General features: G+C 40.0%; 1 protein-coding gene across 2 annotated transcripts; it reads right to left on the reverse strand.

Annotated features, from left to right (window-relative positions):
* Positions 1-25,727: 25,727 nt before the first annotated feature.
* Positions 25,728-100,400, reverse strand: VWA3B (von Willebrand factor A domain containing 3B). 2 transcript variants are annotated; one of them, XM_074608427.1, is made up of 29 exons: positions 100,293-100,400; positions 98,157-98,315; positions 96,295-96,513; positions 94,318-94,412; positions 91,673-91,923; positions 89,460-89,619; positions 85,330-85,499; positions 83,390-83,514; positions 76,655-76,771; positions 71,834-72,030; positions 71,088-71,242; positions 69,107-69,245; positions 67,557-67,688; positions 64,385-64,483; positions 61,604-61,786; positions 60,006-60,133; positions 58,323-58,498; positions 57,559-57,696; positions 56,384-56,423; positions 56,107-56,263; positions 51,759-51,877; positions 48,959-49,009; positions 46,663-46,882; positions 39,503-39,623; positions 38,561-38,685; positions 37,324-37,461; positions 36,622-36,719; positions 32,651-32,892; positions 26,806-27,363 (listed from the first exon to the last, which is right to left on the reverse strand). In XM_074608427.1, exons 2-29 carry the CDS (start codon positions 98,194-98,196, stop codon positions 27,125-27,127), a joined length of 4,074 nt encoding a protein of 1,357 aa, XP_074464528.1. In that variant the 5' UTR covers positions 98,197-98,315; positions 100,293-100,400; the 3' UTR covers positions 26,806-27,124. The 2 variants fall into 2 exon arrangements, with proteins under 2 accessions (XP_074464518.1, XP_074464528.1); XM_074608417.1 differs by lacking the exons at positions 83,390-83,514; positions 85,330-85,499; positions 89,460-89,619; ... (3 more) ...; positions 98,157-98,315; positions 100,293-100,400 and adding exons at positions 25,728-26,796; positions 79,003-80,158 and having other exon boundaries at positions 27,226-27,363.
* Between the last annotated feature and the right edge of the window lie 17,286 nt (positions 100,401-117,686).

Consider the following 117,686-nt stretch of genomic DNA (forward strand, 5'->3'; position numbering starts at 1 on the left):
CCCCGCACGGGGAGGCTCCGCCGCGTCCCCAGAGGGGCCGGGCCGCCAGAGGAAGACGGATCCCCGCCGCCCTCCCCTACCTCCGCGCCCTCCCACACGCCTCCCCCTGCGCCTTCGATGGAGGCTCCCCGCCTTCATGGGCTGCCCTGCCGATGATGCTGCCCGCCGCACCTTCCCCCCGCACCGGGGCCGTCCCTTGAGGGCGGCGGGAGGGGGCTCGGGCGGGCGGGGAGCGGGGCTTCGTCAGAAAGGCGGTGGGGGGACGTGTCCCCCCCTCCCGGCAGCCGTCAGGGAGCGGGTTTCCCTGGGAGGCGCCGCGTCTCTGCCCCGCCGTCCCGGCACGTCGGCGAGGAGACGGTGCCCCACAGCCGGTCACAGAACTGGTGGGACCGACGCCTTCTTGATGAGGAGGGGTTTCTCCTCGGTGCACCGATGAATAGGTTTCTTCTGCTCTACAGTGGGATTGAGTGCACCCTCAGCAAGATTGCCGACGACGCCAAGCTGTGTGGAGTGGTTGACACGCTGAAGGGAAGGGATGCCATCCAGAGGGACCTGGGCAGGCTGTAGAGGTGGAAAACCTCTCAAGTTCAGCCAGGCCAAGTGCAAGGTTCTGTGTGTGGGTCGCGGCAATCCCAAGCACAAATACAGGGTGGGCAGAGAACGGATGGAGAGCAGCCCTGAGGAGAATGACTTGGGGGTGCTGGTGGATGAGAAGCTCAGCATGACCCAACAAAATGCACTTGCAGCCCAGAAAGCCAACCACATCCTGGCACACATGGGCTGCATCAAAAGAAATGTGGCCAGCAGGTCGAGGGAGGTGATTCTGCCCCTCCACTCTGCTCTGGTGAGACCCCACCTGGAGTACTGCGTCCAGCTCTGGAGTTCTCAACACAAGGAGAACATTGACCTGTTGGAGTGGGTTCAGAGGAGTGCCATGAAGATGACCAGGGGGCTGGAGCACCTCTCCTATCAGGACAGGCTGAGAGAGTTGAGTTTGTTCGGCCTGGAGAAGAGAAGGCTCCAGGGAGACCTTATAGCGGCCTAAAGAGGGCCTACAGAAAAGGTGGAGAGGGACTCTTTATCAGGGAGTGTAGTGATAGGACAAAGGGTAATAGTTTTAAACTGAAAGAGGGTAGATTTAGATTAGATATTAGGAAGAAATTCTTTACTGTGAGGGTGGTGAGGCACTGGAACAGGTTGTCCAGAGAAGCTGTGGCTGCCCCATCCTTGGAAGTGTTCAAGGCCAGGCTGGATGGGGCTTTGAGCAGCCTGGTCTAGTGGGAGGTGTCCCTGCCCATGGCAGGGGGTTGGAACTAGATGATCTTTAAGGTCCCTTCCAACCTGAACCATTCTATGATTCATTCTATGATTTGGCCCTCTCTCCTTGACCTCCTGGAGGGAGCTCACCTTCACACTGACGCTGAGCCTGCACCAGGCAGCCTGCTTCCCTCACCTTGGCCTTCTGAAACTCCCTGAAGGCTATCACACCCCCTTGAACTTTACCTGTTCGATTCTGATTCTGCTTTTTGCAAGGTCCAGAAAAGCTGGAAACAAAGACCACGTATGAAAGCTCCATCAAGTGATTTTTCATCTGGAAAAAGAGTCAGAAGCCGTATCATTCGTAACCGAGAGGCCACTGCACGTTGCTGCACAGCATCAATTCAGCTAGATTGAACAAAAATAACACTAGAAATCCATTTAAGTGCTTGGGTTTATGGAAAGGCAGAGTTATTCACTGCTCTCCCATGTCTAAGAATTATTTTACATAAGAAAGATGAACCACATCACACAACAAGCACTAATGACAGGAAAAGGCCATGTCTAAAACTCTTAAAACCCCATCAGAAACTCAAGGTCTCACGCAGTGATCACATCAGTCTTCCAAGTAACAGCTTTTTGGAGGATCAAAACAGGAAAGCCTGGGAAGGCAGAAAATGTTTGAAGAGCATGCTTTTTCTCCTCCCATCCAGCTATTTTGCTCCCCTAGAGAACTCTGGGCAGTGTCCTGGAAGTGCTGGTACGGGAGCTAGCTGACCAGGCTGTGCACCAAGTGCCAGGTTGCTGTTGTCCCTCAAAAGTCTCAAGATCTCATTTCACTTTCCAGGTGCTACACGTAGATACACGCCCTTTGCAGGTCCTGGCTTCCTGCTGTAACAAGGTCTAGTTGTACACCTTGCCCCCATGTTCTGGTTGTTACGTCAGGGAAGCCTGGGAAGGGAATCAAGGAAAAAGCCAAAAGGACCAAAACGTCCCCGATCTGGACAATAAGGGAACCAGGCTGAATCCACAAAAATGAGTGTCCACATCTAGAATGCGTCACTTTCCAAAGTCTGTCATGGTATTCAGTGGTATTGGTGTTAGAAAATTTAGAGAAATTAAAGTTATAGTGCATCTTCACAATACCTCAGTTTACCTCTCTAATAAAAGCTAAGTATCTACAAATCTTTTATATCATAGAATTAACTCTCTGGGAGAAAAAATGTTTCATAAAGGAAAAAAAAAGTTAACTGAATTTATCTAAGCATTTACCATAACATGCATGTTTGCTTAAAAATGCTATTTTCTATTCAAAGACAAAATGCATCAACAATATAACAACTTTTTAAAAGAATACATAACTATGTCTCAATTTTTAGGTGAAGCTGAATTATATAAATGCTAGAAAAGGTCGTTGATTTTTCAGAGTATAAATATACAGCCTGCGCTGATTGTTTTCCTTTCTATTTCCTAGGATCTTCCTGGAGTCATCATTCTCTGTAGAAATGCTAAACCTAGGCTTACAGTACTGTAGAGGGGTAGAAGCCCTAATTAAAGCCCAGTATTATTTATTTTATGTAGGCTGTTAAAATATATACAAAACCATAAGCAATATTAAGTGTTCTCCATTAAGCGTGCCACCTCATTCTCAGCTTTCCTGTTACATTAAAACAGCCCTTTCCGCACTAAAAGCTTTTGCATAGCAAATACTTTTTTAAAAAAATATGGAAAAATAGAATTTGTAGTAGTACCGGGGAAAACAGTACCCACTCTTCAAATTTGTGTGAAGCCCTCTTGTCCTCTTCAAGAAGCTGCGTTCACTGAGAGACGCTGCACATTTCTCCCTTCAAACAGGGCATCACCTGGAACAACAGAGCTGTTACTGGTACCAGATCACAACGACTGGTTCCCCATCACCACCACCCCCTTGCCGCCCCTTAGAAGGTAGCTGTGCTGAGCCAGCTCCTGCTTCCAGCTGCGTGTTCCTTGTTGCAAAAAAAAAGCTGGAGGTCCTCCAGTCACAAATTCCATGTCAACTATTCCTATTTATTATAATCACAGAAGAGAGAGACTTGATTAAGCTCCCAATCATTCAGGCATTGAAACCCACCCAAAAAGGGTAGCAGAAGGTTTAAACTTGCTGCAAGTTTATGATGGCTCATTATACATGCCCCCATTACGTGTCAAGTCAACCAAGAGAGCCCTTTTCCACCATATGTACACAGTGTGTGCTGGGGACATACACCAGGTGAGAGGGGACCAAAATGTCTCCAGCGTGCTCAACGCTCTGGTGTGGTGTCATCAGTGTAGGGTGGGGAGCTGCTGAACCGACTGCCCCTTCTGGTCCTTGAGCACCATTTGCTTCTGAGGCACAGGTGCTGGTGAGGGCTTTGTACAGCTCCTAAGCACCACAATGTTCAGCTAATTCACTAAAAATGCTGGTACAGGCTTTTAGTTGGCATAAGTTTACCCAAAGGAAAATCTGGTTTGCTAAATTTAATGCTTTTCTAAATATCGGTGACTGTTCCAGACATTGGTATCGGGACCATACCTCTTCAAAGGCAGCCTCAGTGATGTGGCTAGTAATTATATTTTAAATTATATCCTAAATGAAATGTAACTAGTTGCAAAGCTCACAGATTTAATTCTGCTAAATAATCCCCCAAAGAGATTGAACAAACACATTTAAAATGTAGAGCTACCCAGACAAAACAAAGAGAAGTGTTGATATGAAACCACTAAAGTTCTAACCATACGCGGCTAATAGCGTGAAGTACACACAGCAAACTGACAAAAACGTTTAATGGCTGTTTACTGTTTACTGTCATCAGTTGTTGTCAAAGTAGTAGGCATTAAGAGGCAGAAAACCATCCCGAGTCCTGTGGTTAAATTTGGCAACATTTTCCAGTTCTCATATTTATTCCTATGTGTTAATCATGTTCTTATTCAAACCTATTTACTAGCAGGTTTCAACCTACTAGTTTGGCCAGTTGCCTAGGTAGTGAAGATGACAGGAAAAAAGAAATACCTTTCCACTTTTCCATTTTCTGAATTGTTAGATATAAATGAAAACATGCTTATTCAGAGAACAAATATTCCTTCTTTCCAACATTTTCCTAATTTCCATGCATTATCTTTTCAAGTTTAGCTTGTGCTGTATTTGTACAATCATTAAACCAGTCCTCTGAGAGCCATCAACAAGTAGGTTCAGCACGCTGACAGCTGCAAGACATCATCCATCCAAATAGTTATGTTCAACAGGGCACTACTGATTATATAACTCAGTCTTCTAAAATTATTGGTCTCTGACAGACACCTCTTGAAAACACAACCATGAATTACTATGTCTAATCTCGACAAAATCCTGTAGTTTTATATGCAAATTAAATATCCATTTTGTTCCACTCTGTCTGCAATTAAGCAAAGCATCAGTGATAGTTTGCAGCTGGAAATGATAATTAATAAGAAAAGGAAAATCTGGAGTTCCAGCACCTCAAAATAGAAAAGAGAGGGAAAAAATCAAGAAAAAAGCAACCCCTTCTGTTACAGTCTTTCATGCCTTGGTCTTCAGCTACCTGGTTATTAAGTATAGTCCTCTCTCTCATAGCTTGCTTTCTCATTTTATTATTTTCCAGCTTATTTACAGCTCACAAGTGAAATTCCTCAGCTGTCAGTCCACTCTCCAAATTCTTCCTCTTGTTTTCTTTCATCTTTCGTGTCATGAACTTCTCATACTTACCCTCAAGACCCTGTTCAGCGGTGCCCATCTACTTCTCTCTTTCATGTTTTCTTGTTTCATTATTGTGCCAAGAATTCTATTTTCTAGATTTTTAGTCTGACTTCACTATATATTTATTTTTATCTTCACTTTAATAAAATTATAACATAGTTGCCAATACCCACTTTAAGACTTTCCTAGTTTATTTTGAAACCAGGAAAGTACTAATATTTAAGTAATACTTAAATGGTGCCTTTCTATCTAGAAATTTGTTTTATTAAACACTAGGCCTCTGCTGCTGGTGCCTGCTGCCACTCAGGATTTGCTTCCTAGATGCCTTGGAAGAAGAAGAGGCTTTTGAGTAAGGCACCAGTTGGACCACCGAAGATCTGAATTCTGGCTCTCTGCTTTTTCACAAATCTTTCTGCACCTCAGTTACTGTTTTTCAAGTGAGAATTATTTGCCACCTTAGAAATATTACCAGAATAGCTCTAGTAATGTCTATTAGCTGTTAGGAATAATGCTTCAGCTACTGAGCATAGGCAGCTACATAGCCCCATGGTTAGGTGCACATTTTGCTCCCTAGAGAAATGGCTTTAGTTTCTTCCTCTGTGAGAAAATTCTTGTAACCTGTGGCAAATCATTCAGGTCTGTCTACACAATCAGATACGTGGGCATTGAGCTCCCGTGGAAATCAAATACCTCTGTAGCTCTGACCCTCTAACCCTTAAGTACCCATGGGAGACATCAGTTACGAAGGATGTTCCTTCAGGACAAGAGGGACATGGACCTGTTGGAGCGAGTCCAGAGGAGGGCCACGAAGATGATGAGAGGGCTGGAGGACCTATGCTATGAGGACAGGCTGAGAGAGTTGGGGTTGTTCAGTGTGGAGAAGGCTCCAGGGAGACCTCATAGCGGCCTTCCCGTACCTGAAGGTGGCCTATAAGAAAGCTGGGGAAGGGCTGTTTGCAAGGGCATGTAGCGATAGGATGAGGGGCAATGGTTTTAAACTAGAGCAGGGTAGGTTTAGATTAGACATTAGGAAGAAGTTCTTTACAATGAGGGTGGTGAGACACTGGAACAGGTTGCCCAGAGAGGTGGTGGAGGCCCCATCCCTGGAGACATTCAATGCCAGGCTTGATGAGGCTCTGAGCAACCTGATCTAGTTGAGGATGTCCCTGCTTACTGCAGGGTGGTTCGACTAGATGAGCTTTAAACGTCCCTTCCAACCCAACACATGCTATGATTCTATGATTCATAAAGGCAACTCATTTCTACCACTCTGCTAAGTTGTCCCTCCTTCCTTTCTTTGCCCTGTCATCAACATTTCCTAAGTCTCTGTGCTCCACTCAGAGTTATTGCCTTCAGCCACACTTCTTCTGCAATCTCATATGTGTTGCCTGCCCTCTGCATCCCTAGACCACACAGGACCAGCAGAAAAGCTCCTTGATACTTTCTGACTTGGAATTTGTACTGTTCCAGCCAATTTGAGGCAGGGATTAAATTTCAATAAGATTGACTTTATAAATTTTGCTGGGCAGAAAAAGAAGTTAACAGAATCAGATTAGGCAACAAAGTTGTAAAGCATCACTCCACCAGCTTGCACTGGTGTAGTGAGTATACAGGATGGAAAATAAATTCTCTTCTATGTCTATAATTGAAGTGTAGAAGTTCAGTTCAATAGTAGCAGATCTGGTAGTAGAAGAGATAAGAGGCAGGAAAATTTGAGCACTCATATTGCTGTTTAAAAAGGAGATGAAGAAATGAACTTGCTGCATAAGAGAAAAATAAAACACAATATATCTGAGAGTTCAACAGCCAGGTTGGTAAAATGAAGAAAAATAGTTCACGTGCATTCATGCATATCATCAGTAATAAGATTAACTTCCAAAAGGATCCACGAATGACTGAACACAGGTATAGCAGATTGAGAAGAAGACAGGATCAGGCATCCAACTGTCACCAGGAAGGTAGTATCAGTCACCTGCTCCCTACTAAACCTGGCTGGCATCAGAGCTTTCTGTTGCATGCGGGGTTTCCCAGCAGTCCACTTCAAAACCAAGCACTTCCAAGAAAGGAATTCTCAGTCTCATCCATCAGAGACATGAGGGGCATGGGGCTAGCAGTGGCCCCCCCAGGAGTGGCAAGCAGCTCAAGTCCCTGAGTATCAGTGCAGTCCAATAATGTTTTAATTCATTCTTATTCCATCTGCTTTTCAGATCAGTTCTCTGTTGAGCTGAAGAACTGAGAAAATTTTCCTCTGAATTTTCCATATATACTTCTACAAATAACTACAATATCAGTCCAAGTGTCCTGAAGACAGGGCCTTTCCTCACTAGGAACCTCTGGTGAAAAGACCTTGCCAAGATGAAACATTTTATCTTCTTGCCAGTCGGCAAAGCAGGTGTTGCAGGAACATTCTGCACCAACCCAAGGGATACGATGAAGAGTCCACATTCTTTTGGCTTCCCCTGAGAAGACTTGCTTCTAAGAGCTTTCCCATTCCAGTTTTGCAGTATCCCTTTCTTCCTTCAGAGCATAACACACAAAATACAATCTCTCCAACACCAATTCAGAGTGAATATCTGTGCTTTAAAAAACCTACAGCTGCTAGAAAATGGCTGGTAAACTGAGGCGATATGTCTCAACATATTTTCTATTGATTTATTTTTTTTTTAAAACAATACATTTTAGGAAATCTTTGTCTTCAGTAAGTTAGTTTTAATGCATGTCTTTCTTAGACTATTTTCATGAGAGAAAATGGGGAGACAGCCTTCCCCTTTTTCAGTGTTTTGTGACACCGCCTGTCTTGTTATTTGCCTTTACTTACATATGATGAAACTGGCTCTCATACCATCCTGTGGTCTTTAAAAAGGTCCTTTTTATTGTATTCATTAGATGCCTGTGAGTTAGAGAAATACCATTTAGCCAATAACACCATGGCTAAATGACCACAAAAATTATACATAATTTTGAGGTATTTTCTTTAAAATGGAAAGAAAGAAACAAAACTGGGAAAAAATCACAGTCATTGAGTCCATAAATTGCACTTTTTTTATAACATGTACTTTGACAATCATCTGAGAAAGAAAAAATTTCGCACAGATATCTTTCTCCTGCTGCTTTCCATTTCTCCAGAGTTAGTCTGTCAAGTTGAAGCTCCCTTTAGCTCCAGGACAAGCTGGCTTGTGAGTTTTCAGGTTAATCATCAGTAGTCTCTGAGAAATAAAGAAAAAAAAGACAGATGATGCAGCAGTAACATCTCCCAAATACACCAGAGAAACAGGAGTTAACTGCAACAGGAGTTTTCAGAGCCTTTTCTTAGTCCATCATGAAATGAAATCCTGAGCCCATGATAGACTGAAATCATGGAATCATGGAATGGTTTGGGTTGGAAGGGACCTTAAAAATCATCTAGTTCCAACCCCCTGCCATGGGCAGGGACACCTCCCACTAGACCAGGCTGCTCAAAGCCCCATCCAGCCTGGCCTTGAACACTTCCAAGGATGGGGCAGCCACAGCTTCCCTGGGCAACCTGTTCCAGTGTCTCACCACCCTCACAGGAAAGAATTTCTTCCTAATATCCAATCTAAATCTCCCCTCTTTCGGTTAAAAAATGTTACCCCTCGTCCTGTTGCTCCACTCACTGATAAAGAGTCCCTCCCCACCTCTCCTGTAGGCACCCTTTAGGTACTGGAAAGCTGCTTTAAGGCAGCTATAAGGTCTTCTCGGAGCCTTCTCTTCTCCAGGCTGAACAACCCTAACTCTCTCAGCCTGTCACAACTCGTCACATGCTGGAACACACACTGCAGTGTCCTCCTGCATCCAGCAGCAGGACAGCTTTTTGAAGAATGCCTAATCTGTGAGGCAAAAAGTACGTCTGAGAAGAGGACGAAGCCAGCTGAGTCTCACGAAATTAGTTCCGTAAACCCCCCCCTTCTCTCTGCTGGCTTGGGCTCAGAACATTGATGCAGATCTCAGTTTCACAGGTTTCACTGAGCTGAACAAGGCCCTGAGCTGGAAGCAGACGTTATGTCAGAGCTGTCCTTCCGTACCTTGAGGCCAGTTCCTGGCATTTGAGCATAAACCCCGGTTGTTCATTCAGCAGGGGCGGTACACCTCACAAACCACGTGTTTTGTAATGAACAACCAAAACACGGAGAGAGTCAGGCCCTGTGGGGAAGGCAGGCAATAGCCAAAGTAGAAGTTCTGGTACATAATCACCTTTCGTTGCCGAAAAGAAGTTAAGTGTTTAGTGGCACTGCTAGAAGACTCTTTCTGAGTCTGTTAGGTGATTAATATGTAATCACATAGGTAATGATATTATACAAGAAGTGACACCGCTTCCTTTTACTCCAGTGAACTTCCAGTTCTCAGCTGCTCTACACTGGTGTAACTCCAGGGCAATCAACAGAGCTGAGCTTATTTACAGTATCTGAGGCTTTGGCTACGTGGTTCTGCCACAAGGGGCATTGACATGATTCTGGTAGTTCTCTCAAGGCTGCTGTGCTCTGCAATAAAGCACCTTCAGGATGCATGACAGGAGAATATGGCTTTTTAAGCAAATAAATACATAAATAAATGCTTTTCAAATTCTCTATTTCTTCAAGTTGAGAAATCATCATTTCCCGTTTGCAGTAGTTCTGACCCATTTCTTCTGATTGTTCCACTTCAGAGGAATTAAATGAACAAAGATCTGTGAAATAATTGGACTGAATTGCAAACCTGAGGGAAGCTCATTTGGTTTCGCTCCCACGAGAAACACTGATTAGATCTGCCTTAAAAAGCCGCTCGCATTTAAAGAGCTTGAGTTATGATTTGGAGCCGAGCTATAGAGTGGGAGCTCAGTTGAACAAAACCGTGCAGTTCACACGTGCAAATGCAAAACAAAAGGATTCAAAAGACAGAAAAAAGCAGAAACAAGAAATAGAAATGTTCAAATGGTGCATGTGAAATCCCCATCACAGGTATCTCCACAGTTCTGAAACAGCCTAATCCTGCGAGGAACTGACTGCTGTAGGAAACTGAACACGGCCAAGCTGTTTTCAGAAACCAGCCCTGCTAGAGCAAGAGATGTCCCAATAAATAAAAGCAAAAGGGCGCGCATACCCCACTCTTGTATTCTCTGTGTTGTCCTAATTATAAGTGAGTAAACACTGTTTAATTTACCTTACTCTGCACTACGGGGCGGGAACGTACAGTAAGAGGGAAGGATAGAACTGCGTACAATTCTTTTTTCCCCAAAGTGAATGAGCTTTTCCTTGGTTTGCATAAAAATATATGTCGAATACACAGCAGCAGGTACTGTGTCCCACTGAAATCAATGGAAAGCATCTCTTGCATTCTGGTGTAATAGGATTGGATCCTGGAAATATAAATAAAAGCCTTAGCATCTGCCTGAAGCCAGTCATTTTTACAAGCAAAATCACAATACAAGCCATTACGGGCTAAAATTTCCAAAGAACTAACAGTAAAGCCTTTAATACTGTTTGGTGTTCGGCAAACAGAGGCATTTGCATAAGAGTAGACCCAATGCATGGATAGATAAGGAACCTTCCTGCCTGCCACCTGAGCAAGCACGCAGCTGTATCATTTATGCGGCACAGCCTGTTTACAGAGGGTTTCACAGAAAAGCAAGTACCTGCCCGTGCCCGGTTCTGTGTCAGAAGGGAGCCCCAAGGGATGGGGAGGACACGGGCACCCATCAGCAGGGATGCGGCCAGCGGCTGAAGAGAGGTGTGGAAGTTCCTGCTGACTGCAAGCCTACCTGGGTACTCACTGACCATCTTGTGTGAGTCAGACTGCCTGAAGACACAGGCTCGGCGATCCTGTGCAGAAGCACTGCAGATGCACAGGGAGATTTTTCGGTGGATTTTCAGGCTGCTCTGTTCAAACAGACACGGTTGCAGACACAGCCTTGTTAATGTTTCCCAGGTGACCAGCTTGGGATAATAAGTACGCATAAGGACACTTATTTTTTATGTTGCTTCTCAGGACAATCCTATCTCTTACTGAAAATAAAACTATCCTGCTCTCTCTAGGGGAATTTCAACAAAATGCTAGTCAGGCCCGAGGCGCTGATAGGGATACAGCCCAACTCCTCCAAACAGAATAAATTGGCATTTTCAGTCACATAATGGTGGTCCATTAGCAGCAAGCTCAAGGAAAGAGAGACACTTACGTGAAATATAAAGTAGGGCTTAAAAGCTTTTCTCATCGTGCTTTATGAAGGCAATTGCTGTTATTGCTAGGCCTCACTGATGACTCTGAGGAAACCTGGTTGACAGTCTGCAGCCAAATGTCGGTCATCGCAGATTAAAGATGCCTCTTTCACAAACTCATAAATCTCTTTACTTGGATCTAACAACAGTCTGCTGAGACTCCGAGATGGACTGTGTCCTGAGATACACCAGACGAGTGATGAGTGATAGGTCTCTAACTGCTTTCTGGAAGCACTGTGCCAAGTTGTAAACTTAGAACTAAAACTAAAGATCTAAAGAAAGTGTAGGGGAAAGCCACCAGGGGCTAACAGCTCCAAGCGTCCCTGTGCTGACCCTCAATTCAACAGCACTTTGAGCAGTCTGATGCCTTCTGTCAGAAAGCAGTGACCTACCTCAACCACTGAGCAAAGAGGAGAGGAAAAAATCCTAGTCTCTTTATTTTGCTTTGGAGTTATTTTAGCCAACACCATTTATTTCCATATACTGTATACATTTACTATATAAAGTATGCCTCACTAATACCGATGTTAATAATAGCCATTTAAAAAAATGTGACAGAAGGTTCAACATTTCAGTTCATTTTAATTTATCTGACGCTGTTAAATGTCTTTATATGACTTCCCACGGACCAGAGAGTAAAGCAGGGCGGCAGCAGTCCGACATGGTTCCATATAGGCAACCCACAGCCAGGCCCGCAGTAGTCGGACTACAGTATTGGCAGATACAGCCAACCCCAGCTCACACAAATTAGATGTGGCAAAGCTGAAATGCTGAATAAAGGAAGAAATGCTTTTAAAGAGCAAATATCACTGGTTGGAGCAGGTGAGAACTGTATTATGATATCAAGATGACCACAGACAGCAAAGGCAAAGATACCAGAAATCTTTGCCAATGAGAACGTACTTTATGCAAGCTTTGCATAAGCAAACAAGCTGTCTGAGAGCTCAGGTCAGCGACTAATGTCATCCCTCGCCGAGGTACCTGAACTGATCAGGTTACTGTCTCTTCCTGCTCTCTTAGTGGGAGAGCCGGCTTCTTGTTAAACGGCTCTTCTGTCTCTCTTTGGAGGAGATATCTTCTTTTGTAGTGTGAGTGCTGGGATACCTATGCCCTAACTCCTTTTAACTTACACACACACACACACACACACACACACAAGGTTAAGGCGTGATAACTTATCATGGGCTGGCATGGCCTATCATAGCTTATCAGGATGTATGTATTCTTCAAGACAATGCAATCATTGTAGTCTTGGGCCAGCTTGTCTTAGTTCCGTACCAACAGGAGTTTTACTTCATCAAACTAATAAACATACTTAAAAATCCTATATAATGCCAAAAGAGCCTCCCTAGCAGTAACTATCAGAAAAATAGAGGTTTGAAAGTTGATGCTGCCCATGCATAAGGAATGAGGAGGGCTATGCATCACCCTCTGCCTCTTGGCCTGTATGGAATTGCCTTGGGGGTGTTACAGCTATTTCAGTGGGGCTTAATATATCTTGCCTAACATCACTGTAGCACCTCTGAACACTATTCTGCTTATTGTCTACTTAATGTCATATTCAGAGGGACAGCAAGGCACTGTAATACAGCACTCCGGATTAGCAGCTAGTGAAGAGATTGCTATTAATCTTCTGAAGCCTCTTGAAAAGTCAAATGAGAAATGGCAGCACAGCTGCCACCGGGAGTAAGGGATTTCCCAGGATGTTGCCTCTTTTTTCAGCACAGAGGAAACTCAGGGAAAACTCTGGGTGGTCAGCAAAACTGAGGTCTAGAGGCAGACCCAGAGTTTTTGGAAATAGGCTGGCAGTAAAACAGAAGAACTCATGAGATTAATCCCACTAAAATCCTGTGTAGCTGATAAGAATGAACTGTGCTTGCACTTGCCTACGAACAGAACAACAAATACTGGCTGATTTGATGCTGGTAATGGTGAGAGGGAAAGGAATGTTTTGGCAGATTATATTCCTAAAGGTTAGCTCCCCATTCATTGCCTTACATATGGAGAATAGCACTGAAGGACAAATTTCACGCCCCTAGAAAATAATATTCCTAAATTTAGGTTATCCTTAAACCCCGTTCTTGCTAATGGAGATGGGGATTCCTAGAAGGCACAATGTGCTAGATATTCTCATGCAGAAATGAGGAGACTGAAACTGAGCTTCAAGCAGTTGTGTTGTGCTACTGAGAGCTACTGAGAGACTGCAGAGGAGAGCTCAGCAGCTTCTCCTGCCTCTTCCATTGCCATGTAGCTGTCTTTCAAAGACAGAAAACTAAAAGTCTTTTCAGTTTTAGCACCCTTCTTCCAGTGACAAATAATACTTAATTCTAGGGATATTTCATTTGCCTTGACTTAAAGCATAGAATCATAGAATCTTCATGGTTGGAAAGGACCTTTGAGATCATCGAGTCCAACCATACACACACACACAAAAAAAAAACCCCAAGAAAACCCACCACAAACAAACAACCTACAATCTCTGCCCTTCAGAGCATGCCCTGAAGTGCCAAATTTAGATGTTTCTTAAACAGCTCTAGGGATGGTGACTCAACCACCTCCCTGGGCAGGCTGTTCCAGTGCCTGACCACTCTTTCCGTAAAGTAATTCTTCCTAATATCTAATCTAAACCTCCCCTGCCGCAACTTCAGACCATTTCCTCTGGTCCTGTCATTATTCACCTGGGAGAAGAGGCCAACACCCACCTCTCTCCAACGTCCTTTCAGGTAGTTGTAGAGGGCAATGAGGTCTCCCCTCAGCCTCCTCTTCTCCAAGCTAAATGTGCCCAGCTCCCTCAGCGTCTCCTCACATGACCTGGTCTCCAGACCCCTCACCAGTCTGGTCGCTCTCCTCTGGACACGCTCCAGCACTTCAATGTCCCTCTTGTACAGAGGGGCCCAGAACTGAACACAGTACTCGAGGTGAGGCCTCACCAGTGCCGAGTACAGAGGCACCATCACTTCCCTGCTCCTGCTGGCCACGCTATTCCTGATACAAGCCAGGATGCTGTTGGCCTTCTTGGCCACTTGGGCACACTGCTGGCTCATGTTAAGCTAGCTCCACCAGCACCCCCAGGTCCTTTTCTGCTGGGCAGCTTTCCAGCCACTCTTCCCCGAGCCTGTAGCGTTGCTTGGGGTTGTTGTGACCGAAATGCAGGACCCGGCACTTGGCCTTATTAAACCTCATACCGTTGGCCTTGGCCCATCGATCCAGCCTGTCCAGGTCCCTCTGTAGAGCCTTCCTACCCTCAAGCAGATCAACACTCCCACCTAGTTTGGTGTCATCTGCAAACTTACTGAGGGTGCACTCAATCCCCTCATCCAGATCATTGATAAAGATATTAAACAAAACCGGCCCCAAAACTGAGCCCTGAGGGACACCACTGGTGACCGGCCGCCAAGAGGATTTCACCCCATTAATCACAACTCTCTGGGCACGGCCATCCAGCCAGTTTTTAACCCAGCGAAGAGTACACTTGTCTATGCCATGATTCGCCAGCTTCTCCAGGAGAATGCTGTGGGGGATGATGTCAAAGGCCTTACCAAAGTCCAGATAGACAACGTCCACAGCCTTCCCTGCATCCAGAAGGCGGGTGACATGGTCATAGAAAGAGATCAGGTTGGTTAAGCAGGGCATGGGCTGATCAGTCTGACTACACTATGGCATAAACAGCTGGTGAACAGCTCGTGCCTGTAATTCTGAGGTAGGCAAGCCCAGGTGTCTGTTTTACATGGTAATTCAGAGTCTGATAACTCTTTCACATGGATTCGTTAAACGTGGGAAAGGAGTGTCTTCTCCAAAATCAGAACTTCTGAAGTATGAGCAATCACCATTCACAACGAAACTCCATTCAGCTTTCACAACTACATCGAATAAAAATATAGCATAAAAATTAGGAAAATCAACTCCAAAAACTTTCGGTTGCTAAACTAAGACCCCGACATTTAGCAGCATCAAAGTGTGATGGGGCCATTGTTGGCACTGCAGGAATCACAGATATTTTAAAAAATAAGTCACAAAGTTGTATACTACATCAAAACTATTGAAAAGTGACATTGCTGTATGTTATGTTTTTCTGAAAGACATACAAGGCAGGTCAGGTGACTAAATGGCTGCTGTGCTGGTTTCAAAGAATAAAAACATAAAATTAGGACAGTACTGTAGACATCGTTGTACCAGACAGAAGTCAGTAGTCACTTCAATTGTGGCTACATTTTGTTTATGCATAATATACAGGAGTGAACAGTAGAGGGTGTTAGCTTAAAGGAAAACTTGAGTTCACTGTATGGAATATGTCCTGTTTGCTACAATTCACTTCACAACCAAAAAAAAATCAGGTGCTGGGAAGCCCAGCTGCGGCTCAGTGTAAATGGCGCTAAGGAACCTGTCCGTCGTCTTCTTCAAGACCAGATTAGAGAAATAAAAGAATTGCAAACAAAGCCCTCTTCCCACCTCAAACCTTACTCTACAAATTCTTTGTGCACAAAGAGAGTACAGCCAATCTGGTTTTGTCCCCTTGCATGATAATGATTCAGCAGGACAAGCTCAGGCTGCAGCTGGGCTTGGGCAGCCGGCGCCAACCTTGTGGCCTCGCCGCCAGGAAGGGCTTTGCCCAGGGGGACTGACTGGAGCTTGGGCTGGATCCTGCTGGGTGCCGGGCATTCCGCACACGGCATCAGCATCCTCCACTCACATACCCTTGGAAGGAGCCCTGGGCCAGATTTTTAGGGTTACTTATACATGTTTTGGGGTTTTCAGGAGCAGCAGCTGCTTAAATCAGTAAGAAATAAGGAATTTTTAATGCCTCCACCAGTGCCTGTCTGTGTAGGCACCTCGATGCAGCCCAGGGCATGCATTTGCACAGCCTCTGAGCCACCTCACAAGAGCGTTTGGCCCCTGGTAGAGCTGAGCTCCAAGCCAAGAGCCCCAGTGCTCCAATAGAAGAGAGAAAGGAGCTGCCTTTCTCATCTGCTTTGCCATGCTAACAGGGGAAAAGAGCCATGGGGGCTTCTTTCTTCTGCTAGCCAAGTACTGTTTGAACAAACACAAAGAGCAAATGTGTCCGGTACAAAAGCAGGCCAGCAAGGGAGAACGGCATTGAGAGGGCCTGAAAACCCAGGCACAGCTGAACCCACCCGTAGGTTGCAACAGATTAAAAAAGGTGCTATTTCCTCATCCAGGATGCCTTTCTCTGTATTGTCCAGCTAAAAGACCTGGCTTTGCCATCAGCATGTTTCAGGATGGTAGTTATGTTAATGTTTTCTTGTCATTTATGACTATGTTTTAGGCTTGAATCATTTTTCAATGTAACTTGCAGAATGGATAAATGTTCTTTTGATGGCTTTCCAAGCAGCAGCTCAGAAAAAGTTTTTTTAGTGACATTTTTCGTGGCATGCCTTGGTATCAGTAGGTACGCCTTTGTTTTCTAAAGCTTTCTAAGGACAACAGTATTTCTTCCACTCTTGACATAATCAAGCAGATATAAATGGTAACGGATATAAAGAGACAAACCTAAGCCTCTCCTGCAGTATTGACCAGAGGGAATGACTTCACTGACGGGGCTCAGTGATACTTTAGGTGCTGTGGATTATCTCACCCAGCATCTAGCAGCCAGACCAAACGAGTCTTCTGTAAGTCTTATGTCAGCCTGAACCAGATGTCGTGGAGACCCTTAAGTATCTCAAAAAGCACTGGACAGATGTGTCTAGGCAACAGGACTTCATGCTATTCATTTCAATTCTGTGTGTCTGAAGAGAAAAAAAAAATAAAAACAAACCAGAAAGATTTTTAAAGTTCCTTTATTTAGACTTCCTCAGGAAGCATATTTATGGCTACAGTATTCATGAGCATCACATCTACATCCTGAATCACTGGATTTTCCTCCAGCTCAGCTAGATACTAAATCGGTATCCTGGACACACACGTACTCCTCACCAAGTGTTTGCATTTAGATTTCAACTCTCAGATGAAAATTCTCATGGGTCTTACCCATAATAAGCACGGGTCTTACCACTGAATTGCCTAACTTTCTTTTGTATGTTTTTGTTCACAAAAAAACATGTAGGTCACAATGAGACACATTTTTAAAGCATGATATAGTGATAAGTACCAGCTGAATATTGTGGGAATTAATCGAAGTCATGTATATTGGTTTCTAACCCCTTAAAGTTATCTAGGGCCATTACTGGAAAGACCAAGACTGCAGTGCCATTGGGCTCAATATTATATAGCTTATAAGAAGACCCAAGCCCTTCCAGAAGTATTCATAATCTAATTCAAGAAAAAAAAGGAAACCAGCAATAGAAATGCATGTAGATATAATGTACAATAAAAGAAAACTTAATTTTTGACTACCACTTGAGTTACTACATAAAAATTCTCACATTTGTCTTTGCCAGTTTCTGGGAAGGAGTGGACTTGAGCTCTCAGCTTCTCCCTGACTTCTTTGAAGTTAAAGAGCGTTTGCCAAAGCACATGCAAACCACATACACACAAGTTCACATACATACAGGAAGAAAAGTTTCAGTGGGAGACACAGTCAATGGCGGGAGGTGAGGAATATTGTGTTCCGTGCTTTGGCATGCTCTGACTCGCTCTAGACTTCAAGATTTTTGCAGCCAGATGGTGCAGGTTGTGGTTAAAACTGGGTAGACCATTATTTGAATGCACTGATCTCTTTCTAAGCAATACAGGGTAGGTAGGAAAAGGGAGAAAAATGGACCACAAATTCCTAGCTTGTCACTATGAAAGTTCCTCTCGGCGGACCGGATTCCACCCTGCACAAAGTGTTGTACATTTATGGGAGGAAGGATGCCCAAAATGACCACCAACTATGGAAAATGATGGGGCTTTGCTCTTTTGTGCCATTTAGGAAGCACATCCTCTTAAGCTTTTCTCTTGAGTGAAACCCATTTCTCTGTGGCGGTAAAATATGTAATCTCCTGATGCTCTTATAGCCAGAATGAAGCAGAAGATCTATGGTACAAAAAGGAGAGAGAAGTGGCAAAGAAAATTAATTTTGTCAAGGAAGACATGAAGGAAGTCTATGTGTAGCTTTTGTGCTCGGGATGAGAGCATAGAGCGGCAACGTAGAGCTGCTCTTTGACCACAAGGGCTGGCAGAGCTGCATGGGACTAGCAAGCACAGCACCACTTGTCCCAGCCAACGCTAACGTGGCTAAATGCATTTAGCCATATATTTAATTAAGAGAACAAACAGACCAACACTCAGCTGCCAGCACTGCAGGCATCCTCACAGTGTAATTGTCTGAAAACATATTTTTAAATTCACATGCCAAAAAATATTTAAGCACTCGGTACCAAGCTGTTAAGTTGAAGTGCTGCCTCTTGCTTGGCAAGGATAGGGCTGGGTTTCCTTTGTGCTGTAAAGCAGCTGCGTAAAAGAGGGGTTGATGGCAAACCTTGGCAGGAACTTGGGAAAGATTTTTTTTCTCTGCTGATAAACCTCTTATAATATATCCCCAGGCAAGTTACATACTGACCCCATGCCACCCATCTTGATGTGAATGAAAAACTGGCCTGGAAGTACCCAAATATGCTTCTGCTCAGGAAAAAAAATGGATACCAAAATAAATACTGAAAGCTGTAACACACCCTGCCTTGGTATCTAGTCTGCAACCATCCTATGACTTATCTATTCAATCCAACGGCATCTTGCCTTTTTATGGATAACTCAGATTCAGTATCCACGACCTCCTACAACAGCAATCCCTACAAAAGCTTGCCTAGCCCCTGTATTTTGCATGTTTGTTTGTATATTTCTATTTTTTAATACTTTGCATGCCTAGCAAGGGCAAAGCTCTTTCAGTTCAAGGTGACTTTCATGTTAGATCAATGAAAACAACAGGAAAGAATAAACAGGCAGCATCTGTGGGTGGTAAATGAATGCAGTATGTGTGAAAAGACTTTCAGAACAAAGCCAGGCTCTGCAGACAGGCAGAGAAGATGAAAAATGTGAAGAATAGTAGAAAGAAGACAAAACATTTTCAGCTATATTCCCCATCTGTATTCACCGCATTGCCTGAATTCAGTCTCCACACACATTTCTCGGTAAAAGGTTTGTTTTTTCCATTTTAGCCATGAAAAGTGAGTAGATTCACAGTACGTTGTCTCAGAAAGAGCATGGGGAAATGGTAATTCTGTGAATTGCTGGTATGTAAGGAGACTAACCCCCATCAGAAATCCCCCCTCACAGAGTCATGGAATCATCTAGGTTGGGAGGGACCTTTAAGATCTTTGAGTCCAATCATCAACATAACACTGCCAAAACCACCACCAAACCATGTCCCTAAGCACCACATCTACCCGTCTTTTAAATACTTCCAGGAATGGTGATTCAACCTCCTGGTTGAATCCTGGCTGCCTCCCTGGACAGACTGTTCCGATGTTTGATAACCCTTTTGGTGAAGAAATTTTTCCTAACACCCAGTCTAAACCTCCCCTGGTGTAACTTGAGGCCGTTTCCTCTTGTCCTATCGCCTGTTACTTGGGAGAAGAGACCGACCCCCACCTGGCTACAGCCTCCTTTCAGGTAGTTGCAGAGAGCGATAAGGTCTCCCCTCAGCCTCCTTTCCTCCAGGCTGAACAACCCCAGCTCCCTCAGCCGCTCCTCATAAGACTTGTGCTCCAGACCCCTCACCAGCTTCGTTGCCCTTCTCTGGACTTGCTCCAGACATGTTCCTAGCAAGCACAGTCCCACTTCATCTCAGCGAACAGGGAGACTAATGCCCCGCAGACTGATGGGTCCCATACTGCCGAGCTTGACCCTGCAATAGCTCCGTGCCTGGAGCGCAGGCAGGGCAGTGGCACTGTTACACCATGTATTGCACCAGCTGCGGCTTCAAGTAAATGCAAACAGCACAATCCAAGGAGGATGTAATATCAGTGATTTAATGTGAGGAGACCGCTGAGCTTGAAAAGTCAGCATCCACAAGTATTTATTGCTTACTGCTGACCCGGATTTTGTTTTCGAGTGCAAGCAACCAAGCTCTGCTTTAACTCTGAGCCTGCGAGCAGCGGTGCAGCTCTCGGAGCGCAGGGTGGGTCCTAAACTACCGCAGGCTGCTTATCACCAGGGATGATCAATGCAGGCTTAGAGCTGCAATAGCCGCCTTCATGTGGCTCCTGGGTGACTTAGGGCACTGACAAAGCTGTTTGCAGAAAAAATCTCCCTGGAAACATTACAAAAGATAAAGGGGAGAGGCAAAAAAATTGTAACCTATATGTGAAGTCAGATGCGCCGTGCTGTGAACTCAAAATACATGCCAGGACTGGGGAGAGATTGGCTGGAGCTTGTGAGCCCCTGGGAACAAAGCTTGGTGCAGGTTTGAGTAAGTCTGGTCTGCGTCTTTACAGCAAAACCAGGGAAGATCTGCCAGACTGCTCAGGTTAGCCTTAAGTTTTAGAGCCTGGCTGATCCTGAAACTCACAGCTGCCCTCAGGGAAACAAAGGTGTTGGAATTAGCCACAGTCCTAAAATCAAAAGCCTTCCATCTAAATCTACTTTAACTACTCCTGTGAAATTCAATGACAGTAATTATTTTTTTAAACTACTGAAGCTGAGGACAACAGTCCCAACGCAATGTCACAGAAGAACCACTCAGATGCTGGGGAATAAATGTGTCAATGAGGCAAAAGACAAGCTCTAGGAATAAAAAAAAAGACCACCTTGGCAAATGAGGCCCTGTAACACATCACCATATTGCTTCTTTTGGTGACCCATACAATGGTTGCCTGGAAAACCTTGTATACCGGTCAGTAACCATTTCTTCCCAGATGAAAGGCTGTTTCCAGAGGAATAATACTTGAGCAGTCTGAGGAAAAGTTCTGAAATATTCCCGCCTCAGCAGCTTCCCTGAAAACTATGGCATCTCCTGTCCTGAACCTCCATCCCACTTTGGCCTTCTTTCCTCTCTGCTGGAGACATGCAACATAAAAAAAAAGATGAGGTGTGCAGGGATCTCCAGCCTCCGCATCACTGTCTGACACAGAGGAAAGTCAGCTTACACTCACAAAACTGGGCTCAAGACCCAGTGCATGCAGGTAGCTGCGAGTACATGTCGCAGCCTGTGTCCTGAATTTCCTTACATCCCGTCCACAAAAGCCTCAGGTCACAAAAGATCGTGTGGAGAACAGCAGGGCAGAGAGGCAGCTGTACAGATGCCGTAGTATTCAGCTCTGAGTTACCTGTGGAGGAAACTGTCTGGAGCAGGGAATGCCACTGAAGATGGCATTACCTCTTCTAAACCTGCTGAGGACCAGGACATGGGGCAACTTTCAGTGGAAGGGAACTTTCAACTGTCAGTGCTGAGGACCTAACCTTAAGAGCTGGTTGGCGTGGAAGAAGAACTGGGCAAAAAAGAGCTGGTGTGCAGTTTAGGCCACAGATGTGTTTGTATTTGTTTGCTTCTAACTTTTTCTTTCAACCCTGTAATTAGAAGACAGAGCTTACAATGTGCTGAAATCAACCTTCACACAGTTTTGCCCTTCAGCATGTTTTCTATTAAATTGGAACCTGGGTACTATTAAACCGGTTTGAGGTGTGTCTCTCCAGAAGCAGCAAGGCTTCCTCAGCAAACCGCATCTCGTGACTTGGTTAGGGATGGCACTCACTTAGTGCTGTTGACCTGGCTCCAGGCCCAGCGTGGGGAGGACCAGCATTGCTAACTGCTCGGTTCTGAAGAGTAGCCAGCATAAGCCTGCACCCTTTTCTGCCAACCACCCTCTCCTCTCAGGAGAAGCATCTCACAGCTGTGGGCGAGACCTCAGGTTTGATGCTAATACCTCTGTTTATCAACAGTAGGTGGTTACAGGTGGCCCCAGATGCACTTGGAGCAGTGTGAGTATGTGGTTAAGAGCAGCTACGTGATCTCTCACGGTGTTGTTTATCAAAGGACTGAGCCCTTTGGAGCTCAGTTGTATTTATGCAGCAGTCAAGCTAGCAGTGTTCTCACTAGGCAAGAAAGGAATCATAGAATCAATGAACCATTTAGGTTGGAAAAAGACCTTTAAGATCATCAGGTCCAACTGTAAGGAAATAGCCGTGGAGGAAAAGGTCCTTTGCATACCTGTGCAGATTGACTTAAAGTTTCCTACACAAACTTTTTTCCATGAAGCTGCCCTTTTACATGGAAGATAGGACATTGACCCAATTTCATGGTTCCACAACTGAGTAGGAGGTAACTGATGACTTTCTAAAGGAATTCAATCTCAAAAGCTTTTCCACTTCCTCCAGTTGGTCTCATAAAAGCCTTTACATTCATTTCGCCTTTTATTCTTGCTTCCTGTGGACTTCAGGAGTTACATGGTCGCAGTACCAATATGACAGCAAATTGGCAGGTGTTCTCTTCCTACACCTTTCTTTTGCTCAGCTGAGCAGTCTGATATAAAGCATCTTCTTTACCTTCTTGTGCAGCATCAATGAATGCATGTAATATTGAATGCCAGGGGCCGAGTCCCAACCCCTGGGATCCAGAGTTTGATCCAGGATGACAAATACAGGTGGGCATGAACATAACTTTTTTCTTTGTGTTGTTTTTTTTTTTTTTATTTTGTAGGCTGTCTTTCTTTATCAAAAAGAAATAGAAATGTGGGGGGAAGTGAATAGGGCGAGTACCATCTCAGTGGTTGGGAAAGAATCACAAAGAAGAAGTCTGAGCATAGCCGTGGCCAGCCCCAAAGCCCACCACTGCCAACTTTGTATGAGGCAGCGCAAGGAACCAGCAAGCTGGATTTTCAGTCATCTGGTTATGCTCTATTGACAGAGCCTGAAATTAGGCCGTCCTGGTCAGCTCAGCCATCTGGCCAATCTAATTGGAAAATTCATCTTGTTGACAGACCACCATAACAATAGTTGCCTCTTGAAAGCAGATCAGTGGAAAGAAGCAAGCATATGAAAATATAACCTCCTGGACATCTGCAGCATGCTGTGGAAGTCGGATCGGAGCTCGTGTTGTACAAACGGACCAACAGGAACGTTCAAACGAAAAGAATAAATTCATCCTGACAATCCCCAGGCTTAACATAAAGCAATGCAACAAAACATTTAACCAAACTCAGGCAGAAAACAAAGTTTTGTGGGCCACAGTAGGGAAAATTAATAAATGTTATCCCATCACAGGTGCTTCCTGAGGTCAGACTGCACACCCAGAAAGGAACAGTGAAATGGATCCTTAATAACAAGTGAAAAGGGAACTCATTCATCACCATCCATGTCTCTGTAATATATCAATCTTTAAACACAGCTTGTCTAAAGGACCAACAGTGATTGATAATCACCTTTTATGCAGAAGAGGAATTTCCCATTCAGACTACCTGTGCTGCCAGTTTTGATCCTGCGGTTGGTTAACATTCCTGTTTGTATTTCTCACAATTTTTTATTGTGCCCAGTGGAATACTAAGGTAACTTCAGCCATTTTTTCAAGGGAATACCAGTCTTCCTCACTGGGGGGTGCCATACAGTCCCTCTGCACATACTTGAACAATATGTATTTGCAAAATTTTTCTTCATGTCATTGTAATTGCACATGCTCAGCCTCAAATACAGTAATCACAAGACACATAGGTGAGATGGTCATGTCAATGCTGAATCAGTCTGATTTAGAGGTATCTTCTTCTGCTTAAAATGTGAGCTGGTGGATTCCAAAGTCCATGTGATTGAAAGACGTACTTGAGGGAAAAGTAGATTTTCCGTTCAACAAACTTTTGGCTGAGATATCTTTTCTACCAAAATTTATAGGGCTCTTCTGTTCATTGGTAGTGCCGTTTCCTCCAGAAAACCAAAGTGTTCATATCCACAGTAGAAATATTGCTTCACGGCTATTCTGGCCTAAAATTTCATGGGTGCTGTAGTATAATGATATCACTTTCAATTTTTCCTCTGGGTAGACCAAATGATTCCCCATAGCAGTGACTGCCTGTAACCAGGGAGTCCTTGTGTGTGCCAGCACCATTCTCCAAGAGAAAACTCCTTAACATCATGAAGTAAGGAGTCTGAGCTGCAGAACAGAAGGCAACACAAACTATCCAAACTGAAACTTCCAGAATAGACCATTTCAGAATTACAGTTTTTCCTAGGTTTGAGTCTTCCCTGAATCAGGCAAGGCAGAAATTTCAACAGTCTCTCTCACATCCCACTGAAGTATCCTGGCTGCAAGGTCATTCTGGCTACACAAACTCCATAATTCTCCTTTACTAAATAAAAGTATCTGTATGCCTTTTTTTGCTCCACACTGAGACAGAAAAAAAAAATATCAAAAATCTCAACATTTTCCCAAAACTGATAGCTCAGTGTTCTCCTGGGAAATACTTATCTGTACAGACAGTGGATGGGATTTTCCTGGCCAAGTGTACACCTGAGCTAGCTGCCTAGAGCGGGCACTTGTAATATGCCTAAAGGAAGCGCCCAAGAAGAGATGTCTAAAATATATCCTCAAAGACTGTGTTTGCCTCCATTGACAATCGAAATACTATTATTATTTTTTCATACTCCCTCCTAAATGATGGCATCAGCCTATTCTCATTTCAAATTCATGGCTGTTAAAAATGTGAAGCACAGACAGAGCAGGGCTTGAGATTTTCAGTGTGCTTTTATATAGAAACACAGCCAGTAGACTGAGACCAAGAGAAGCAGGGTATTAACTGTCACACTTCTAGTTGTCCTAGGGGGACACCTGTTCATCTGAAAATAATTAAAATAACCTTCTCCTCTTCTGAGTGGCTCCTGGAGATTTGGTAATAAGCACCACAGGCAGCTCCAGGTGTTGTGTCCACCCTGGCCTCAAGGGAGACCCTACCAGCTTTGCCATAAACTAAACGCGACCTTCCTGCGTCTGTAAAATAAAAACAGAATTTTTCACCCACTTCATTGTACTGCGAATCTACCTCACAAGGGCAAGATACTTGCAACACAGAAAGACCTTCGGTGGTAGCTGAGCATTTCATGGCGTTTGGGACATCTTCTATTCATTGCTCTGTTTCTTTTAGATATCAGGGCCAAAAAGTCAAGGTTCTCGCCATGCTACCATGGTTACGTTGTGCTAAATGAAATATTCAGAGCTCGGAAGAAGCGTGCTGCATGAAATAGAGATCCCTCAACTCAAAGAAGACACTTCCTCACTATTATTCCAAATGGACACAAACACATAGAAAGACCATGAGAGAAGCTGTGTGGTTCAACACCTGGGCTCCAGCCAACCCCAACTTAGAATAACCTTTCTTGAGCAGAGGAAATGTCTTCTGTATTTCTGTCCCACTCGTTTTGCCATGGATGGAAATTATTTCCCCCCGTATCTATGCAAAAGCCTCCCTTACAACATGCAGACACCTATGCGCAGTTGCAGAGATGTCCTTGGCTCATCATATCAGGCCCCTAGAGCCCCTGTGTACAGGCAGCACAGCAGCCCTCTCACCGCCATTTGAAATCTGCAGTAACGATGTTCCACTCTAGGCATCCAGAGGAGCCGGGATGGCCAGACACCGTCTTGTAAGGTGAAATTGTCTCTATGACTCTTTGTTTAATCATGCAGCAATCTTTAATATTTGCTAATTCATTCAGAAAGATATGTGGAACGTAACAATAATACAATATTAATCTAAGAATAGTCTTCATCTGAAAAAGAACATCTAAAAAGAGAAGAATCAAAGTGTGGAGGAGGTAATAAAGGAAAAAAAAAAAGGCTGAGACATTACTGCTACATCAATGCAGAAGAATATCCTAGCAGTCAGACCCAGTTATAAATGTGTCATTTATCTGAAACACAAAAAAGGTCTGTGATTAAATTGGCTACCATAAAAGCTGGAATTTACTGAATATAAATGTACCACTAGGTTACAATACATACATGTGTATACATTAATTGGCCACCTTCTGTTTCTATTTGGTTAAGCGTATCTTTTCAACTCCATTTTACTTCAAATGTAAAGATGAATACATACCTCTGCCTGGAAATTGCACAGGTATCAAAAGTCAAGCTTGCAAGAATCTTTAATGTCCATTCATGTTGATATGACAAAAATATTCAGGATCAGTCTTCACCTTCTTCAGAGAAAGCCCTAGACAACCATACAATTGTGTCACTACATCCACAAGTCATACTTTGGTTGAGGTGAGGATATTCAGTGCTAAACACGCTACCTCCTCCCCACTGTGTGTCATTTCACATGTCATGTCTTGGACAGTGAATATCACATTTATTAGATGTGAATCTTTATTTGGATATTTTATTTTTTTTTTACTGGGTTCAGTCACCTATCCATTATTTGGGAGCTAAGAGTAGAGATGCTCCTAAATGTGTCTAGATGTAATTCCTGTTTTCATTTATAATGCCATAACACTGAAGCAACTTCTCCGCCGTCAGAGTAGCACTGGCTTCATATCAAATGTCACAGAGAAGAATTCAGCCCGTGGTCTAACCCTGTGTTACCAAGAAGTTAGTCTTCAAGGGCAAAGCACCTCATCTGTGTTCCCATGGGACAGTCCCCATCAGTGGAAAAGCTTAGGACGGATACGTATAAAAGTCAGCACCAGTGGAAAACTGGGTAGGCTCCCTGCAGCAGGTCTTCCCAGATGCCTTACAGATGGAGTCTGTGAAAAAGGAGTTTTGGGAAAAGGCATTTTGTAAGGAAGACCCACAGTTAATAAATCAAATAGGTCTATTGCAAACAAAGGATACTCAAACAAATACAATTTTCCATTCTCTCTTCTAATATTGATACTTTTCAGCAGCACAACTGAACCTCTGACACTGTTTCTCTTTCATACCTCCAAAGAAAGTCTGAGAAATCATAACTAATTTAGCATTAACTAGTCAGTTTATTTTTGATTCAAGGAATAAAATTTGAATTACAGGTGCTAAAAATATTTCCTATCTGCAGCCTCATCCAGTCCTCACTAACTCCTTCATCATGCACCCTTAACGTGGCTTCCTTTGCGCTGCGCCGTGCTGCTGAGGCTGTCTTGCCAATCCCTGCTGTTCCATGTTGACTCTAATAATTCTGGTGATGTTGCTTTTACCAGGCTCTGGAGACTTTCCTACAGCTAGACTGTGCAAGCAACAGGGATGCTCTGGTAAGCTGGGAGTTGAAGCGCTCAGCGACTGCAGAGTTTGACGCCTTGATGAACAGCAGATTGATGAAATGGAGAACGAAGATGCTAGGAGAGAAGAGATACTCTTCAGTGAGAGAAAAAACTGACCCACCATGAGCTTGGATGTAACAGTTCAACACCTCCCCAACACACACTCTGAGATTTATCATGGAACAAATGATTCCATGGCCATGGTCACAGAGCAATAGTCGTGTAAAGAGGCTTTTCAGTGCTTTCGTTTTTGCTTTCATCCTCACAAGTTCAAACCAGTCTGCTTTTTAAGTACTACGGTTTTCTAAGCTTGTAGCTGTTGTTATTCACATGCCAACCTTTGTTCTTACCCTTCCTCAGGAATAATCTTCTGGACATTGCTGGGGACAGGATCCAGGCCACATGGACCTTTGCCTGACCCGGTACAGCCATGCTTATCTTCTCCGGTTTGCTATTAACAATACCGTGTCAATGAAAAGTCACTTTTTACAATCATATCAAATGACACCACTAGGCACCCTTCTGGCACAAGACGATGACAATCATAATGAATGCATGTCAAAAGACCAGAAGCTGATGGAAAAAATGGAAGAGAATAAAATAGGATGAAACAAAGTAAACAAAATCGTTTACTCTATTTTGCTTCATATATTTCTTTAGGGGGGATTTGGGGGTTTTAAATGATCGTATAAGAAACAGTTGTGTAGTAGAAAACAAAACTGTGGGAGGCATCTGAAGAATAAAGATATGATATCAGGATGGGGAAGCAACAGCACAGATTGCGTACATAGACAGTACAAGATTTGAGCATGATTAGTTTTAGGGATGCCAATCATCCATAGCTACCACTGAAAATCCTGAAGCTGAGGGTTTACAAATCAAAAGCGTGCCTCTGAAATTTGTCTCACACATGCACAACATCAGCACTTAGATGCACAAAAGGAACATTATGATTCTTCTTGGGCAACCTAAGAGACAGGAATCTGGAGTTCACCTGTGTGAGGGGTCAGGAAATTTCTTGACTGTATCCTATAAGCTGACACTATCTGTCTGCAGTACGAAAACATTGCTGGACTGAAATATTGAAAGGGATTGTGGTCACTGCTACCTTGAATAAAATGAAAAATGCACTGTTAAATGAATGTTCCCAATCACGCACAATTCACAAACTGTTTATTTTCTTTATCCAGTGCACGTGCCCTCTGTGTACCTTCACAAGATTTTGAAAGAAACCATTCCGGTCTTGCTCCCAGAATCTGGACAGAATTGCCTTTCCTCTCCACCCTCAGATACCCCAGCATACGCCTTCTTCACCAATGGAACTGCACTTTCTTCCCTTGCACATCTCCATGTTTCATTCTTTATGGGGAAAGAGATGGAAAGTTTAACACACTTTCCTCTTTCAGCAAGTGGAAACCCTGACAGAATACAGAGTTGTTTAGGCCAAGTTGTAACATGCTATCAACAGAAAAACAAAAGCTAAATCTGGAGGCTGTTGGGGAGCCCTTAACAGCACACAGCTGCAGTAAGTAACAGATGCAAGCATAGCTGAATTGACATCAACTGCTTATTAAACAAGCCATGACCAACAGATGGGAACACTGCTTTATTGTGATAGCCTTCTCCAAACGCTGAATGAACTAACTGGAAAATGAGATTGGAAAACAAGTGGGTGCTAAAAATGTGAAATCCTACTGTGGGAAATCCAGCCAAACCACTAGACTGCCAGGTGCCACAGCTGTTACACTCTTGAACCCAATTCAGAGGAACTAGATTTTCCACAGAAAAGGATAGAAAATGATCATTTTCAAGGTCTCCCACCTACGTCCCATTGGCAGTTACAGTAATTATCAGTGTAATTGCTTCAAGTCACATCTCATTAAAAATTAAAAAGGAGACTTGGGCTCTGTCAGCTGTGATTTGCTAATGCATCAGGCAATGCAGTCTGTCAACGTGTATCATACCTGTACTTCACTCTGAATTTTTTTCTGATTTAGTTTTTCACTAGATCACTATTTTGGAAAATCAGCAGGGAAATCATGTGAAATGAACATTGATTTTAGGTATTACAGAACAGAGAGAAGACTACAGAGACAAGGAGAAGAATCTTTCTATAGAAACAAATACATGGTTTTTAAAGTATCTATAAAAACAATTATTGCAATAACCAATGATGGAGTTAAGTATTTATGATCTTGTTCAATGAAATAGTATTCTTCAAGTTACCTAGACAAAGAATCATTAGCCCACTAATAGTCAATGGAAATTTGCCAGGACTTCATTCACTCTCTTATAAACACACAGAGCTAATGAACACAATAAGAGCAGCAAGCATACACTTTAAGATACTAACGTGTTAAATATAATAGTTCTGGAATAAATAAGACAAAAATACACATCAAAACATAATGAAGCTAATACACACTAAATAGCTAATACAATTACGTAATCTTTATTCACTTCTGTTAACATTGTTTCCCTGAGTGGGAACAACAGGAATGGGTTCTTGATTCCTCCTAACAATCAGCAATATTTTAGCTGAGCAGAAACCAAACCACAAATGTTCCAAAAAGCTCCATTATTTCATATAGGACCCACAGCTCTGTGGAAACATAAGGCCTCACAAAAATACATGACTTCGTCATCCATGTAACTGAATCCACATTATCTTGGGGAGCACAAAAATCCATCCCTATATTGGGCAATGCTCATTCAAGTTCAGGAGGACTGACTTCCTCATATAACAGATGACTGTACAGATGAAGTCAGCAGAACTGTAGGAAGAAGTGCTGATTAACACATGGAGTAGTTACAAAACACAGCCAATCAGATTATTAAAAAAATATATAATTATCTGGAGAGTTCATAAGAGGTGACAAGACAAACCTTTGGAAAGGAAATGTGGGAACTGCTGATGGCACTGAATGCTTTTAACACATTACACATATACTAACATTCACATAAAACTATTGTGTATAAACATGAAGAAAAAGCCTTTACTTCAGGCAAATAGATCAGGACTATTGATCTTTTTTGAAAGTTAGAAGATATCCAAATTATTCAGAAATTAGATACTACAAGGAAAAGAATATGTGAGAAGATTATGCAACTTTCAGATAAATCAGTTCCCAGTTTAACAAGCTGCTTTTAGAAATCTTGAAAAAATAAGTATAACCTAGTTACTGTGAAAGGTATTTAGCTACCAAAGTTATTAGCTTTAGGTATTAATGGTATTTACAGGTATTCAAAACATTTCTTTGAGATGCTGACTCTATTTTAAAAACATCGGCCTTTGTTGTAAATCCTCAAGAAGTATTGAAAACAACTACTAGGAAAATCAAGTAAGGGATCACTCTGATGAACATTTGTGTGTCTAGCATATGAAGGGCAACAATTGAAATTTCAGGGTCATATAGGTGCCTGAAGATGAAAATAGGGTGTTTCAGCTCATAAGTACTGTTGCTCCTGACTTGAACATCCCGCCTTCTTTGAGCATTATGAAAATTCCTTGAAGGGAAAGTGCATTGCTAGATACCTAAGATTTTTAGTATCTGGTTCACAGAGACTAACCGAACAATTCATTAGCTCAGTACAGCTTTCCAACACCTCACCCATGTTACTCAACACTTACTTATATCGATATAATTAAATATGACCACTTCTGAGGGTAAGTGTTAATCTGTATAGGTGAATCTCACAAACCTGGTCCTCAGCACATATTGGACTGCCAGGCGGTAACTGTAAGCTAATAGTCCATACTAGACCTGAACCTTGGGCAGAAGGAAAAAACAATGCCAGGCAAATTCGTCTTCTTTATTCTCTTCACTCCTTAAAATTATATCCAGTATTAACATCATTAAAATAGGGGTGTATGTCAGGGATCGAGTAACACATTTGAAATAATTTACAAAATTATATACGCAAAATGCTATGAAATCGTTAGCGTAGTTTGAAAATGGGACAAATGTCTACACCCAAAGAGGATAAATACACAGTCATGTACAGAGATTGGATAAAGAGTTATCTGATGAAACTCTGTGAGAATGACCATACAGTCTTATTTAATATCTTCATCAGCTCTCTGACTTTCCCCTTTCTGATAAAACACAGAAGGATATGTAAATAAAAATACATTTAAGCTAAAAAAAGCCACGTCCAACGTCAATGGTGTCATCAGAAGAGGACAGTGTACCCTCTTTAGTATGTTTGACCTGCATACCACCTTGAAGTCTTGTTAGAATCTTGACAGAGTACTCTTGGGATTACTTGGCAAAGCTAGGCAGGATTCAAGTGCTAGATAGCCACTGCTCTCATTTAATATTTCCTTCAACCTTCATGGAATCAGTAACAGGACTTGCTGGTCACAATAGCAGTATTTCACATTTACTCAGCATCTGCATCTCAAGATGTCCAAGAGGGAGGAGTCTGTGATAACTGAGCATTTCCAGTGAAGTAGCTCCACCTGTGGAAACCATGGTCTCTCATACAGCTACAGGACAAGCCCAGCACCTCTGTTCTCATATAATTCTGACCCAGCCACTCCTAAAACGCAGTGGCACCATAATACCCATTATAAGCAATGTTAATGGAATTTGCAGACAATCTTTAACAGATGAGTGAGAACACAGAAGGAAAGTTTAGAGGAGTCAAATCAAGTTGATTGACAACATGATGATTGAGTGAATCTATAATCCACTACTTCTGGAAGTAAATAATTAATGCGGATGTTGAGAACATACTTAAAATAGTACAAGGAGGTACAACTAATAGGTATGGATAAAAATCCTGTTATCTTTCCACTGACAGTAGGATCTTTAAAATTAAGAGCTGAATATGGCATGTAATGGCATACCTACACTAGCCCAGGTATCTACTGCAGAGTGACAGGGAGTATAGATACTGATGTCAGCTTTAAATGAGCTAGCTCAGACACTAAAAGCACTTCAACCTCTGAAGCATTGAGCTCTATATGCAATAATTTAATGCCTGCAATATAGACATACCTTTAATCTAACAAGTGACAAACAGTAGGGGGACTGGAATATATACTCTGCTTACTAGCAGGTGCTAAGGTTGGTGTTACCACATCTTTATTGCTACTACAAATGTCAGGCAAATTAAGACAGCATATGCTGGAGCATGCTTTATTCAGTTCTTCCCCTTACTGTGGAAACACATGCTGAGAATGATCAGCGTGAAGAATGGTTTCCAAAGGAGGTGAAAGAACCCCATCACAAAGGACATGGGAAAGCACCCAGAAAAGATCATGCAGAACCCTGCTTCCTTGTGTGGGGATAAACTAAAGGACCGTCAGATCTGTTTAGTGCCTAATATTTATGATTTTCCAGAGCTACTTCTTTACCTGCAAATTCTTCTTCATTGCTGGGCAGTGAATTTCTTTCTCTCTGTTTTACTTCCCTTCTGGAGACAAACAAAACATCATCAGAGTCCAACATCTTCTCCCTGGGATGTCTTTTGTCTTCGGCTCTCCTCCTCTTTTTCTTTTTTCCCCTGTCTTCTTTCACAATAGTTTTCTTTGCTTCTTCTCTTTCTTCATCTTCCACAGATGAGTGAGGATAGGGCTCTGTGGTCTCTCTGTCCGGGCTAGAAAATCAGAGAAGGAAATTCACTAAGCTAAAAGCGCACATTTTAAATCCTTTTTTACATGACATAGATCTCACCTTTTCCCACATCTCACAGTACTAACAAGAGAAAGACTTAGCACACTCTTGACCATTTGACAGGGCTATAAATGTCTTACAATTCAGTTTCCCTTTTATTTATAAAATAAGTAAAGAATAGCCTAAAACACAGCATGCATAGTTTTGCTCTCTTATTTCTGTAGATACTGTATATCTTGCTAGCCTATTGCATACAATGTTTCCTCTGTAAAAAATTCTGATAGTATTCCTGTTAATCTCAATTCTAATATGATTCAGCAAGAACTCATACCCTTGGTATCCTTCATAGACAGTCCGTCCCCAGCCCACTCTTAAGATTTCTAAAATATGCAGAACAGTTATGAAGCTAAACACAGTTACAGATGTCTCCTTTCACTGCATTAAACCCCAAATTATCAGAAGTGCTTTGGTAACTAAAATTGAAACAAATATTTAGGCACACAGCTTTACTGACACCAAACAAGAGAAAGGCTCCTGAGTACCTTTGCGGCTCTGGCCCCTAGTTCTGTCTAGCTCTTATGACTCCAAAAGGATTTGAGCAATAATTGCCTTTTATGGTGTGGACCCAGAGCATGTAGTGTTTTACTTTGGATATGGAATTTGTTAGTTACATTTGCAGACTGATTGTTCTGACATAATTCTTTCTTTCCACTGTGATGGTAGGAAAACACCCCAAACAGATGTTAGCATCTGTTATTAAAATGATGAAAGCTATACAGTATCTCTAAAGAGTAGTGGATTAAGCAGGACTCCTAGTACATACCACATAAACATCAAAAGACAATCCCAAAGAAGCCAGAGCTGAAGATTTAGCCAAGGTATTGTAACACAACATCTGTGCGCACTGCGGACTCCCTGTCAAGGGACCCTGGGCTATCCCTTTTATTTTTTTAGTCCCTTATTTCTATAGGACTTAGAAACTCAAAAAGATACAATCTTTGTGTGCTAATATTGTATTGCATTCAAACTTTTTGTTTCCTTTCTGATTAAATCATGCTTCTATTTTGTTTCTATCAACAATGTCAGCATGTTCTCATTAGATCTGTGCGCACCCATGAGCAATGTGCTGCACTGTTCCCCTCTAAGTATGACATGGAAGGTAGGTATCTATTTTAGAATATACTTCCATTTCCCCTGGAAGGTAGGAGCTCTACTGGAAACTCCAACTCAATCTGGGCTCGAGCACTGCCATCACATTGCTAATATTCATAACCGATTAACATGTCACTAATGAAACACAGTTGTTTGATGGCTTTGAATGTACATCTCCTCACAAAGGTAAAACAATCATTCAACACGGCATAGTGGTTACACAAAGAAACAAACAAAAAGTAAAATTGTGGCCAGTGCCAGCTTTCTATGATGCAGCCACTGAGTTAACGTAGTCAATGCCCAGAAGAGGACATTATGTATGTTTATGCGATACTAAAGTGACATGTTAAGCAGCAAGAAAGGAATGAGATTTCACTTTACAAGTATGTGGCTTTACAGAGAATTCAAAACCTCGCTGAAAACGTTACAAGCAAAAGACGAACATTCTGATTTACTAAGTGTATTGTAAGGGACTGTCTACTCAAATCTTACAAAGCCATTTACTGCAGAGAGTTATAGATCCAAGAAGTAGGAAACTTAAAAGACTCTTAAGTAGAAAAGCTCTCTGTAGTACCAGGCTTCTATTGTTAATTCTTGGAAAAGAAAAAACTCAGCAGAACCAGATACTATACGTAATGTGTATAAAGATTAAGAAAAATATATTGCAGTAGATTACAAAGTTGTGACTGTGAAAAAAAGGTGCTGTGATTCTGGCAGCAGAATTGTGGAACAGTACGGATCAGTAGTGACCACTGAGGTTTTTATTGGTACACCAATGCACTTCATCTGGGTACCTGGGGATTAGGTCTATGTTGCCTGTATGCTAAAAATTGCTATTTATGTAATTTATCCAATGCCAACAGAGGACCCTGGGAATCCCAAAGGCTCAAATCTGTGTAGTTCAGGGCTGTAAGTGGGTATCTAAGTTAAGAGAGTCTCAGTTTTAGATGCTCAGCTCTCTCTGTCGTTTCTTATTAGCCTTTACACATTTCACTGCACTCTGTGCTATAAATCTCAGCATTCAATATACATCCATGGAGCCAAAGAACCTAAATTCCACTCTCAGAGCTGCCAAATGCTCAGATGTTACTGCTCTGAGTCCCACGATGTCCCTTTGTGTATCTGGGCCTTGGTGTCTTTAAAACACTAGCAATCAGATGTAAGTAACAGCATTTGAAATACCATTGTTTGGAGGCACTTCTCATGTTCCTTTAATGAGGGTAATTTTAGGGCACTCTGAATAGTGCTATTTCAAAAATAGAGACATTTTGCAGTAAAAATATAGTCATTTCAAATATGGTGGTTTGTTTCTAAAAATCTACAACTGCTACAAGAAAAAACAGAAACGATGTAGTGAAAACTTCAGACCTTAAAAGAAGTGTAAGACATTGGTCTCAAATCATTATGCTTGCAAAATTTATGCTCTATTCCGGGCCACGTTTGAAATTGTTTTAGTTTGGTTTAAAGGGGATAAAATGAATGCCTTAACTAAGATTCCATTATTTTGTGCTGTGGCAGCAATATTCTTTGGAATATTTTATTTAGATTTCATTAATTTAATTAAATCATCTGCTATACAACCTGGCCAGTGCACTTACAACCAAATCTGTGTTTACTAGCTGGAAACACTATATAGAAATTCACAATTAATATGACTTGAATATGCAGTTTCATCCAGGGCTCTGCCAAATTTGATATCACTTCATCTAAAATTTAGATCTAATGAGTACATTTATTTTTCATTTGCAAAAATTTAGTGCATTCATTTTAATCAGTTTTCCAAAGAATTCTTCTGTTTGCTAGTGAATAACTCAATTTTCTCATCATTTTACATAACAATGGCAAGTCAGCTTGCCAATAAAGTCTGTTTGGAGAATGAATATTAAATTTGATATTAAAATACCCAGTCATTAAACAAAGCATGTAGAATAGAAGCCACTCTTATTGCTTATGCGTTTAGTCACATCTTTTCTTAATAAGGTACTTCATTTAGAATATAATTCAACTCAGTGGAAGGGAAAGACTTCCACTGATTTTTGCTGGAACTCAGCTCAATTATATACCTGCCTCTTTTCAAGTGGTTGTGTGCATTAAGTAGGAAACCATGGTCTTCAGGTTTACTTTTCGGTGAAAAGAGGCTATCATCATGTAGGTGATCTGGCCTGGAAAAAGGCATTGATGTATTTCCAGACTTGGAATTCTGCTCAGTTAAGTGGGGGTATCCATTTGTTTATGTGCTGTGGCTGCAAACTGGCAGAAGAGCAAATTTCAAACTGTGCTGGAATCACTACTAGAAAATGCGTGGCAAACAGGGCTTGAATCAGTGTTGCATTTTTCCAAAATGAAAACAGGGCAATAAATTGACAGATAATAAAATGGTAGGACAGACCATTAATGCTCTTCTGATTGACATGCTTGTGGCTCAAATCCCTTGGTTGCATGTGTAGAGCAAGTCAGTTCACAACAACTAGAGTACTACACATCAAAATCTGACAGCGTACTGCAGCATTTAGGATTCACATAAAATAACTTTTATATTTTTAGGTTCAAGCATACTCACGTCATATGATCCACCATCTGCACCATTTTTATGTACCGACAGGAAAAGGCATACTTTATTTGGCTGATTTTAATAAGCCCACTTCTTACACATTGTTCCTGCAATAACAAAATCAACATCCATCTAATTTAAATCTAAATCTCAGAAACAATGAAGATACATACGTATAAAAAGTCAACTGTTTTAATGTAACTCTAATCTACCTCTAAATATCAATGATAAAAGTTTCAAGTACAAAGTACATTTTCTTCATATGCGCTATGAAAAATGCAATAAAATTATCATAATGGCTTACAAACCAACAAACAAACACAATGAAATGAAATGAAATGAAGACTATATTGACTGCGATAAAACCCCCAACGTTTCTCATTTTAAGCAGCATGGATCTGGTATGGTTGGACTTGATGATCTCAAAGGTCCTTTCCAACCATGAAGATTCTATGATTGTGAAAGCCACCAAATGGATTACAGAGGAAAGAACAGTGTTTGATTTAAGAAGAAATTATCCCACAGAATTTCTTGGTTCATGTCTATTACATGAGCTCTTTATTGAGCCCTGAAATCTGATTTACTTTGGTTAGCTGGAGACAGGGGCTGGGACAGGGAGCCTATTAGCCTGGAAAATTATATCTGCTTCATCAGAAACAGAACAATGGTCATACCATTGCCAAATTGGTATCATCTTCTAGCTTTACTTACTTTCCTGTTGTTGAACATCAGAACTGTGTAGAGTTTATCACCCATTTCCACCCTCTTTGGCGTTGCTATGACAATGGCAGGCGCATAATATTCATTTCCTGTCTGTGTCCCAGTTCTGGCAAACACATAGTCTCCAACCTGCATACCAGAAAAGCATCAGTTTGCAAGAACTGTGCAACTTGTAAGTTTTACAAGACACAAAAGGTAAATATTAAGATATTTTTACATGAATCATCATTCTAACATGTTCCCATGCTTGAATATGGTTCTTTAAAAGAAAAGAACTTGGTCCTTGCATGGACTGCAATAACTCACAATTTCCACTGAATTCTGGCTCAACTAGCAAGTTGGACTGAATGAGGAAGCTATTAAAACTCTTCATTCCTTTGGACATTGCGCAAATTTATATGTTTTTAGTAAGTTTTTTAACCAACCTCGGGAATTTTAAAGAATTCCGTATGTAACTGACTTACACAAAATCATTTTAAAAATTGACACAGAAGTCACAATTTTCTATCAAATTCTGCAGGTCTTCTCTAGAATTGGATGCTCCCCTTACAGAATATCAGGAACTACCTGATCCGGATTTGCCTTCATTTCAAATGGAAAAAAAGGCATGCCTCTAGTTTTAAGGGTAACAAATCAGTTATAAAAATGCTTTTTGTATTCAAAACAGCTGTATCCATTCTTTACCCTTTCTGTATCTATCATCACTGTGTAAAATAAGAATTGTCTGAAAAAACAACTGTGATTACAGATAGCTGATAGATTTTAAATAAAAGCAGAAATGGAATAAGAATTAATTTTTTTTATTACTGTTATTTGCCTTAGTATAAGGTTATCTGCTGGATTTATAATATGCTATGAAAAACAAATGGTTATAACCTGCTATACATCACATTGTGTATAAAAGGCTCTCCTTGATTTGTAATCTATGTGCTAGGAAACAATCGTTTTGCTGGGAAATAGCACACCTTACTTCTATAGGTAGCCAAATACTCATGTTTTATACAGACTTCTAATAAACAAAGGAAGAGGATTACAATGAAAACAAAGCTACAAACAAATGAAAAATAACACGTTGGAAATAGTATGATATTACTATCACTAAAACCTTTTCTTTAAAATAAATGGATGTATTTAAAAGATTTTAAAAATCTATTCTTATTCCACATGTGACCAACTTAACAAAATTTAAAAAGAATATTTGCTGTCATAAAAAAATACAATTTTTCACCTGCAGATATGGGCATGGCATAGCACCTCCCACAGGTATAGCGAACATCACAGGTACAATCCAGTTCTCCCCATTGCTGAAGTCAACAAGTACACAGGTAGAACTGATATTTTTTATCACCGTTCCTAAAAAACAACACAATAAAATACTCCAATGATTTTTCTTTTACCTCTTGTGGATTTTTTTTTTAAATCCTATAGGCTGTCACACATCATTGAGGTAAAATGTGTCTCTAATATACATTCTTCATTTTCATTTAGCTAGGGCAAGCTGTGCTTGGGCAACAGAGAAATTTGTACCTAAAAAAATACAGTCTTAGTAACCATTCTTAATAATGCCATAAAAACAAAATGAAGAATCATTTTCACGCTTAAGTCTGAAATCTGTAAGCTGATCAGGTGGATGATTGTTGACATAATGAAACTATTACCACAGTTAAGAATATGTAATTTAAAAAAAAACCAAAAAAGTAGAAATAACACAAAAATACACACGCAAACACCGGGTTTTTTTTATGAATCAATAGAACACGATGTAACCTACTAATCATTCTGTCTCAAAACTCAACAAAAAGGCAGAAGCATTTAGTGAATTCTTTGAACACACGCAAAAGCTTGGCTTTTGCCAAACGCTCGACAGAAACATTTGAGGGAGACATCAAAGAGGGATAGGTTGATACTCTCAGATACTCAGTTACTTAAAAGGATTTCCTTCTGTACTCTTCTTATATAAATTTATCATTGCTTTCTCACTTAACAAAATGTATATCTTTTTATAAATGTATATATGTGCACACAAAAGATTTATATTAATTTTTCATTAATATGCACATGTAATATTAAATCTGTTTAAGTCAGAAGTAGCTAATTATGACCAAAACTAATGTTTTATCAGCATTAAGAAACTGTAAAAAATATTCGGAATGTGGACAAAGATATATACCTGGATAATAAAATCCCGTGACATCTGATCTTGCAATCACCTTTTGGCTCTTGTGAGTCACAAATACTTGGCCTTTTTGTGTTTTTTTAGACTTTGACTTCACAGTTTCTTCTTCAGGTCTCTGTAATTTGATACAATTATTTTTTCCACAACAACTAAGCCAGTCACCCTCAATCTATCCTTTAGAATGAATTAAAAATCAGGCAACGTAATATTATGACCTCTGCTGATAATTCACAGTAAACTGTAATTATTTTAAACATTCAGAATAGTTATAAACAGAGGAAGCTATGTTACAAGAAGTACTCATGGATAAGATAATCTAAGAGTTTTCACTGTAAAATCCTGTTTTACATGGTCATAACAATACCTATACTTTCAAGTGTCCAGGCAGAAATTTACCTTGATGAATTATGTCTCTGGCTGCCATTTTCCTAAAAAACATTTTACAAAGGTATAAAATTCATATTCAAGGATGAGGTAAGGAAAAATCAACTGATTTTGCAGAATAAGTGAAGATGCTATAAATGTCCATTTTGTACAGATAGATGGGTCTTCACAATAATCTTATTTTCATTAAAAGTACCTTACGTTATGGAATAACTGATTTAAAAAATCAAATACAGAACCAAAAATTTTTTTAAAAAAATCTTGAAGTGTCTAGAAAAACCTGTTTATTTACAAATTAAAAATTAAAATTGTCAGCAGTTTTAAAACAGCAAAATATTAAACCACATTTTCCAGAACCGCCACTGTCCATCATTCTGCCCTGCTAGTTTGGGTTCTTCAAACCCTAATTCTCCTCTTTGGGGCGCAACTGCCCAAACTACAGCTCTTTTAACATACCACAGCCACACATAACACTGGAGCTTACTGATGAATTGCTCATAAATAAGTCTGAGGGACCATGCACCAGATGGTGGGAATTGAAATACCAATGGGGCTGGCTATATGTGGACCAACTCAACTGCTCCTTGAAGCCAGTGACTGCAATTAGTAGTAATTGAATGAAGAATGCAAAAAGCATGATGGATCTCACACAACAACTGAGGCAGGGGGCTGTGGGAAACACAGTATGCGAAAAATAGTCAAAGACTGACAAATCACAAGTGGCTCTATGTAAAAATATACTGTCGGGCTTTCTGAGCTTCTGTGTACTTGATTTTAGATTCACCATATTCTTTTATCTTAAAGCCTTTCATATCTCACAGTAACATTTTATGGAGTCTCAGTGTTATTTGCCTTTAATGTAAATCGTGTTCCTGAATTTCCCCCCCCCTTTTTTTTTTACAAGAAAGAATTTCTTCCCATTCAGGGCATCTCTCTTAGAAGAAGTTTTGAGAGGATCAGAGTATTAATGTGTGTATGTAAAAATGTGAAAGAATACTTTATATTTTGCTTTCCTGAGAAAATTAAGAACACTGATGTTGTAAAAACATTTTCTTTCTAATATTGAAAAGTCCATAATCCCAGTACTTTTATAAGTACATTTTAATCATCCTCGAGAACAACACTATAATTTATATTTACTAAAACAATAAATTAATTCTTGAAAAAGTCTACATTTTCTCCATACTGCTCATAATAATGTTTCTAAATATAAATTATAAACAAGTGCAAAGTTAAATAAATCATTTTCCCCATTAATTTTTAACACATATATTTATTAGCCTACCGTGTAAACAATTTGCAAGCATCCATCTCTCATACAGTTCCTTTGAATCATAAACACACACAGCTTGAAATCTCAAACTTTTCCACAGATCTACACACTGTTCTGAAAAACAACCATAACTCACAGACTTCTAAAAACCCCTGCTTGCTAGGGTGTGTGTGACTCGCTTCCTTGTCTGATGACATTTTTCTTCCTGAAAACATGTATTTGATGCATTTGATACTGTATTTGATGTATTTGATATTGACTAACAGTCAGTAATGATGGAAAAGATGGGAGTAACTTTGACTAAATTGTTTATTCTGTTTCACTATAACTATCACAAACTCTTTTTTCCAATCTCCCACACAAAAATCACAACAACCCTAAAAAAAAATGTCCTAAAAATAAGCAAAACACACACATAAAAAAGGAAAGAGATATTTTAAATGGGAGATATGTGAGGGTTTTCTAGTTTATTCTTTACCCCTATAGAATATAAATTATATCAACAGTTCTGTTTTTCCAGCTCGGTCCAAACCAGAGGCTCTTCATAACGCTTAACTGACTGCTTGAAGTACAACTCAACAAAGGCTGATTTGAGTGCAAAGACTTACAGCTCCACAGACACAAAAAGGTATTTGGGTAAACCATTTATTTAATTCCTCAGGCTCCAAAGGGCCAGCTGCTGTTGAATATTTATTATCAACTAATTTGTAATGCTTGACTAATAACTTGGGCAACTTCCAGCACTCTGCATTAATCCAAATACTAAAGACTGTGCAGGCATCCACAATGAGGATGCCGAGCCCTGCAGAATTCACAGGGCTCAAAAATACTGCCTAAATTCAAATCCATCTCTCCTTCCTCTCACACAGCCTTTAGGTGTTCAGCGCGATTGACGCAGACACTGTTAGAGCGTCCATTTCTGGGATATCGTTCTCCACTATTTCTATTACAAAACAGCCCCGTCTGACTCTCGGGGATTTTCACCCTGTTTAGCTCTGCTTCTGTTGAAGCCAATGCATTAAACCACATGAGGTGAAGGAGACGCTGCTTCTCCCTGCCAATACCTGCTGCATTTTAAAATTCGCTTTCAAAGAGATTAGGTTTTGCACTTTCCTACTGTGAGTGAGAATAGATTGGAAGGCTATCCACAAATCTCCATGTATCTTGGCTCTGACTTTGGCTTTTCACAATCCTGACGCCTCTAGAGCCAAGCAACCACTGCTTTTTCCAGGCTGTCAGTGTCAACAAGCTCCTTCTGTCTAGACCACAGTCTACTTTTATGAAAGAGCCTAACTTTTTGTAGCTAGACACTGTTTGTCCAACAGGTTACTTCACTGATGACAATGGAAAATTTGACCAAACATTTCTAGGTAGTTGTAACTTTTTTGTTGTTGTGCTATTTGGGATGCTTGTGTTGCCTTCTCTCCCTAAAGAGACACGAGAACAAAGACAGAGGATGCCAAGTTGTTTAGGAAACATATGAATGCAAAAAAGTTATCAACAGAGAGCGATCAGTGATCCTTAAACAGTGAGGAAGAATGAGGAGTGTAAGAATTAGGACAGCAGGAAATAGAAGAAATTGCCAGGGGAGATCCAGAATTTCCATTCTTGTAAAGAATCAAGTCTCAGCTATAAATATTTCATTAGGAATAATTCAATCAATTGTATATGAAATACATTTTTCAGAAAGAACACATTCAACGAGCCACTAGAGGTCCCTTTACAACCAAATAAACATGCTTTGCAAAACACATTATGCTTATTAGTCATTTTAAGTTATTGTCATCACATGGTGACCATTCAACAGGGTCACAAACAAGCATAAGACTTGAATATTCAAGCTCATCCTGAGGGAAACACAGTACTTTTAAAAATATATTCTTAATGAGAGTTCCTTATTCTTAATGGATCCTTAGCAATGAACGTGGCTTTATCTCTCTGCAGAATCTGAAATCCATTCATATGCAGAAACAGACATATTTAGTATGAGAGGAAATGTTCTTCATCATTCTCCAAGGCCAGATTGTGACATTTAGGGAAAGTCTTTACATTAAAATGTTACGGCCATTAATGGAATGCACCAAACTGTCCTAGAAGCTGTCGTGCTTACAGAATAGTAACACCATGACCCCAGTAGACCTGAGGTGATCTAACGAGAAGTGGGTAGGGGACCCTGAAAAAGTCCTTTTACTAAGTGGCATCATGTTGTAAACAGCTTTATAATTCAGTGCAAAAAAAACATAAGAAATGATGGTTGACTATTACGTCTGACAAGTTTAAAATAGAAAACAGATACAATATTTTAAGTCAAAGTAGTTACTTACTGTGGGAAAAAAAGAGTAAAATAAAAAGTAAATTATTTTTAATATCTCTAGATGAAAGGTGAGTGCCAGCCTGAAGAGGAAGATTTTTGTCAACCCGTGCTTTAATCTGTACAGCAAAAGGAACTGAGTAAACGAAGTAAAATACAGTCTACAATTAGCTCTCCAATTAGGTAATCATCAATGTTCAGTGTTTTATATTTTGCCTGATAATAACTAAATGTGTTCGCTCATTTCCCAAAGCATTTACTTCTTTTGAATCACTAGGGTCTTCAGTCATCTCAGTGCCCTGTGAAGATGGATGTCTACCTACTTCATCCTCCTCCAATGAGGCACTGGAATACCCTTCCTTTCACAGGTAAGTGCAAACATAGCAGCCTCAACACAACTCCCAGAGAAGGTCAGAGCACAGAGGGAGGATAACCGGATCATTAATTCAGTTGTAGGCTTAAGCAGAAAGCTCCCCTAGCAAGGACATCCAAAAAGGATTACTAATTCTTTTAAGAAGTTGTGAAGGTAATTAGGAGCCCTTAAAAGCTAAAAACTAAGGGCTTTTATTTTGAATTTAGTAAAGAAATTAGCCGGCAATTCAACAGTCTGCTTTGTTGAGTAGACCTCCAGGATAATTGTGATTTTTCTAACATCTCACAATGACAATTTTCATTCAATGCCATACCAGCTATTTCCTTGCTGTAATGTATTTCAGCTGGCAGTTTATTTTTTTATACCCATTTTGTAAACAGAAATCACGGTTGGGAAAATCTCCGACAGCATTTTTAAAAGGCTTCTTAGGTTTTTTTTCTGTTTTTTTCCACCACACAACCAGAATTCTAATTACATCTGCATTTCTGCCTCTCACTCTTAAAGCCTTTCAGTTGCAGATTAGCAATTACTGAAGATGGTGCTCTGATTAGGCTCCTAAAGCAGGCTGACTCAGGATAAGTGATTGCACAATGTTAATCACATCATGACTGAGAGCACACACTGGTGGTTTCAAGGCAACAGTAAAATCACAGTCAACAAATGAAACATGAACATGTTTCTGCTGCTCTTGTATTGGGACATTATATGGCAGAGGTAAATCAGTAATCAAAATAGCTGTATGAGCAATGTAGTATTTTCAGACAAATGTAAAATGAATGAAAATCATCTGGTTTTGGAGATATTAAAATGTTTTCAAATGTACATTCTTAGTGGAGCAAATTCTCCAAGATGATAAAAAACTGAATGTGATCCTGCCCAAAAGAATTTATTTTCATACATGGCCTGTGTTATCCTAATATATTCTATTCAATTTAATATAAATATCTCTTTATAACTTCTGTCATAGTATGTAAAATGCTATAGCTCATCATGAAAAGTATTGTTGAGCTTGATGAAGAGAGAGGTATATCTCAGTCAAAGAATGTCAAATAAAACAGAAGATTGCCTTTTTAAAGAATAGTGGCATATTTCTAGGCATGACCTGATAGATAGAGTATATGGATATTGGGCATAATTTACAATTGTAAATTGCAAATGCACATTCACATTCATTCCTGAGAACTCACAGAGTAGGTTTGTACTCTGCTCATTTGAGTTTCACTTAGCTTACTCCTCCAAACTGATGTATATATACATATTTATATATGTATACGTCAGGGCAAAAAAAGAACTACTATGATCATTTTATTATGTTTCCTACACGCTACAAAGCATAGGACTTTCCTCAGCATTCACTGCAACTAGGCCAAGAGTTGTTTCACTCAGTGATATAAAACAATGAAAAAGACAAGGAATGTATTAGTATATGAGCTTTATGATGAATTCCCTATTTGTTTTTAATTAACCTCTATTAGAACGTAGGAGTCTGAGAGCTCTAAGATTTTCTTTCTTATTAATTTCCTACAGAGTATATTTTAATAATATCGTAGTACAACTGCACCTAGACAGCAGTTCTGCAGAGGCAGCAGCATTCCCAGTGAAGCACTGTTTGATTAATCTATTAGATGAAAAAACTTGAAACCAAATAAGAGAAATGGTTTGGTTTTTTTAGAGGAAAGTACTGTGAATTTTAAAGCATCAACAGTGTGTACAGAAATCTTTTAATTTTGGAAGGTTAAATTGCTTTTTAAAACTTAAAAGTCTGTTCTTCATTTCCCTGAGCATTCATATTCATAACTTGAAGATAAAATCATTAAGGTAGAATCAATTAAATTTCAAGAATGTTCTGAACATGTGAAAATAATAATAGGAGAATACAACATTGTAACCTAAGATATGTTTTCCAAACATATATATCATCACAGAAAAAGCTAAAATGAAAAAGTATATTCTCTCTTCCAATAGGCAGCCTAAAATAACATACTAGCCTTATTTTTATACTTCTTGCCTCATGTATTTCCATAGGCATTTCATTAAATCTCTAATAGCATTCCAGGAAAAATAAGAGGTTCATCTCGAGGATACATATAAATACATATATATATATACACCTCTCTCAATCAAAAATCCCAAACTTCAATCACAGTTTCACAGTAGCTACACTACTTTCTGCTAATGTATTACTGGAATGGAGTACTCCTGCTCACCAATAGTAACTAGGTGTACACTTTAGGATGAGCTAAACAGCTTTCCAGATGCCACTGACTGTCAACTAGGGCTGTGTTCACAACACTGTGAGATTAGCCACAGGTTCATGTATGCCTGCCTTTTACAGACAGCTAAATTTCAGTGAAGGAACACAAAGCTGAATCCCACCCCTTCTCTTCATCTTTTCTCTTAGAAGAAAGATCCCACAGAAGATACAGTGAATTACTCCAACATTACAAGATCTTTTAGTCCTGTCCATCGGATATATTAACCCAACCACAAATCTTATGCCATAATTGCCTTTCATATATCTCTTCTTTCTCTTCTTTCATATATATTTCTGCTGTCATTGCAGAGGAGGTAAAGATACCTTGCTCATACTTGTTTCTAAGAGGTTCGAGTTCTGTGGCTCTCAGCTCCAGAACTTCTCCTTCTGCGGTGCTTCCAAAAAGTCATTGAAAGCTTGTTCTCTATTTAACTGCTTTCTTTCCTCTATCCATTTGTATAACAATATCATGCTAAACACTTAATTTAACAGCTATTACCACAGAACAATATTATTCCAGAAGAACATACTGAAGAGGAATATCTGCAATATCTATTACCTTTTTGTTTTTCCTTATGTGTGATTCTGAGCTTTTCTCACTTTCCTTTTTGACAGCTTCCTGAAGATCAGAGGCTTGTTGTATATATGTTAATGCTGCCAGTATCTCATCTTCTAACAACATTACATCTTCATAGGAAATTGGCCATCCCAAATTCTCTAAAGCCTCCAGCAAAGCTTCTTTATGTTGCATATATTGGACTGGGCCACACTCTTTAAATCTTACAAAAAAAAAATAAATTTGTAATCACAAGTAGGAAGAATTTTAATATTGGCAGTACTTTACAAATAGAATCACAAAGCATAAAGGCAGAATAAAACATCAGATTCACCCAATCTATCTTCCGTATACCACAAGTCCTTGTGTTTCGTCCAGCTAGCACTGTATTTAGTTACATCTGGCTTAACCATATCTCACAGAAAGACATCTACAGAGCAATTCAAGTGGCTGAGCATAGATGTCTGGTGCCATTTTATGTGTCCTAGAATATGTGAGGCATCAATAAAGAACTTGCAGATATGACTGGGAAATTATGGAAATCCCTGGCCCTTCTGGAACAGCAGCTAGGGTGAAGTGGCAAGCATCTAGATGGCTGTTAAGTCCTGATTTGCCACATCAGTCTTGACTGATCACATAAAAAAAGCGACAGTCTTCTGCTGCTTATTCTTCTGTCATTCCTGCACTGCTCAATTTTCACTGAATGATCATGAGTTTGCTTCCATCCATGGTTCAGGTTATGTCAATGTCCACTGGACTAAAGAGCCATTTTGAACCTACACACTGAAGGTACCTGTACACAGAAAGGTGAATCAGATACGGTCATCTTGTTAATAAAACCAAACTAAAACCCCACAAATCCGAATTCTTTAAATCTCCAACTGGAAGTAACATACTTCTTTTTAGTATTCAAATCATTCCTCTGGCTCTTCTCTACAGTTTTGCCAGCATTAAAAAAATGTGAAACCTAGATCTGGAGAGAGTACTTAAGTGTCTGTCTTGCTAAGACATACAACCATGGTGATGCCTATCATGTTGCCATATTCTTTGTCACTGCTCACCTCTCTTCTCCTCTAGGAACTGCTTCGTATTGACATTACACTGACTGGTATAGAAGTTAACTTATCTTCTGAGTTGGATCTCTCAATTGAACACTAGAATTTCCCTAGTATCTGAGATAGCCTTTTAATTTCACACTAGTGAACCAGAGAGCTCCTCAACCAATTCTTTCAGGACTCCTGTGACCAAGCTAGTAGACCTCATTACCCTCTCCCTTCAGATTACTAATGATTTTGAAAGCATGTTGTCATTCTTTTGTAATACACAATCATGATTATTCAAATTGTAAATTTAGAAAAGAAACAGATCAAATATTTCAATTTCTATGCACCAATGTTAGCAATTTTAATATGCCCCTCTAGCAACAGACTGTACAATTGTTAGGACTTTTTTTTTTCCTTATATACATAATTGGCCATACATTACCAACAATACAATATTTTGGACACTACCTTGTCAACTTTCTATACTCTGTAATTCATTGTCTGTCAACAGACATCTATTTCCTTTTTTCAATTATATGCTGTTCTTTTCTTTAACAGCCTTCATTTCCTCTCTGCACCAGAATGGGGTTTTAGTTCTCCTTATTGGTGATAGAACTGTGTATTTTTTGCTTATTAGCTTAAGTCTTCTTAAAAGCGTTCTACTTTTAATTCCCATTTTTCTGCCCAGAATACTTCCTGACAATTCAGTTTTCATTAATTGATCTTCACTTTATTCTCTGAAGTAAACAGATGCTAACTTCACTGATGTCAGGCCTGTTTATACAGTTGCTAGTTTTCTAAATGAATTTCTAAATAAACACAGAAACAGGCTAGTTAAAGTAGCACAAACTTCCAGTGTGACATACAGTTCCAGCACATGCTATAAAGGTGCTTATTATACATTGACAAACCAGACACTGAATGCTCTTTACCAGATGAGAGAAGATTTACCTTGATGACAATGACAATGACATGCTGCCCTCCCAAGGCCCCGCCACTTGACACTGATTAAGAATAGACCAGCACCATTCAAATGGAAGGCAGGTCCCTTCCGTTAAAAATAATGAGCACTGCAAGAAGGAGGTCCAGGATCTAATATTACTCCATATCACATATACATTTTTGAAAGTAAGGTATAGTTACGAAATGTTTGAAAATAAAACCAGTTGGTTACAGAAATTGTGATAAAAAATGTATAAAATATTTATGACCAGCCTTTCAGAGGTAAATTAGAAAACTAAAAGGTGATAGCTTACTTGTCTCTTTCCTCCTGAGATAGTGCTCTCCAAATTACTAGGTTTAGGCGCCTATTAAAGAAAGCAAAGCAGTTTTTGAGGGAATGCAGTTTCTTGTGCATCTGATCATCTCAAAACTAGCAAATAAACACAGTTTCTTAAGATATCTGCACTGACGTGTATTCCAAGAGCACTGTATCATCAAATGGTACCCTTATCATTCAGCTATGAAATTATCAACTGCAAGGGAAGATGGGAAAACAGCATCTTCCATCAAGTAGCAACATGACTATTCCAGGGTCATAGAAGGATTAATGGCAATCACTGCTGTTTCCTGACAAGATTTTCTATGGATGGTTCTCTTCAGCACCAGCAAGCTAAATCAAATAACAAAACCGATTAAATGCCAGTTAAGCTCAAAGTTCTTCCAATTAAACAGTTTCAGAAAACTGTAGCCTGAAGACACATGGAGAGCAATGCTAATTTTTAATTTTTTTCTCCTAAGGTATCTCCTCCATTGTGCTATTCATGTTTCTACTTCATTTAACTCTGGCTATGAAGAAAAACTACTGACAGGAAAACAGAAGTGATTATCCCAAAGCAATGAAGTTCTAAGATCTGTTAAAAGCACCAGTAAACTTTCTGCTTTTGCTTTTTAGACATAAATTATAAACTCTTATTAGATCATCTAGCTTACAGGTTTTTTTCTATTTATTAACATCTCAAACAATTAAGCCTTCACTCAATTACTTCATTTCATGCTATAGAAATAAACCTCTACTGATGATCCTAATTGCTGTAATTATAGAAAAAATTTCAAACTTCCTTTGGAAATACTAGAACAAATTAATTGTTAGGAAAAATTCAGATTCGCTGAATGCCAGATTTACTGGTGCATGCACAAAAAAGCTCATTAACACCAGACTTCGAATATGAATTTCTTGTTGATTCATTTTATTTACTAGAAACCAAACCCCAGCATTTTTAGAATGTAAATTACTTACTTCTTTCACAATCTGCAGTCTCAGCATGCTCCACTGCCTATTTCATACTTCTAAATGTGCACGCTCGTAACTAATTCATTTGTAAAAGCCTCTGGCTATACAAGATCATACACATTTTGAGGCTTCCAGAGTTTTTCTCCTTCAATACTGGATATTCTCTTTGTCAGAACACAAAATTTCTGCCCTTGCCACTTTTTACCTTCTTAATCTGATGCAAAGGTCAATCTACATTTGGGGAAGATATTGTCATGTTCGCTTCTGTTCTTGAAACCTGCAAGGCCTGAGGTATTGCCTCATCTATAGATGTCAGAATAAATTTGTGACCAATCACCATTCACAAAGCTGAACTCCAGCCTTTGCAAATTCAATTACTGGAAAAGTACTGTGGCATTTACAGCAAAAAATTTGACCAGGTTGCTGTTTCACATGTAAAAGAAAAGCAATGAGAAATCTTTTTCACATTGTCAATGATAAGGATTTTCAGGCTGATCTCTCTTCTATACATCTTTTTCACAAAATTCGGGAACTCAATCCTGTTATTGGAAATACACTGATTCATTGACCTCTATGGGTAAACATAAGTTAACCATACTCCCAACCATCAAAGTTTTAGGGAGACTGCGCAAATGCTGTCAGTAGAAGATCATCAGAGTTTAAGCAGAAAACGCTTTTCTTTCCCTCAAAATTGAAGTCAATAAATGTAAAATATTCAATGGTATGGCACAGCAATGAAAAACTTCAATGCTGTCTCAGAAGTCACCGTAAAAAATATACCACTTGAACCTTCTACGAAAATGAGTAACAAATCCAGATTTCTATGAGTTCTTCATCAGCCTAATAATAACAATATTGTCTCAGTGGCAGAGGACACAAACCCAATAGATTTTTCTTCATTGAATTCCATTAATATTAGACATAGCAACCCATAATTCTTAATTTTTACCAAAAAAGATGGGGAATAAAAAAGATTGGGCATAAAAAAGAGAGCTATTACATGCTTTACAAAGAACTGGTATGATCACAAAGCTGCAGAGGGAAAAAAAAAACCTTAAAGGCCCTCAGTGGAATTCATCAAAAACCAAAGACTAAATACTTATCACCAAGAGTTTTCTGATCACATGAAATAATTACATCTGTAAATGTTATTAGAATACAGCCTGAAAAGATATCTCATTTATTAAAACAATTGTAGTCAAAGCTCTCATAAGGTTACTGAGTGACATTAGTAGTCAAATAATTGCATTACTTTAAAAAAAAAGCACAAAATCAGATCAAGGAAAGAAATGGCTTAGAGATATAATGTCCTTGTCCTGTTTACTTCTGATGTGCTTTTACCAACGTTTAATTAATAGGAACAATGCATATCTTTCTCCAAAAAAAAATTAAAATTGTCAGTATCTTATAGGTGCCTCAGTTACAGTCTTGAATCCAAAGTTAGGTGCTACATAGCTGGCAGTGAAAAGCTGGCCACTAGTTTAAATGTCAGTCTATGGATTCAGGAGCTTAATTGTAAGTTAGAAGTCTGGCTACTACTGTATGTTTAGGGGGGATTCCTCCCTAGGTTTAGTTAAAAAAATATTTTTTTTTGGTCATTGAACAAACATAATATGAGCAACATATTATTTATTATCTCCTTGCCTACCATCTGTTTTTTTCATTCTGCATGCTTTTTTGAAGAAAATCAACATTTGTCCTAAAGGTTGATGGTGGATTAAAGTGTGTCAATGTGCAGAATTACTAGTATTGAGCAAATCATGTGTAAGCACATACCCACTACATAAGAAAAAATCTGAAATTAGACTTCAAACATGACTTGCCTTTCATAGGATTTAATTGCTTGTTCCAGCTTCTCTTTATAGGCATCAAGATTCACTGCCTGAGGATTAATTAGTGTGATCCGCTTCTTGTCATTGCTAATGTGGGCCAACGGTAACATCTATTATACAATAAAAGACAAATACTTAATTTATCCTACAACTTTTTCTCCACCAGAATAACTGAATGCCCATGAGTCCCTGTCCAAGAATCAGAATGGACAGAAGAAACACTGAAAGGCTGCAGAAAGAAAGATCTGAGCACCCCAAAGAAAAGTCAGAATTAAGACATAGTTTCCAGTCTGTTAATAAAATCTTCTGAAATGACACAGAAGCTATGCAGTACTGTCAAAAAAGTTACTCTAATAATGGGAGGGTAGGTCAGAAGGGAAACAAGCACGTCTAGATCATGACCATATTCCAGACTGTATTGCTTTAAAACAACATTCTCCTATACTTATTAGCATCTAATTCTAACATACAGGTGTGATAGTTACTTATTTAAGTGTATTTAATACTCTTATTCTGGAGGACAATATTTTCTAAAGAATTAGAGTACTAAAGGTGGAAAGAGACATTTTTCACCATCACACTGATCACTAAAGAGTGAACAAGGTGGATATTGCTCACTGAAACTGGTCTTAATTAACCACAATAACACTTCGGTACCTGACCTGGTTGGTCAGAATTAGGAACTTCAACACCTTTCAAATCTCACAATACAGCATCTACATAAGTCAACTTCATTATAAAATAGAAGTCATACACTTACAAGTAGATCTTCTAAAGGCAGAGAAAAGGGTAGAAAAAGATGTCAGAGAGGAAGAAAGATTCCTTCCCATCTCTCAGTCCAAAGTCCCACCATCATTCAGCCTCTTAAATTACTCAGCAGTTCATATAAGTAAAGCTATTTTATATATCAATGTCCTGATGATGATTATAAACAGAAAAAAATCCAATTTTACTCTCCCCAAAACTGTCTTCAGTTCATATGGTTGAGTGGGACGCTTCTCTAAGTGCCTCTCTGACATCAGGATACAGACGACAAAAAGATGGATTAGGTTCAATTTAAATAAAACTAAAACCCTTGGTGGATAAATAAAGCAAGCAATCAGAAAATAAAACATTAAAAAGACTTCTTTAATTGAGAACATTTTTCAGTGATGTTTTATTTCTGTTTGAATCATCACAGGCTAGCTGGATTCCAAATTACTGCTGTATGACCGTTTTTTCCAGAGCAGTGGTGTGACTTTATAGTCTCCTTTCTTTCTGAGGACATCTTATCTCTGATCAATGAATCTGTGTCACATCAGTGCCAGACCAAATCAAAGTTTCTCATATTAAATTAATGTCAAGATCACTTAGAAGCTAAAGTTAATGTCAACATATCAGTGAAGTATCTTGCCAGAGACAGATGAGGTAAATCTCTGCCCAGAACTGTGAGCCATGAAATGTGGCTACCTGTCATTTCCAGGTACAGTTTGAAAGCTGAAAGGCAAGGAACTGAGAGTACCTGTCTTCCAGTTCCATACTGCTATGGTTGTTGTCTGCTATGTTACTCAAACCAAGTTTATAAGAGTTCAGCAGGGCTTCATAGAAGCCCTCTCCTACATTCCCCTACAAATTCCCAGAGTACAAACTGCATCATATGCAAAATTAATATTTAATACAGTTTATAAAACACTTTGAATAGAATATGAGGAGCAGACAAACATAAATACATTATTACAGTACTGGAGAATAAAACCAGAATAGAATGTGTTCTTAGCAAATAGAAAAATTGAAATATTATGCATACTTGAGTGCAATGAAAACTGCTCACAAAGTCAAGTGAAATTTGACAGATGCAGCTGAAAGAAATCACAGGAAAGCTTTTTTAGTGCCAAAATGTTTTGTCATTTTTCTAAATAAAATACTTAAACTTTCATATCAAAAGAATTCACTTGTTTCAAAAAGGCTTTTAACTCAAAACCAAAATTTCAAATTTTTGAAGACAAAACCAAAGCATTAATAACCCTAGAAAAACCTTTCTTATTTTAGACCAAACAAGATGTTTTGGTTGTCTGAATCTGAACTTCAGTCTTCTGAGCAAAGCTTTGAGTCCAAACTCCATGACTTGCAAAGCTGTACTTAAGATGACACAATCTGCAACAGATACTCAGATGGTTCTATAGGAAGGTTTGCTCCAGAGCTACCACCACATAATTTAGACAAGACCCCAAACCACTTATTATTTTTTTCTGGAAAGGAATCTGATGGGTAGTTTAATGAATTAACCGCTTTGAAATAACTCAGGTGAAACTGACAGGTCACATAGAACTGAAAATAACAGGTCAGGCTCTTGTTAATGAACAGTTGTCATGGAAACCTTTTGCTTGCTGCAACCCCAAGGTGAGAAAACTGCTCATAGTTACTCCATCATCACTGCTAGCAAGGACCGAAAATAAAAATTATACTATCCCCAGAGAAGCAAACAAGGCTTTCTGCATTCCACAGTACGAAAACTATTATCTCAGAAGGAAGAATGCAAAAATGTCTGTACGTTCAATGAAGTCTTCTGAAGTATTGCAATAATCAAGATTCTTAATCAATTTGTTAATGTCTCCTATTCAAGCTCTGTGTCTAGTCCAAGAACCTATTTTCTGCTTTTCCTTGATATGCTGGTATGGGGCTTGAGGGAGAATGGGTTCCATAGCTCACAAATTCTACTGGTTCTACCACGTGTGCAACCCCCAACCTTCTTTTTCCTTTCCCTGCTTCAGATCCACAAAAATCCATGCCTCTACTCATAGAACAATAAATCTGCGCTGCCTGAGAAACTGAGTATCTCTATGCAACTGATCGGGATTAGCAGGTACAAAAAAAAGTGGTAAAAATGGTGTATTATTTTGTGTTTATATCCCTGAATCTAAAGAAAGTCCGTGCATCACTGTTTGAATTCTGTACAACTCTAAATTCATTCTAAGAACACTGAACTTAGTTCAGCCCTGAAATGGACTACCGTAACCTTCCATTAACTACCATTAAAAATGACCTGTATCACTTGCTGAATCATAGCTTCAACTATTTTCGAAGACCATTATGTTTTACAGACTGCTGTTTTTGCAAATAGCAGTTCAAATGCAGCTCAGGATTGTATTGAAAGGATTTGAAGGAGTCTTCATTTAGAAACATGGCAGAAAGAGCTCTACTTAGTGTATTCAGAAGAAGATGGGAAAAGAAGTGACTTCAGAAAGCAGTCATACGAGTTACGGGAAAGTCACAATGTCTTTGGTTTGATATTTCACTTCGAGCAGATTGGTTTGTACAGTTTAGTAATCATTGAATATATCTTTTGAAAAATGGCTACTTTACATCAGAAATGTTAAAAATACACAATATTTAATGCTTTTGATACAAAAAGCCATCTTTTTATAGCATACAAAAAATATCACGCTTCCAAAAAAATCCTTAAAGGTCTTGGGTTTGACTTGCTTTTACTAAACCAGAAGATCTGGTTTTGCTTCCACAATCTGCATGCTATAGCAAAAATTCCCATTCCTAAATTTAAAAAACGAACATGAAAACTTTAAAATGTACAAATGTGTACATTTTTAATAAATATTTCACTTCACTGTATATCACATTCTATTCCAAACCCCTTGCTTACCCCTTATTATTTAAATAGATGCTGTTTAGCTTTTACTTTGAGTATTAGTTAAAATTAGCTGCAGCATATTCATAAGACTTTCACAGGATGCATCATACAAGAAGAAATAGAGCAAATTGCCACAAAATGTACTTCCTTTAAATGGAATGGCAGCTAGAGCTTCATGATACACAAGTCATCATGAATTTTTCACCTCCAGAATCTCACAATTGTCTACACCTGTTACAATTAAATTCTAATTGCTGAATTCCAGTACTTTTCAAAAGGTCTTAGTGGACACATGTCAACCTTGAGAATGCACAAATCCACAAACTGTGCACCTCCACAGTTTTCCAAATGACTTTATGGACCTAAAATACATACTCCAGTGAATTAATACATATCAGTAGAGGCTGTGATGCTCATGAAATTGCTGAACACCTGATGGCTGCACGCTGCCATCAGCTGGTAACTGTGAAAGAAAAATATATAGCCCTAAAACTTATGGGTAAAGTCTGCAAGAAATACTATTAACTATCAGTGTTATCTTCTTACTGATGCATGAATGAACATTCAGATATGCATTATACATTTAGTGCACATCAACCATCTACAATGAACACTTCAGAATGCAATTATGACATTTATAGAAATGAATAAAAAAACCCTTTTGAAAACAGTACCAAGTTTTATGTTTGATCTGAAACAGTGTAAGAGTTTTACCTCATCAAATACTTTAGAAACTACGTGTTTCTCCAGAACTGGGATGTATTTGGTACCACGAGGGACAGCTGTAGGAGCTAAGGCATCCATGATGGTGAGTCGCCTAGCAACCAAGCCATGAGTCTTTAACCAAAGAGCCGAAGAGATATCTAGAGGACTAGAAAAAAGAGACTGTAAGATGTAGCACAAGGTAGAAATACATTTGAGAAGTCTGAAATTACTGAAGAAAAATACAAACTATAATTTTTGTGACATATCGATATATGCACACACATACCTTTTAGATGTCCTTTTCACAGCTTTCTGCAATTTCAGATCTAAGATAAAACATTTGCATTTCATTACCTCACAGGTTTTGTGCACACAAAAGTATACATAGATAAGCTGACATACAATAGCATCAGTTTTTCATTTGAGCCTTCTAGCAGTGTCACAAAGACTACAAAATAATGTCTATTTCAGTTGCTAAATTAATCAACGAGAATTATGTTTCCTGCATTTCTTGGTGCTTGATCAATAGTAACAATGTTACTATATGCCTCATGAGCCCTAATTAATCAATGACAAAATGTATAAAATAGGTGGAGAATAATTTATTGTTTTTTAAAAAAATGAATTTTGTATGTATTTATTTCTTATAACCCAAAAAGAAAGATTAACCAGTTTATTCCCAAATTCAAGATGTGATACCAAGTACTATCACTAATGAGATCGCCAGGAGTGGCTAATTTAACGTATACCGCTATGAAAATTTTTATAAAAGGCCTATAAAGAACTAAAAATAAGACGCTGAAATATAAAGATGTCATATATCTTTAAGTACCATAGATGAGTTTTAGAACAACTTAGAGGACCCATCATAAAGTTAACAGTTGCATGAATTACTGAGAGAAATGAAAACCATCTGTATGTGTATACAAGCCCCCTGTGTATACAAGGAAACACTTTTGTCTCTATATGTGTCTGTCCCAGAGAGCATGTTTTTTGCAAGTCTAAGCATATCAATAAAGTGCAACCTCCCATTACAGAATTAGAAGCAACACTCCCAGCTTTAACCTCAACATTGAACGTAACTACAAATTACTGTATCACTACAACCATCTATTACTGTATAACAAGATTCTCAAGATCCATTTCTTCTGTTGATATGAAGCAACTGTGATACCCTTTCAGCAGTCTAAGGTATGGTTGTAACTCAGCTGCATACTGTGGACATAACTAAACTGTTGTAAACGGAATACTCTGGGCACTGGCAGGACTCTGTCCGCAGCTGTAAGGACCCTGTTACAATACCCTCCTGCGTGTCCAGCTCTCTGCACCTCTGCTGTGTCCCAGTCCTTTGTACTGCAGGTCTGCATGGTTTTGCCTCAAATGAGGTGCCATTAGTTACAAATGCAGCAGGAGAAATGTTATCATCTGCCCCACCCAGAGCTTCCTGTTCTGTCCACTTGCCTTTGAAAACGGTTGTACATTTCACACTCTTTTTGACAGAAAAACTCTTCTTTTCAGGAGATATTCCTTCCTCTGGGCTTTCTTCCCTAGATTTCACACTGTGGCTCAGGATTCGCAGCAGACTTGTCTTTGTTTGCTCTGTAAGCGTTGAAAGGGAAAGAAAGTAAGAGCTAACTTATTGCTCAAATACATGCCTGGGATTTTTGAGTTCCTCTTTAGTACCTAGTCCCAATTTTTACGGGACTGCCTACACAAAATCTCAAATACTAAATTACTTCAGCACTGATTTGTACTTTGTACTTTCCCAAGGATGAAGACTTCTTTTACATCAGCCAGGTAAATTTGGTTTTAGACTGCATAGAAAGGATACTTCAAAAAGAAACATAGTGTAGTAAGGAGAAATATTAGTGTAAGTAATGCTGGAACTTGTGAAGCATAGATCAGCACTTCATTCTTGGCAATGATGTACTTAGAATAAAAAGTGACAAGGGTTTAATATCTACTGTTAAAAAACTCTTTACAGAGCTTTCAAAACATTCTGTCAAAATGTTTAATTTTTCATTTGTCTGATTGAGTCAAATGAGTAAGATGTCTGAAAAGAAAAAATGAAGAGAAGTTAGTTAGAATTTCATAAAGATGATTATTTAAATCATCAAAGGCTTCATTTGTTCCTGCAATGAGGGACGCTTCCTGCTATTTTTAAAAAAATCTTTTCAAGTTAGTGGATAAAATCTGCTAACAACTACGGTTCATTTTAGTCTTACCTGCACATAATGCTTTCTTTCTTTGGGCTAGACTGTCAGCAGTGGTTTGCCGGGTTTGCTGATGTGGTGTCAGCACTAGCTCTTCTGAAGCACAGCATGGCCTACTGTTCAGAGGAGTACTCAGCTCTTCGACGTCTTCGGTTTCAGAAGACACAGTATGCTTCTGCTTGTGATTACTGCTTGTAAGTGACAAAAAGAAGAAACAAGCACGAAATTACTTCAAACATATATCACTGGCCTAACAAAAACCACTAAACTGAAGTCTTTTGGTAATTCAAATATTCATTTCAAATGCTTTCAACAGTGGAAAAATATCTTCTCTATTATCCTAGTCTGCATTTCAAAGGGGAGTTCAAAGGAGGTTCAAATATTCTTATTTTTTAAACTATTTAAAAGTTGTTTCTTAGTCTATTTAAAAGCCTTTCATTACTTTTAAGGCAACACCCTCATATATTTTAATAAGGTTAGAATGTTCTGTAATGGCCACTTTGAATCCTGGGGGAAAGAGTAAACCTACCATCAGCAATGAAAATAACTAACACACACATACATACATATATGCACATATATATATACACACACACACACGTATATATACCTATGTCCCAGCATTAATAAAAGATAAAATGTGCAAATTCTGAAATAAATACTCACATACATTTTTATACTGGACATCCTGCCTGCCCTTCCATACATATGACATCATTCCACAGCATTCTCCACTTTTAATTTATTTTACTTTATTTTACTTTATTTTTAATACCTTTATTTTAACTTACTGTTTTTAGTAGATTTCTGTCTTAAAAATCTGATTTTTATTTAAATGTAGCTTTTTGCTTTGGTACTATTACTGCACAGATAAATAAGGTACCAGACAGGCTATTTTTTTATTAAGGCTGTGCTCCTGTACAGATTGCAAGTAACTTCATGTTTGAAGCTATTGTTTGTTTCTGTTTGTTCCCCGAACAGAAACTCAGTATATTCAGACTCGCAGAAAACTTTTCCACAGTGGCTCAGGAGTCTGCCTCCAGTATGCTGTGGAAGGACCTATTTTTGAATGGTCATTCTTGGCACTGTGCGATTTTCAGCATGTTTTTCAACTGATGCTGAACATGAAACTCTTTTTAATGATGAAATTACTTATCGTTTGATAAAAAGCAAGGATAAATATGATATGAACATACAGACACACATTGTAAGATCAAAAACGTGAAAAGAAGTCAGCTGAATTTCTGTTATGGCGTTTACCATCTTTTAAACAAATACATTTGTATGTAATTTATGTTCAATCAGCCTATCCAAACGAATAGCAATTTAGTCATGAAGTACTAAGCTAGCTCTACGAATAAGACAATAATTTTTTGTGACTTCTCGGCATCAGAGTGAGCAACTTTACCATGTGCCGGAGACAGAAAAATATTTTCACCTCTTTGCTTTATTTCTAATAATTTGAGACTATTGAGATATTTGAGATAATTTTGTTTCAGGCATCACAGTATTGGTATGTTTTTCCAGATTTTTCTTTTCCATTACTGTAACTATTTAAAAAAGCTCCACAAAACTAACAACCTTTCTTTTTAAAAGAGGAGAATGTCAGAGGTTAAAATGCAAGACAATGAAAAAGGAGCAATGTAACAAATAGCTCCTATCTATAATTAGCATAATAGCAGTATGAGGACATACTTATTCTTTGGATCATTTTCTCCTTTATAACAATCCATCATCAGACATTCGGCATGAAAGGTCTTCACTGTCTCTAGGTCTCTTTCTCCTTGTTCAATCTCTCTTTTCAAAAGATGTATGTCCTCGCTCTAACAAAATGAAAATCAAATGTTTTATTACTCCTACTCCTTTATTACAATTACTCCTAAACATGTTTAATTTCTGAACTGAAACTATGCAAGCTCTGATAATAATTCAGAATAATGACTAGGTTAGGACAGGTGCATAATTTTGTATATCTTTTCAGGTAGTATCTCTGTTTCCTACATCACAGTTTGATTTGTTCACTTTCCGTACGTATGAACAAGCTTATAGAAAACAAGATTAAAATGTGCTTGGCAATACAGCCTTTCAAATTTTTCTTCCTTTTTAGGAAAAGGACAATCATTCCCTAACAAGCCGGTTACCCCTTGAGATATGAACAGCCATGTTTCTGAATAACAATAATGAGGTCAGTAGCTCCCCTCATTCCAAGCAAGTGAGCAAATAAGTAAGTAAACAAATACAATACAATACAAGATATGTACATTACAACTGTTGCCTTGTCATTCTACAGATCACAGCTGTATCACATAGTGTCCATGAAAAATGGGAAGTAAAAGCCATACTCTTCAAATAAACATTGGAACTGACTGGGAAGGATTTGGACTACAGGAGGAAACAGGAAGGAAATTCCAATGATGATCCCTTTACAACTCCCACAGGGCCCAAAGTCTGGAGATGGACAACACAGGCTCTGTCCCTCATCTTTCCAACGTATGCAGTGTCACACAGTCCACATCTGCAGAATCATCGAAATTGCCCAGCACATTCTCTGATATCTTTCAAGAGCTGAAGTATTTTCACATATTCCTTCTGATCAGTATCTGCAAAGTTCTAAATTTCCTACTACAGGAAGTTCCTGGTTCTTCTCATTGTTCCACTACCACCATTTCTAAAATTTGTGGAACTAATTAACTGAGTTTTAACTTTAATTAAAAGCAAGAATATGCTTTAAATGGGCATTTCTGATAATCTATTCAGAAATTTCCTATTGGGGATTGTTAGATTGAGCTGCTTAGTCACACTTCACTGCTATTCGAGTCATTTTATGCATTATAGATCTCTCCCCAGTGGCTATTGTAGAGCAAACTTCCAGCAAAATTCATAGAATCATGCATTCATCATCATTCAAATTCAGCTCTTCATTCCCTCATTTATTAACAGAATACAAACCATGGTTTCATTTTAAACAGTAAGTTATTTCTAAGACAAAAAGATCACATACATTTCTTCCAGAGCTGAATTTGGTCTATATGTTTTTTGGGCTGGTCATTTTTTGCAACAGTAGCAGTACGAATGTATGTTGCATGATATTTGGGCATTTTGTTGTTGTTGTCTAATAAAATTCCATAAGCAAAAAATGGCACACTTATTGCTTTCACGTGACTTCAAATCTGACTAGGATTAACAATCTTTTTTTTTAATAATCTATTGTAATAATGAAATCACAATAATGCAAGTCCTGTGGTTCCTTCAATAGCATGAAGAAATAAACACATTTATTTTAAAATACTCACAACAATAAACTCTGCAGCATCAGGATCAGTCAAATAAATGTTGTAATAATGAAACCGTCCCCCAGTTTCAGTAGATAGTTTGTATAAAAATTTATTAGCTTCTGTATCATCACAGTTGAAGGATACTGTATGGATGGGAATTTTACGATGAAGCTGGACTTGAACCAGAATTATTTGGGGGGGCTGAAAATTGAAAAATGTATATTAAACATGTGACATCTAGAAATGTATTTATCAAAATATGAAGAATTTGTAAGAATCTAATCAGTCATACTGTTGCTTAGAGACAGACATAGATTCGTAAAAAGCATACATTTTATATGGATTGCTATTTCATAATTATATAAAATGAGCTAATTAAAATTGAATTTGAAACAATGATAATGCATTAAGGCACAGGATACTCTAACAAATAAAGTTTAAATTATAATATAAGCAGTACTCTGTTTCTGAAGTCTTAAAGGAAATTACTAAGTATAGGAAACCGAACTACTACATTGGTGTTTAGTATCACTGGATGTATATAACTGAATATTTTTGGATGTATATAACTGTTGCTATTTTTATTAAGCTAAATTAGTTCAATGATAAGTTGATTCAATACCAGAAAACAAAACAGAGGCTGAGAAAATAGGAAAGCTAGTGTTCTTCCTCCAATAAATAAATAAAAATTGGGCAAGGAAGTAAAAGATCTGCCATGTCTAAAAATTTTGAAGGATCTGGTAGAAAGAAATTCTCTAACTTCTGATAACACTTTGGTTGTTCAGAATACTGACATAAATGTTAATAAATTTAGCTTTCTGCTGATATTTGCAATATATTTGTTTGTTGCACTTTATAGTTAAAAGTAATCTTGGTCATTTCCTCTTTTTCATCTAAAAAGTATAACATATTTCATAACAGCCATTATTAATTAGGAAAAAAGAAAGATAAATGTATCTTTAGCCAAATTATTCTTTAACAAAATATGAATACACACTGCTAGCTAGCAAAAGTAAGTGTGAAACAATGAAAGATTCTGATCTGTTGTAAATTGAGTTTTAATGAGTGACAGTCAATAACAATCAACTTATCTTTAGAAAATATCAAAGATTAAAACTGAAACTAAAAACATTAAAAGATCTAAGTCGAAGTTTCTCATCTGCTGATTTAATTCACGTTTACATTTTGATATTCAAATGTCTTTGAAGCATATAAATACACCCTTCCCAATGGGCCACTTTACTTTTATCAAGAAAAATAGAACAAAAAGAAAAGTGAGCCTTTATCATTTTTCTTCTTTATCAAGATTTAAATAAATTCTTTCTGAAAGTTTATACTTCCTGAATCCTAGATTTATTGTATAGGCTTCAGTAATTAATTCTATGTGCCCTTCAGCCCAGCTATTTACCTAAGTCAGAGTTTTGCTGCATATCTGCCATTACAACCAAGCTAAATTTTCAATAGCAAATAAAGTATTCTTAGCATACCAGCTAGTTTTCGCTGCGCATTACAGTTTATAAGCTCAGTTCTACCTAATTTGCATCATTATATCTGATCAACAAGTGGGTTTTTTCCCAGTTTTTAGTTGGTGTTATATAACCCAATACAACATGAAAGAGTATCATTTTAAAAAGTCACGGTAACAACCCATTTGATTTTATTATCCATTTAAAGCTAGACTTAAAGCAACTCCAGATCACTGCTACTCCAGAATTGCACCTACATGAGATCAAATTTGACTCAGTAGGATGAAAATGGGATTTGGTATCATACAGAGACCTAATGGAACAATATTAATATTTCTAGGAAAATGGTTTAAATTAATAATTAGGCCCTTACTCCTCAGATATGACATAGCCTTTTTGTAAGTTCTGCAACAGAATGTAAGAAGGTACCTACCTAAAAATTTGACATGTTCTTCATGGAAAAACGTTGAACACAAACTTGGGTGGTTTTTTTATTTTGCTATCAAACATTTTCTTTTTAGGTTTTCAAGCCATCACACAGGATTGCAGGGTTTTAATATTTAAATCCAACCATATCATGGGACATTCAGCCTGGAGAAAAGAAGGCTCCGAGGAGACCTTATAGTGGCCTACCAGTATCTTAAGGGGGCCTACGAGAAGGCTGGTGAGGGACGTTTTAGCATGTCAGGTAATGGTAGGACTAGAGGGAATGGATTAAAACTAGAGATGGGTTGATTCAGACTGGATGTTAGGAAGAAGTTCTTCACCATGAGGGTGGTGAGACACTGGAACAGGCTGCCCAGAGAGGTGGTAGAAGACCCATCCCTGGAAGATTTTAAGGCCAGGCTGGATGGGGCTCTGAGCAGCCTGATCTAGTGGGAGGTGTCCCTGCCCCTGGCAGCGGGGTTGGAACTAGATGATCTTTAAGGTCCCTTCCAACCCTAACAATTCTATGATTCTATGGGACCATCATTATTTTCTGATTTTTAATTCATGAGATATTTGTACTAAATCAGGGAGATACTTTATTTAACACAAATCCTAACCTTGATACTAACATACAGTTTAATGTTTAATCAGTTACCAGATCCTTAAAATAACTCATGGGAAATGTCATGAGTTATCACGCACCAAAGACTAGACTATGGGTAGAGAGTTCTAATCAAAACCCATTCACAAACAGCACATTTTTCACATACAATTTTTCAAGATTATGACAATGTCCAAGAGACTCAGCTCTGCAGGTATGATATTAATCTCATACTTCAGCCTTCTGACACCATCACTGTAGCACCACATTACTGCATTTTCTGTTTTCTCATTTCAGAAATACCTGGTCAGGTCTCCCATCAGTCAAGAGATAGATAGCCTGAGTGTCAGTATCGGCAAAAGCAACCTGGAGAGCTTTGAGTGTATTTGTGGAACTTCCAGCCTAAGAAACCAAAAAGAAAAAAACAAACACACTGCTATAAATACTAACAGTTCTTTGCCTCTATTCTTAAATTCATATGACAGTGTACTGATTCAAGGGATATTACAGAACCGAAATGAGTAATAAAATGGTGAAAATATTTATGTCAAATAGCTAGAAAAATCAAATCAAATGTCAAAGTAACAGAAATTGGTACAAAATTGGTATTCAGTACTTATGGAAACATGCAGAAGCAAAATACAGGCAACAGAAATAGAAGCTGTAGAAGGAAAAGCAATCACTAAAAGACTATAAACAGATAGCAAGATGTGAAATAAAAGTTATATTTGATTATATTTTCCCAATGCTGCTCCTGACAGCCAACTCATCACACTCCCTTGAAGTACATATTCAAAAGAGTTGTATGGGTTTATTTCTCAAAAATAGGTAAAGGACTTCCTGGTTTTCTGAACAGTATTTTTTCCAGACTATCTCCCATCTACCCCCTCAGCACATCAGTGTAAACATCATGTATTTTTAGGCACAGAAGTTAGCTATAACAGCAAAACATATGCAATAAAGCAATACTGTGCCCCTTAAATATTCATATTTGAGTAATACTAGCACTTTTCCTGTGTCATTCACAAACTTGGTGATCATGATCTGTGTTTTTTCTTTTTAGACTAAATGCAACTCCAGACTCACTGAAATGCATTTCACAGCTTATGGGAACCTAAAAATTACAGTTTACATCTTCAGACTTCCACCTTTCAAAAATTCAGTGTACAAGGCCTTCCAAATTTAAGGAAAATGTAAGGTTATATCAGTATGGAAAAGTGTTTCATGAAGTCTTAGTCTTAGCCTTTCAATGGGGCCAAAGCAAAATCCCTGAAATGGTATGAGTGTTTTTTGGTATCAGTTTGGAGGGCTGTGAGGACTGCAGTGGTGTAAGTGAGAAGAGACTCAGGATCCACATATATAATGCATTACAGAAGCTAAATGTAAATCGCTAACATTGACCCATACATGCAAAAATATGTTAAAAGATAGCATTATTTCTTCAGTCCAAATAATTGTGTTAAAACTTCCTCCAGTCCATCCCTCCAGCAAACAGTTCTATTAGAAAGGGCAGAGTAAGTAAATCAGGTGAAATGGAATAGGAGATACACTCTGAGAGTGACTCTGTATGTCTACGTAAGACTACATGGGCCAGACAACAAGACAGTTCAGATACTTTATAGTCCTATCTTCTAATCCACAAACAATCCTTATCAGTACTCACTCATAAGAAATAACTAGCCTGAGCCATTTTCTTTGTGTTAAATATAGCTAATATTACTAATGTTTTAGTAAGCATTATAAAGTTTTAGGCACACATCACTCATTATTATGTGTAAATTTGCCATCCTGGCTCTTTTCAATAATGGTACGTGGGTTTGATCTGATTTGAAACAAAACAACTTCTTCTACTATATCACGGGAAAATACTGTGGATGCTGATGATGTGAGTGAAATAACTATGTACCTTACAATAACAGCTGTTAATTTTAAATTTCTTAGTTGCTACTGTTACTGTTTTTATCAGTGTTTAAACAAAGTTGACATGCTTCAACTACATGGCATAATCACCCCCAAAGTTTTAAAGTTTAGCACCTCTAAAGGATTTTTAAGGAACAGTTAGTTGCTGTTTATAGCTCAGCTTCCTTATTCAACATCCCGGGACCAATGTGTATAAAATAAGATCAAAGGATCTACTCTGATTAATATTCCAGAGCAATCCTCTGTTCATTTCAGCTTCACTCTAAAGCCAGCTTTCTGATCTCAGACTTATGCCTGCACTGCTTTAAACAGACTAAAAGGTCAGCAGCAGATGTCATCCCCGAAAAAAGTAGACTGTTTTCTGTACCATTTCAGATGTCTAGATCTGAACTTAGAAGGAAATTTATAATCAACAATTCACAACTTCATGAATAATGATGAAAAAGGCCATTCCCAAATGGTGCAAGATGGTATCAAAGTATAGTAGTTCAAAGTATTATTGAACTTGCACGATGCTGTACCATGTATATGGCTTAAACACTGCCAACTTTTCAAGTCTCAAGAAAGGCAGTAAAACTAAGTTTACTAACCTCAGTTATAAGTATTCACCAACTACTCAGTGAGGCCACACTAATACTTTCTTTTCTCCATGTGTTTGTCTGGTAGTACTTTCTGAGAATACCAAGTTATTTATCTTGCTTTGTAGTCTCAGAGGTATTATGTAGCTTCCACTATTCCCTCCTCCCCAAGAATTTCATGATAAAGTTTGAGGAAAAGCTGTCATAATGCTGAGGACTTTTATTTTATAAACATGGTTTTTGTGTTAGAAAACTTGACATGGGATATATCGGTACTGTTGTACAACTGATTTTCAGTCCTGTGCTCATAACATTGCTGTCCACATTTGGCACATTAACTGGTCCTAAAACTGCCGACAGCTACAGTCTGGTGGCTGACTGTGGCTAACTACAAGCATTGCTACTGTTTCAGGGAAAAATCCTCAGATTTTGGCCACTGTCAGAGAAAGAATATTGAGTAGACAGACAGGCATTTGGTCGAAGTATGGTTGCTCTCGTGTTCCTATGAAGGCTACAGTCAGCTGTCTATCTAGGCACCAAAAGGGACTAGAAATGCTCCTCCAGTTCGCTGGCACCAGTTTTCTGTACCATCCCTGAGCTGTAAGCCTGCCAGCGACAGCCCTCATCCATGCAGCATCCCTGCACCAAGAGTGGCAAATTTAGACACAGGGTCTGAGCACTGTCATGGTGCCTAGAGAAATCAAATTAGCCAAAGCTTGCATTGTGGCTACTAAACATAGGAGGCTGCAAGTTTAATTAACATGATCTTATAAACAGGTCCACTGTTAAAGGATTATTATACCTGACAAAGATAATACGTTTTACTCAGATCTACTAAAGTCTATACATCATCTATATTTTCAGCTTACTCAAGTCAAATACTTAGTCAATCCAAAAATACCCCAGCCATACAGAAAGAGAAGACACAAATATAACTTTGTACAAACACGCTTTATGATAATTAGTTCCCATGTTACCTCAAGCCCTTTTATCCAAAGCCAAGCATCTTGCAAATTTTCCTCATTAACTTCAGCAAGTTTCTCTTGCCATGCCACTGCTTGAGCACTAAATTTCACAAAGTTAAATCTCTTTTTGCATCTCAATTGTTCCTGCAAGAGACAGCATCTGAATTTTACTCAGTGTTAACAGAAAGAATACTTGTATCCTGAAATACTGACTGGTAGGAGTTGTTTTAATTATTATACAGAGCTGATTATATGGTTACAATAAATTACAATAACATTCAGTTATGGTACACAAAGAGACATATGGAGAGAGAGCAAATTATTGCTTAAAATTATTAAGATTACTTGAACTTCCTGATGTAAGTCCTCATTTACTCATATGTCAAATATCTAGGAGGGCAAGAAAGAGAGAGATGAAACTTGGTATGAATAGTGGTATAAGGAAGAGATTATGATTGCTGACCAAAGGAAATTGAAATCAGAATCAAAGAAAGACATCATTTAGAGGAGGAGAACAAGAATCAATGTAGAGCACTGGCAAGGGGAACTAGGACAGCTAGAGAGAATTAAGCTAAGAATCTGCTGAAGTTGCTTTTGGACAGAAGTTGTAAGGAGGGAGAGATTTGTGCAAGCTAGTACAAAATTTCAGAGCCTGGAATCTTTGCCTCCCTTTCATCACCGTTTCTGTGTAGCTGCCCGTGAAACCTTCTGGCACGGTATCTAATAATTTTCTAGTGCTGATCTGCCTAGAGGACCACATGATACTATGTCCTATCACTTGTGCACTTAGCTCAAAAACCTCTGTTACAGTTTTACATTTTCTAGCCCTAATAATGATTGCTATCAATGCCAGACTAATGGAATTTCTGTCAGTTACTCCTCTCAGGTCTAAAAAAGTTAAGATTAATCATGTTTTAACAGTGCCTGCTTCTCTCAAATACTAATGTAAGCTTAGGTGACATCATTGTAGATTTCTAAAACTAGGTAAGATAAATCCTGTATTAGATGTGTCTCCCAGTACTCACTGCTTTTGAGGTACTTCTGCACTTTGCAAGTCCCTTTGCAAAGTTCTGAGTTACTGTAAGATGCAAGCAAGTTCAAAACATTCTAGACCCTCTATTGTAAAAGCATGAAAGTGAATCTAGAACACACATTACAAATCACAACATGCCAGTGGAACTGGATGACGCTGCCTAAAAATAAAAATGAAAATGTGTTTTATTGCATAGGGGTTTTTTTGGTTTTTTCTTTCAATTTTTTTTAGGAGGGAGATGACTTGAGGGAAAGAAGAACTACTAAAGCTTTTTTAATTTTTAACATTTTCCTCTTTTTTTTTCAAATATTTATTCAAATGAGGAAACAATATAAATTTTTAACTGAAAAATGAGCACACCAAGGAAAATCAAAATATTTTTATAATGCTTCTGGTTTTTTAAAATAATTTAAAAAAACACCACAAAACAAAATCAAACACAAAACAGAACCTAGAGTAATAACCACCCAGAAAAGATCAGCCTAGTCTAAAATGCTTGTCAGTTGTCAGAATCATCACTTTATCACACCTGTATGAGCTGAAATATTTTCTCTTTCACCCGTGGCAGCTTATCCTTCATAGACTGGGAGGTATCAATAAGAATATAGACATCATCTTCAAACACATTCCCAAAAAGCCCTCTGCTTCCCTGTTGAAGCCACTTAATCCTGGGGGAGGAAAAAAAAATATTAAAAACTGGTCTGTAAGATCTTTGGAGCTTCGCGTATCAAAATCTAACAAGAAGGATCTTTTCATCACTGCTGTACCTCTTATTCTCTTTCCCTAAGCACCTGTTACCACTCACTGTCAGAAGCGATATATTGGCCTCAATGAACCAATCCTCTGTGACTACATAACAACACAAGACATATTTATTTTCTAATTTCAGTAGGAAGCTGGAGACAGACAAAACAGACAAAGCAATACAGCACCTTTATAAAGTCAATTATTAGGTAGTTTGAGCTGGGAAAACCACAAGGAAGTAACTATAACTGTTGCCCCTGTAACTGTTCTCCAGCTTGAACTCAGGAAATCATTTAAGCATATGCTAATATGCTTCCCTTTTCAGGGAACCACTTGAGAACCTATTCTGCAAGGAACTTGAGCACTTTGAAGAGTCTTAATATAACACAGATGCTTCGTTGCTTTGCTGACCTTGAACTTTATATACAGACTTAGTTTTACATTTTAAACAGGATTTAAGCACGCCTGCCAGTTAGATACACGCATACATACTGCTGCGTACAAGAACATTTCCTTGGTAATGGCTGCAGCAGGTCCAAATCTGATTTCCCTTGAGAGTCATAAACTACTTGCCTGCTGTGAAACAGAGACATTTAACAGACGGAATATAATGGCCCTGGGAAAAATATTACTCATCTCCACGGAGGTTTAAAAAAATGATACAATGGAAATTTAAAGGTTACTATTACATTTGCTATTTTTCCATTAGTTATACCCCGAAGTGTTTGATGAGGTCTACCAAGACTTTTTAACAGTGAGATGAACTATTCAAAACAGCAAACCCATCATCTTGGCTCAGATTTCAAAAATAAAAATTCATCAAAACACTTTACCTGAAATTTTCCTTTCACAGTATGTTAATGTTATCCTAAATACAGCAGGATGAAGATAAATTAAAAGGAGTAGCAAAATTCTGCTTGACCTTGCTAAATGTATTCAGGCTGTTATTCTTTTGGTAGAGAAGTAACAATAAAATGAAAGTTCAAATCCTGCTTTTTTCAGTGAGACATCTCATTGTCCTAATACACAAAACAGAGGGCAACATTTATTTTTTCTCTCGGTTCTACAATATCCATTTTGAAAGTTTCCTTCTTCTCCTAATGTAGACATGAAAGCCAAATTACTTTAGGGCATCTTTAGGACAGATCAATCAGACTCTCAGATTGCCTTCTTACTGTAGATGTCCTACAAAAGCTAAGAGTGTATCTATACAGCTGCAGAAAAGTAAACTACAGAGCTAGCTTGAGCACTGAACTTCTGATCATATGCATTACTTAATAGCCCATGCCCTGACGGTGATCTAGACTATTCAAACTCGTCTTCACCATAAAATTGCAAAAAGGGCAGATAACCAGTATCAGTACAGGCACAACCCAAGCTGTGCTACTTGGTATTAGAGGTATCACAAGAGATCCTAGGTACATCCCAGGATGAACGTTTACTAAAGTTTTATTGATGATTCTAGAAGTTATCTGCTACCTTATGTCCTGATGCTTTCTGGCACTTTCAGTAGTATTTCAATAATGTGCAGGCTGACTTTCATGTTTGTGTTCCAGAAGGATAACAAAACACAAACCTGTTCATCGGTTTTCTTATGTGACTACTAAGAAATCCTACACACAAGATTCTGATCTAAAATGGATTTCTGGCTTAGTACTGCTACTGGCAGTTTACCAACCACTTGAGCTTATTATGACAGTAAACGTCAAACATTTCAACACCAATGTAAAATAATACAAACTGATTTTGCGTGACAGAACACTAACCTTCCTTCCACTTGTCTGAGAGCCGCCCTCATTTTCTCTTCATACTGCTTATATTTTTCTGTACTAACATACACGTGAACTACAGATCCATCTTTCCACAAGGTATGTACAAACTTGTCACAGTATTTTGCATGAATTACCTTCCTCTTTGTCTCCTACAGGCAAGAAAAACATGTTTCATGTTCCAAAACACATTATTTTGCAGTGCCTTTAATATTTGGCAAACAAACTTCAAAGGTACATGCTTGTTGCATATGAACATGTGCAGAAATAGACATGGGATAAGGTGCTCCTAGCAATAGTCAATAGAAACTGGTTTTATTCTTGTAGCTAGCAAAAACAAAAGCTTACCAAACAGTGTAATGTTAGAGCTTGAGAAAAATAAATAGAAGACAAATGAATCCAAATTTAAGGACCTGCAAACACCAGAGCAGCTGAGACCAACACTTTTTCTAAAGAAAAATAAAGATGACAAGCAATCTTTGCCCTACCCCATAAAAATACAAGGTATTGCTTAAGCCAGTCCAGATTCTTCCTTGCAGATTATATGTGGACCAGGAAGGACTCCTTAAAACAGTCATTTTCAAATAGTTCTTTGAAACAATCTTAAGCTGATTTGAACAAAACCTACAAAAAATGGACCATACACTTTATCATAAATTCATCTATCTATCTGTCAAGTTTTCAAACTTTAAAAAAAAAACCAAACAACTCACAGGACATGAAGGAAAATCAACAATACTCACAGCATCAGTTTGTGAAGATTCATCCTCTGGTTTAGTTTTTATGTCAACAATCCCATCTGCATGGCGAAAAGTACAATCAGCAAGTGCATCGTACAGTGTGAGCTTCTGAGCTTTCAAGCCATACTTCTGTAACCACTTCTCAGAACTCAAATATTTGTCAGATGTGTGCTTTTGTAACGGATGATCAGTTTTGGTTGCTAAAAAATAAAATAAAACAAACAAAATCTCCTGTATAACACAGTTTATTTTGGATAAGCTACTTTCAAAAATAGGCTATGATACTGGAGTTAAAATTTTCAAATTTGTTCTGCTTGCACCGAGAACATTGGAGAGAGCAGATATTTCTGGCTGTTTTTTAATATTTTCTACTTTGGTTGTGTATTTTTTTCTTATCAGACAATTCTTCACAACAAAGTCCTTTTTAACTGGAACAAACCCATCAGAAGTCAAGGAGGGAAGAAGATAAATAGCTACAGGATCAACGTATAAAAGGAATATGGTTGACTTAACCTTCACACTGGTTGAATCACAAAATGCCAGAAAAAATTCCTATATAAGATGTCTAACTCAAGGAGAATCATTTGAGAAAATGAAACAATGGAAGATATAATTGAAAAAGATATAATTGAAAAAATTGAAAAAAGGAGAACATTGGTTAACATTGCCATTGGTCTTTTTCAGAGAAGGCCATTCAAAGGCAAACCACAATGTCTTTGGGAAAGATTTTACTGTGTTTCTCTGCAATATTGTCTTTTCATAGGCTGAATATTATACCACGTATCCCAAGCCACAAATCACTTGTTTACCATCTTAACATTTTCTCTAGTTCTACACCCTTCTTTTAGCATTTTTAATTGATACTGTAAGAAAAAGGGTATTTTATTTTTTTTGTCTGATCTGGTATGACTGTTCTCCTGTTTACCGTTTTATGTCATATTGTCTTAGAAATTTTTGAAGGACCCTTTTAAGGTTGGGCACTGCACATCTCTGGGTACCAGTAATAGAATACAGGGCTCTGCATTCACTCATCACTAATTCAATAAACCATGCCTAAACCAAATGACCCAGCACTGGTTCTCATAGCAAGGTGAATTTATTTTGTCACACTTTAATTTTGGTGGACGTAGGTGGTGTGAATGTCTACTCTGTTTAGAGCCAGATACAGTGACAACAGTACTGAGATCCTGAGCCTGCAAACCAACCTATGGAGACATCTACTGCCTTCACACACACAGAGATCAGCCAGCATCAGGTTAGGTGCAGGGTCAGAGCCTGTTCATGTGGAAACATTTGCTTTCTGATTGCTCGTGGTCCTTAGAACAGCCAGTATGGCAAGCGTCACAAATGCACTTCCACAATTTTAAAAAGAAAAGTGTTGTTTTCTTTCTTCCACATGCTTTATGTAAAAAGTCATGTCTCAGTTCAGGTAACTAGTGCGTTATCTGGAGAGTAAGCAGAAAAATTGTCTCTTTTTCTGTTTCTTCTCCTGCAGAACATTGCAATCTTCAGAACTACATTTTGCAGCAGAGCATTTTAAACAGATCAGGAAGGCAAAATGACGAAGAAATGCAGGCAAAAAGAAAAACTGCAGTTATTTGGATTAACGGGCAACAGTCAAATAATGCTGAAGAACTGAAAAAATAAATCACACTGTAATTTAATTTCTTTTAATTTATTTAGGAAGTGATTATGTACAAAGGCAAACACTAAAAGAACACTAAAGCTGCATAGTCAGGAAAACATAAATAAACACTGAAATTAGGGCGCTGTTGCAGCTTTGCTGTGGTCTTTTTGTTCATATGGATTATGGTATAGCTGTTTAACCTCATATGGGAAGTCCTGCTAGTTCAGAAGATGCTATTTATCCCCAGAGTGTTCAGCCTCCTGGGCTGGAAGATAAAGATGGAGAGCAGAACAACGCACCCATAATCCAGGAGGAAGTAGTCAATGATCTGCTTCTGCACCCAGACACACGTAAGTCTATGGGGCCAGACTGGATTAACCCAAGAGTACTCGGGGAGCTGGCGGGAGAGCTCACCAAGCCTCTCTCCATCATTTATCAACAATCCTGGTCAACAGGGGACGTACCAGATGACTGGAAGGTGGCTAATGTGATGCCCATCTACAAGAAGGGTCGGAAGGAGGATCCGGGAAACTACAGGCCTGTCAGCCTGACCTCGGTACCAGGAAAGATCATGGAGAGGATCATCTTGAGTGAGCTCTCACGGCAAGGGAAGGGCAGCCAAGGGATCAGGGCCAGCCAGCATGGGTTTAGGAAAAGGAGGTCCTGCTTAACCAACCTGATCTCTTTCTATGACCATGTGACCCGCCTTCTGGATGCGGGGAAGGCAGTGGATGTTGTCTATCTGGACTTTGGTAAGGCCTTTGACACCGTCCCCCACAGCATTCTCCTGGAGAAGCTGGCGAATCATGGCATAGACAAGTGTACTCTTCACTGGGTTAAAAACTGGCTGGATGGCTGTGCCCAGAGAGTTGTGATTAATGGGGTGAAATCCTCTTGGCGGCCGGTCACCAGTGGTGTCCCTCAGGGCTCAGTTTTGGGGCCGGTTTTGTTTAATATCTTTATCAATGATCTGGATGAGGGGATTGAGTGCACCCTCAGTAAGTTTGCAGATGACACCAAACTAGGTGGGAATGTTGATCTGCTTGAGGGTAGGAAGGTTCTACAGAGGGACCTGGACAGGCTGGATCGATGGGCCGAGGCCAACGGTATGAGGTTTAATAAGGCCAAGTGCCGGCTCCTGCATTTCGGTCACAACAACCCCAAGCAACGCTACAGGCTTGGGGAAGAGTGGCTGGAAAGCTGCCCAGCAGAAAAGGACCTGGGGGTGCTGGTGGAGCCAGCCTAACACGAGCCAGCAGTGTGCCCAGATGGCCAAGAAGGCCAACAGCATCCTGGCCTGTATCAGGAATAGCGTGGCCAGCAGGAGTAGGGAAGTGATGGTGCCTCTGTACTCGGCACTGGTGAGGCTTCACCTTGAGTACTGTGTTCAGTTCTGGGCCCCTCTGTACAAGAGGGACATTGAAGTGCTGGAGCATGTCCAGAGGAGAGCTACCAGGCTGGTGAGGGGTCTGGAGACCAGGTCATGTGAGGAGAGGCTGAGGGAGCTGGGCACGTTTAGCCTCATGAGGACCTCACTGCCCCCTACAACTACCTGAAAGGAGGTTGGAGAGAGGTGGGTGTTGGCCTCTTCTCCCAGGTGAATAATGACAGGACCAGAGGAAATGGTCTGAAGTTGCGGCAGGGGAGGTTTAGATTAGATATTAGGAAGAATTACTTTACGGAAAGAGTGGTCAGGCACTGGAACAGCCTGCCCAGGGAGGTGGTTGAGTCACCGTCCCTAGAGGTATTTAAGAAATGTCTAGATTTGGCACTTCAGGGCATGCTCTGAAGGGCAGAGATTGTAGGTTGTTGGTTTTGGGTTTTTGGGTTTTTTGTGTGTGTGTGTATGGTTGGACTCGATGATCTCAAAGTTCCTTTCCAACCATGAAGATTCTATGATTTTATGATTCTGTGATTACCAGTATAAAGAACTGTATTATGCCTTCACAGAAGAAAAAAACTCAAGCCTAAATCCCGCAGAGTTACGTTATTGACAGATGTGCAACCCCAGTGCAGGCAGCTTCAAATCTTCACCATCACCACCCTAGTCACACATCTCAACACGCCACTGAGAGTTCAAGTGACTGACCAACTGACTGTACAAAGCATTCTGCAGCAGGTGATCCAGAAAAGGGTGTCTGGCCCCAGCCTCCATCTAGCCAAAGTGAAAGCAATTGCACTGCAAAAACAATACTGGAACTACACAAAATCACTGATGACTGGTTGTGCTAACTCAACCTGAATCTTGTATCAACTTATGCAAAAAATACCACCAGAATCCATGTAAGTATTTTAAAACCAGGCACTATTGCGGAATGGAGGCACTGGCAATCATAGCTATGATCCTGAAAATTCACTCCCGCAGTTGCAGTCCAACACTGAAGCTGCCTAGACTCTTCAGATTCCTAAATTTTCAGTATTTAGGTCTTGTCAGTGGGATCATTTTGCACCAGAACATGCCCAGAGAACCTCCATCTTCACAGGGCTGAGTAGTTTCTCACCATCCCCTGTCAAAACCTTCCAGAGATTCAGAAACCAGCTATGCTTCTGTCTCCAATAGGGCTCAATCCAATCGATATGCACAGAACAACAAATGGATCATGTTCTAGGCCAAACGTAATGGTGGGAACTGACAGTTTAATGAACAAGTGTGGGTGTTCCTCCATGTTTCTTAACACAAGAGTTGTCAGAGCACTCATCCAAAATCAGTTTCAGTCCTTTACCTTTGACTAAGAGAATTCAAACCCACACTTCTTCCCTTTTAGGGGAATGAACTAGATACCAGGTTGGAGGCTATCCTAAGACGACCATGATGGGAGAGAGATGAGGTACTTCCCCAGCACTGTGTAGAATAAAATTAAAAATTTACTGGCCCAGGCAGAGAGGGAGAGACCACAACAAATCTATTTCAATATCTTGAAATCTAGGTAATTTCTAAACCCAGTCACTGGTGAACTAAAAATGGTGTGTTTCAGCATGAGCTGTTAAAATTCAGCAAGTTTAAGCAGCAGTAAACAGAGATTTATAATGAAAAGTTTTAAGCAACCCTACATTTTGATGCCAAGTACAGTTGCTACCTGTATATACACATTTCTGAGAAAATCATCCCCAAATTGACATGTAATCAAAACTGTTCACAAATAAAATATTGAACATTAATATAATGGTAACTCTCTTGAAAGAAACATAAATTATACCATCTTGAGAAGCAGGCTGGTCAGATTCTGATAAAATTTTCTGAACTTGTTTCACTGTACTCCTGGCTTCCTCCAACTCCTTCCAGATCAAAAAAACATCCTCACGGACTCCAGCTACTGCAAAAGAAATCATAAAAAGAACTTGACATTTTGAGACAATTTCTGCTTTTTATAACTCCTCAATTACCACAAAGTCATTGGGTTCATCCAGATGTTGCCATATAACCGTGTTTTCTTGAGGTCCCTTTGCAGTGACAAGTGCTATTCTTTGATAGACTTCAAAAAAGATCTCAAAGCTGATAGATATGAGAGGTGCTTAGCCTGGTAGAAGTAACCTCCAGAATTGGCCACAAATTGTTCCCACAATGGAAGAAAATCCTTTATAACACTCTCAGATAATAATAAGGAAACTCCACAAAGAAATCCACATATTGTCCCCTGGACTTCATTGCAAAAGCTGTCTCCAAATATTAGATCCAACTTTGAAACTTTAAAGAGAAGATATTTTCAACTCTTTCAATACCCTTACAGTACATAAATACCTTTATTTAAAATAAAACCTTCTTTTCCTGAAAAGTATGTGATGAAATTTTGCTAAGTTTATTTTCATGCTAACAGTTCTCAACAGTCATAAATGAATGCTAAAAAAAATAAAATTTTTTACTCTCAGGCTATATTCTCAAAAAATTGGAAAAATTGAAACCTGAAGTTTACTCTATTTAGTAGAGTAAAATTATTAAAATTGAGGCACCGTGTATACCTAAGCAATATGACCATTACTAAAAAATGTGTTAAATTAGGTTATTCACAGAGTTTAAATTGCAATATAGGACAATACAGAGAAACTGTGTGTAGTGTTATAGCAAAAATATAAAAGAAACTGAATTGTGAGCTATCCTAACTAAATGCGTATTACAACCTACTGCAGATTACAATCTATTACTGAATTGCACATAAAGATGCTGAACAAGGCAAACTGTATCTTGTCATCTAGTGGTTCGGTTAATATACAGTGGTGGTTCACTGTACAAATGATAAGACATGCAAACTTGTCTACTAAAGTAGGCTATCAGTAAACAAACCTACCTGATCATTTTGTTCTTTGATAAACTTCCCTGAAATAATAATATGAACATTTTACAAAATAACAACTCAATTTTAATTGTGAAATGCTTTTAGTTTCCAAGAAATATTTTGAAATGTGTTGTTGTACACTGCCATCTCCTGGGACCTTCCTGCATTTCAAAAACATCTGTTTCAGCCATTAGGACAAAGATCAGCATTTCCTAAATCACAAAAAGCTTTAGTAAAGCAGATCATTCCACAGTATAAAACACAAAAGGAAGAAGAAACCTGTTTGTTATCATTAGCTTTTAAGCTTAAGGAAAAGTATTCTGTTCAAATACTTCAGAAAGAAGTCAGCTTTTCTTTTATAAACAATCCCTCCCCAGAAATGCAAAACATGCAAAATCTGAGCATTTGCCAAATTCCAACAAGTAGGGAGCTAGAGATTTTCTGATGAGTAGTCAGCCATCGAATATATATACACACCTGTTGACACAGCTAAAACCACAAAATACATCCATTCCCACCACACGCGCACATATTTCTAGGTTTAACACTGTTGAGAATGCAATTCCAGTGGAGCTGTCTCCAACTAAATCTGGATATCCTCCATAAACTATCAAATACCAGGATCCAAATTTAATTTTATGAACGTTTTTAATGTTATGTTTGAAAACATTGAAAGAAGTATACATATTTCAACTACCTGTAAAACAATACTGATGATATCATTTTTTTGCTTCATTTCCCCTTAAACCGATGCTATAGACTCATCAAATGTACAGGATTATTGTTACTGTCCCCAGTAAGATATATGTATTGAACTGGTATTACACAAGAAGGTTTATTTTCCTTATTTATGCTGCAGCACAGCAAAGTGAAACTACACGCACTTTCAAAGCAAATATGTTTGATGACACTTACTATACAGGGCAAATGCAGGCATCAACAACTGCACATTGTGAAGGTCAATCAAGTTGCTTAGAAAACATTTTATCTGGCAGCAGTTTTTCCTGGGTTCAGCCTGGAGAGCAGGTTGCAAGCAGTTATGACTGAAGCAACTTTCTCTCTCTACACTGGAGGCTCACCTCCACCTCCACCTTGGCCTCTTTTACTCTCCAGCTAAGGAGGAGTGGGAAGGAAAAGCTGTGCCTTTCAAAACTGAGCCCCCAAATGCAAAATATACATACACATACAACATATAGTATCTTCCAGGTCTGGTTCTCAACCTCCAGCCCGGCCCTCAAAGCGCATCAAAGAAAAATGACCAAGAAAGCACAAACCTCTGTTTGGTTTAAATTCCCCGCTCTCACACCTCAGCTGTGCCATTTTGGGGGGGCGGGGAGGGGCACCAACTGAAAAGCATCTGAAAACCACCCCCACCACCCCCCGGGGGGTGCAAGCCCCAACCGTTCCAGGCCCACTGGTTCTTCCACGCCTTCAGGCACCCGCCTCCCAGGAAAAGACCTCGTCTTTAAAAAAAATAAAAAAAAAAAAATTAAAAAAAATCGCTTTATCCCCAGATGCACAGGGCCCTCCCCGTCCCCCCAGCTGCCCTGGCTGGCAGTTTAACGGACACCAGGGCTGAAACCCTGGGGACCCTCCGATTCAAAAACGGCCACACGGCAACGGCAAGAGGGCGGCCACCAGACACGCACGAGGGAACCGGCCTTAACGCCCTGCTGCCCGGCCCCCGGCTTCTGTTTCAGCTCTCCCCATAGCCATCGCGACCCAGCGGAGCACCTCGCGCTGGGTAACGTTTCAGAGGTGCCCTCCCCTGGGTTAAATGGCGTTTCTGCTCTGAAGGAGGGAGGCCCTGGAAAAGAGGAAGAAGACGGGGAAGGGTGCGGGGAGAGCCTGCGGCGAGGGGCAGAAGCATTTTGCTGACACCGGCGAATGGAGAAGCAAGATGGTAGGTCTAAGCGAAAAACACAAACACACTTGCACACGCACACGGAAACTCATAACCACCCTCATTTCCATTTCCCAGTTATTTAACACCGTCAGGCAATCTTAAAAGAAGCAGCTTTTCCACACCTACCTCCCAGCAGGCAAACTCATCCAGTTAGACAAGTCACTATAACCCATTTGATTTCACACTGAAGATACAAAACCTGTTGAGAAAAAAAAGCCCATACAAAAAAAAAAAAAAGCGCCAGCAAAATCTACAATATCTTTGAAACATCAAGCAAATACCAATGCAAAAGCAACTCATCGTAAACAGAAGCATTTCTTACTTCTCTGATTATCTGAATTAGACCGTGGAAGCAAGCAAATCCAAATTTAATGGAATAAGATCTATTTTTAAACTTCATTTGCCTGTAAGGCAAAATGGGCAATTTCATTTTTTCACTGCTGGTCCCTTCCTCAGCCTCTATGTGGCAGCAGAACATAGTAATATTCCCTCAAGCATTGATTTTTAAAATCCCCACTTAGAGGGGGTTGAATGGAGGTACAAAGGAGCACAGGAGGGGAGTACGCATTTATCTGAAAAGCACTGAAACTCACCGTAGCCCAATCCTGCCCCTTTCCCACTGGGCAAATGGACAAAGCAAATGAACTTTGTATCCCATGTGGTATTGCAGAGCAGCTATCTGCATCACTCTACACGTTAGCAAAGAGATTTGCCAGGCCAAGGTTAGGCTGCTAAGACTAGGCAAAGCACATACAAGGAAAAAGTTGAGGCAATGATCTTTCCTACAGCTTGTAGGCAAAGTAGCTACTCTTAAATCATTATCCTGGCTTTCAGAAGGGAGGGTTCTGTCTCTCCCATGTCTGTGTACATAAGCAGTGCAGAGTTCGTTGACTTCAATGGCATAGAGGAGGCTGGCGCTCATATGCTTCCCATTTTACATACAGCAACCTGAAATTTTCCCTATGATCATAGGTAAATGTGGGAAATCAAGTACACCTAAGAATACAGCCTTACACTGTTCACAGGAGGTCAGACACATTCCTCTTTGGATTTGTCAAATCAGTCAAATCCTGATTTCAGTCCATTTGCATTTTCTTTACACATACCGTTTCGCCTATTCCACCACACAGAAAAACACGGTGCAGAGATTTACAGTTGTTTCTGTTTCAGCCAACGAGGACCTACTATTCATTTCAGGATCTAGTTGAAAACACCATTGCTTTTCAAGCCCTGTTTATCACTTATCTCCCTGTCACTCCAGGCAGATGACACAACCGTGCCCCTTTTTCTCAAGAACCTTCTTCTTCACAGCTTTCACCCATCTCTTGCCCTCTATGTCTTCAAGTTCCAACTTAAATTTCACCTCCCTTCCACGTATATTTTTAACTACATAACAGGATTGCTTAATTCTGCAGCTTTTTGCAGATGAAGAAGCTATATGAAGAATGTAGGCACAAGCAATAACAGGAAAATCAGTGCTGGACGAGGAGATATCACCACATTGGTGAAATTAGGCTTTATGTAAAAGCCTTAAGAAAATCTGTGTCTGCCATCATAAGGACCTTAATTCTTTACTGGCTTACACCTGTTTTGATCTCAAGTACCCACTCAAAATGAGTGTAAAAAAAAATTCAAATTTGGCAGTTTCTCACGCTTGCTTTCTAAATGACTGCTCAAGATGCAAAACAGGGGAGAATAGAGCTCTTATCTAAAGTTTTAAATAGTTCACTTCCGACTTGTTTTGGTTAAGCAGATGAAAAGGAGTGAACATGAAGATACTCTGTAGTTGCAAAAAGCTGTTATTCAGTGGATACCCAGAAAACTATCAGATGTCCTTAAAATGGCTTTTCCAGTCCGTAAAGCATAATTATGAGTTTCAGTTTCCAGCTGTTGCGTTTGTGGTGCAAAAAGAAACATAATCAAAATATTCCTGTGCCTCCCCTTATTTACAAGAAACACCACGTTTCGAAGATTCTCTGGTTCATTCTCTGTTTATTTCCTTGTATAGTTTATGCCACACATCTAAGCACCAGTTTCGGAGCCCATTACTGAGTAATCGACACTTTTATTATTATTGCCTTCTACACCCTTGAAGGAGTCTCTGAAACAAGAGACATCAGACACAGACCAGAATAACGTCTCCAATGTGTTTTCTTTTCTGAAAGGACTTTAGATTCTGCATACGACTGAAATGCTCTGATTGGCTGCCAGTGATGTCACGACTGGGCTTATAATACCCTGTAAATGCAGAAAGCTAATTGTGTTCCTTTTTAATGTGTAAATCCTACTCCATAATAGCAATAAGACACAACAGACAATGCACTTCAAGGAGATTACTGCCCTTTTGAGCGATTAAAGCTATTCAGCTTTCAGCTTTAGAAACAGTGGTGAGGAAGTAATTTCAGTCATACAGGAGCTCTAGGCCCATCTATTGACACAGGCTGGCTGCCTGGGGGAAAAGGAAGCCAGCTCCCCCCATGCACCCCCCCAAATGGGGTTCAGCAAGGAAGCACTCATAGTAGACCGAAGGCAATCATTATACTGCTCTGAATTAGTATGAAATGAGAGACAGGGTTCTGAAGCATTCTCTGCTGTTGGTTTCAAAACCCTGAGTGGGTTAGGTTTGAATGTCCCTTCACGAAGTAAAAAAACAGGTGATACCTCCCTCTCTTAATTCTGTCTGCCCAGTATGGTTCTCTCGTACTGTTACAATCGTAGTCCTAGTGAAGGATAGGCTAGTACACAAGGAACTACAACCCAGGAAACATGGGCCAGTTAGTCCAAGACTGACAAACGACCTTCAGCGAGTCACTAAATCCACCTTATGCCGTACAATCCCTAGCAGTAAGAAGCAGATAACACTGTTCTACCTTTGGGGCAACACTAATGCTCCCCAGCATAATGGGGATGCGGGCCATTAGCATAAAGAGGCCTTAAGCCTCCTGATATTTAAAAGAAACCATTTTTTAATTTAATGTCCTGCTGATAAAGATACCAGGCTTGACATACACAGTCTCACTTCACACCACAAGCTGGTCGCCTCCCAACCTGGCTGAAACCCCAGTCCAGTCCCAGTGAACAGTAAGGCTGACTTATCCCAGAGGAAGTAGCACTGTGACTAATAAGAAACACACTGAGGGGTTTCTGCCCACCTCCACCCCCCAGTAAAACTGTTTCTTTCTGTTATTTGTTTCATCATGAGGTTTTTTTCATCAATTTCACACACACACACACACACACACACACACACACATTTGCACCTTCTTCTCTATGGTTATTTTACTCTGGTCGTTGCCCGTCTATGACAAATTCAGATCTTGAGAGAAGCAAGTCAACCTTGTGCGGATTTAATCCCCTTATGTTATGTATGGCCTGTACTGATGTGGGTGTTGTATCAAATGGTCTTCCATGCTATTCCTCTTCCTTTCTGCCATCTCTCTTTACATTTCCACAAGGCCACTGGCATAAACACAACAGTACTATTCTTCAACTCTCTAAATAAATGTTCTTCTCCCTTTTTTCACTTCTTTTTCATTCTCACACGCACATCCTTATTCTCTTCACTTCTCTCTTTTCCTTTCCCTCTTCTTCCCACCCACAGAATTTCCATTTGACCAGTCCTATTCTCACCCCACCCATGCCTACAGAAGGTTTCTTTTAATTTTACACTTAGCAAGTGTAAAATCAAATATTATATTTCTATTCTGAAACCTCACTGATAAAATCAGTATCATCTTGGTTTTTATATTGTCTACCTAGTGGCATTCGCCCTTTCACTTTTCTGGAATTCAGGGCAATTACACCTTTTCCATCCTCTTCACATTTTAGTGCAGGTCCAGTAGCATCTCTATAGTCATTCTTCTCAGCAAAAGCATGGAATCTGTAATACAAAATGAGTTTTCACCAGTATGTAAACTACATAAATACTTTCCTAATTTTAACAAAATGTAAGTCACATATGCAAGATCATAGTGGTGTACAACTTCAGAATTATTTGCTTATCTATCCAATATATCCAAACCTTCAACTACAACACCACTACAAATATTATCAAACCTCATATATACATTTATGTACATTCTGAAGTCCTTTCACGAAGAACATCCTTTCATTTTGGTATCATTTACTCTGATGCACCTTCCTTTTCATTCTCCTGGAAATCTATTTTTAATTAATGCTTTTAACATGCTGAGCAAGCATGTCATTTAAGATGTCTGAGATGACAGTAACACCTTTTTATCAGATTAGCCTCCCAGTTGAAAGCCTCACAGAAACATTTATTTCATTATTGACATACAAAGCAGGAAGTCAAGCAGACTTCATTTACCCTCATTGTCAAAACAGAGAAGCTCTCAGAGCAGGAAAAAGATGCATTTCTAAAACAGAACTACACTAGAAACAGTCTCAAGCCATGAAAAGCCCATGAACTTGGCCGTTCCTATGGGAAAGCTGACTTAAACTTAGAGACAGCTATTGGGCAAATACCCACCAGCAAGATATTAATTGGTCCAATAAGTCTCTGCACCAAAGCTAAACTTATGCAAAAAGAAGATAGTGGGACTCATACCAAACAAAGTGATTCATCTCAGCTGCCTGACACAACTCTTCTTGCCTCTTTCTCTACCATACAAGAAACATTCACTTTCCTTTTATAAAAGAGGTAAAAACTGCCAAAAGAAAATGAACAATGGTGACCGGCAATGTATCTGGTACCATGGAGGTACCACGGTTCTGAATGACCACAATCATTTCAGACACACATCAGACCAGAGCAAATATAACACTTTCCCACAGTCTTGCTTTTTGGCAGACACTCCACCTCTTAAAAGCTACTTCTAAACACAGATGGCTATAAAAGAGCTAAGCAGCTGCCATCTTACCAATTGCTTTACTGTCATTTGGAGATTTCTACTGTTGGAGGTCTTCCCACTCTTGCACAAACAACAGTGAAACAGAAAGAGCTAGCTGCCATTTCACAGCTCTGTAGCTGTACAGTGACTTCTGTTAAGCAGACAAACACCTACGGACTCCTACTGCCCTCCTGTTGTTCAGCATGAGTATGGTATTGTGGGGCTTTGCGTTTATTCATTTGTTTTCCTTATTTTGATATCAGAATCAAGATTAGTTTTATTATCCCATTCTACTGGAGGCTGATTCTCACTACGTGGCTGATTCCCACTACGTGGCTGATTCCCAGAATTAAGTAGCCAACAAGCCATGTGGAATATATCAGTTTCCACCAATCATATCAAATAGATGCTAGAGAGCATGACACAGAACTGCATTTCCACACGACCAAGCCTAATGGATAACACATCATTTTTCTGTTGTTCCAGGAACTTCCCATTTAGGACAGGCATTACCTTTTCAGTACATGTCTGTATGGCACTTGATCCAACAAAACTCTAGATCCTTTGCTGGTGCCTGTGGATATTACCGGAGTACAAAGCAATACAATGAAAACTTGCTTCAGTTTTACGTTGTCACCCTGTGACTCTGTTTGAGTAGGTCCTGCATTTTAGTCATATCTCTCAGACTATCTCCCCAGTTTCCCCAGATCGCTTACTGAACTGCTTTGTCTCATTTTCCTCATGAGTAAAACAGGGGTTACATTCAGATATCTTCAGATACCATTCCTAGCAGCAAAGCACTTTACAAGTACTCAAATCATTGCTGTGCTGCTTCTTTGTCATACCTGCCAGAGGCCAAGCAACTCAACTCTTTCAGAAAAATAATAGTTTCATCTTCCCTGGCATTGAAAGATACAGTGTTGACTGGACAGGGGCCGTGAGAAACCTTCTCAAGGAGTAGCTGCTTTGTGTCCACTGGAACATCACCCACAACAAAGTAATAAATGGCTTCGACCTGTCATTAAATAGAAAAAAAATGGTAATTAGAAGACATTGTTTTACATAGATGCCTGGTACTTATTCAAGCACTGTCCTAAGCTGAGTACTGGTAGGAAAATTTGGTAGAACCCATTATTTGGGCTGTAAGATTTTCAGATCTTTGGTTCTCCCCCTCATTTACGCTAGTAATTCAAATGAAGTCCACACAAAATTTTCTGAAGTGAGAAGAGAACCTGGCTCACAGCCTGTGGGTCTGATTCTGCCCAATGCAAGCCCCTTTCCACAGAAATTAACTGAAACCAAAGAGAGGTGTAAGGAAGGACAACTGTATTATTAGTTAGGACAAGGCTCTGTGCCACATTCCACTTTTATGGAGAGAGATGCTATGTTGGTACCTTGCCAGGGCTGAAAATCAGTAGGAACTTATATATCAGATATACTTTTACTGGCTGTATGTATTTTGAGGGTAAGAAAGATGTATCATTCTTTGAATGCTACTGATGGTATTTACAGATAATTTGCATTTTCATACTTCCCAAGGCAGAGGGAGCTTGGCAGGTTTATTATGACCACACACACTCATATTCTGAAAATGTTATTGCAAGAAGAGAGAGAAGCTGACGAAATGTCCTTTAGTTATTGCTTGAGTATTACATTATGAGGGATTTGATGTTACCTGTGCTTATCCATACTAACAATCCTTATAGTAAGTATGATTCTTGAATTTTTTGCCATCATTAAAAACAAATGTAACAACAGCTATCTCATATCTCATATCTAACAGATATCTCATGAACAGCTATCTCATCAGGCCTGTGGTATGGTACACACCAACTGATAAATATCTGATAAATAGTTTTTAACTGAAAAACTACGCTCAAGTATGACTATGAATCCTGGGACATGCACCACAAGAAAGAAGACAACTATTTGAGTCTGAGATGGCACTGAGGAAATGTTTCTGCACCCACGTCATTTCATGCAGTAGTAAAGCAAATTCAGTATCACCTGTGTGTTCATGCATTTCCACTAACTGCTGTTGATATTGATTTATATTTCAGCTCCCTGAGCTGAAACCAGAAGATGAACATCTTTTGTCCAGTTTGTACTCGAAGCTTCCAGGCTGTAGGATCTCTGTACTGTCCCACATCATAAGCATGTTGATACAAACTGACACGGACTTCTGGATTTCAAGCTGTCTCCCTCCTCTACCTTTTGCCACAAATACTTGGGCCAATCCTCAGCACTGGAAGACATCTCTCCCAAGCAGCAACTCATTCTCAGGCTAGACCAGGCAAATTAACGAAGGAGCACCTAGCCACCTCAGGCTTCCCTTGGATCTTGTAGAGGGGTCAAGACATGGTATGTGGGAGGCGAGGCCCATAGTTACAGACCACACTTGCTTGAGAGCAAGCAGGGCTGTGGTCAGCCAGGTATCCTGGCACCACTGTTAGTTCTAGACAAATACTAAGGTTAAAGAGAAAAATGAATGTGTTCCATTAAAGTGCAAGATTAACAAAATACTTATTAGCGTTAGAAAAAGGTGCACAGAAACATAACTCTTGCATCTATCTGTGCTTTGGTTCAGTTTTACAAGGTTCCCTCTCTCTTTCATCCAGCTAAAAAGCTACCTGAGCACGCACACAGCTCGCCCAGTTGAGACCCAGTCATTTGATAATAAATTGTTCCTATTCGTTTTGCTGAAGAGGCTCCTGAACTGGGGGAATGTGTGCATATTGCACAACCACTTTTCCCTGTGTTCCTTCAGACTCACAGCTTCTCCCCCTCCCTCCTAAGGCTGCCAATAATTCATAAACTTGATATCCAATAAGGATATCAATTTTCACACTTCCTCCAAAGGATTTACTGCCTGCCTCTGCAACTTTTAAAATGCTGACATTTCTTGGACGTAGCTGATGCAGAATCAACTCCTCACGAGAAAATAAACAAAATTGCTACCCACAGACAATTCACTGTACTTAACTACAAACCCAGCAATATCATGCCACAAAGGAAATGTTCCTTACAGATTAGTGGGGAAAGGTTAAAACCTTTCCATTTAGTCCTTCATATTTTGAAAACTTAAATTTATGCAGCCATCTGAACAAGCAGACAAACTTCATACAAGAACGGAAGGAGAACAACATGAACAGTTCCTCATAGTCTTTACGTTGGTGGGGAGGTGTGTTCTGGATGGGTGACCCACACCTTGCAGAGTGGCACCTGTACAGAACCGCAAGTTAAACGCTGAGGATGCATTTGTGGCAGGTAGAACTCAAAGGATTGCAACCTTACAGAAGAGACAACTTGAGCTTGGGACTGACAGGTCGTGAGGAAAGGAAATTTAGGGAGCCACCACACATGGGAAGAAAAGCTCAGCTAAAGGAATGACAGGAAGACCCAAGTCTAGAGAAAAAAGAGCTATTGATTTGGAGCAACTTCTGTTGATGAAGGCAGTTCTGAGGAATGAGTCGTTTATGACTGTTCAGTGACTATGCAGCTTTTGCTTAGGACCGAATGGGGTCTCCCCCAGCTTGCAGTACAGCGAAGCTTGCACTCAAGTGAACTGTCAGTTATGAATGACAATGAATCATAGAATCATAGAACAGTTTGGGTTGGAAGGGACCTTGAAAGGTCATCTAGTCCAACCTCCCTTGCAACGGGCAGGGACACCTTTAACTAGACTGTATTTAGGAGTAATTGAAGTTTGTTTTATGTTGAACACTGCCACAACTAACTCCCCAGATTACCCATTAGCTCACCAATGCGCAGAAAAAAATTATAGATGTCTCCCTGTTGGATGGATTTTAATTTCTCTTTATTCATACGCAGACCCACCAGGCCCAACAAGCCTTTTTTTTTAATCCAGACAATACTGAAATCTAAATACGATCTTTTTTGTTTGCCACCAGGAAATCAGTAATATACTGCAAATTTAAAATGTTAATAAAAATTATGAAGGAGGCATTTATAAAGGCAGTCATAAAAAATCTCACTGTTGCACAATTTGTTCCTCACCCAGTTCCTTTTTAATATCAGTTTCCAAACATCAAGGTTCATATGGATGAGAATCCACCAGCACAGGGAACCAGAAGGAAAGTCAAGCCAAATTTACCTTCTCCTTCAAACAATGTCTCAGAGACTTACAAAGGAGTTAGTATTGTAACAGTGCACAGTGATGGACCTTAATGGCAGTGAAAACCAATTATGCTAGTCCACACACAGTAGGCCCAGTTTTCCATTAAATTTGGGTGCTAGGGAACAGAAACAATGTATATTGTAAGCAGATTTCATAAAATGTCTCTTTAACAACACAAGTTTTAAGTGACTAGCTGAAATGATGGCATACATGTTTTATGTCTTGTGAGTCTGCTATAATAAATAAAGTAATATGGTAGTTTTAGAACCAGACAGAATTTAATTGCAGCAAGACCAGTGCATGCTTTGTCTTTTTGTCCTGGAAAATACTCTAGCCATAACCTGGCTGATGAAAAAGGATTTGCGTATTCCTATCATGAGTTAATGCTTAAATAAATATTTGTACTTACTATTTTGGATTTTAAATATAATTTTTCATGAGCACTTTGGATACATAATAAAATAAAAATAGTTTCCCTGTCTTCAATAATGTTGATACTACCAGTTTTCTCATAAACTGGAAGCCCTGAAAAACATATATGGCAAAGAAAGTGGAAGGGAAGATGTTTCCTCTTTCCCTTAATGACTGACTATGTAATTTATTCTGTGTACTCTAAAAAAGAAAATAAACAAGTTTATGCATTCAAAATGCAGTACATTTACATAAGCAGGCCATCAGTAAACATAGTATGCAGCTATGCTTGGGGAAAAAAAACTTTCCAAATGCTGTCATTAATATTTATCTTTGCAGTATTCATCAGGGCAAATCACAGTAGCCAGTCTGGCACTGAATATTCCTGGATTTACTTGAGGCTTCTGAAAAGATGTATGAGCTTACCGCCTCATCACTCATGGCTTCCAGCAGGGCTTCAGCAGAGCTGGTATGGCTGGCAGCTGTCATATGGTCCAGCTTCCAGAGCCACGTAAGAGCAGACTCTACAGTATGCTCAGACACAGGAGCAGATTTCTGTTGCCACTTCATAAGATCCTGAGCAGCCCTGAAAATGACATTAACTATAAATCAGAAGTAGTGAGAATAATCCTGGCAGAGTAAAAGAGTGGAGCTCTGCTATTGTTACTATTGTTTATATTCTTAAGTAATAATTACAATAAGCCACAGATACTAAATCTCGAGTTGCAATAAAAGAAGTAGAGGAAAAATAAAACCATTAGGAAAATAAAACCCTCAGAAAAATACTGTAATTTTAATAAGAATTTTTTTTGAGACAACTGTTTCCAAAGTAGGGTCAAGAGAGCTAAAGTACTTCAAAAACAGTTCCTAATTCATGTCTCTAATTAATATAAAAACACAATCAAGTTTTAAATATGTATATGAAAAAAAATCTGGCTTCCACGGCTCTCTTTCCATAACTTTTTGCATGACCTTTGCGTCAGACCATTTTAACTGACACACCTTTTTTATAGTAGGGCTGATCTTTACCTACCCATCAGAATAAATTTATGATGCTAAGCTTTTTGATATTTTAATTGACCAAAGGCCTTCCTCTTAATGGCAATACAGAAGTACAAAGTATATGAGCATGTGTGCCTGTGCATACTTGTACATAAAGAAGACAGAAAGCAAATAAAAAAGAATAACTGGTTCAGTCATCTGTGACATTCCTTCAAGCACTATTTTGAAGATTTTCCTGCAAATCTAGGAGACAAGTATGTTTTCCAAGATTCTGGCAGGGGCGTTGGACTAGATGATCTCCAGAGGTCCCTTCCAACCCTATGATTCTATGATTCTAATGATTTGTATGCTATATTGTCCTTTATCTCCCTCCTGCACAAACAAACAAATCGATGAACACAATTATTGTGTCTCAACTTTGATTTGGCTTTGCAGATCATTTTTAAAGGAAATGTTTTATGTGTTTCTCAAAAGCTATGGAAGTTATCTTCTGCTTTTGAAATCTCAGTTGTATCACAAGCTAGAGAATAAGACAGGGCACCAGAATCAAATCGGTAGGACAAAGCTTGGGTAAAACAACTTTAAGAATCACAGTGTAGATGCAAGTTATCATTGTGGAACCAATTTTAAAATTATATGACCTCTAATTTCTGCATCCTTTTTTTCATAGTCACTAAATTCTACTCATCTATCCAAGACCACGCTTATATGTTAAAACTTTTATGCATATATGATAATTTGTGCAGAGACAGATAAATTTGAATAGCTGCTTCTGTTCTTCTGTTTGTAACTAAACCCAAAATCATTTACTCATGTTAGGGAACAAGCACTTGTCTTTTGTTATGGAAATCTAGTATTGTTTCCTGGCTCTGCCACTGATTTGTGTGACCATGGAAATCTATAGAAATACGAATGACTGTGCCCGTGCCTATGGCACTTGGGGGAGTGTACATTTAGCTGTAAGGCAGACACCTGTAATGCCTAAAGAGACAAGAATGCCTAGGCAGTCAGATGGGACCTCACTGTTTCACTCCACAATACTTAGATGCCTGAAGAGCATTACTGCTACTGCAAAGTCCCCCTTATCTTTCTGTTTTTCTGTGCTACATTTGTAGGAGGCATGTATCCGTATTTGGGTTCTGTTAGTCTTTACCTGTTCTTCAGGGAACAATGGTCTTCTGTTAAATGGAAGTAGCAAGCTCGCAATGACTATGGGTGAAACTTGGTGGAAAATCTGTAGATATTACCATGACATGAATCATGACATTTTCCACTACTGAAAGCATATTATCCAAACACATGTCTATATGATATGAGACTCCTTTTTATTCTCCAGCAACAGGCAGACGTGGACTTCTTTGTTTAGCCTGGAGCAGAGAAGGCTCTGGGGAGACCTTATTGCAGCCCTTCAATACTTAAAGGGGGCTTATAAGAAAGATGGAGACAGACTTTTTAGTAGGGCTTGTAGCCCCATCCCTGGAAACATTCAAAGTCAGGCTGGACATGGCTCTGAGCAACCTAATCTAATTGAAGTTGTCCCTGTTCATTGCAGGGGAGTTGGACTAGATGACTTTTAAAGGTCTCTTCCAACTCAAACCCTTCTATAATTCTACAATTCCATGATTCTTGTTGCTTACCGAATGAGGTTGAATTTGGCAATTTGGGTCACCTGTTCCACAAGTACCATAGAAAGTGCATCCCGACATAGATCAAATTCAGTTGGAGCCACAGCGCCAAAATCCAAAACAATGACAATGCACTGTTCTTGAATCACTCCAAATATCTGCCGGCTCTCACTGGTTAACCATTCCATTCGCTGCTTATATAGCTCAATAGCTCCCATTAGACAATCCACAAAATGAAGAATCAGTTCTTTTTTGGCTGTCAGCTTTATGTAAATAAGGGAGAGAAAGAAATTGAACATCAAAACAAATAACACAAATCCAGCCCCAAGCTCAGCACAGCTGCAATAGCTGGTTTGCAAGTGCCAGATATGCCAGCCAAGGTAGCAGTGAAAACAACCCATTTTTCTTCACTATTTCAAGAGCAAATACTTGACAAACGCATCTAAGCGATAGTAGAAAAGACACCACATTTTGCCCTAATTGCTTTTCATAATCTTTTTATACAAGCATGGGACAGTGCCAGTGGGCTGACTTGTCTGTCTCAAGACTGGAGCAATTAGAATGAGCTGAACACAGACTAAGAAGTAGAAAGGACTGGAGAGCAGATGGGTGAACAAACAAGGACACAGAAACTTTGTCCCTTCTTAGACTAGAATTTTGACTGGCCCTTAAAATTTTGTTCAATGATACAAGGCAGCATACGTTTTGGTTCTGGGGCACTTAAATCTCCAACTTGTCTTTAGCATTTGAAAGGAAAATGTAAAATGTTTCCTGTTTGTACTATTATTTCACTAACAATGCCCAGCATTGCAGCTTAACTATTTGTGGGTAGGTGCTTAGGCAGATTTAGTTCAGGCAGCTGCAATCAACAACTAAAATGTCCCATACTGTATCAGTCAAATAAGAAAAACCTAGATTCAGTATTAAAATTAAAAACAGCCGACCCTCCCTATGAATATATGTATATATGTTCACCATGCAAAATGATTTGTGGGTTTAAAAATTCACTACAGGTTGCAGTAAAGACATTGCCCCAGTATCTCTGACTCATGTAAGCTCATTTACTGGCTGCCTTCTACTTCCAACTACCTTTTCAGGACTAAGTACAAAACCTTGGAAATACAAATGTTTTTAAAAAAAAATATTTGTCAGGGAGAAAATATTTTATGTGTCAGTCTGCACACTTATTCGTCTCATTCGTATTTTTCTCTGTTCTTTAATGTCAGCTAGGGCCCTGTAATGTGCCTCCCAGATACAGTCTCAGGCTGTCTGCCAAAAGAATGTAGGCCTTCGAAGGAGCACTTAGAAAATCCAGTTTCCTCCTATGACAGCCAGACTCCTACAAAGAAGCTTATTACACTACACTGACCAAACTCCATCTTAAAATAGAGCCATTTTCTTGCACCACGCCTTCACTTTTAGTTGCCCAGCCCAGACTCCCATTTCTCTGAGGGCTCAAAAACTTCTGACTGTCCAGCCTAAATTTATTCATGGCAGTTCATACCCACTTATTCTTAGACTAGCATGCCTTTTAGCGTAAAAAACTTTAGGTTTTCCCTATCCCTGTAATTTGCCTTTCTGTAGGCATTCAAGAGCAATAATGCTACCCTTTGTCAGCCTTCTTCAATCTTACTTACATACATCAACGTCACACAAGCCCTCCTATAAGATCAGCACTCCATTGAAGTTCATCCTAGTAGCTCTTCCCAGTACCTGTTTTGGTTTCAATGGCTTCATCTCAGCCTGTGGTAACTGTACATAGTATTGTACACTATATCCTAAATAAGATCTTACCAGATCTTGAATAGTGCCATTGCTACCTTAATGCTACCAGAAATGTGTTTCCTACTGCTCCCAACATGTCCTAAGATTAAAAGATATTATGCAGATATTTCATATGGAATTAATGGGGGGAAAAAATGAGGGGAAAAGGCCCCCTGAAATGGTTCCTTTCCCATTTTTAAGCCATGTGCCTCAGAAGTGACTCTGGTTATCAGAAAAAATGACAGCCCATTTGCTTTTGTAAAATCCTTTATGAATTAACTCTCTCCCCTCCTCGCTCACATGCGTATCTTTTCAATCAGAATCCATCCTCTTAACAATGGGGCCGCCAGCAGCTGTTGCTAAGACATTCCTTAGAACATGAGCCTGGGCAGAGATCCAGCTAGCTGTCTCTGTAGAGTAGGCTGAGCCTTTTGTGTGACCCGCTGGCACTAAGAAAAGCAGCGCTTTGCATTGGCAATGACAGCGCATTATGTCTTCTTATTTCAGCATCCCCGTTTGTTTTATTGACTACGATTTTATTTTTTTTAACTCAGCTGAGCATCTTCTTTTTAAGTGTTCCCTCTTTCAAGGCAGGGTAAACGTTGCTTAGAAACTACGGTCTTGTCTGGAAAGATTTACTGCAATGCTGCACCAAGGCAGGAGCGTAAGACTTTGCAAGGAAAAAAAAGGAAAAGATATCTAGCTTCTCTACTGCTGACTGTTGTTACTAACAGTTTGTCAAAACAGAAAACGAAAAGATCAAGAGATAAAGTTCTCGCACAAAGAACGCAAGTATTTCATGCCATCGGGAGACGTTTTAGTCACATCATTCTGCTACAGTGATAATAAATTCTAAGTGCCCAGGGAAGTTACCACAAGTCAGTCATACTTACATTATACACGCTGCCATCTTGTGCTCTCTTGTATTGAGGAAACAGACCATCTGCATACCGAGAAGCCACAAGTTTCCCCAAAGTGGTCACATAATCTACAGTAAAGGTTACAAAAGATCAAGTTGCTCGTCATAAGGATTCAGATATTTTTCAGGTTGATGTGCATAACATCCATATGTGCATCTGTATTGAACTCCTGACATTAAGAAATTCTAATTATGTTTTTGTTCTACATCTTTTTCTGGCCATGTTTATGTTGGGGCTCTGAGGGCACCAACAAGCCTTGACTGAGGTCTGATCAGCCTCACCTGGGGTTTCCACCCCGAGGGTGGTTAGACCTGGGCACCCAGCCTTTGCTTTAGCTGTGTTGTAGGTGTACCCATCTCAAGTTCTGTAGTGAACCTCTCTCCTGGATAGACCTCTCAGCCCTATATTATAGCCTTGTCTCCAGTTCAGTTTCCTAGATGTGGCTCTTAGACCTATGTTGTGGCCACGTCTCCAGTCTTGTCTCTGGCTCCATCTCCCGCGGCTCCTGGCTGGACCCTAGACATGGTTCATCGCCTCACCTTGTCTGGGACTGTCTGTGGACACTGTTAGCGGCGCGCTTCACTGCCTGTGGTGCTTGGATGCTGCAGGACTGCGTCCTGGTCAGTGAAGGCACTGCCTGGGCTGCGGTCCCCTTTGGCTCCCAGCTCATTTTCCCTCCCTGGAGCAGCCCTGCTCTTGCTGGTCGCTGCCAGTTTAGTCAGAAGTGGGGGAAAAACCCCACATTTAATTACTTCTAGGCCAAAAACCTACGTGGGACTTTTATTAAAGGAAAGGTTTAGGCAATTAAACTTCTGTATTATCCATTTACCTCACGACAGGACTTGCAAATATTTGTCTGTCAAACAAAATACAAAATCTGGTACAGATAATGCTGTTCTCTTACACAACTAAATGGGTGCAGAAGTGGGTGCAACTAAGGAAAAGGTTGCACTCTGCTCTTTCAGTAGCTAGAAATCTTCTACAGGATCTCCACTGATAGGAAAACATTAGGGGTGGGAATATTTAACGTCACAAAGCAGCTATTCTGTACAGCATGCTGCCCTGCTAAGCTAGTACATACTGCTCCTAAAATTACGCTGTGGCAACATTAACCCTGCTTAACAGCTTCTTCATCTACAGCATACAGGATTTCAGGATCTGCACTGTTGATCTTTGAATGACCTATGGACACAAGCCAGCCAAAATCTTAAATTATGCAACCTAGAACAATTGCAATACATTACAATTCCTACTTCTCAGGCTCTTCAGCAAGCTCTTCAAAGAAAAGAATATCTTACCATGCTCTGCAAAGCACTATTATGGCAGTGATTAATAATTATTAGCAAACTCTTTCCCTCCAGCTGTCAGATAGCTGCAAAAGAACATTTTTCTATAGTCTGACTTTGCACAAAAAGCAGCCTGAATTCTAATCAAATTTAACTGCTTCCTTAGAGCTGGATCCCTGGAAATAATATACCATTCCCAAGCAGGTTGTCTAGCCCCGATGATCAACGAGTAGATCACAGATTATGGCATGGCATACATGATATTTGCCATCTAAAAATGGACAGAGATCTTACGGTGTGTTATTTGCAGGAAAAAGACTAACAGCCTCAGCAGCACAAGTTGTTTCCCAGCTATAGCTAAATTTGAGACGATTTGAACTGGAGCCTAGGGTAAAGCAACAGTACAGTTGAGTAAGGAAAGCCCTTCTCAGATCCTGAGCCCTTGTCAGATCAAAAGGAGATGGAGTTCCTCAGTTCTCTGAACTGGCAATGTCAGCAACTATGGATACAGCTTCCCTTTCTGCCATTATCAGAAGATTAGAGACATGAAAATCTCCTCTGTGTACACAGGGGTGCAAAATGAGCATGACCCTACAGACTATTCAAAGCTGGGGGAGGGGGGGGTATTGTTCTAGTATTGTTCTATTATTGATTTGTCATATACCTTTCCTGTGCTGGAATCCAATCTGTGACAAAATCTGGCATAGGGACAATTTGTTTCTTTTGAGCCCATGAAGCTGAAGCCATTTAGAAGATGAAACGAGGGGTTGTACATCCTTGTCCCACTGACTGACTGCCAGTCTCCTTTCCTTCTCTTTTGGTTTCTTCTTCTGTGCCTCATGGGAATCTTCAGGATCTAGTCTGTGCTTTGAATCAAAGCAATCTGTTGTAAAGACAAATGAGAGAAACGCTATGCTTAATCAAACGATTCACTTGAGTTGTCTCCTTTCTTTATCCGTATTCCATCATACTCTGTACACATACAGCTCACCTCTTGTTTTCTTATCTTATACTGAACAACGTTCTTAATCTGGAAAGCTTTTCTGTCCTACACATCTACTTGCTGTTATGTCTTTTTATTCATCCATATACATTTACCTTCGATTTATTAAAGAAAATGTCTCTTGTATGCTGAAATCATAGCCCTGAAAGCTAAGTCGAGCTTGCTGAATGGCAATTCTTCCAGCTTCTAAGACAACTCTCCTAAATCTTGGGAATCGGAACTCATAACAGGCATTCAAAGATTGCCAGACGATCACCACTACACATTAGGAGCATTATGCAATAAACAAGGATTTCTGAACCATTATATGTCGAACTCCTTCCATAAGCAATAGCAGCGTCAGCAGCAGATCCTGACTTCATTGCAAGGCTGGTGAAACTCCCTCTCCTGAAATCATTTACCCCAAGTATAAATGATGGTTCTGGCAGTATCTGCTCCAGGCTGTGATGGATCATGTGCATGCACAGGAAATCATGGACATGAAGACCCAGTTTCATTTTAAGTTCTACAGAACAACGAACACGTCTCAGCACTGATGTATAGCTGTCTGGGCTAGCTCCACTTGAAACTGGCCACAGAAACAGCCCAGAGCCTAGACTGGTTGAGGCAGAAATGGAAGCAATGACAACAGTAATGCCTCTGTTCGTCAGCGCAGAGGTTCTAGGAGGACTTCAGTATTTCCTGTTTATTCCTAAAATACTCTGCATGAGCTAAGCTGGCTCTGGTTGATTAAATATCCTTGCTATATCTAAGTTTATTTTCTGTGGACTTTTGATATTTCTGTCCATTTTCCCCAGCATCAATGTTATCTGGAGTATCCCAGTCTCTCATTGCCCATAAACTGTAACATGGCTGTAAACGTACCACATGGATCAAACTAGTCCAAAATACGAAAAAGGGTACTTCTGTCTTTAATGACTAAATAATAACATTCAGTCTAGTATGAAACACGATCAGAACTGTCTGCTAAGATCAAATGTTACAACAACTGACTGGTTATAAAGGTTCATTAGATAGACTGTTCCTCAGTTAATAATACATAGAGGAAATGAGTCTGTATCTTCAGAAATCACATCTTGGTGAGCATAGCCTTCTATATGGTGCAGACTGGCACCAGCTCTTTTACACTCATCAGTCCTACAAGCCGGGCGCTGGGCTGGCATGCCTGTAGAGGTTGGCATTTTACCAGCCCTCCTCCTCCTCCACTCCATACAGAAGCAGCAGTGACAGATGTGAACGAGAGAGAGAGAGAGAGAGAGACAGGTGAAGGCTTGCAGCTGTGCGAGCTTTGTATGTAGTCAGGCTCTGTGACTATAGTCACTTGCACAGTCATTCCCAGTTTCCTCCTCTGAAAACGCAGGAAGGCCAGCACAGCACCCCATACGCAGCGCGGGTGAGAGGGGCACAGCTTCAGAATGGCTTGTAACACCGCTAGCAGCCTGCACACCACAATGCTGCAAAGGAAACTGGAAGTTTTCCAGGAAAACATGGAACCTATGCAAAAATAGTCCTGAAATACTCACAGTCACTCCAGGCAAGCCTCTTAGATAGATTGCCAGTCATGATAGATCTCAATTGACAGCTCCTCGTCGATATCTTCCTAAAAAGCTGAGCAATTATTACGTTTTAAAAAAATTTAAATATGCAGATGTCAGTATGAACTGGAGATCAGCTGCACGGGCCTAGGCAACAATAAAGAGCAGAAGGTTAAGATCAAAATTTTCCTCAAGAAAAACAATATTATAAATGAAAAACGATAGCTGCTCCCCATGTCAAGAAAGGCTGAAGTCAGATTTGACAGGAAGCCCTATACTCAGAAATGGAAAAGAGGGAAACTGGAAATGTGCTTTCCCTCTAAATTATCATAAAAAAGGAGCCAATGTGGAAGTTTCCATACAGATATGCTAGAAAAATGAGTGTGGTGTTTTGGCCTGCTGTCCACCAGTTGTATTATATTCTATTATTGCTTTGCATTATACCTTACCTTTGCTATAATCCAATTTATGACTAAACCTGTGAGTATCTGCGATGCAGTTTTGTGAAGAGATTCATAACTTTGCCTATAGGACTACAAGATGATTCACAAAGAAAAAGAATTATGCATGTATACAGGTACGTGTATGTGGTATAAGGCTGAACTGTGAATAAGACACAACATATGAATAGAAAACAAAACGCCAGGCGAAGCAAGGTAGCATATACAGGCTGAGTGTATCACTTTGAGACACGGTGTTTTTCTGCTTACTTGGTCCTTCTTTTAATAAATAAGATGAATGAATGAGGGATATTTATGAATCACTAGCAGGCCAGCTGCTAGCTATTGTCATCAAGCAGGTTTTCCTATGGGAAAATCAAAAATGGGATAAAATAATAACCCAAAGACTTAGCCTCCTCCCTCTTTCTTCATTGCAGAACCAAACATGCCATTTATTCCTCTTACATGGTTTTAAATACTTATATGGAAACATGTAAACCATTCCAGTCTCTGTCCTGCTCGTGCAGAAAGACCATGTGTGAAAAGCAGGGAGGACTTTAAAAAAAAAAGCAGGACTCTGCTTTGCATCCTAACACCCCAGGCATTGTGCAGAAGATGCCCCCCAGCAGCACAAGCCCTGACTCGCCTGGACTTGGCACCAGTGCAGTCAAAAGGAGCCCTTGCTACAGGGGAGCCATGGCAGATAGTGCCCATAGTGAGCCACCAGACTCACGTGCCACTTCTCTCTCAGGCTACAGAACTAGTGCCAGAGCTGAGGCACATTTCAGGCAGCAGTCTGCATCAGAGAATGAATCCCAGGTGAGATCTCACCTTCCAGAGGCCCAGGAGTGTGGTGATGGGTTTTCCCTTGGGTTTGCCTCTGGCACCACCCCCAGCAGCTTCAACAGCACCTGGATGTGAAATGCTGGTGCCACGTGAAAAGGAGCCTTTGAGAGGAAAAGAAGCGAATTCCTATGGAAACAGCGAGTTTACCTCAAGTCTTGGAAAGGCAAGCAAGCCAAAAATGGTGACAGCCTGGATAACCATCAGCCCAAAGTCTGGATCAAAAAAGGTTATTTTAGAAACGTGAACGGGAGTTCATCTGGGCACCTCTACCCTTCCACTCTGGCCAGTGCAAACAGTCTGCTAAAACCTTCACCCCCCACATGTGCTTTGAATTTTTAACAGATTTTTAACAGTGTTCGCCAAGGCTGTACAACCGGCCTGTCCTGACACACGGGAACACCTCGGGAAACCCACGTGCGTTACAGCCTGGGAAGCCACCCCATGCCACCCGAAACCCCAAACCCCAGGTGAATTGTGCACGGGGCCAGAGGTGGGCAGCTGCCTGCTGCCGGGACGGGGCACAGGGTGACATTGGCAAAAACCACAGGGGGATGGTGAGGAAGAGGGGGAGCGCGGAGCAAGGCCTGACCTGCCACCGGGGCCAGCCAAGGTGAGGCACGGCCATGTGGCTCGCCGGGCGTTGGCAAGCGGTAGCCACGCTACGCCCTCGCAGCCAGTGCCTGACGACACCCACATGCCCTGCATGGAAACGGGCTGGGAAGGGGAAACCCGAGGTCCCCTGAGGTGAAGGACTAAGGGTCCGTGTCACACACACACCGCCCCCCGCCCCGAGCCTGCCGGCCGGCGCCGGGACAGGGCAGCCCCCGCCCGCCCTCACCTGCCTCCGGACGCCCCGCCGCCGCCGCCCGCCCCCGGCACCGCGTCGCGCTGTTGACCCGGAGACCGCCCGGTTGCTACGGCACGGCCTCACTCCCCCTTCTTCCCCCCCGCTACCCCCGCCGGACCCAAAAAGTGGTGGAGGAGGAGGAAAAACGAGAGGACAGAGCGGCCCAGGGGCGGCAAACCACGAGGACGCGGGGACGGGCGAGGGCTGGAGGCGGGAGCGCTGCCCCCGGGGGGCGGGAAATATGCGGGGAATCAATTCATCGCCGACAGACGCGGCAACGACGGCGCCCATTCCTTTCTTTCGGAGCCAAAAAGACGCCGGCCAACTTGGGAGAGTCGCAGAAATCTATATATAGCGGATCCGAGTCTTCTGGTCTTGTTAATTCTTAATTTAGACGAAGCCACTGACAGTATTTACACTAAGAGCAGCCGCGTGTCCTTTGTTTAAGTCAGAGGAGCGATACACACTGCCGGGGAATTGCCACGCTGCTGGAGAAGCCTAACTAAAAATTATTCTGGTGTAGTAAAATACACGAAAAGATGTGCATCATAAAGCTCCCATTGATGTCAAATAGCCAGAAACCCAGGTCTGTATATACAGGATTTGTAAATATGAGCATAGTTTCCAGCCAAGAAACAAATAGCGCTGAGCTCTGCACTTTCTCTGTTTTGCTTTGCTTTACTACGCAATCACAAAGTAATAAAAGATCGGTTGCTTTATAGGATCAATTGATCGGTCATCGATGTTCGTATTGATGTTCAGATGGAAATACACGCTCCAGGCACAGAGGAGGCCGTCCTGCGGCACGCCAAAGCATTGGCTTCAGCTCTGCGAGATGGCTTGGTAAACAGAGATAGGAAAGAAAAGTTCCTTATAAGGCTTGCGGTTGGGATGGGAATGTGGCTTTCTGGAGCTCCAGCTTCTCATACAGTTGGAACCAAGGGTTTAAAGACTAGTCTAGGCATGGCAAGTCATTCCGGATTGCACAACTGTTCCCCTGAGGTGTAGAAAAGGCATTTATTTCTCAGGCATTAAACAGTTTACCATTATATCATTAAAAACAGTAGGTACTGAATGTTCTCTGGATCCTTTCAGACACTGCGACTGCCATAGCACAAGCTTCTTTAGGGACCCATATTTGAGGGGAGGGAGGGGGTCTTTTAAAATTTCTCTTGAAAGTGCGAGTGCCATGGATTCGTAACCAGATGCCCCAAAATCAATATAGTCGATCTCCTGATTTGTTTTGCTGCTTCCAGCAGTGGAAGTTTTTTATTAAACATCTAAAATGCCTTACTCAGGTAGCTTTTCCTGCACTACACAGAACAAGCCCATGTATCCTCATGCCTACATGGCTGTAAATGTAGTAATTACGAGTTTTAAAAAAAAAAAGATTATACGTGCTGTAACTTTCTATGCAAAGAGTCTGCCAGAAACGTTCACTCTAGGCTTGGCTACGCTAAACAAAAGGTGTTGCAACAAAACATTCCTTACAATGCTTTGAATTGAGGCACTTGTACAACCTCTTGACAAGCCCAGGGGCAAAGGCTGGCAAATGCAACGCACTTCTAGCTCCCACAAGCTTCGTGATCAACTGGCTGTGGTCTCTAAGGTAAAGTTCTTAGGACAATAAAATGCTCTCTGCGCATCAAATAAGCATTGTTCCTTGTTCACGTAGAAGCCCTGCCTTGGCCATGGCCTGCCCTGCAACTCGTAGGGAAAAAGAGGAATATATTCTCCAGCTGCTGCCTGCTGAATGAGGCAAGGCTGAATAATAAATGAGGCGGGGTTCCAACTAACTGGGAAGTGGGAATTCACTCCTTGTACAGGGATGATAAAAATAAATCTTGAGCCATTCTGTCATCTGACCTTTAGGCTGAATGACGAAGTGATATTGATGGGTGGAAAGCACATTATTATGTCATTCATTAGAGAATGTATTATAACATGAGCCTGAGACTGCATTAGCAAGCATGACTTTGCCCTGACTCTAGAATATTTCACCTATCGATAAAAATATTTGATCACTTTTTCTTATGGCTAAAAATCAGCATTGTAAGCATTCCCTCTGTATTGGTGCTTACAACATGAAACCGTTGGCTTGTTTTTTGTGACAATTCTTTTTCAACCAAAATAAAAAGATAATCCACTCTTTTTCTGTCTTCCATTTAAAAAAAAAAACAAACCACAACTCTTTAGCATAACGTCTTTTTTTTTAATTAAAACCACATTTAACATAAATTTGCAAAAGTTCTTTATCCATACAAAGCATTGTACATGGTGCATCTAATCTAATTGCTGTTATATTACGAGAGAGACAGCCTCCGCTAGTGGTACTTATGATCAGTAAGTAAGGATACTTATTGCACTGATGCTTATGGCTACGATAGTACAAAGAATGGAGCTTCTCCAGGAAGTTTAACGCTGTCATACATCCTGCCTTGTGGTGTCATGCTTCCTGTTGACTCCCTCTCCAAGAGAGACAGGAATCAGTGGCAAGGGGTAAGGAAGAAAACAAAAGCAAGTTGGATTGAAGCTGAGTTAATGCTGTCCTTACTAGACACATTATTTACACTGATTGTCTAAAAAAAAAAAAAATGCATACACCTAAAATACAGTTCATCAGCACAGGCACAACATAAAAAAGCATAAAAAGAAAGCCAAAGAAGTGAAATATTTTAAATACTCCTTTCATGTGTACGTTGTTCTCACCCTTCGAGAACCTCCTAAAAAGAAATTCTTCGTAGTATATCTGCAAAAGTCAGAGGTAAATGAGCTAGCCGTAGAAGAGCTGCCCCTGGTGTCAGTGGTGGTATAACGACAGGAGTGGGGGATTTCACCTGTTCCTACCTAGAAGGCAAGCAAATGAAGCAGGACACAGCATTGGGCAGAAGAGCTTGATTTAGGGCAGGCTCAGTTGCACCTGTATGGCATTGCACTGTACCTTGTACACTTACTACAGACAAGTATTTTAAGTTTGTGTATATTCCTTAAGTTGTTCCTTCAGCTTGTTAAGGTATTCCTTAAGTTCTGCATGTCAGAACTGTGCAGCCTACAGCCTGTGACTGACTTATAGCCCATGGACAGCCTCGTCTATCTAGTGTGAACGCAGAAAGAAGTAATCACACTTTTGGATGACGACATTCTAGGGAGGTGGCATGAAATTAAAAAATAGGCACTGTGTAGTGGGAGGGTGGAAGATGAAGGGAGGCGTGGGAAAGGGCAAATGGGGATAAACTAAAAATTTAGGGGGAAAAGCTAGGGAGAGGAGGGGGGCAAGGGGGTATGTGACCGATGTGCGAGGGCAGGGAGAAGTTAGAATTCAAGGTGTGTAAGTGAGATCTGCATTAAAGACGTTGGTACGCATAATAGAAAAAACGGGAAGGGATGGACTGGCATGGTGGAAATGATGTGTGTAGGGGCTTTTTACCCCTTGCCCCACAATCTGCATAACAAATTGGATATGCTGGATGAACTGTGAGTCCTGTGCTGTAGGAGCACTGGACCGGAGGAGGAAGGCATGGGAGTGGGAGGCTGATGCCACTTCACATAGGTCTAACCAAACTGTAATAGCTTTAGGACTAAACTGTTAGCCATAGAGTACTAATAAAAAACTGGGCATCTTCTGTGTATGTCTAGCACCCGTGTTTAAAAATCTCATTTCAGGCCTTAAGAAAAGAGAGTCACGTTTCCAACAGAAGCCAGCAACTGGTCGTTTTCAACAGCCCACCCGTGTTTTTTGAGTTGTGCATCTCTTCTCTACGTAGTCATGCTCTGCTGCTTCTCGAATCTGCCATGTGCAGTCTTGCAAGAAGGATGGTTGCTGACGATGCACGTACCATTCTGTGTTTTTTCTTTTTTTTCCTCTTCTTTTTACTTTTCTTTAGCTCTGTACTTAACTAGAAGTGTTTCCAAACTGACTGGAGTAAACAGAAACTTTTCCGTCCCTGCAAATTTCTGTCACCCAGTTACTGCGTGTAGCACGACCAGGTGCTAATGGAGCTGAACTTGTCACTGAAGAAGCAATGCTACTTGGGACAGTGCATAACAGATCAACCAGAATTTAAAATTAAAAATAAATAAATAATAAAATAAGATAGCAGAGCTCCATGACCTTTGTGTTTAAGATAGGCACAGCACATTGAGCCTTTCCGCTCCCCGGTTACCCACACAGTGTTTGTGTCTTCTGGAATGGAGGATGAAAGATACAAACACTGCTGATTCCTCACTGCCCTGGGGTGATATTGCCTTACCTATATCCCATGGATTTCTTTCCAGGTAGCCTGCTTGCACAAGCACAAAAGCATGCTAGCAGGCACTGTGCCCGTACTGGAGAGACTATACTGAAAGGAGGAGTATGAGGCATAAGCTACATGTAAGTGCTTCCTGTTCTCCTCAGCAAAGAAAGGAGAGGCGCTCACAGTCTTTGATCTTCTCCAAGTCCATCGTCAGTGGACTTCACCTTTCTGGAGTCACCCTTAGTGACTCTTGTGCCTCCAGACCCTTGTCCTTGAACTGAGTGGTTCTTTTTACGGGGAGTGGAAAGAAGGGGAATTGGTTTATAATTCCAATGAGGAACTGGAAAAGAATGCCTCTTCACATTTGCCATGGTATCTGTCTCCATCGTTTTCCCATCTCTGTCTTTCTGTTCCACGATGATTTTGAACAGAAAGTCCCTGCCTGCTTCCACAAACGTCTGCCCGCTATTATCCTTTGGGCTGTGAATCCCCAGGACATGGCATATCCACCCTGGAAGATCTGGAAAGTGCTTTGAACATCATAGGCACTGGTAGTCTAGAAATAGTTTAGCGAGAAATGAGGAAAGCCAGAACAGGTAGAGGCTGGGAAGCATATAGAGCAAAAGTGAGAAAGTAAGGGTGGTGTTTTTTCCCAATGATAGTACAACAGGCAAATGAAAGAGACTAAGCTAGCTGTTAATAATTCTAGCTTAGAAAACACAACAAAGTTCTTAAATGTGAGAATAGCGAGGACCTAGAACAGACTTAAAGCTGGAGTATTGGTGGGACATAACTGCTTTTAAGATAGAGGTGGATATACAAAGGATCAAAGTGACCAAGAAAGTCCTGCCCAGTCATCTATTCTTGGGAGCAGACATGCAAAAATGACAAGTGCAAGATATAAACAAAAGAGAATATAGAAGAGTAAATGGAGAGAGAGTAGGAGTGAGAGAAGGAATGAATCCATAGATTAATTTGCATTGGAGGGGAAATTTTCAGTGGAGGAGTTGGAATATGAGCAAGTAAGACATTTATTAAAATTTCCTTTGTGTTCAAACACTCGTTTACACCAGCATAGAAACACTGAATTTGGAGAGCCATTTGGGGCACAGCTCATACACTCGTACTGACAGAAGATGCTTGGGTTGTTTGGGTGCCAGAAGGGTTCAAAAATCTAACAAAAATTCTGCAGATATGTTTAAAAGCGTGATGGAGAATGATCTGTTTCCTTCAGTAAGGGAAGGTTTGGCTTATCATAAGCACTAGGGAGCAACAGGGGTAAGTCATGCAATGGTTTGTGGAAACCAAAAGATTCAGTGTTGCGCACTAATAAATGACAATTGTGCAAATGAAGTGAGTGTCATCAAAAACACCGAAATCTTTCTGGCAGTGTCTGGTGTGAAAGGGTAGAGAGAGGTCATGTATGGCAAAGTCATCAAGCTACATCGGAGTCCCTGAGATTTCAGCCAGGCTGGAGGCAATTTTTCGATAGTATCTAGATGCTGAATCCAACTCAAAGGACATTTATTTATAATGAAAACAGCCTTTACGAAAGTCAGGCTTTTTTTTTTTTTTTTTAATAAATACGTAGATCCACACTGCATCCACAGAAATCTAGCTGTGCCATGATCCTGCCATTCATACTCAAATGCATGCACAAGGAATTCTGGTTTTGCATTTTATTTTCCTAAGTGCTTGCCAGGGTGTTACATATATTTCTATCACATTGTCTGCCTTCTATAGAGAAATATGCATTCCCTAGAAGTCCTTTTTACAGTGACTAAGCCTATGAGACCAGGGAATGTTGGTATGCCAGAAAAAAAGATCGCTCATTGTTGAAAACATATTTTTTTAAGTGACCCATCTTTTATAGCAGATAACAGAGGAACTTTACTGCAACAGCAAATCAAAGGGGGTATGTTAAGATTTCTAATCAAGCCTAGACAAGAGATATTGTAATATTATTGTATTACTGCCAAAAATACAAGGGTGGGGTAAGAGAGGCACCAACTGAGGAAAATAAGTCCAAGTCCCCGAAGCGATGGCTGCTGCAGGTGGGGGCGGTGTGAGGGTGAGCCGGAGGCAGCTACAGATGAAAGGAAGCGCAGCAGGAGACAGAGGAGGGGAATCCAGAGGAATGGGAGCTGCCCCGAAATATCCCACTACCGTTCTGCAAGGTATATAGTATTAAGTAACAATAAATTCAACACTTTAATGTACAAATGAAAAGCCTGCATCAGTAAGGTACTCCAGTAGAGGCCAGGTTGGGTATTTTCCTGTGGGCAACTGTGAAAGCAGCTTTTTCCATTTTGGGTAAAGTTGATCTGGACTCATCTGCTCTTCAACCAGTAAACATACAGCAACAGGCAGTGCATCAGCTTGAAAAATTATTTAAGCTAAATAGTATTACTTTCTTTCATGTAAAGTATAGTATCGTGGCGTTATTAAAAGGAATAACTGGAGATGAGAATTGCAGGTGGCTTGCTGCTGGCCACTTAGGCCCACAGAAAGGGATTTGCCTCACGTGACTATGAAATCTCTCATGTCATCTATGAAACAGGTGATTAATCAGAGCTAGTCACCTGCCCTCCTTGACGAGCCAATGGAGAGAGATGGGTAGCCATCTCCCCACACCCACGCATGCTCTGGCTGCCCCAGACTGAGCATGCCAGCTTGCATCTCTGCCAAGTAGGAAACGCTGGCGTTCTCTCCAGCTTCAGAAATGATGTGAATGATGGGCAGGTGTGGTCCTGCCAGCGGGTTCAGACCTGTGCTAGCGGCCGAGACAGACGCACCTTCATGCGCCTCAGTGAGAGAGGAGCATGTTTTCAGATGCGGTGGTCTGTGGCTTGCTGTTTGCCACGCTCCCACCATTTCCGTCTGCACCAACCAACATCTGTGAGGCAGCAGGAGAGACGGGACAGACATCACTGGGGTTGGAACTACATGATCTTTAAGGTCCTTTCCAACCTGAACCCTTCTATCATTCTGTGATCATGGGTGAGGGCCTTGCAGTTCTGCCAAACCCGAGCTGCTGGGGGTTATATGTGCCAAAAGGACAAGTCTCAAAGCTGACTCCTAAATCTTAAGCTAAGATTGCAAAGCTGGCAGCTAAAAGGGGGAAAAAATGATTTGTTTCCATTTGTAAATGCAGCATCACTCCAACAACAATCTCTGAGAGATGATAAATATCGATCCCGAAAGCAACATTAATACCCAGGCACCGTGTTTATACCAAAACCTGTGTTTTGAACAATAAATTAATTACTCTACACTCATTCATGCTAAGGGTTATTTGGCCAAAAGAGATATACCATAGATGACAATTCTTTACCTAGCAGCATGTACACTGGACAGTTATTTCATATAGAAAAAATATCTAGTGTATCATTTGCAAAATGTAAAAAAATATTTAAGGATTGGCTTTCTCTTCTTTGGCAGATATGCGGTCTTTTCACATTATATGAGTTAGGTCAGGTTCTACAGGAGACTTTAAACCTATTAATGCTATGTTTTTAAAACATTTTACTGTCCTTTAACAATATAAAATAGATTTGGTGTTGATAAAATCCTGCACAACAGGAAAATACAGGAAATGAAATGTGTTAAGCAATTAAGACATGTTTTTCACCTTTTATTTTTCCTATATTTCCATTTTACATTTGTGATGGACACATTATTAGAATATTTTTAGGCATGACTTTGTGTTTAAATAACTTCATCTCTCTCCTCACTTTAAAGCATTTTAAGATATTTTACTACCACTGAAACTCATTCAGAAGAGATCAGTAACCTCAGTGCATTGTAATTATTTTTCCAGTCCAAGCACAATTAAGATAATAGTTGTCAAGTCTGAATAACTCTTTACAGCATATTTTCATAAATACTCTACAGAGTTATGAAATAATTCATAGATAAGAACTTTCATGAAGTACTTGCTGACATTTTAATCCCAAGTTGTCACTATAGGCAGGACATGCCTCTTAGAGATAGTGCAGTTGGGACACTGCCCAGGTGATTTATAACTTGGCCCCGGTTCCTCCCGCTGGGATTGTCATATGATGTCCGTGAAAATGACAGTGACACACATCATTCTGTAGTAACCACCAAAGAAGCTGTGTTTAGTGACATCTGCACCCACAGTCCTCCAGGTGAGGATTCTGAGTGCACATGGGTTTAGAATGAGGAAAGAGCCAGACAAATGATGCTGGAGGGGATGTTTTATATCATCAGGGAAGTGCATTTTGTAAGGGCTTTGAAAGGCGATTTATAGCATTAAGGCACAAAAAAAAAAAAAGAGATTTATTATGTACTGATGGTGGAACCTGCCGACTACGCTTTTTGTTTGAATCAGTGCCTTTCGTTTCCTTCCACCCCGGCTGACAGCTTCGTCCTTGCAGAGCAGGAGCCGGGCTGTTGCACAGCTGGCAGGAGGTGCTGATACCGAGCAGAAACCAATTCGCACCCTGCTTTTGGAAACCAGATGCATGGATGTAATTATGCTAATCAGCAGAGTTATGCCCCTCCCACTTTTCCCATCACTTCCAGCGGCAGTACTTTTATTGTAATTGAAGTAGTATTATGTCACATTAATTTTAATTTTCCATAATACCCCCTACAGTTGGTGTGTGTCTTCATAACTCAGGGTCCATTTTACGAATGACTCACGTAATAGTCAAAGTTATTAATTTATTACAAGACTGCCTGCAATCCCAATTTTTACAGTGTTGCTACATTGCTCACAGACTTAAAATCTGGAGCCACTCATGTTGCTCATTATCCGAGCAAAATAATTGGACGCGTTAATGTAACTATTGTTTTATAGGGCCCCGGGCACAGGATTGCATGCTGGACAGTCAGTGGAGTCTCTTGTCCCATCTGGGTGGCTCAGAGCTTCCCAGCCCTCGTCTGGGCCAGGAAGCACCTTTCTTCATGAGCAGTCCCACAGCCTGCGATGGAGCGACTCTGAGGAACGCCTCCACACCACATGAGTCAGGACACCAGAATGTGCCCCTTAGGTGCTAATTAAAGTCCACTTCACGCACAGGAATATACTTCCAATTAACATAGTAGCCCTGGAATGCATTGTGGGATGTGGAGAAGAGCAGAAGCTATTGCAGAAAAAGGTAATTGGAGTGTTTAAATGACAGGGCCCTCGTGATTAGTCTATGTCAACGTATGAATTATCACACAATAACCCAGCTCCAGGTTCCAAAACAGATGCTCACATGAAGGTTCTTCCAGGACTTCCAAGAGCTGGGCTTCTCAGCAGTCCAAAAATCTGAGGAAATCAGGCTTTTTTGGTTTCCTCGCTCTTGAGTTTCCTACGTCACAGCATGGTCAAGAGTCAGAGCTATTGGCTGTTCGAAGACCTCACGAAAGGATTTGTAAAGGACAAACAAATATGTCATTCAGAATGCTGTCCTGGACAAAAATCTGAAAATCTCCTTCCATGGGAAATCTCGAAGTTTATTTTTTTGTTTTGGAATGACTTTTTATTTTGGAATTTCACTTGGAATAGAGATTCGCAGAGCCTGCCAATTCGAGTCTCAGTTGTGATTCAGCTGTTACTCATGCATAAAATTAGTAACTTTACGTCCTGTTTCTTAATTCATAGAAGTTTATAATCAATTTATCATTGCCCTTCTTCATCCTTCCTCAAATACTATGCAAAGCACTATTCAGGAGAGAAATAAGGAGAAGAAGAGAGTTTGTCTGAAAGACTGCTGAAGCCCAAGATGTTTGTTTTTAATACGCAGAGCTAGTATATTTTGCCTTTTATTCTGCTGTGCTTAAGGAAATACTGTAACAAGCCCTTCCACCATCTTGCACCTAAAAGCTCTGAATCCTGTACCGAAGATGCACTTCGGCAAGAAAACCTGTGCTATCAGGTAACCCCCAGTATGCCCAGGACATGTGCAAACAGTAATCACATCAGAATCCCTTTCCTGCAGCTACCTACATTGGCTTCAGATGCAGTTAAATTGTCTGTCTTGCAGTGGTCTTGCAATGAATATTTTTATAAAGCTGTGATTAAACACTGTGTCCACAGTTTGTGGTCTGTGCCAGCAAAATAAAGGGTCTCAACCCCAAAGAGCTTTCTGAGTTTAGCCATAAAAACAAGCACCAAAAGCAGTTTAAGGTGTAGCCAACTAGGGAAAGGGTGTTGGCACTTACAGTTCATATTCTTTTTGCTAAATCATTTACTTTTACAAGTATTTAAACAAGCACACGGTGACAGGTACACAACAACTTTTGAGTAGCTTTGAGTTTCTGATATTGTCATCATGTGACAATGGCAAACACAGAAAATGCTGTTGCCTCCATCAGCAAACAAGGAGCTCTTTGAGCGAGCTGCTACAGAAAGCTCTTTCCCTCTTTCAGCTTTGTGGCAAAGAGTCTTCCCCGATACTCCATCGGCCTTCCCCTTTCAGGTCTTCCCAGAGCAGACTCGAAGAAACGGAACAGCCCCCGTTCCACTTTTGGACAGAAGGTATAAACAAGCAGCACCAGAATCTTGCCAAAAAGTATCCGGTTTTGAAAAATATTATCATCATCCTGTAAACCAGGAGCCAGGATGACCCAGTCTTTAGCCTTGGTTAAACGGGTTGAACTGAGGGATCATGACTGATGGACTGAATGAAAACAGCCCATGAGTCTCCAGAGCAAGACAGAAGCATGTTTCGCCCCCTCTGCAGCCCACATACTTTGATGGATCTGCACGTGTGGCAAATAAAATGGAATTATTTTGCACTGCTCCCACAGAGCCTTCTCTTATGGTTACTTTGATATTGCACTTGCTTTGCATTACCTTGTCCTGTGATTTCCATCACTCTGAAGAAATTCGTACTTGGAATACACAACTATATCATTGGAATTTTTGGGGAAAGGAAGAGGTTGAGGCAGCTGGCAGAGGAGAGCTAATGGTTTTGACAGACAGAAAAATGCAGAATTCAGCACAGCTTATTAGCATCTTCAAGTACTTCACTATTCATATTCAGGGAAGGGCACGCTTCATTTTTTCCTCCTTGTTTTCGCTTGTTATTCAGCAAAATATTCTTGTAATAACAAAAAAAGGTCCTCAGCAAATGCTTCATTAAGTGTGTACATGAATCCCTTCAGCACATATGTAAAAACTTTCCAAATAGAGATGGACTTTTCTTAAAGAGGTCTGTGAGAGGAAGGAGAAGTCACTGTAATGCCATACTGAAATTCAGCCTGAAAATACAACCTGGAGCGCCGATAAGGATTTCTCTGTCTCCAAAAGGAACTCGGACTTTCTCCACTATATTTTTCACACCCTGTTACTTTTAGAGTCAAACCCCGGTGCCTTGTCTATGCTACAGAAGTGTAAATGTTTAACTTTTCAATATATATGACTGATAAACAATCAACTTTGTAATTTAGCTGGTAATAAAAGATGAACATTGAGCCTTTCACTTTTCGTAATTTACCTTTTTGGGGGTCGTCTTCTAAGTGCGAGCATTCATTATAGGTATGCAAAAATGATCCAAACTTTTACTGAAAGAGTGTGTTATTTTTCTGGTTGAAGATTAACTCAGTCATAAGCTCTTTCCTCCCCGAGAGAAACAGCTTTCAGTTTTTTGAAAACATGCAAAATAAAGCTCAGCAGCTATTCTTCTATTTGAACACCTGCTTTACTTTTCCTGAAGCTAAAGATTATTTTGCCCTGTAAGAAGAAAGTGTTCTTTGTTGTGACAGACATACATGTATAGAGCCTTTAAATAATTTTGATGTGATTTAATTTTGATTGTAATTTAGATTTGATTACTCAAATAAAATTTGAGTAATTGTTATCTTCTTCATTGCGTGTTTTCCTTTCTCACAGATATGCTTGGTAAATATATAAAAATGCTGTAGTTTAAAATATAATAGAAAAGCAGGCTATTACTTCATACTTCTGCATATATAAAAATAACGTTATATGCATGGCCTGGTGTATGGCTTGGCTGGTGCTAACGTTCAGAAAAAAAAAGCAGTGCACAGACAAACATGTGACGTACGTGCAGGTGCAATTCAGACATTACTTTTCAGCTCATTGCTGTTGACATCGCATAGGAAGGGAAGGAATGAGCATCAGGACATTTCTATGCAGATCACCCAACCCCTCTGTATTTCTCTGTCCCTCTCACTAACGCAGAATGAAACACACTTACATTCATCTCAGGCTGATGTCGGATTTACTCTCCAGTTAGTATTTGCAAAGCACAGTAAAAGGGAATATGCTAGTCTGAGGAACTGTAGAATATTCTTATTTATTTATTGGCACCTCTGTGGCAGCCTTTTTGAAAATTATTCATTGAATTATGCATTTATAATTAAATGGTTATTAATTGCAATGGTATAGACCTGCATGTTGTCTTTTGTTATATTTTTATAGAAATGTGAAAAAAACATGTCTCTTTTTTTTAGTATTTCCTTTTCCATTGGTGTTAATGGTTTTCTTATGTTATCGCTCTCTCTCATCTCCATATACTCAGTAAAACTAACGTAAAAATGCACGGCTCTGGGAATTAATACTGATAACTAAGCCCCCATAAAAACACTTCTCGGGCAAAACTTGCAGTGCAGTAATAGGTTCGTTTAGCAAATACCCGAGGAACTTCCCAGATATTATTATTAAGATGTTACTATATTTTTATGCTAGCTAAAATTCACTTGTGTGCTCTTTGCTGCTGTCCCTTTTTGATTTTTTTTTGTTTTTAATGATGCACGCTCAATCTATGGGACCCATAGAAGTGATAAAAGAAAGCTTTAGAAGAGGTTAGCATCTGAGAATGAAGAACCAAACTATTGCAAACACGACGCATATTATCTCTTCCTGTAAACCTTCCTAGTTGATCAGTCTGATGAAAAACTTGTGAAAATTTAAACGGGGGTGACTGCCAGCATCCCCATGACACAGAATAACAGCAAAATATGTCAGAGTCTGCTTTGATGTAAGGCATTGTGTTTGGAAGATGATTCCTGGTTTAATTTTGAGAGGGGAAGCTGGGTCCACAGCTCATTTCATTACATCGTTATGAACTCTCCTTACAGAGAGTTTGTCCTCTACCACCATCAGTTTCACAAATGGAGGGCTGTAGGAACTGCGTTCATTTCGGAGACTCACTACTGAGAGCAGGTGAGAAACAGCTGGAGAAAATGGCCAAGATGTAGCATTTTAATAGACTGCATATAAAAAATAACACGGCATTTAAGAGCTCGGGCTCTTGGCAATTAGTGAAAGTGCAAGGTGATTATAGCTCTGTTACGGCAGAGGTCTTCCCCTCTCAGTACTCCCAGGTTACCATTCAGCGCTTTAACATACCTGCAGCGCTGCACAAATTACCATCCTTTGCTAGGAAATCCCTTTCATTTGCATCGAATTAGGTCATTGCCCTGCTGACTTTCCCACAAGCGCAGGAAAATGCATAGATGCTTAGAAAAAGAGAGGAAGGACGCTTCCCATTTCCCAAAGAAGCAGAGGCAGGCAAGTACAATGGGTGAGAAATGACACTAAGCGCAAAACAATCCTGCTCTTCTACTTTTAATGCATTTTTCTTATTCCCACTGATCTACGCTGCTGCTCAAAAGATAGTCCTGCTCAATATATCCGCAGAGCCAATCGAAGACAACAAAATATATACAGCCACATATTAAAAACGACAGGCAGAGTGAATTAAGCTGTGATTAAAGGACAGCACAGCCTCGCAAAGGTGGCTTCGCACATTAATACAGGTGGGAAAGCAGCTTCGGCGGCAGCTGCTCACATCCCTCTGCCTCCGCTGCCTGCCGAAGCCCTGGGTGTTGAGGCGGTGTCGGAGGCAGGAGTGTAGGAGTCCTAAATAACACTTCGCTCCTAATCTTGCCACAGTGCTTTACAAACATGGAGCTAATCTCACGGCAGCACGGGGCGGTAGGTGTTATCTCCTTCTGCCCAAAGTCAAATGACTCGTGTAGCCCCACGTGGAGTCAGCAGGGCAGGGACAGAGAAAGAATACAGAAATAGCTGATTTTTTGCCTTATCCCAATTGCTCTCTACTGAAACCATCCCTAACTGCAGGCCCAGTTTCTTTCCTCAGAAACTGAATTCGCCCTGAATGCTGTGAATGCCAGATAGTGCCTTAAATGCAGGCCCTTCAATCCAACACTGAGAAACATCTAGTATTTAAGGATTATTTTATTGCCAGTCAGGGCTTATTGCCTACTATGGCTTCAACCAGCCTTTCCATCTCAAATTGTAAAACTAATTTCATGTGACTATCCAAAACTGGCAGTGGCACCAGCCAGTTTTACAAATCAGAAAAACCTATTTTCCAGCTGTTTTTGCCAAGCAGCAAAGAAAGTCCATCAGCAGCAAAATGGCTGCTTATGTAATCAGCCTCAGTTAACTGGGGCTGGGTGTACATATTATTATTTTTAAATATTTAATTAGCATTTATAAGAACCTCCCACAGGTTCTCGATGTCACCCTCGAGTTGCCCTTCGTAGATGAGACTCTAAGAGAACAAGCCCCGTACCCGTTTTGGAGAGAGGGACACTGTCAAATGTAAAAAACCTGATACTTTCCTACGCTTTTAATGCAGCTCCTGTTTTACAAGTGCCTCCCTCAAGCTGTTAAACAGCAGCTGTTTTCTTACAGGCACCACAGCAGAAGAGGGATTTGAAAACGCATTACAGGAAGACGAGGTGACCTCGGGGGGCTTCTTCCATGCAGAAGAGGATGCCATGGAGGAATGTGTTATGGAGGGAAAGGAGAGAATAAGGTATCACCACAGATATCACAGATAAAAGGGCTGCAAGAAGTGCAACCTATTGACATTAAATCTTAATTTTCCTGACAGGTGTTTGCCTATTAAGACATGAAGATTTGTTGATTTTCAGTTCAGTTTGGAGTCGGTGAGGTCGTCTTAACAAAAGCTGTAGGACTGGCTTGAACTAATGCATTCCCCAGCCCAGTAGCTGCAGCTGAAGCAGAAAATATCTCTTGGAAAAGTCCTTCATTTGGATTTTTAAGTTACTTGCGAAGGAGAAGCAAACTTTAGCAAATTGTCCAGGGGTTCTTTTTCTTCCGAGTTAAGACAGTTTCAAAGATCTACTGGGGATGAGTCTGGGATGCTTGTGTTGTCCTTTAAACTTGTTTTTCACACTGCGTCCTCCTCCTTGCTTATTACTGTAATGGCATTTTCATAAACATTGCATTTCTCTCACTGTGCTCTCAGCCTGTAAAGACCTGTACTGCGCAACTGTCATAAATGACAGGACTGCAGCTGAAGGCAGCAGCAATAACATCAGGCTCTGCATACAGAGTCCTATTTTTAAATCTTTCTTTGTTGAGAGGGGAGGGGGTTTCCTGTAAGTACACTGAAGTGGTGGTTGTCTGCGTGCTACAAATAATTTCTCATGCAAATTGCACCCAAGGTTGTGCGTAAGCTTCTCTTATAGCCTTGAATGGAGAAAATATTGTCATCTATACAGGGACAATAGTTCATTTAGAAAAATAATTTAAAAAAAAAAGTGATATGCCATCTTCATGACAAAAAGGATAAAATAACTTTCCCCAGAGAAATAGGCATATGAAAATAATGTACCAAATGCAATTTGTGCAACGCAGCTCTAATCCATCTAATCCAGAATCTATAGGAATCTGTGGGAACCACCCCGCAGCCATCGGCGTGCATGGGGCCAGGCTCGGGGGTTTCTGGGCAGCAGCTACTGAGAACCTCAACTCTAATCCTGCTCCCCTCCTGCAGGAGTGCAAAAATCTCTGTAGTGTACTATAGCACAGCAGTGAGATGTTCACATCTTCAAAGTCCTGCAACAAGCTTCCCGAGACCTTATTATGCCACTCAAGAAACAGTGGGAAACAATGCTCTAAAACAGTGTTTAATTTAATCATTGAATCTTTCTGCTAAATACAATGAAGAGTCAGTCATTCATGATTTACTCTAAAAGTGGATTGAAATCTGCCCACCACTGAAATCAAAACAAAGCTTCTAAGCTAATCTCAGTAATAAACAGTCCAGTCATTTATTTCGGGTCTGAAAATTAATGTGCTTCAGTCAAAAAAATTATTATAAAAGTTAATTAGCTCAGTACAGTTAATTGATGTGTTCTGTAGCACCCTTAGAATTTAAATTCTGTAATTTTAAGTCATAAATTAAATAAAATTAAGAAACATATTTTAATTCTTAATCCCATTAAGCATGCACTGTATTTTAAGCATGAGCAAGCCTGAAATTCACAGTAGACATTTAATGAATAATGAGATCTGGAAGATATAATTTGTCATAGCCACAGAAAGAGCTTGGTAAAAACGAACCCTGACAAGTTAATTAAATAGGTCTGAATATACTGGAGAGTAAGAATATTTGCTAGCACTTCTGTATTGTTTTTTTGCTTTAAAATTTATTTTGGCATCTAGAAAAAAAACAAAGACAAATAAGAAAATCTACAGCATATGGAATTACAAATCTTGACAAAAAATGTAGTTAAATATTTAATGCCTAGTGGATGCAATTCTTCATGCTTTTTATACAAAATTTTCTTCTCAGAAAACTCAGCCAATATTTAAAAGCATATTTTCATAAATGGCTTGGCCTTACAACCCTGTAACCCGATGAGTCATTCCAGATCCTGCTAAAGCTTACTCATGAGGAAGAATGTAATTTTTGGATCCTTAGCTTCTGACCTCACAAAGTATGATGCAAACTTTACTGCCATGAGTGTGTACGAAGTGCAGTAACAGGGTGCTGGAATCTCTTGCTGGAAGAGACGGAGCTCTTGTGCTCCTTCCTGGGTAGCTCGCTGATGACCCCCACTGATGACCACCTCCGTCCATGTGAAAAGCTGCTCAAGTGGATCAAGTGCTTGCAAGAGCCAGCCATAAGCGCGCTGTCTCCTAAAGGACCTAGTCTGGCAGTGTGCTGAGTCTTCTCCAAACCAGCTAAGCACGTCCAAACTTTCACTAAGGTTTTTTATTAGCAGGCTGGCATTGTCAGTGACTGCCTTCCAAAAACTGAAATCTTTGCCTTCACAAAGATCATGAGACGTTTATGTCTCTCTCTCTCTCCTTCCCTCCCTTCATGCAAATAGACAGATACACATGAACGCACCCATCCATACCATATATACATATACCTATGGG

Source organism: Larus michahellis, chromosome 1 (genome assembly GCF_964199755.1).
Source record: "Larus michahellis chromosome 1, bLarMic1.1, whole genome shotgun sequence".
NCBI classification, from domain to species: domain Eukaryota; kingdom Metazoa; phylum Chordata; class Aves; order Charadriiformes; family Laridae; genus Larus; species Larus michahellis.

Excerpts from the sequence above, each read along its gene's own strand:
- VWA3B (XM_074608427.1), bottom strand. The coding sequence starts at position 98,196 with ATGACTGGCAATCTATCTAAGAGGCTTGCCTGGAGTGACT. Across the intron at positions 96,514-98,156 it reads GAGGCTTGCCTGGAGTGACT|ATTGCTTTGATTCAAAGCAC; the intron begins GTGAGTATTTCA and ends TCTTTACAACAG. Across the intron at positions 60,134-61,603 it reads ATGCTGCAGAGTTTATTGTT|AGCGAGGACATACATCTTTT; the intron begins GTGAGTATTTTA and ends TCATTTTGTTAG.